This window comes from Panicum virgatum, chromosome 6N, assembly GCF_016808335.1.
Source record: "Panicum virgatum strain AP13 chromosome 6N, P.virgatum_v5, whole genome shotgun sequence".
NCBI lineage: Eukaryota > Viridiplantae > Streptophyta > Magnoliopsida > Poales > Poaceae > Panicum > Panicum virgatum.
In genome coordinates, this window is record NC_053150.1 from 11,713,092 (window position 1) to 11,855,986 (window position 142,895).

The 142,895-nt window shown below is 45.0% G+C and overlaps 7 protein-coding genes, 1 long non-coding RNA gene and 2 pseudogenes across 23 annotated transcripts in view; 6 read left to right on the forward strand and 4 right to left on the reverse strand.

The window, feature by feature from the left end:
* The window catches only part of LOC120678826 (equilibrative nucleotide transporter 1-like), a 2,354-nt gene extending 962 nt beyond the window's left edge, over positions 1-1,392 (reverse strand). Inside the window, exon 1 of the mRNA XM_039960216.1 lies at positions 765-1,392. Coding sequence (XP_039816150.1) covers positions 765-1,302 — 538 coding nt within the window. The 5' untranslated portion in view covers positions 1,303-1,392. The remainder of the gene's footprint in view (positions 1-764) is intronic.
* A 20,119-nt stretch (positions 1,393-21,511) lies between these two features.
* Positions 21,512-24,714, forward strand: LOC120679660 (histone-lysine N-methyltransferase ASHR2-like). Of its 6 annotated transcripts, none has more exons than XM_039961305.1 (2): positions 21,512-22,803; positions 22,998-23,145. In XM_039961305.1, exon 1 carries the CDS (start codon positions 21,573-21,575, stop codon positions 22,758-22,760), a length of 1,188 nt encoding a protein of 395 aa, XP_039817239.1. In that variant the 5' UTR covers positions 21,512-21,572; the 3' UTR covers positions 22,761-22,803; positions 22,998-23,145. The 6 variants fall into 6 exon arrangements, with proteins under 6 accessions (XP_039817239.1, XP_039817237.1, XP_039817236.1 ...); XM_039961303.1 differs by lacking the exon at positions 22,998-23,145 and adding an exon at positions 24,183-24,714 and having other exon boundaries at positions 21,513-22,803; XM_039961302.1 differs by lacking the exon at positions 22,998-23,145 and adding an exon at positions 24,214-24,714 and having other exon boundaries at positions 21,513-22,803.
* A 5,709-nt stretch (positions 24,715-30,423) lies between these two features.
* Positions 30,424-32,465, forward strand: LOC120679320 (2'-deoxymugineic-acid 2'-dioxygenase-like). The gene is made up of 4 exons (XM_039960878.1): positions 30,424-30,678; positions 30,764-31,014; positions 31,429-31,750; positions 31,908-32,465. Exons 1-4 carry the CDS (start codon positions 30,427-30,429, stop codon positions 32,169-32,171), a joined length of 1,089 nt encoding a protein of 362 aa, XP_039816812.1. The 5' UTR covers positions 30,424-30,426; the 3' UTR covers positions 32,172-32,465.
* A 1,543-nt stretch (positions 32,466-34,008) lies between these two features.
* Positions 34,009-51,722, forward strand: LOC120679355 (annotated as a pseudogene).
* Positions 51,723-59,869: 8,147 nt separating this feature from the next.
* On the forward strand, positions 59,870-62,539 carry LOC120677914 (annotated as a pseudogene). The gene is made up of 2 exons (XR_005676462.1): positions 59,870-62,138; positions 62,248-62,539. The product of XR_005676462.1 is annotated as an MFP1 attachment factor 1-like (transcript).
* Positions 62,540-64,600: 2,061 nt separating this feature from the next.
* On the reverse strand, positions 64,601-69,888 carry LOC120679028 (probable gamma-aminobutyrate transaminase 3, mitochondrial). Of its 2 annotated transcripts, XM_039960515.1 has the most exons (19): positions 69,725-69,888; positions 69,128-69,249; positions 68,931-69,015; positions 68,711-68,783; positions 68,071-68,168; positions 67,733-67,825; positions 67,416-67,489; positions 67,004-67,042; positions 66,832-66,920; positions 66,675-66,751; positions 66,507-66,581; positions 66,056-66,103; positions 65,899-65,982; positions 65,726-65,813; positions 65,560-65,638; positions 65,384-65,474; positions 65,213-65,291; positions 64,889-65,004; positions 64,601-64,791 (listed from the first exon to the last, which is right to left on the reverse strand). In XM_039960515.1, exons 1-19 carry the CDS (start codon positions 69,767-69,769, stop codon positions 64,720-64,722), a joined length of 1,527 nt encoding a protein of 508 aa, XP_039816449.1. In that variant the 5' UTR covers positions 69,770-69,888; the 3' UTR covers positions 64,601-64,719. The 2 variants fall into 2 exon arrangements, with proteins under 2 accessions (XP_039816449.1, XP_039816451.1); XM_039960517.1 differs by lacking the exon at positions 66,832-66,920 and having other exon boundaries at positions 67,005-67,042.
* Positions 69,889-71,841: 1,953 nt separating this feature from the next.
* LOC120680047 (general transcription factor 3C polypeptide 3-like) lies at positions 71,842-92,659 on the reverse strand. Of its 5 annotated transcripts, none has more exons than XM_039961697.1 (18): positions 91,903-92,022; positions 91,582-91,693; positions 90,960-91,067; positions 90,060-90,241; positions 89,270-89,465; positions 87,466-87,723; positions 87,074-87,220; positions 85,834-85,942; positions 85,260-85,373; positions 85,015-85,184; positions 84,343-84,461; positions 81,865-81,940; positions 81,708-81,779; positions 78,736-78,862; positions 78,413-78,527; positions 77,815-78,005; positions 77,604-77,716; positions 71,842-72,310 (listed from the first exon to the last, which is right to left on the reverse strand). In XM_039961697.1, exons 2-18 carry the CDS (start codon positions 91,636-91,638, stop codon positions 72,041-72,043), a joined length of 2,424 nt encoding a protein of 807 aa, XP_039817631.1. In that variant the 5' UTR covers positions 91,639-91,693; positions 91,903-92,022; the 3' UTR covers positions 71,842-72,040. The 5 variants fall into 5 exon arrangements, with proteins under 5 accessions (XP_039817631.1, XP_039817629.1, XP_039817632.1 ...); XM_039961694.1 differs by lacking the exon at positions 91,903-92,022 and adding an exon at positions 92,147-92,654 and having other exon boundaries at positions 71,876-72,310; XM_039961696.1 differs by lacking the exons at positions 71,842-72,310; positions 91,903-92,022 and adding exons at positions 72,336-72,435; positions 92,147-92,659 and having other exon boundaries at positions 77,552-77,716.
* On the forward strand, positions 78,856-81,512 carry LOC120680049. Its single transcript, XR_005677447.1, has 2 exons — positions 78,856-79,635; positions 81,387-81,512. It is a non-coding gene; the product is annotated as an uncharacterized LOC120680049 (long non-coding RNA).
* A 20,790-nt stretch (positions 92,660-113,449) lies between the features above and the next one.
* On the forward strand, positions 113,450-118,937 carry LOC120678537 (putative potassium transporter 12). 5 transcript variants are annotated; one of them, XM_039959778.1, is made up of 11 exons: positions 113,450-113,873; positions 113,975-114,278; positions 114,661-114,886; positions 115,236-115,481; positions 115,555-115,605; positions 115,750-116,010; positions 116,090-116,142; positions 116,218-116,332; positions 116,501-116,755; positions 117,338-118,498; positions 118,759-118,937. In XM_039959778.1, the coding sequence occupies exons 2-10, from the start codon at positions 114,153-114,155 to the stop codon at positions 118,372-118,374; spliced, it is 2,370 nt and encodes a 789-aa protein (XP_039815712.1). In that variant the 5' UTR covers positions 113,450-113,873; positions 113,975-114,152; the 3' UTR covers positions 118,375-118,498; positions 118,759-118,937. The 5 variants fall into 5 exon arrangements, with proteins under 5 accessions (XP_039815712.1, XP_039815711.1, XP_039815714.1 ...); XM_039959777.1 differs by having other exon boundaries at positions 113,450-113,661; XM_039959780.1 differs by having other exon boundaries at positions 113,452-113,661; positions 114,661-115,279; positions 115,365-115,481; positions 118,759-118,932.
* A 246-nt stretch (positions 118,938-119,183) lies between these two features.
* Positions 119,184-120,609, reverse strand: LOC120680108 (nuclear transcription factor Y subunit C-2-like). Its single transcript, XM_039961736.1, has one exon. It carries the CDS (start codon positions 120,357-120,359, stop codon positions 119,367-119,369), a length of 993 nt encoding a protein of 330 aa, XP_039817670.1. The 5' UTR covers positions 120,360-120,609; the 3' UTR covers positions 119,184-119,366.
* Between the last annotated feature and the right edge of the window lie 22,286 nt (positions 120,610-142,895).

Here is a 142,895-nt window from a genome sequence, read left to right on the forward strand (position 1 = left end):
GAATGCAGTTCATTCAGAAATGTAACCCATTAGCATACGGCCACCTAGTAAATCCTCAAAACATCATACACTTTGGGACATACAACAAAGATTAATGTCCACCAAGTATATCAGTAAGGTGCTCGAGGGTTCCAAGAGCCATAAAAGTTTTGGTTCGTAAAAGTTCCTGCAGTTTCAGTTTTCATAGGTGAAGCCATACTGTCGTTCTTAGCAATTTAACCCTCTTTCACTGTTAGTATTCGTTAGTCAAACACATTACAATCCGAGCCCCCTTATTTTTAAGCAACAGTCAGACAGTCACAATAGGCCCAAAACCAGCTTCTCAAGTCACCTACTGCTACTAGCAACCACCATTTTGACCAGAAGCAGGATAACAGGAATCTTGAAGAAATATTATTGCTGGTGAGTTCAAAGAGTGCTAAATCTAACACTGATTCTTCAAATTGATCTTTGGTTCTTAGTCCCTGCATTTTCAGTTTCTACAGTTCAATGCTTGTAGGTTTATACAGCACACATTGCTTCAACTTCTCATGTCACGTCCAGGCAACTGCCCGCTAATTGACCATTTTGACTAGAAGCAGGATGAGAGGAATCGTGAAGGAAGAATTCAGGCTGCTCGAATTGCCAATTCAGTTAAGCTGCTCCAATTGCCAGTTCAGTTAAGTCAAATTTTGGGGGAACAATTAAAGGCTTGGGGGACTCTAATTGCCCGACAGGAAAAAAATTTCAACAAACAGAGGGGGAGTTGGGGAGGGAGGTCACACCTGAGGCGGCGGTTCCGGCGACGACGGCCTGCATGTACCTCTTGGGCAGCTCCCCGGCGAAGCCGATAACCCCTCCCTGCACGAGCGCGTCGGCGACCCCGCACAGTACGGTTGCCCCGACAGTGACGTCGAAGGCGCCGTACAGACCGGGCCTCCCCTTGACGTAGACGGCGTCCATGGCGGGGACGATGAGGAGCGCGAGCGTGAAGAGCGCGAGGCCCGAGTTGATGCGGGCGGGGGCGCTGGACTTGGGGAAGCAGAGCACGATGAGGAGCAGCGGCAGGAGGCAGGAGAGCATGTAGGCGACGGAGAAGACGCGGTCGACGGGCGCGCCCGGGTAGAGGAAGGCGAAGTAGTCGACGGCGGTGATGAAGGCGTTCCAGGGGAGCAGGAAGCCGGCGCCCAGGGTGAAGAAGACGAGGTAGCCGACGCCGAGGCGGTCGGCGGGGGGCGGCGCCGGGGAGGGGGAGGGCCCGTCCGACGCCGGCGGGGGCAGAAGCGGCGCCGCGGCGGCGGCCTCGACGTCGCCGCCGGCCATGGATCTCGGGTGGGTGGGGTCGCGTCCTTTTGCGGTGGTTGCTTTCGCGTCGGGTTTGCTGCTGCTTCGCCTTGTGTGGACTTGAAGAGGTTTGTGCCTTTGGGCTTGTGGATGGCCACGACTAGTAGGAGGGATGGTTCGCTAGTGGGGTTTCCCTGTGTCACTGACAGGTGTGGGGTTGGGGTAGGGTGGGCCCTCCGACAGGGATGGGTATCTGGAGTTTGATTCCTCTGCCGGGATATTTTTTTGGTCATGAGGATATGGGCTATTTTGGCTTGATGATGGCGCTGCCGGGATATTTTGATATAGACATTCTCTAAAAATTTAAACTTTTTATCCACGAGATAAATTTGCATCATGAGAAGCGTGTGTGTAGAGAGAGAAATAAATAATACCTAGGGTGGGGTTGGTGGAGAGGTAGGATGATATACGACGAGCTGATAAAATGGGCGGATGGAGCGCATGGCCATTAGAGTACACGTTGCGCACGATCCTTTGATTCTATACAAATCACCGGTGGCCTTAGCCAGGACCCCAAGACTGTCGCAGCTCCCGCGCCGTGAAGCATCGGCGATCACGTGCGGAGGTGCTTGCGTGCACGTTACCTAAAACATCCAAACCAGACCCTAGGTATTTGGTTAGAACAAGAGGCGGAGCCACCACTAGAACGAGCTAGGGCGGCCGCTCAAGATCGATCCCTGTGGGTAAGCTCAACATCATATCGGCAGTCAGCAACTCCGGCGAGGGCTAATGGCGGCGTGGCGGCGCCCTCCGACGCGAGAAGAACGGCGGCGGCAGCGGCCAGGCTGAGATTGGGGGCGACTAGGCGAGCGTGGGCCTCGTGGGCCGCTGGCCTGGTGGACTGCAGCCTGCGGCCCAGCGCCGCGCGGGTCTTCCTCTTCCAACCAGCGCAGGCAAATGCATCCACCCAGCACCGAGCCTCCGCGTTCGCTCAGCGCCCTCCCCCTCCCCCCCAACCGCTCGCGGCCTCGCGCCCTCGGCAGTCATCCGCGCCGGCCGCCGGCGGATCCCGCGCGCTCGGGTCGCCTGCCGCCGCGGGGATCTGTCTGCAGGGCAGTAGGGTGCAGGGCAGTAGGGTCGCCCGCCGCGGTAGCCTGCCTCCGGCCTCCACCGTCTGTCCGCCTCGGCCCTCGCCCCCGGCCGCCGGCGTTTCCTGTGCAGTGCGCGCCGCCCCCGCCGCAGGCTCCTGTAGGCCTCCTCGCCCCGAGGCCCCGACCCCCGTGCTCAGAGCCTTAGAGGACTGCCCGTGCTCCTACAGCCAGAAGCCAGATTTGTTCATTCATTTGGATTGGATTTTTAGGGATTTTTAGTCATTTGGTGATGGACAGAGAAGCAGATGAAGCTATTGTGGGTGGGGAAAATATATCTGGAGATCAAATTGGTTCAAACAGCGATGGCATTGCCACTACAACTAGGCAGACATCTTCAATTCCAGTAAGAAAGAAGTGCTACAAGAAATTAGGTATTTCCAAATCTGTGCTTCATTATTTGATTTGATTATTTATAGCCAATTGACCGATTCAATTTGTTAACTATACAGATTTGAAAAGCTTCTTTGGTACTACTAGTAAAAACTCAGGAAGTGATGGTAGCTCGGACCCAAGCACTCATGAAAGTGGTAATGTTGCTCAATCTGGAGAACAAAAGGTGTTGCATTCATTAGAAAAGGTACAAGAAACAGTGCAAGATGCTGAAAATGAGGACCAATCATCATATCAGCTTGATGTCGAAGGTATTAGGGTTTTTAATCCAAATGTTCATGTTGTTTCTGATCCGGGCCTTCGTGTAGCAATTGAGCAATTTCATCCCGATTTAGAGATAATGTTAGGAGGGCTTATTTGGTGAAGGGTCCAATCAAACCTTTTGGTCACAATTTTCCTCAAAATCCAACTAATAAAATGATGTTTGTAGAGAATTGGTTAACTCTACATGATTGGTTGGAATATAGTATTAAAAAGGATGCAGCATATTGCTTCTATTGCTTTCTTTTTAAGCAGCATCCCTTAGAACAACACTTTGGTCATGATGCATTCACTAAAGATGGGTACAAAAATTGGAAAAATGCATATCAAGGATTTCCTTCAATATGTTGGTGGCCCGGTTAGCTGCCACAATAAAGCTAGAACAACTTATTAAGATTTTCAGAATCAGAGGGCAACCATCGAACATAAGATTGAGGCCCATGGTGTTGATGCAGAAGGGAAATATCAAATTCTCCCGACATTTAGAAGGACATTTGTTATGCTTTTGCAAGAGAGGTTAAGAAAGTGATAAAGAAAGAGATAGGTAATAAACTTTTTTCAGTTTTGATTGATGAATCTCGTGATATCTCAATAGCAGAGCAAATGGCTGTGATTGTGAGGTTAGTTACTATTTAATTACTAAATTATAAATTGTAATACAAATTGATGATGATCTCATTTAATCATATATTCAAATGCACTGTTTTGCAGGTACGTCAATGACAAAGGAATGGTAGTAGAAAGAGTTTTGGGTCTTAAACATGTGGCGGAGACAACATCTAGTGCACTAAAGAAGGCGTTGCTCGATGTTCTTGCTGAATATGATTTTGACAGGATCTTTGGATGTCGCCTAGAGGGGGGTGAATAGGCGTTCTAAATTTTCTGCAAAATACAGCACTTAGAGCAGGGCTAATAGCAACGCCTGCTTGCCGGCGAGTGCGAGCGCCACCTCAGCTACATTAGTCTAAATGGGAGGAGTGGTGGTGGTGGACCCTGGCATCCTTTAAAGCTCTCCGTGCACAACAGCCAATAAGAGCAAGCGAGGGATGGGAAAAGCTGCATGTCGCCGACTTGAGCGGGCGTCTCGCCACTCGCTCGATTTCTTCTCTCTCTTCTTCTATCTTTCCTTCAGATAGGATTGAGCCGGCTAAACGCCCATTGTAATACTTGCTCTTAAAAACAAAATCAGCACACAGACCGGTCAAGGACTTAGCTGCTAAAATAGAAAAGACAACCGGTCAGACCAGTTGTAGTGACCGATCAGACTGGTCCTGTGCAGTACCTACCCAATATCAGAGTTTCTCCCCTCTTTGACTCTAGCACAATTGCAACTTGGTGTAGTGCCTCTGCATGTGATATCATATATATTTCTAGTCCCTGCACACACAGAAACAACATAACCAAGTAGATTGAAGCGGAAGCACAAAGTAAAGGTAGAGAAATGAGTAGTGAGGCAAACCACAAGGAGAGACAAGGATTTGTTTCTCGAAGTTCAAATTCACCAAAGTGAATCCTATGTCTCCGTTGAGGAACTCGTTGGGCTTGAGTCTCTTACAACTCGATCCCTTGAGTTGGGTCTTTTTCAACCACTCCTCCTTTCCACTATCTTGATCCTTTCCACCAACGGGGTGAGATCACGCCCGCACAGACTTGTCGCTGCTCACCACACTGTCGGGAGCTAGCCAGCGACGCCTAGCCGTCTAGGAGGCCCACCTCCAAGAGTAACAAATGCAAATTTGAATCTTTGACGGAACCAAGAGTGCTCAAGCTATGGTTGCTCTCAGCTGCTCGAAATACAGCTCTCACAATGGTCACTTTGCTCACACACACTCAATCTCTCAACCCAATCCAAGGATATGCAATCTATTTAGCACAACTCACAAAGAGTGTTGGGGAGAGCTAGCTAGTCAAGAAATCACCTCAAGAAGCTCAAAAATATCCAAGGAAATAGTAGCCCTCGCAAGAGAGGGCCAAGGGGTATAAACACCCACCACTCAAAAACTGGCCGTTGAGACTGTCAGACTAGACTGGTCAGACCGGTCTGGCTAAAACTAGCCGTTACTTCCCAGACCGGTTCCCCAGACCGGTCAGACCAGTCAGGGCCAGAGAAGCCCAAACCCCTGTTTAAGAGACCCTACTTGATCCATCAAGTCAAGACTTGATCATTCAAATATTTATAAGTTAGTTCTCAGAGGTTTTCTCTTAGTATTCTCACTTGGGTGACTTATGAGCCCTTTTGACCGAGTCAAACAATCAATGTTGCATCCTTCTTGATAGTACGACATACCTATACTCAAGAGTAAATATAAACCACAATTCAATCACTCGAGTCTTGAATCACTTTAGTCTGACCATACTTTGACTTTGTCAATCTTGGGATTTCAACATTGCATTCTCTTTTCTTGAGCAAATCCATACTTAAGCTAGTGACTTAGGAATTCCAATTCTTAGGAAAAATTGTCATTGAATCTAAGTCACTTCATTATAGATTTGATGCATTGCATTGCTTCACTCTATAAGGCTTAGATATGATACTTCGAAAACCCCACGGATACTAGCAACTTCACCCTAGCAATTCACACATGGTAAGCCGTCGCTTCACCAAAGCTTGCTTAGTCCCTCGCACTAGTCATCTCGGTTGGTTTCTTCATCATCTACCCTTGCCACATTAAGTTCAGTTTTGCACATCAACAATGAATTCATTTGAACTTTCTTTTTGATTGCTTGAGCTTGATCTCATATATAATACTCCATATCTCAAGATTCCTCCAAACATCAATGACTTGAATAAGAAATAATCTCATACATGTGTCTTGCTTTGCACTCATTCTTCCAATCAAACACTTCTCAATTTATGCCAAGCCATATATAGAAACCACTTTGTTGTCATTGCATGAACACTTGTTTCTTATTTCTCTTCACAACATGCTTGACTTTCAACAACATTTGCCTTTGTTTGATTCCATATCACATGAACTAATGACAATAATTGATTTGCAAATAAATCCCTATTTATGACAACTTCAATAATATCGTTAGTCCTTTAATCATTGTTGTCAATCAACTCACCAAAAACCATTAGGGCCTAGATGCACTTATAGGTTTACCTATTGCAAGATTTCGAGAGCAAGGATATGATGAGGCTTCTAATATGAGAGGTGAATTCAATGGTTTGCAAAAAAAACATTCGTGATGAAAACCCACATGCTTTCTATGTGCATTGCTTTGCTCATCAATTGCAACTAGTAGTTGTGGCTGTTTCAACTTGTTGTTCCTCGTTCTCTGATTTCTTCAACTATGTGGGTTTGATTGTGACTAGTACTAGTTTATCTTATCGAAGGAAAGATAGCTTAATTGCTTATCATCGTAATACCATTTTAGAGAAATTGGATAGTGGAGAGATTTTTTCTGGGAAAGGGATGCATCAACGAACAAGCTTGGTTAGACCCGGTGATACAAGATGGGGCTCTCATTTCACCACATTACTCCGTATTGAGAACATGTGGAAATCTGTGATAAGGGTATTGTCTATGATTCATGGGGATGAACGCAATCCTGGTAGATGTTGGTGGAGAGTGTCTCCGGAACGGACGAGCACAACAACAGTTTGGCGCCCACCCGTCGGTTCGATACACCACATGGCGGCAACGAAGAAGAGAGGGACCATCGGAGCCACTTCGGAGGAAACGACGACGACAATGCCCTCGCAGGGCGAAGTGGCAGCAACACAGGCGAACGGGGCTAGCAGCGACGGCGTCTCCGTCGAGGCCTTCGCAGATGGCCAGCTTGAAGTCAACCTTCTGGACATCGGCGTCACAGCCGAAGACATCGCTGCGATGCGTCGCATCGACGCTCGCATCGAAGAGGCACGAAGGGTTTAGCAGCAGGCATTGGAATCAGGACCGTCGAAGCCACAAGTGATGACAAGGGCGAAGGGGAAGCAGACCATGCTCACCGAAGCACAGCGTCAAGAGCAGTACAACAAGTTGAGGGAGGAGGAGCTTTGCTGCAAGGCGATGCAGGAGAAGCTCCGTGCCCAGAGGCTGCAGCTGGAGCAATTGCAGGCTCCACCAAGACCACCCCAGAGGGAGGCAGTCGTGGCCAACCCGCAACAGCAAGAACCACCGAGGTCCCGCCAGAAGTTCGTGCCGGTCGAAGAGATCTCTGACCATTCTGAGTCAGACGGCGAAGAGTGTTACCGAAGAAGCCATCACAGGATATCACCATTGTCCGAAGAGCTAGAGGAGGTACAGGGGCCTCACCGTCTTAACCCAGCAATATTGCCTCAGTTCGAGGGGGAGTCAGACCCCGAAGAGTTCCTCCTCAAGTACGAAGCCACCATCGAAGCATCAGGAGGCACCGCATGTAAGGCGAAGGCGCTCGTCCTCGCATTGAAGGGCTTGGCACAGTGCTGGTATGCAAACATCCCCCCGGGAACCATTCTGTCTTGGAAGCAACTTCGCATTGAGTTATGTTCAAGCTTCCGCGCCGTAAGGCCCGACGAAGTCACATCTTGCGACTTCCACGATCTAAGGCAAGGAAGCATGACCTTGCAAGAATATCTCCGGAGTGTCATGAAGCTTCGCGCAAGAGCACCAATGTTGCCGACCAGAGCATCATCAATTCGGTGGTGAAGGGGATCAATCTGGGACCATGCGGGGAATACATATCCTGGCGTAAGCCAAAGACAATCACGAAGCTGTTCGAGATAATGCAAGAATATTGCATATCCGACCGGGCGAAGAGGAGAAGGCTCGAGGAAAAGAATGAGCAGAAGAAATCGTGAAGCAGCGAGAGGTCCCATTCGAAACCATGGCACGCCAATGAGCCGAGGCAGAAAAGAACAGTGAACAACGTATCCGAAGAGGGGCCCCGAGAGGACAGACACCATCACAAGGGCAATGCAGAAAGGGACCGACACGAAGAAAGATCCAACCGCGATGATCGTCACCATCGCGAAGACCGACAAAACAAAGGCCGAAGGGACAGCGGTGGTCGAAGGGAGAAAATTCCGTTCTGTTTCTTCCACGGCAAGGACAAAGGCCACTGGACAAATGAGTGCCCCTTCTCAATTGAAAGGAAAGAGGAGTTTGATCGGCAGAATTCCCAGCCAGCAAAACCAGTCAATCATACCTCGCAGATACCGCCTCAGTCTTCGACAACGGCAAATACTTGGGCTCCTACACCAAATTGGCCGGTGTCGTACCCGGTCTTCAATTATAACCCACTGCCATATGCACCACCTCCGCAACAGTCATTTCCAATGCTACCACCACCACAGTACAATCAGTCATGGTCCAGAAGCTCAACACCGCTCTCTTGCGACACAACAAATTTACCTCCACCGTCAAAACTAGAGCCGGGGCAGATCCCCGAGCGAGCAATCGACACACCTTCGGGCAGCAGGGTCAACATTATCGATGCCATCTCCGGAGGATCCAACGATCCAGTCCATGAGACAAAGAAGTAGCGGAAAGAATATTTCAGAACAGTCTCCCATGTCAGCGAGGGCAGATGCTTCCGGACAACTTGGTCGCATGTCCCAATAACTTTCACGCAGGCAGACCTTCGGCTGCAGCACTACCCACATAATGACCCCCTCGTCATAAGGGCGAACATTGGCAAGAATTCAGTGCACTTCGCGGGGAATGATGTAGGGAGAATCTTGGTGGACAACGGGAGTTCTGCAGATATCCTCGTCTGGCAGTGTTTCGTCAAAATGGGGTTCACCGAAGCAGCGCTGAAGAAGTCACAGTATCCACTCATTGGGTTCGGAGGCAAGAGAATCGAAGCTCTTGGAAAGATAGAGCTCAACGTAACGTTTGGCGAAGGTGCAGGACAGAGAACTGAAGCAATCACCTTCGACGTGGTCGACATCAACTATCCCTACAACGCCATCTTCGGTCGCAACACCTTGGTCAAATTCACAGCAGTAATTCATCAGTCGTACCTATGCATGAAGCTACCCACGGCCGGAGGAATTATCACAGTCTTCGAAAACCAAGAAGAAGCAAGAAGGTGCGAGGACAACGCATCAACCTCAGACAAGAACATCCATGTCATTGAAGCACCAAATGAGGTCAATAATGGTGAAAATTGCGAAGAGCCTGAGAAGCTAGGGTGCCCTTGTGCGAAGATGTGCCTGATCGAATGGTGATGATCGGAAAAGGGCTTGAAGAGGCCGAAGAGGCCAGGCTTATACAGTTTCTCCGCAACAATCAAGATGTGTTTGCTTGGTCCTCTTCGGATCTGCGAGGGGTCAGTCGAGAAGTCATCGAGCATGAGCTCAGGGTGAGTCCGAAGGCGAAACCCGTGAAGCAGGGCCAAAGATCAATGTCCGAAGAAAGGCAGAAAGCGGCTCAAGCCGAGGTACAAAAGTTGCTGGACGCGAGAGTCATTCGCGAAGTCCAGTACCCAGAATGGCTAGCAAATATTGTAATGGTACCAAAGAAGAATGGGAAGTGGCGAATGTGCATTGACTTCACAATCCTGAACAAGGCGTGCCCGAAGGACGAATACCCACTGCCGCGAATTGACACCTTGGTCGATGCAGCAGCTTGTTCGGAGATGCTCAGTATGTTGGACTGTTTCTCAGGTTATCACCAGATATTCATGAACAAGGCGGATGAAGAGAAGACCAGCTTCACTACCCCCTTCGGGACATATTGCTACGTGAGAATGCCGGAGGGCCTCCGTAACGCAGGATGCACTTTCAATAGAATGATCAAGAAGGTACTGGGAGATCAACTAGGAAGGAATATCTCCGCGTATGTCGATGATGTCGTTGTCCGAAGCAAGAGGAGGGAGGACCATATCCAAGATCTTTGCGAAACATTCGCGAACCTTCGCCGCCATGGCTTGAAGCTGAACCCGGAGAAGTGCGTCTTTGGAGTCCGAAGAGGAAAATTATTGGGATGCATGATAACGGAAAGGGGAATAGAGGCAAATCCAGAGAAGATAGAAGCAATCAGGCGGATGAAGCCACCGACCACCAGAAAGGGGGTACAGAAGTTGATGGGCAGGTTGGCTTCGCTTAATCGATTCATATCAAAATCAGCTGAGAAGTGCCTACCATTTTTCAAGGCACTGAAAGGATCAGGCAACTTCGAATGGGGCGAAGAACAGGCGAAGGCCTTCGAAGACCTCAAACAGTATATCGAGAAGTTGGCTGTCATTTCCAGCCCTTCGAAAAAGGCGGAGTTGCTGTTATACATCTCCACATCAGGCGCAGCCATCAGTGCCGCCCTTGTCGAAGAGCGTATGGTCGAAGGGGCATTAACCCAGTCGCCCATATACTTCGTCTCCGAAGCCCCAAACGGGTCAAAGTTGCTATACTCAGAAATGGAGAAGATGGCATATGTGGTGGTCATGGCATCACGCAAGCTGCGTTACTACTTCCAGAACCACAAAATCAAGGTTCCAACATCTTTCCCACTTCGGGATATGTTTGAGAACAGAGAAGCCTCCGGCAGGATAGGCAAATGGGCTACGCAACTAGCCGAGCACACCATTGACTTCGTCTCCAGATCAGCAATCAAGTCACAGGTCTTGGCAGATTTCATCGCAAACTGGACACCAGTCGCACCTTCGCAAGAGCAGCCGAAGATAGAAGCAATATGGCAACTTGAGTGTGATGGGGCTTACCAGAGAGACGGAGCAGGGGCCTCGGCAGTTCTTACAGCACCTTCGGGTACACAGCTGAAGTACGCAGTCAGGCTTGACTTCACCGGGTGCACAAACAATGTAGCAGAATACGAAGGCCTTCTCCTGGGTCTTCGCAAAGCAAGGGCACTGGGCGCACGAAGACTGACTATCAGGTCCGATTCAGAGTTGATCACAGGTCAAATAAACAAATCCAACAGGACTCTCAAGCCAGAGCTGGCAAAATACTTGGCAGCGGTGCGAAGCATGGAGAAACACTTCCTCGGATTCAGCATCCGTAGTTTCTCCAGAACAAAAAATAAGCAAGCTGATCAACTGGCGAAAGTAGCAGCACAATTTGATCCATTACCGCCAGATGTTTTCTTCGAAACATTAAAGCAGGCCTCCGTAAATTGTGCCGAAGAACTAGCTAAATTCATCAATGCCATAACCAGCGAAGACTAGAGGGCCGCCATAATGGCCTATCTTCGCGGACACTTTGTCCCGGAGGATGAGAAGGAAGAAAAAAGAATGGCACTTCGAGCGAGAAACTACAGAATCATAGGTGAAGAGTTATATCGAGGGGGAGTCTGTGCACTACTCTTAAGGTGCATCTCACGCGATGAGGGAAAACAGCTGCTTGAAGAGATACATGCAGGGATGTGTTCCTCGCACATCGCGACGAGGACCCTGGTCGGCAAAGCTTTCCATGAAGGTTTCTATTGGCCATCGGCCGTGGCAGATGCTCACGAGGTGGTTCGCACGTGCCCAAATTGTCAAAAGCATGCCCCCTACAGCAAATTCCCACCCGACGAGGTGCAGCTACTACCCCCGGTGTGGCCCCTCGCGCAATGGGGAATTGACATAGCCGGACCATTGCCCACAGCTCCAGGAAACTACAAGTATGCCGCTGTAGCGGTGGAATACTTCTCCAAATGGGTCGAAGCCAAAGCACTCAGGGACATCACAGCAGGAGCCCTGCAAAAATTCTTCTGGCAGAACATCATCTGTCGCTTCGGCGTCCCGAAGGAGGTCACAGTGGACAATGGCAAACAGTTTGACTGCGCAACTTTCAGACATTTCGCCACACAACTTGGCACAACCTTATGTTTCGCATCGGTTTACCACCCGCAGTCCAACGGCTCGGTGGAAAGGGCCAACGGCATCATCTTCGCAGGCATCAAGAAAAACATCACTGAGCTGCCGAAGGGAAAATGGGTGGACGAACTGCCGAGGGTCGTGTGGTCTCATAACACGACAGAGTCCAGGACCACAAAGTTCACACCGTTCAAGCTCCTATACGGCGAAGAAGCCGTAACACCTGAGGAAATAAAGCTCAAATCCTGGAGAACAGCCGAAGGGGCAGAAACATCGAAGAAGACATTAAGCCCTCAATTGACACAATCGAAGCTGTTAAGATACAAGCAGCAATCAACTTGGGTAAATACCAAGACGAAACGCGAAGGTGGAGGAATAAGAAGGTGATGCCTAGGAATATCATAGAGGGTGACTTGGTGCTTCGAAGAATACCGAAGGCCAAGCAGAAAGGGAAGATGTACAGCAAGTGGGAAGGCCCGTTTATCATCGCATCGATGGCAAGACCAGAGGCCTGCAAACTCCGCACGCTAGAAGGCACCGAAGACCCATATTCATGGAACAAAGACATGCTACAAAGATACTACGTGTAGGGAAGTCGTGTAGGGAAGTGTGTAAAAGCCACCTGAGGGAAATAACCAAAGGGGCTCGTAGAATAAATTTTCTCCTTTTCTCCTGTAAATTAGCACAATGTACCAAAGGGCCCGTACTCTTTTCCTCACGGGGGAAGCTTTCGAGTGTCCACTTGGGCGCCGGAGGTGTGAGGTTTTTAACGAGGCGGAACCCCATGTAACCCCTTGTGAAATATAAACAAGGCCCCCAACAAACGAGCGCGTTACAAAGGCGCCAAAGCATCTATCCCTCTTCGTCAACGCGAAGAGGGGAGTCATTGGCGTGGAAAACAAGCCGTTAACGCTTGAAAGAAGTGAGCACGAGTAGCAAACCCAATTGAGGTCTTCGCTCCCCTTAGCTCCACTTCCCAGAAAACAAAAATCCCGTCGCCGGAGCGACGGGTGGAAAGTCCTGTCGCGCGAAAGCCGAAGGCTAGGCGTGAACCTCTCTGGCTAAAGAGCTGAAGGTCCCCTAACAAAAATCCCGTCGCCGGAGCGACGGGTGGAAAGTCCTGTCGCGCGAAAGCCGAAGGCTAGGCGCGAACCTCTCCGGCTAAAGAGCCGAATGTCCCCTAACAAAAATCCCGCCGCCGGAGCGACGGGTGGAAAGCCCTGTTGCCGAAGCGACGGCACTAGTCCCCGCAGGCATGCAACAATCAATAAGAAGCCGGAGTTCATCATTCCCGCCAGTCAAGCGAAGGGGGGTGGCGCTTCGCAAACAAGACGCACGACGCCAGTGAAGATGGACAGCCAAAAAAACGAGTAACCTCTCCCATGCAAAAGGGGGGGTGGCGCTTCGCAAAACACACATGTGCACAATCGAAGGTTGAAACGCCTGACAATATAATAAATTACAAAGTACATGTTGTTACACCGCGAATATACACTTCGCCCGAAAGACATGAAATAAATTACAAAGTACATGTTGTTACACTGCGAAGATACACTTCGCCCGAAAGACATGAAATAAACTACAAATTACATGTTGTTACACCGCGAAGATACACGTCGCCCGAAGAGACGAAGTAAGTTACAAAGTACATATCGGTACAAAGCGAAATTACACTTCGTGTGAAATCACGAAGAAACAAATCACATGTTCACATCCGAGGCCTCTTCTTCGAAGACCAGGCGGTCCACCTTGGATATCACGTCTCGGACCGCAACATCTATTATCTCTTCGGCCGTCCGCCGAAGAAACTTTTCAAAGTCGCCCCCTGAAACGGAGGGCAACGCACATCAACTAGAGCTCTCGGCGAAGATGCCTTTGCGTCGATACATAAATTCGTGAGGCGCCAGGGGCTCTTCGTCCACTGGCTCCGGCTTCGGCTCGCGCAGACCAGCCGGAGAACTATACGGCCTATCGGTGTCAAGAATCCGTTTTATTTCACGACGAAGCCTATGGTTAGCAAGGATCCTCGCGTGTTTCGCCGGATCACGCTGAAAATCGGCAAAAAGCGCTTTGCCTGTTTGTTCCGGCGATCATACACACGCGCCCTATTCGCCCAAAATGCTTCAAACGAAACTGTAGGATAACGAATATGGAACTTCGTCCAAGACGCACCAGCAACATAAAAGTTCCCCCGATTCAGCCGGTGAGGAGCAACGTCTTCGGCCGCCTGCGCAGGGGCCAACGCAGGGTCCTGCGCAGGCACCGAAGATGTTAGAGTACAAAAATAATTATTACAACTGACACCCTATACGACAACCTACTGCGACCCTCGCACCTCGCCAACCGGAGGACGGGAAGAGGACGCCCTCGTCTGGTCTTGAAGCCCTGGGGTTGCATTAGCACCGCTGCGCCCGTTGTCGCCGGTCGTATCCTCGCCGCCAGGTCTCTCTTCCGCGGGCACAGCCTCTTGGAGAATGGGCTCCGCAATAGCGTCAGCTTTAGACTGTAGCTGAAAGATTGGAGTTCAGAAGTCAGCAAGTTCTCCGTCAAGGAGTCAACATAGTAATAGATAAATGAAAGTCACCTGGTTCTTCATCCGCTCGACCTCGCGCTGAACAAGGGCACGACCTTCACCTTTAAAAACCCGCTCCATGAAGCTGACAGCGATGTTCTTCGCCAAAGCAGGGAGCGCGTCCGGGTTGACAGTATCCTCGCCTGGCCAGCAGAAGGAGGGGTCGCGAAGGGAACGAAGTTGAGCCTTTGTCACAATGCTAGCCTGACCAGCTTCAGAGGGGAAGAGGCTATACACGGTGGCGCTGAGCGTACGGACGGCGACCATGGCGCTGATGTCTTCATGAAAGTGAGCCCCAGCATCCAGCATGGCGACGCATGCTCGAAGCCACTGGAAGAAGGAGCCCAGGCCAATGGAGTCGGCGCCCTCCGGGAACATATCCGGAGCCACAAGCCCATAGCGGGCGAGGAGGTCAGGCAGTTCTTCCTGCAGCTTTTCCGACCCAGTCTTTATCGCCTCCTTGAAGGTGCGAAGCCGCTGTTGCATTGTATCTCGGCGCTTCGCGGCATCTTCCGCAAGCAACTTCGCAGCCTTGGCGGCGTCCTCGGCTCTCACTGCTCATTCAGCAGACACGAGGAGCTCCATGGTGAGGGTTGTTTTCTCCTCGGTAGATCTGGCGAGGCGCGTCTCCAGCTCTGCTTTCTCTTTCTCCAGAGACGCCACCTTCGCCTCCAGGTCGGCGACAGCAGTTTTTGAACTGTTTTTGGCCGCCAGTTGCCGAGCAGCACACCGCGCAGCCACGAAGGCCTTCAGCGATAAATCTTGGGCACTCTCCAGAATGTTGTTCACCCCGCTCCCCATCAAGTCCTTTTCCATGAGGGGAAAGTAGAAGGAGTCGCCTGCCGCGGCCAGAAGCTCACGTTCGCGGTCCCGGCTCTCAAAACGAAGAGATTTCACAATCTTCCCGCCAAGAAGCACAGCGGTGTGCTTCGCACAAAGTTCCACAGCAGTAGCTTCGGGATCAGCATCACGGACGAAGAAACTACTGCCGTCCGACGAGCTCGATGAAGCTTCGCTGCCATTTTGCTTCGCCTCGGAGGGGGATGCGGTATTCCGGGACGAGGATGCAGCTTCCCCCCTTCTTCCAGAAGACACTTCGGCTCCATCGCCGGTGGTAGGGGCTGCGCGAGGGGGGGAGTCAGCCACAATGTTGACCTCCTCGACGTGCCCCTCGTCTTCGTTCTCCTGGGCAGTGCTGAACTCGAGATCCAGGGCGGGACGGACCGCCCTCAGGGGCACCGCAACTTGAGGGATGTCAAGAGGCGTCGCCTCCGGAGGAGGACGATTGTTGTCCGCACTTCCGCCATCTTCGGATTCCCCCTTGCTCCCCAGAGGAGATTGCTGCAGAATGGTATCGAGCAGCCGGCTTCTCTTTCTCGGCTCCGCGGACGAAGCAGCGTCAACTCTGCCGATCGAGGAGGAGCCGAGAGGCCCAATGCGTGGAACACTCGGTTCCGTCGGGCCCCACCAAAATGGCCGGCGAGGGCTTTGTACTCGTCCTTCGACACCAACCCGATCAACTCATCGGCCCGGGACTCGATGACAGCAGGGTCCACTCCTGCATCGCCGAGGTAGCAACAGCTGTAAGCAAAAACACGAAGCATTGCACCTCCTTAACGAGATCAGGTTCGAAAACTCACGGTCGCTCCGAAGGTTGAAAACGGTCGCGAAGTCAGGTACCAGAATACCCTCGATCCAGCGGTCTTCGGCTAACCAGGAGGAGACGCTCCAGCCGGCCTTCACTGGAAAACAGCCACATGCGACGAATTCTTCGACGAGGTCGCGGGTGCTAAAGGTCTTCGATAGTTTCCGAAGAAGGGCGAGAAGAGCTTCATCTTCGGTGCGGACATTGGAGGAGGCCTTCGGAACGTCGCCAAGATCAGAGATATGGTCGACGACGAGAGGATGGGTCCTCGTGACGGAGTCCAAAGTAATCTTATGGTAGAACCAGTACGAGGACCAGTCGTTGGCCCATTTGTTCTTGCTCGCCGGGACCGGGCTGGGAAGATTTTTGTGAAATGCGAAGGTATAACACCCGTATTGAGGAACAGCTGATATCTCCGCACCTTCGGTCGATTCCACTGAAATTTTCTTCGGCTGGTAATGCACTCAGAAGGCACGAGCGAAGCCTTCAGCGCTCGGAGTTAGGCGGCAGGTCTTCGCTAGCCACATATACAGATTTAGCCGAACCACCAAAGTAGGTGTCATCTTGTAACGACCTGGCCTGGGATAACGGCTAAGATCTACTCTTCAAGTTGAGTAAACCACACCTACTAATTAATCCTCTTACGCTTTCGTCCTCGCTTCGCGCAAAAAGGATCGATCCGGAATTAATTAGCTTCCCGCGACCGACTATTTAAGCTGGTCTGCTCCTTCCTCCGATTCCAGTATGGGATCATCGGTCCGGCGCTACAGTGCCCCGCGATGAACAGTGCTCCGATGCTACAGTACACCGGCCCAACACTGTTCAACTCGGCCCACTGGCCCACTTAAGGCTGGGATGTCACACATCTGATGCAAGTACACTCTGAACAAACGAAAAATATCCACTAGCACAGGGTCCAAGGCCATCCGAAGGCCAGCGGTAAACAAATCGCGGAAGACCACCACCTCATCGGCGCGGGGATGTGCAGAAATCTCACCCATCGGTGGAGCACGGACATCGTCAGCAGAGACGAAGCCCCGACGTGCCAGGTCATCGAGGAGGGAGGAAGTCATCTTGGACAGACCGAGAACTGTGGTTGTCGGATCTCCCGGTTGATTCCTCTTCGGTGCCATTTCCGAAGATTCCGAGTGTTCTGAGAACTCCACTCTCGAGCTCTGAGAGGACCTTCGCGAAACGAGAAGTGAAGAGGCAGGGAAGCAGGGGCGGTGAAAAGTAAAATGAAGAGTAACAGGGCCACTATTTATAGGCAAACGGCAAGCGCGAAAATTCACCGCTCGCGAGATGAAAAGACGCCAATGCCCCGCGCGGCGCGTCTAGGATTATGAGGCTTCGAGGGCTTTACGGTCTTTTCATGTCTTCGCGCCAACGCAATTTCTCCCGCCAAATTTCGAATCCACCATCCTGCGCGCGAACTAACGGTTATGAAAGCGAAAAATTTGGCTTCTTCGACGGGGGCACAACTTCTTTACAGGTGAACACGGACTGCGCTTCGACGACAACCAGCGCGGCGCCCAGCCCGAAGGGTGGTGCTTCGGGACGCCGACGGCATCCATAGGGTCGAAGCCGCGCCCCTAACGGAGATCGGGACGAGGCTCCGAGGGGCTACTGTTGGGGTCACCACCTTCGGTCAGATCGCCGGAGGTACGCGAAGACAAGGAGTCAAGGGCGAGCCGAAGCCGACAGCCAGCATAAGGTGACCCATCTTCGCGCGTCTTCGGGTAAGGAAGCGAAGACGCGGCACCCGGAACACTGAAGCTGATGCCAGGAGCTATCGCGGAGGTGTTCCGTCTTCGCTGTTCCACGAGCAAGAAGACGGAGAGGAGCAAATACTTGGTGACACGAGTCTCGCAGAGTACTTAGCAGCGGGTCCTGGAGCTTCGTCGGGAATGGCGAAGATGCCGGGATCGGCGTGGGTCCCGCTGCTGAGCTGTGGCGCACTCATATTGTAATGGGCAAATTACGCTCGCATCTAGGAATATTCCGAGAATATTACCGTTGTAGGGGTGCAATAGAGTAATTGTACATTGAATGTGTAACGCCACCTATAAATACCCTATGTAACGTTCGTTGAGGGGATTCTGGGAAATAGAAAAAGAGCACCTTATTACTTGATTTCCGTGTTGTCCATTACTGTTGTTGTGTTCGTCCGTTCCGGAGACACTCTCCACCAACAGTAGAGTAGCTGGTTTGTTGAAGAAAATGGAGAGTTTTACATTTGTTTTGAATATGAAGTTGATGTTGAAAGTGCTTCGTATTACTAATGAGTTATCCCTCTTACTACAAAAAAATGATCAGAATATTGTGCAGGTCATGTCATTGCTTGTTGATGTCAAAACACGTTTGGTAAACTTGAGAAATGAAGGTTGGGAAGCATTATTTCAAGAAGTCAAAGATTTCTGTGTTGCAAAAAAGATAAAGCTGCCAGATTTCAGTGAGCTTAGACCAAGATGGGGCCGTTCAAGGCTTGACGATGACTTGAAAACTAAAGAACACCATTATCGTGTTGATACTATCTTGGCTGCACTTGATGCTATTCTCACAGAGATGGATCATCACTTCAATGAGGCATCATCAGAGGTACTTGTTTGCTTGTCTTGTCTTGATCCAAGAGATTCATTCTCTATGTTTGATATTGATTAGATTGCTCGTATAACAGAAATCTATGATCAAGATTTTTCAGTTGCTGATCGCTCAACTTGAGACATTCATTTTACATGTGCGAAGAGTTGATGCTTTCAGATCTTGTAATGATTTTGCAAGTTTGGCCACGAAGTTGGTTGAAACTAAGAGGCATCTTGCTTTTCCATTGGTCTATCGCATCATTGAGCTAGCATTGCTTCTTCCAGTGGCAGCCGCATCAGTTGAAAGGGCCTTCTCAGCTATGAATATAATCAAAACAGAATTGCGCAATAGAATGGGTGATGAGTGGCTTAATGACTTGGCTTTGTGCTACATTGAGAAGGAGATTTTTAGAGAACTGGATCGTGAGAAAATTAAGGGGACTTTCCAATCCATGAAAGATCGAAAGATGAGTTTTCCACCTCCAAAGCGGCCTCGAAGTTCTTAGTGTTTAGAAAAGGTATATTTAGATGTAAAATGTCCTTACATTCTTCAAGGCTTTTATGATTAATGTCATTTTTAATTGATTTGCGTTAAAATTGTCAAGTTATGTACTTTATTTTTCCATTCCAGAACTGCTCCATTCCAACATGTATCATCGATAATTCTATTATTAAAAGGTAATAACTTGTTTCTTGGTTGTTTTACAAGTTTTGCTCAAAACTTGCATGATGTAGTTGTTAGCCAAAATTTTATCGTAGAGCTCCGCCCTAGGTCTTTTTCTGAGCTGGCTTCGCCACTGGTTAGAACCGGTTGGTTCATTGGTTCCTGCAGAAATTTGGTTCGTAGACAAATTCGGTTTCCATTAATTCGTTCGGTTCCGATTCTAACTGAGGGAACCGAAATTTTAGGGTGCAATTGATGTAGCCATTGTGGAAGACGACAGGGACAGGGTCTGGGTACATAAGTGCTGGCCGGTGGCAGGGGTCTGGCATGCGTTGGGCGGCAACTGCTGACTAGGCACAAAAGAACCCGTGCGACCACACCATGGATAAAGACCACCAAACCGACAAGCTCCTTCCACCCGCAAGAACGGGGAATCCGCCGGGATGCCGAAGAAAGCCTACTCAATCGGGCTTCACCGCATCCACGCTCGCAGGAGCCGTAGCAGCCCAGGTCGACGAAGCCACACCGTCCCAGAAGAATGGCCAAACCTAATCTAGACTACCTAAATCTAAGAAGAGGAAAGTATGTACACCGGATATCATTCCCAGGATCACCTCATCCTCCATCGCCAGGGAAGACGCCGAAGGTGGAGGGGATCCGACGGATCCGGGGTCAGAATCAAAAATTGCCCTCGGTTCATCCCAATATACTGTGGAGGAGGGGTCTCTTCGGAGACATCCGATACTGTGGAGGAGGGGGAGGATGGTTGGAGAAAAGAGTATGTGTTTGACATGCCTCCTAGAAGCCGTTGGAGGAGCCACGCAAGAACGAAGCGTTGCCAAACCAAAGGGCTCCTAACCTTGGATTTTTTTTCGTTTTTGTATTTAAAAAAAAATAAAATTTCAAAAATATATGGCGGTTTCGAAAAATTTCAAAACTATACCCCTGTTGCCCCTTGCTTGGGCGACAGGGGGCCTGTCGCCCTCTGGCTGGGCGACAGGACCTAAATGTAAAAAAAAATTACATTTAGGTCCTGGCGCCCGGGACGCATTAAACAGCGAACTTGTAAATAGATATAAAATCGTAGAAAAATCGTAAAAATACAAACTCAACTGTTCTGGATTCTACGAAACAAGATCTACAACTTTTGTTATATAAAGTTTTTCATTTGATCAATGTATCTTGCTCTATTTTAAATACTAGTTTAATGCACTTTTATTTAAATCTCAAGATCCATCCTTTGGATGCATGTCATCTTTGGCCAAAGTGTTGCATATGGTAAGCATAGGCTTTTACAAAATTGGTAGGCCCAGAAAACATTTCTAGAATAAGTTTTTAAATTAAATCTTGCAATATGTCTAGTTTAAATGAGTTAATTATCCATGCTGCTATACTGAGTTTTAGAAGCCATAACTTTTATAGTACCATTATTTTATTTCCTAAGAGCTACAAAAAAAGTTTGGTAAATTTTAGATAAGCACAACTAGAACAAATGAATTATTTCAAATTTTCTAGGTACAAGAACTATTTTTCTTGATTTAGTGCATTTACCTTAGTCATAATTCATTTGGTCTAGTTGTGCTTATTTAAAATTTACCAAACTTTTTTTATAACTCTTAGGAAATAAAATAATGGTACTGTAAAAGTTATGGCTTCTAAAACTCAGTATAGCAGCATGGATAAATAACCCATTTAAACTAGACATATTGCAAGATTTAATTTAAAAACTTATTCTAGAAAATTTTTCTAGATCTACCAATTTTGTACAAGCCTATACTCACCATATGAAACATTCTAGCCAAAGGTGACCTGCATCCAAAGGATGGATCTTGAGATTTAAATAAAAGTGCATTAAACTAGTATTTAAAATAGAGCAAGATACATTGATCAAATGAAAAACTTTATATAACAAAAGTTGTAGATCTTGTTTCATAGAATCCAGAACAATTGAGTTTGTATTTTTCCGATTTTTCTACGATTTTATATCGATTTTACAAGTTTGATGTTTAATGCGTCCCGGGTGCCAGGACCTAAATGTAAATTTTTTTACATTTAGGTCCTGTCGCCCATCCAGGGGGCGACAGGGGTATAGTTTTGAAATTTTTTGAAACCGTCATATATTTTTGAAATTTTAATTTTTTTAAATATAAAAATGAAAAAAATCCCCTAACCTTGGGCTGCTAATTCCCAACGCAAAGCCCAAGCCCATCTTGTCATTTAAAGCAAACTGTTTTCTGGCACGCGCACCTAAACGACGAATCCCACCGCAAAACCTCCTCCCCTCGCCGCCGCCGCCGCCGCCGCCATGGCGAGTGCGCTGCAAAACCCCACCGTGGCAGCAGCAGCCGCCGCCGACGCCCTCCGCATGGCCGACCTCCCCGGCCGTGGGCGCGGCCTCGTGGCCGCCCGCAGCGTCCGCGAGGGCGAGATGCTCCTCTCCGAGCCGGCGCTCCTCCTCTACCCGTCCGCCCTCGCTTCCCTCCGCGCCTACTGCGCCGCCTGCTTCCGCGCCCTCCCCGCCGACTCCGCCGCCATCCCCTGCGCCTCCTGCCGCGCCGCGGCCTTCTGCTCCCCGGCCTGCGCCGCCGCCGCGCACCCGCGCCTCCTCTGCGCCGCGCTCTCCCACGGCGGCCTCGCCACCGCCGCCCCCGCCGAGGCGGTCCAGGAGCCGCTCCTCTTCCTCCTCTCCGCCTACTCCCTCCCGGACCCCGCCCTGCGCGCCCTCCTCTCCCTCTCGGCGCCGCCCCCGCCCCCGGGCGCGCAGGACGCCGCGGGCCTCCACGCCGCGGTGGCGGCGCTCGCGCCGCCGCACGCGCTCCCCGCTGGCTTCTCGCCGGACCTCACGGCGGCGCTCCTCGCCAAGGACCGGGGCAACAGCTTCGCCATCATGGAGCCGTACCGCCCCGGGATGTCGCTCGAGCTCCTCAAGGCGCGCGCCTACGCGGTGTACCCGCGGGCGTCGCTGCTCAACCATGACTGCCTGCCCAACGCGTGCCATTTCGATTACCCTGACAGGCCGGGGCCGGGGAACACCGACATTGTGGTGCGGGCGCTGCATGATATATCAGAGGAGAGGGAGGTCTGTATCAGCTACTTCGCCGCCAATTGGAGGTATGCAGACAGGCAGCGTAGGCTGCTGGAGGATTATGGGTTCCGGTGCGAGTGTGATCGGTGTCAGGTGGAGAGCCGGTGGAAGGATGATGATGCTGATGATAACAATGGAGATGATGCCATGGAGGAGGAGGAGGGTGAGGAGGATGGTGGTGATGATGGGATGGAGGAGGAGGGGGCTGATGGTGATGATGATTTCCCGCATGCCTACTTCTTTGTGAGGTACTTGTGTGACAATGAGGGTTGCTGGGGAATGCTGGCTCCATTGCCACCCTCACCTAATGGTGAGCTGTCCCATGTGTTTGAATGCAATCTCTGTGGGAAGCTGAGGAAGGAAGAGGATGCCATGCCTGATGAGGGCAGTTCTGGCATGGTCCATTAGGATGCGTTAAGCTTACTGATCTGATCGCTGCTTCGTTTAATAGGTAAGGGTTTGCTGCATCCCTCTGTTTTCTGCAACATTTACCTTTAGATTGTTTTTACTACTATGGGATTTTGCTATGTTCACATCTTTAGTAATATTGCTGAAGCTAGCATGCAATTTATTGTGCTCTATCATTTGATTTAGTGTCTTACACAGTTCAAGAAAATAGTGTTCAGTTCAGTCTGTGATTTGCAGATGTGGAGGATCTGTGGAATGATTTGATTAGGTTGCAATTTTAAACATGTACAATCAATAATCTTAATCTACCTCAATTTTGTTAGGTAACTTTCACATTGATATATATAGATCTTATTTCAATTTAAACACTATTGACCTAATGTTGTTTCAGGATTTAACCTGCATAATCCTCCACCGTTACAGTGTTAGTTCTGCCACACACTATGCAACAGAACATTGTGTCTGAAGCTTTGCTCGTATAAGCTAGCTTTTTATTGTGTGTACTTATTATAATTTCTTGGGAGACAATGCCCGGGGTCTAAGGTTGAGAGGTGATATTATATTGCACGGATGGACCACAGTCTTGGTTAAGCAAGTGGCAGGGAGTGTCAATATGGTGTTTCATGTTATTGTAGTTTCCAGTGAAATATCTGATTTGAACAGATTTAGGCATGGAATTACAAATTTCTTAATGCAATGATAAACTTAGCCCAATAAAGCATAACCCTTGTGCCTGCATTGCATTATGCTACAAAATTAGCTGTGCTGCATTCTTTTAGGGAAATAACAACATAAATTGGCTGTAAACAGAGTCTGAGCAAAAAAAAACTTGTGTTGCCGATTGTCTGATGTGCAAATTAATTTATGGCAGAAACAGAACACTTGGCACAGACTTCTGTTTGGCGGCCGCCTCACCTTGAGCTGTTTAGTAGACAAGAGAGTGAGTTCGATTCACCTGAAGCCGGGACCATGTATGGTCGTTCATGGAATACATATTGCTGTCGGTCCTTGTGCTATGTTTGAAAATCCTATTTGGGCTGTACAATTTTATTCTATCCCTCAAAAATCTGGAAAGCTCGTGCACTTAAGGTTGACGATGACTCTGATTTCAGCATTACAGTGTGTTAGTAATCAGTTTTGCCATATTGTGGTTGCTAGCTTCGGTCATCTCGTTGCATTTCATATCTACAATCTATTGATGAGAATCGAGAATAACTTGGCCTGCGTTTTTAATCAACATATGGTCCAAGCTTGTAATCTCGGCCATGCTTAGAAAATTTGGCCTCTGTTTCATTTGAGACTATAATTATCATGGAAAAGTTTGGTTGTGAACGTGCTGGTTGTTTTCTTTTCACACAAAATTGAAAAGCAGAAGAAAAAAAATCACATACTGATATATACAGCTTTGTTCATCACATACAGATATATACAGCTTTGTACTTTTTTTTGAAAGAGTTGTACAGCTTCTTCATCGAGAAAAGGCTAAGGCCGGGGAATCAGAGAAGGAAGCAGAGCAGGAGCTCTTTCTGCGTGCATGACTAGTCGCCGATGCCTGGCCGTGGTGACAAATGGCCGGTGCCCGGCAGCTCACCGACGAACAAGGAGCCGTGCCGTCCAGGCAAGGCAACACCAGTGACCTGGGCACGCAGGTCGGTCCACGTGGCGCGGCCGCCACAGTCCAGCTGCTGCCTCCTCGACATGTGCTTCTGAGGACGACGACGAGGCCCCAGTCCAGCTCCTCAATCCATTTGCTCAGTTTGCCGTGTTACATAGCGCTACACTTACGGAGTACTATCGTTTGGTTCTTCTTTTCTTCCTGTGGTTGTACGGTAGAGTGAGCAGTATATGCTTGTGTAGCATTTCTTTTTTTTTATGATGCTGATGTTCATTCCTGCAGACTGTTCCATGTTATGGAAAGTTCAATTACTTTGTGACACAGGAAGAATTATCACTAGTTGCACTAGCTACTACCACCAATTTCTTTCGGAAATGGATCTAGTGAGCAGATGGGTTGGATTGTCCTGCCCAAAATGGACGGCACGGTCCGGCGAGGCCCGCCACGATTAGGCAGACCCGTATGGCAATGCCAGCCCACGAGCTCACACGCGGCCTGTCCTTCCATCTTTGCCTGGGCTGCCGCGGCTTCATAAATCTTAGGAAAAAGTCATTTATGCCTTCTTCAACTTTGGACCGAATCCGTTTTTCCTTCCTAGACCACAAAACCGGTTATTTAGACTCCTTGAACTTTCGAAACCGTTTGTACGACCTCCTTTGAGCGGTTTCAGGGTGACGTGGCAGCGGTTTTCTTTTTTCTTTTATATTTATTTTGATTGAATCTTTGAAAAATCATATTAAATCACAAAAAAATTATAAAATAGAAAATCTAATTTTTTTAGGCTCCACATGAGTAGATCTACGCATTGAACATATTATATAGTATATTTTAGTATACATTTTTTGCTGTAATTATATATATATACTTTTCTATAATTAATTTATAGATACAGTTTCCGTTGTCTAATTATGGTAAATTTTTTATGGTGGGCTAATCATTATATGGTGGAGCTGTAGTAAAAATGTTATAATTATGGGATCATGTATGACTGAGATATAGATTTATCTATATATCTAAGTTTATATAGATAAATCTATATCTCAGTCATACATGATCCTATAATCATAAAATTTTTACTACAGCTCCACCATATAATGATTAGCCCACCATAAAAAATTCACCATAACTAGACAACAAAAACTGTATCTATAAATTAATTACAGAAAAGTATATATATAAAATTATAGCAAAAACATTATACTAAATTATACTATATAATATGTTCACTGCATAAATCTACTCATGTGGAGTCCAACAAAATTAGATTTTCTATTTTATAATTTTTTTATAATTTAATATGATTTTTCAAAGATTCAATCAAAATAAATATAAAAGAAAAAGAGAAAAGCATTGCACATCACCCTGAAACCGCTCAAAGGAGGTAGCGCGAACGGTTTCGGAAGTTCAAGGAGTCTAAATAACCGGTTTTGTGGTATTGGGAGGAAAAATGAATTTGGTCCAAAGTTGATGGAGACGGAAAGGACTTTTTCCTAAATCTAAGAGGTAGCCGGCTCTGTTTGCAGGTTGGGCTATTAGCTTGTTTATCAATCTAGAAGCTGAGCAAAATTTCAGAGTCCATCCAGGAGCATTGTGGCAATATGGCAATAGAAAAACGGCCCAAATAAGCAATTCAGAAACTGATGATTGAAAATATTAAACCAAATGTGGAGGAAAAAGTATCAACCGCATATCCTTACTGGGCTCCAAAGATGCTAGAGAGGTGAGTGCTTACTACTCTCACAGTCTCAAATTATCTATTGTTTTAGCTTTTTAGGTACATATTTCTTTTATTATACATCAAGATATATGTTATATCTATGCAATATCTATAGGGCATGCCTAACTTATGTCCGGCCGTAAATTGGACCGATTGTACGGCTGCCCCTATCAGTGGTGTGTGCATGCATGTGAGAGGCAAGAGGAGAAAGAAAAGTGCATGCATGTGAGAGGCAAAGGGAGAAAGAAAAGTGCATGCATGTGAGAGGCAAAGGGAGAAAGAAAAGTGCATGCATATACATAATTTCAAAATAGAAAAGTTCATAGTTTCAACACCGAGCATTGAAATCAAAATCCGATTGCAGAGGTGTGTTTGTTTCAATAAAAGCTTCAAAACAAGATCTCACACCACTATGTTTTAATGCTATAATTTTTTGAGAGAAAATACTTTTTCGCGTATTCTAGTTTGCTTATGATGCTTGTAAAAATTGCTTATGGGTTTACATAATGTTGCTTTTGCATGCCCGAGTTCAGTTAAGTGGATATTATTGTTCATGTTGTGAAGATAGAATGTTTAATGTCAATAGTACATAAGAGTAAACAACTTTGTTAGGTAGGTGAATGTTGATCGCATGATTAATAATATGCAACTTTAGCAGATCGATTGAGCATTTTAACTAATTGATTTTGACATTTTTTTTTCATTGTACATAAAGCAATTTATGTGTTTTGAAAAATATTGTCGAAATATATTCAAGTGGGGTCTTGTTTTGAAGGTCTCCTCGAAAGAGATACAATTGTGCAATCGGAATTTGTATTTGATGGATGGTTTAAGAACTACAACTTTTTTTAGTTTTAAATTATTTGCATGTGCTACGGTGGTGGAGGGTCAATTTAGACTGCCGTACAATAGTGCAAATGTACGACCATCCGTAATAAAGTCATTACCATATCTATATATCTAGAAAAACTGAACGACTACTAAATTTGGAAGAATGGAAGGAGTATTTTCATCAGCTTGAAATTAAAAAAAGTGTGGGTGACATTATTTGCCGTGTATGGAACATGAAACGACTTGAAATTATTTCCGGATCCTAATAAACTGTCTCCGTGTAAATTAGCCATCAACTAAATGGATTGTTTCTTATGCGGCATTATTCTTGGAAACATAAAAATAAAACCTAAATCGCGTGATCTACTAGAGAATAGGAACCTGAAAACCTCTTCCCAAAAAGGACTTTATGCAGATTTTATGCTACAAGAAGAAAAAACAAAAGACTTTATGCACGGGCCAACAATCATACAGATTTGCATGTCGAGGAACATTATCGATGAACAGTTGGCTTCAGTGAAAGATCATATTCTTTGGCACGGGCCACAATCAGCTGCAGTTAATTTGCTCATTCCACTTGGCAGGAGATAGGGGAATTAGGTTCTTTTCGAGACAAGAGGTTATCGCCAGGAGGCACCTGTCTAAATCCACTTACCTTTTAACCTTAGGGCTAGTTGGGCCAGTTCTAACCCACAATGTCTATAGATAGTTAAACAAGACACTACATTTAGAAACTACATATAAGTCAATAATTAATACTTACTCAATTATTCTCTCTCCTATCAACCAATCATATTTATTGTTTAGTACTTATTATGAGGACACTACTCTCTCTCAATGCAAAATTTGGTAATGTCTAGTGCATAGATTCTTGTGTAAAAACTAGGTTTTTTATGAGACCCAATTTCTTTATCTCTTCACTCTTTCTCTCATTTAATATAATGCCACATAAACTAGCCATCCTATATGGCAGTGTAACCAATGCTATGAAAATTATTCTAGGTGGAGGATTGAGGATGGCCTCCTGTTGCAGGGTTGCTTCTGCGTCTTGGACACAAACACACAATGCTGCGTTGCCTGGCCAGTGGCCACACCCACCACACTTTTTCGCGGGCAGGAGCAGGCATGTGTTTGGCTGTTTCACGGTCAGCCTTCAATGGCGGGTACCAATCAATCATCTACAGGGGCTTTTGCGACTTTTGGTTCCACTACAACTTGTTGGATAGATGATAGATCGATAAGATTCTTTATTTGCATGCTTCTTCCTATAGTTGTTATTATGAGTACTTCCTCCAAAATAGATATAAGGTAAATTCCCTCTGTGGTCTTAGAAACAATACCATTTTCTTGTATGGTCTTCAAAAGTTGTATCATTCTTATTTGGTCCTATTTTTAACATATCCTTTATTTGGTCCTACCATTTCCGTCAATTAAATTTCATGAATAGTAACATGTGGTTTTCACTCCCCTTTTTTAAACTCAAATAACCTCCAAATCATATCCAAAATTCATAAAACTTTTTACAGTGATTCTGATGGAAACAAATACATATTGCAAAAATAACAACATATATGATTTTAAAATTAAAATTCACAAAATTATGATACTTATTAAGACTATCTGATTTTTTATGGCACAAAACTATCATCCAAAATTGAAAAAAAATACCTAATATTTCTAAGATGAGATGTATTAATTTAGAATTATTTTGTACTATATCTTAGTTAGATAATTTTGAAGTTCTTTAAGAAAAACAAATTTAAACTTTCTTTCAAAAATTAAAATTTTAGCAGAACTTCAGAATTCTCTGAGTATCATATGGTACAGATAATTTTATAAACTAATACATCTCATCTTAGAAATATTAGGCAATCTTTCTCAATTTTTGAATAGTAGTTTTGTGCCATAAAAAATAGATAGCCTTAGAAAGTAGCCTAATTTTGTGAATTTTAATTTCAAGATCAATAATGCTATATATGTTTTCTTGCAAAATGGTGGATTCAGCTCCATCAGTTGTATCATTGTAAAAAGTTTTATGAATTTTGGAGGTGATTTGGAGGTCGTTTTAGGGGTGAAAACCACAAGTTATTGTTAATGCGAATTAACTGCCAGAGTTGATGTTAGGGCCAAAACAAGGGATAGAAGTTAAAAATAGGGCCAAATAGGAAGATTCAACTTTTGATTATAGAAGAAAGTGGTATTATTTCTAGAGCCATGGGGGAATTTACCCATATATATATGATGTTTAGGATAACAACCAATTTATTTTTTTAACTAATTAACTTATCTTAAGCATTGTACTTCATCCATCCAAAAAAGTAATTCATTCCTTGATTCAAAATATATCTTAAAAAATAAGTCATTTTACATGCAAAAAATCAATTAGTATCAACTATGGCGAATAAATATGGGCAAAAAAATCATTTTATATTTCTTTTAATCTATCATAAACTATGGCTAATAAAAAGAGATAGTATACGACTTTGCTAGCATACGGCTAACTTTATTTTTCCCAGCAGCTGCTATGACACACCAGCTGACTTTTGCATGCCCCGTTTAGTTCCCAAAAATTTTCACCTCCTCTTTGAACACATTTATGAAGCACTAAATGTAATTAAATAACAAAACTAATTACACAGTTTGGATGTACACGACGAGACGAATCTTTTGAGCCTAATTAGTGCATGATTAGCCATAAGTGCTACAGTAACCCACATGTGCTAATGATGCGGTCAAATGCCTCAAAAGATTCGTCTAACGGTTTCCAAGTGAGTTTTGAAATTAATTTTTTAATTAGTGTTCGAAAAACCATCCCGACATCTTGTCAAACATTGACGTGACACCCAAAAATTTTCAACAAACTCAACTAAACGCCCCCTATATTATCCGCCTCTGTACTGTGAAGCTTTCATGGGGGAATTTTTCATCAAAAGCAATTCATTCCCTTGACGGCTGTGAGGCGCCTGTCCTTTTTCATGATTCCATTCCTTTCTTGGGCTCGCAATCCAATGCATGAGGCCACTTTCTGCTGCTAGACCCGTAGCTGACAAGGATAGATTATATTTGATGTGCATGCGTGTGTTGTGTGTTGATTGGTTCCTTCCGCAACTAAATAGCGTGTGAATCCGGAAACACGGGTAATTAAACAGTGACAAACATTTTCTTACTATGAAATACAAGTGACAAAAATGCTAGCACATGTTTACTGTGTTACTTATATGCTAACTACAAAACAAATTACATAACAAGACGAATATATTAAGCATAATTAATTTATTATTAGTACATATTTATCGTAGCATAATATGGTTAAATCATGAACTAATTAGATTTAATGGATTCATCTTGCTAATTAGCTAGCCTCCATCAGTATAATTAATTTTATAATTAGTATCCATACGTCTAATGTGATAGAGACTAATAGTTTAGTGCAATGGAAACATTCGAAAAATCTCAGTCCAAACGTCGCCGGCCTATAAAAGGGCCCGTTACTCAGAGAACAAATGGTACAAAAATTCTCTATCAAATTCCCCGTTCCGCAATTTCAATTCCAACCAGATTTTTCGTCCATGGAGAACATGCTCCACTTAGCGCCGTGCCATGCATCAGTCCCGGACTGCTTCATCGTCCCGCCCGACCAGCTCCCGCCGGCCGCCTCCGCCGCCGTGTCCCTGCCCGTCGTCGACATGTCCGGCAGCCGCGACGAGGTCCGCCGAGCCATTCTCGACGCCGGCAAGGAGTTCGGCTTCTTCCAGGCAAGCAAGTCCAGCAAACTACTACTCCAAACCAAGCACTGATCCATCCTTACTAATCAATACAGGTTGGTGACGACGCATGCAGGTGGTGAACCACGGGGTGCCCCAGCAGTTACTGCAGGACATGGAGGCGGTGTGCGACGAGTTCTACGACCTGCCGGCGGCGGCGAAGGCGCACCTGTACTCGGAGGACAGGCAGAAGCCCAACCGGCTCTTCTCCGGCACCACCTACGAGACCGGCGGCCACAAGTACTGGATGGACTGCCTCCGCCTGGCCTTCTCCTTCCCCGTCGGCGACAGCACGGCCGGATGGCCCGACAAGCCCCAGAGGCTTCGGTAATCGAACTGAATCACGGATGTTAGTTACTGTAATTTTTCTTATCTAGGTAGTACAAGTTACTACCTTCGTCCCACAATATAGCTAGTTTTAGATTTTCTCCAAATCAAATATTTTAAATTTTGACCGCACATAGTAAAAGAATATGAAGATTGATAACATAAAGTTATATTAATTTATTCGTAGTGAAACCAACTGTCATAGTATGTAATCTTTTCTATTTAAAAATAATTTTTTTGAGGATATTATTGATCAATGATGAAAATATTTGACTTTGACCAAGTTAATAGTTGTTATATTTTGGGACAGATGCAATATTGCATACAAAAGTTTTACTAATTTAGTCTAATAAATAAAACTAACTAAAATTAGTAGTATTTTAAAACTAATTTGATGAAGTTTTAATGCGATAGGGAGGTTTTCGAGAAGTTCGCCGTGCTGACAAGAGGCGTGGGGATGGAGCTGCTGCGGCTGCTGTGCGAGGCCCTGGGGCTCCGGCCGGACTACTTCGACGGTGACCTCAGCGGCGGCGACGTGATCCTCAGCATCAACCGCTACCCGCCGTGTCCGAACCCGAGCGCGGCTCTGGGTCTCCCGCCGCACTGCGACCGGAACCTCATCACCCTCCTCCACACGGGCCCCGTGCATGGCCTCGAGGTTCTCCACGACGACGACTGGATCAAGGTCGAGCCCGTGCCCGACGCCTTCGTCGTCAATTTCGGCCTCCAACTCGAGGTGAATATCAGTAGTTCTTAATTTTTTTTTACAATTATATAGTACAACTCAGACACACTCAACGTGCATACATTCATCTTACTTATTTTAATTTGGTTGCCTCATCAAATTGTTCATCCATCCAGCTGAGGCTTAGTTTCTTAATATTTTTTTCTAGGTTGTGACCAATGGGATGCTGAAGAGCGTAGAGCATCGTGTGACGACCAACGCGGCGCTGGCACGGACGTCGAGGGCGATCTTCATACAGCCGAAGGAGGACTGCCTCGTCGGCCCCGCCGAGGAGTTCGTCGGCGAGGACAACCCCCCGTGCTACCGCACCGTCACGTTCGGCGACTTCCGGCGAAAGCACAGCGTCGTGAAGCTGGGGTCGTCGCTCAATCTCACCACCAATCTCAAGGACATCCAGAAGGATATCAGATGAGTTGTTGAAGCAGAAGAAGAATAAATTTGGGGATCGCCATCATGACCAGGTCATGGATGCTGATGAGAGCCATGGCTGGTAGATGCTCATGCCACCTTGGGTGCTCTGCTTTGGTGTTGTATTGATGAGGAATATAAAATTCGTTGACCCATTATTCGGCCAATATGGAATCTGCAGATTAAATTGGTGTTGTATTGAACAAGATTAAATCCGGATTTACCGGTACGGCCCTGTCGGAAAGGATTAAATGCTCGACGAGTTAATTAAACTAAGACGGTGGTGTCGTCTTTATAATCTGACCATGGTCCATGGAAACTTCCCTCCCCAATCGAATGCAAAATAAGGTATCCCGGCGGGCCTCGAGGAAGCAGTTGCAAACCCATCACAGTCACAGACTTCTCGGACGGCAGCAGCGGCATTGGGCTGACATGACAAGTACGGTGTCGGCCATACATACCAATCGCATCAGTGCATAATAATTGAGAAAAGGACGGAGATCGACAATACCTGGGATGCAATCCGTATCTTCGTTGCAAGATCACGTTGCTGCCATGGATGATTGGATGAGTGCACGTATGTCAAGTGTCTCGGTTGTATTGTGTAATAAAAAAAAAGATGTAGTATAGATGGACTTGCTTGAGCCCTCGCCTCAGGGGCGGAGTCAGGATTGTGTTTTTTTCATTGTTAGAGGGGGCCAACCATACAAATTTATATAAAAATTTAATTAAAATTTAATTTTGTAGTGTAAAATTGGGGTTCATTGGGGGGCCAGGCCCCTGCCCGCCCCCCTGTCTCCGCCCCTGCCTCGCCTAGCCGAAAGCAGCAGCAGGAGGAGGATGAACAGGGAACAGAGTTGAGCCATTGGTGCAGCCATGGCATGGTCCTGAACCTGTGACCAAGTTGAGCTGATGCATCAGGACGGAGGGATCCTCAACAGCCATGAGCATTTTGAACAGCCTACCACACGATCCCACTGAGAGCTAATTAGCGACTCCCTCCCATTCCAAGTTATGTTGTTTCAGTAAATCTAATATATCGTTTTTTAATGTATCTAGATATAGTATTTGTCTATACGTATATATATATATATAAACTATGTATTTAGATATTTACCCAAACGACCAACGATTTAGAGACGGAGGAATAATTTTTAGCCTCCAAGTACACATCATATGTTAATTAGGGTTGTTTTTTTCTCCTACTAATTAAAGCTTTTGTTGTCTTTTCAAATAAAAAAAACAATTTTTTTTCCTTTGGAGAGTCGAAGTTGGATAGGAGCCTTTTTTTGAGCATGATTCATCACAGCTGGAGCACAGATGCTGTGCATTAACTAATTAGCCGGAGCATCCTTTTAGTGATGCTTGGTTAATTAAGAGAAATCGACATTGGCTTCCAGCCCAAAGAATCCTACTATGCCAGCGAGAGAGATTTTTTAAGCCTCAGCTCAGCATGATAATCTATTTCGGCTAGTAGTGTGCCGTGCTCCTCACCTATGCGGTGGTTGAGCAACCGACCACCCTTCCTCCCTGCGCGCAGGTGAGGTTCTGGTAAGCAAAACGCAGCAAGTCAGCAGAGGCGTGCCGTCCTAGCCCGGCAAGCACCACCGCGGCGGCGCGCAATCCCGGCCGGCGGCGCCACCTGGCCGGATCTCTCCCACCCCGTCCAGGCCCCCACGCGCTTCCGGCGAGCAAGCTAAGGGACGTTCACATGGCAACACGGGACAGCGACATGCATGATCGATCGGGCGGACGATGACGATGTGGAATCGAATTGAGAATTCGTCCAATGGGGTGACAACGGCGAGGCAGCCGGCCACCGTCTCGCGTCGCGTGCGCATCCGGACGACGACGACCACGACGCGTTTAAGCAAAAGCTGCTGAGCATAACGCGTTTGAATTCTCTTTCTTTTTCTTTTTTTAAACAAAACGCGTGGGCGGATGAGCTCTATATAATCTGCAAGGATCACAAATGGTCGATAAGATCATAGTTCTTGCTGGACACACGCATCATCCATCCATCCCGCGACAGTGGGCAAGCAGCTGATCGATCGATCGAATCCATCCGTTCCGTCATGAGCTACCAAGCAGGCTACCCGCCGCCGGGTCAGCAGGCCTACGGCGGCGCGCCTCCGCCGCAGGCCTACGTCGCGCCGCCGCCGGCGTACCCGCCCACCCAGGACGGCGGGTACCAGCAGCAGCCGGAGACCACCAGCCGCGGCGGCGACGGCTTCTGGAAAGGATGGTGAGCTGAATTCCTTGCTATTTGTTGGTTCTTGGGGATGCATGCCTGAGATGTATGTGTGCCTCTAAATTTGCTAACTCTTTGCTGCTGTTCCTGATGATGTCTCAGCTGCGCCGCCATCTGCTGCTGCTGCCTCCTCGACATGTGCTTTTGAGGACGACGATTGGATTGGCGACACCAGCTAGCTGCTCATGACCATGATTCGTTGCATTTCCCCTCTCATTTCCGTCGGAGAAGTATTGATCATTGACGAGAGGCATTCTGCGGTTCCATTCAAGATCGTCACGTCATACATGTTGATAGCCTTGTCGTGTGGTATGGTTGTGCGTGTTTTTTTTTTTGTAACGTTGGTTGTACGTGTATTCAGTAGTAGTTTTTTCATTTATTTTATGATGACAGCTATTTTCTTGGTGTCCGACATACTGCTTGGCTCTGTGGACAACCCTTGTACACACTTTTTTTTAAAAAAAATGTATTTTTATCATGAACATGTGCTTTTTGCCACTCCCCTTCTCCCTGTGAATTTGACGAACACGACTATTTAGAAATCGAGCAAATAACGTTGCCATTTGGCCAAATTAATCATAATTACAAATTCAAAGTCACTATAATGCTTGATAAAACATGCAACTATTCCCACACCACAAAAGTTTATAACAACTAGGTGCGGCCGGGCTGTGCATCACGCGCTCTGCAAAAGTGGAAACCATCGCTTGAATGATCCGGTGGTCATTTGCGCTGTCTGCAAAAATGTCTTCTTTTTAGTGTGATTTCTCCCTTCCCACCACACTTCCTCATTGGGCTCAAAAAAAAAAACCACACTTCCTCATTCCATTCACATGCAAACCTGTTTAACTAGCCACCTGCACGTTGCTGCAACACATGCATGCAACAAATGCACCTTTCTTTCTTTTTTGTTTGTTTGTTTTTTTTAACTGATTTCCTTCCTATCATTTTTTATTGTTTATTTGCAATCCTCCGGTAGATAACGTTTTATTTAAACGTTCGCAATGCTAAATTATTTGTTCATTTTTATAGATTAAATTATTCCGTGATGTTGATTCATTTGTTCATGATATTTATTTTTTATTATTTATTCTATACATCTAAAAGTTTGCGACAAGTAGTATTTTGATCGTTGCACATTACTATTTGTTCATTATGTTTAATCTTTTGTTCGTAGAAAATAATTATTATTCCTGTTCTTAAAATATTTCTTCCTAATAACTGAAATTAATTATTTAGTATTAGAAAAATATTTTAAAAAATATCGTGTATATGCATGCGCAGAACCTCTCTTATACGCAACACGCATGCACCAATTGTTTGTTCGTGATGTTCAAAATTTGTTTGCAGTGTACCATTATTAGTTCGTCGGGTTTAATAGTTTGTTCGCAAAGAGATATGCATTTGATCGTAGTAGTACATACATTTGATCGCAGTAGTACATACGTTCGAGCTTTATCAAAAAAATATTTGAAAAATAAAAATTTCAAAATATAGTCAAGTGTGGTATTGTTTTGAAGATCTTGACGTAAGAAATACAATGGTGCAATCAGAATTTAATTTGGATTTTTACTCTGGGATTATTGGATTTTTTTTGCTTCAAACTTGTTTGCATGTGGGTGATATTATTGTTTGCGCTTGTTCTTCCCTCTTCGCGTGTAAACAGTCATATTTATTGAGCTGGAAAGTGGCCCACCATATGTGTAGATCCTCCTTCAGATGATGGTGGGATGTCCTATTGCTTTGAGTGACATATAACCGCGCCCAACTAGGTGCCCATGGCAAAAACAAAAGAATATAATGCTCGGATCAGGGCGTTTGACCACCCATCCCCAATCCTCGCGATGATGTTGCAGTGGGAATCATTTGTACGTATTTTTTATACGTATTTTGATATTTATTCAAATATTTTAAGCATTTAGTGTTTTACAACTAATATCACCATCCAATTCTTGTATCCGAAATAATTAATTGAATCATTGCCACATGGTGACCCTAATTTCTTTCCAATATAAATAATCTAAAAATCTTGTAAAACACCATTCTAGATAGCTTGTAGATTTGGGCTTTGCATATTTGGTTCGACCTTACAGTGAGCAAAACAATTTTTTGGCCATGCCTAGGAAATGTGGGCTCCCTTTGGCTTGACACGTATCATGAAAATGTTTTGATCTTTTTTTTTCCACACGAAAAGGCATCTTTCCAATACAAATAATCTAAAAATCATGTAAAGGCCCGTTTTAGATAGTGTGTAAATCTGAGCTTGCATATTTGGTTCAACTGTGAGTGAGTTAAATAAATTTTGGCCATACCTAGGAAATTTGGGCTGTATTTGGCTTCGTACCAAAATTATCATCAAAATGTTTCGTTCTATGTTTTTTCCACGCAGAAAACCAGAAAAAAAATGCTATGGAGGCATCTTATTAGCATATATCAGTCTATGCCATCGAACGAGATGGGATATATTCTCATCAAACATTTTCACGTGTTTAGGAAGGAACAGAGATGAACATGATGCCTTCTTGGTGCTCCCTTCACCCCTACACCATGCATGCACTTGATCAGTTCACGAGAAGCTTGTTGATAGAAACTCATCTTCAGCTCAACTCCCAGCAAGCGTGCAAAGCACAGGGAAAACCAAAGCAAAGATTTTATTCCGCTAGACCGTTACGCCGGACAACAACCTACGAACCCCTTGGATCCGCGGGAGCTCGGCAACCGAATCGTGCCCCTTGCGGAAGTGCGGCAGATTAGGATGTGCGCGTCCACGCATTATTGGTCGTGTGTGGATCAATCTCCGAACGGCCCACGATCCAGCTTGCATGGCGGTCCGCGAGCCGCTGCTCCCGGCGGCGGCGGACGATGGGTGCTGGCGGCAGGGCCCCGCCGCGGCGGAGACGAAGCGGCTGCCGCGCCTCGCCGGACCGATGGTCGCCAGCTGCTTCCTGCAGAACGCCGTCAACATAATGTCCCTCATGTTCGTCGGCCACCTCGGCAAGCTGCATCTCGCCGGCGCCTCCCTCGCCATCTCCGTCACCAGCGCCACCGGCCTCAACATCATCGTACGCCGCCCTTGTCTCCATCCTCAACTACTACTACCAGAAGTTCATCTCCGATAATTTTCTTGCTTCGATCGCATGGATGATGGCTGCCGCGTCGCATGCAGACCGGCATGGCGACGGCGCTCGACACCCTCTGCGGCCAGGCGTTCGGCGCGCGGCAGTACCGCCTCCTCGGCGTCTACAAGCAGCGCGCCATGGTGGTGATCGCGCTCGCCTGCGCCCCCTTCGCCGTCGTCTGGGCGCGCGCCGGCCAGATCCTGGCGTTCCTCGGCCAGGACGGCGCCGTCGCCGCCGAGGCCGGCGCCTACGCGCGGTGGCTCATCCCGTCGATCCTCGTGAGCGTGCCGCTGCAGTGCCACGTCCGGTTCCTGCAGACGCAGGGCCTCGTCCTGCCCGTCGCGGCGAGCTCCGGCGCCGCCACGCTCTGCCACGCGGCCGCGTGCGGGGCGCTGGTGCACAAGGCCGGCATGGGGAGCAAGGGCGCCGCGCTCAGCAACGCCGGCTCCTACGCCGTCAGCCTGGCGATGCTGTCCCTCTACGTCAGGCGGTCCGGCGCCTGCAGGCGTACATGGAACGGCTTCTCCATGGAGGCGTTCAAGGACCTGCGGCCCTTCGTCGCTCTCGCCGTGCCGTCTGGGTTCATGATATGGTAAGATCGATGGTCATCATCAGACATGGAAACGATCCTGTCGATGATGTGATCATCTTTAATTTGCATTGCACACACCTGGTGATCCTTTTGTTGGGTGCAGCTTGGAGTTTTGGGCATTTGAGGTCATTGTGCTGCTGTCTGGTCTTCTGCCGAATCCTCAGCTAGAGACTTCAGAGCTGTCGATTAGGTAATTCAGTCACACGTCCGTCAAGGTTCCGAAAAAAACACACACTCTTCAATTCGATTCTGCAGCCTTAACAGTACGATCCTGCTCTTCATGATACCATTGGGGCTTAGCTACTCCGTCAGGTGCATGACTGCCTGCCTGCCTGTCCCCAGCACAGTTCATTACACAATGCAAGCATTGCATTCTTCCTGTCATTCTGATCAGCCGATTGTCCTGCTCTTCCACTCCCTGCAGCACGCGTGTCGAACGAACTTGGCGCCGGGCAGCCTCAGGCAGCGAAGTTGGCTACGAGGGTAGCCATGTGCATGGCCTTGTCTTCAGGACTCCTGACCATGGCCATGACCCTGCTACGCAACGTCTGGGGGCACATGTACAGCAATGATCCGGAAGTCGTGGCGTGCTTTGCCAAGATGCTGCCGGTGCTTGGGATATCTTTCTTCATGGATAGCATTCATGGCACTCTCTCAGGTGGGCCCGGCAGAGTTCATCTGACACTGAATTCTGCATCAGGATTAATGCTGGGGAATCAGCTGATAAGTAGTAATCCTGTGTGCCTTCAACTTTAATAACTTCCAGGCGTGCTCACTGGCTGCGGCAAGTAGAAGGTCGGCGCAGCCACCAATCTCGGCGCGTTCTACTTGGTAGGCATCCCCATGGCCGGGCTGCTTGCGTTCGTCTTCAATATGAATGGGAAGGTTTGTACTACGTCCTTTGTTTGCTCAACATCTCATCTTCAAAGTTCAAACAAAGCACATGATGAACATATCTTTGAACTCCCCGTATAATGACACCATTACTATTACTAACACAAAAGGTTATCTTCAATAGTTCAAAAGTTCTAACTTTTGTCACGGATGATTAGCAGTGACAAACATCACTATCTATCATGGCTCAAAATGGAACAGTAAGGGCTAAAATTTTCCCAAAAAAACAGCAGCCAAATTTATCCAAGAAAAACCTTATAATTCAAGGACACCCCGTGCTTAGAGGTGGTAAACAGTCTTAATTTTTAGCCCAGGTAAATTAAGGGCTGGGCCCTAAAAGGAATTTTAGCTAAAAAATTAAGGGCTAAATAGGAACGTGAAGAAAGTATTAGGGTCATGGCCCATTACCCCTACTCCTACCCGTTCTACCCACAAGTCATCGGTCAACTCACGAGTCGTGTTTTTTTTAATAATTCAAACCTGTGACCTCCACATAATCCTTAGTTATCATGCCATTACATAATTGTTATTAGCAATGGGAGCTTTATTCTTTTTGGCTCATGATGGCCAAAATGCCAAAATTTTAATTTATTGTATTCTGCATCAAAATGACTTCAACTTAAAAAGATGTCAACTGCAAATCTGTAGATCTCATCGAGAGCTACAGTGTCCAGATTAAAGTTTTTTCATCCAACTAAATATGAATATTTCAAAAAAAAAATCTCACTACAAAATCACATATAAACACCTGTTTTATTTGGGACCATGGAAAATGCTATCTTATTTTATTTAGAATCGTGAGTGAAATTCTGTATCTCCTACAGTTCCCGCGATGCTCATTTTAAATTTTCTTAATTTGAGTCCATAAAGATAAAAACAATCTCATATTGTTTTCAAAGAATCCATGAGAGATGAACTGTCCAATATAAGTATCTTTAACAGTCTCCTCATCCCAAAATATGAGACCCACGCACATTTATTTGAAAATTCAAACTTCATCATGATCTTTTACCAACAACTAGACTAAAAATATAAAGAACTTATGATATAAAGGTGGTTACACTACTAGAAAACAGGCCTTCAGCACCGGCTGAGAAGGGCCAAAGGAACCGGTTTCCCAACCGGTGCCCCGCAACTGCGACCAATGGCCTCGCCTTAAGACACCGGGTTTTTCAACCGGTGCCTTAGGCTTCTATTGGTACCGGTTGGAAACACCAACCGGTACCAAAGAGGCTGCCACGCTGACGCAATGTGGCAGCCCCTTTGGTACCAATGACATTTTTCCTTTTTTTCCCAAATCCAGTTTTGTTGTTTATATTTATTACTATTTATTCTTTTATAATTGCTAAACGCACTCAAGCTCTATAGTACTATACGTTCATTGGTCGTTCGTGTTCATTTTCAGAGAATATTTGAAACTAACTAAAAGTGAAATGCGAGCATATAATTAAGCTAATTAGATGAACTAATATATTTACAAATTTACAAACATCAAGACATAATGTTTAAAAATATTTACAAATGTACAAGTCATGTTTGTAGTCCAACTACTGGTCCCCTCAGGAGGTCGATGGAAGTTCTCTATGGATGTGACCGTCGTGGTAGAACTCGCCTCTAGGATCCAAGATCTCGTTCAAAATGAATCCGGTGAGCTGCTCGCACACGGCGTTAATCCGATCAGTAGAGTAACATTCATCCCTCATTTGAGACATCTATCATTTAGAAAAAAAGGATTAACATCATGTGCGTTAGTACAATTATAAAATATACTAGTGAACGGTTTGGACGTACTCTCGTGTCTTCATCAGTAGCCTTCCCGCATGGAGTCATAATGTGCAAGTAGTCGCATACGTAGTACCCGCACCAATCAGTTCTTTGTTGTTGTTGTCTCGCACACTTAAGGAGAAACAAATAAATTACTCAATTTAGAACCATTTGGGATTATATATTTAACTAGACAAATCTTTATGAATCAACATACCAGATAATCCATGTTAACGTTCAGTTCGGACCTCCATTGACCACGTCCTTTGTTATTTTTCACAAATTTTTTCCAAACCCTGTGCTCAAAGTTAAGTTTGATATTCATGAATTGTTATTAACAGAAAAAAGATTTGATTGTGAAAACTGAACTTACCTGTTCAAGGGGTCTAGGATATGTTGGATTGCGGACTTTGGATTTCTCATTGAGTCAAAGACTATAAGATTGCCGGTCTCTACGGAAAGTATGAGTAAAATCCAATGATAACTGCGGATATAGATAGGATATATACATACATGCATTAGACGACTTAGTATTTATTTAGTAATATAACAGAGGATTGAGTCGACCAAGGCTTACCCAAAGTTGTATGGTATGAATATATAGGATTTGTAATTTTGCCTAGTCAACGAATCGTACATGTTTTGGCACGTTTCCTTGTAATTTTCGTTGAGCACTTTCTGGTTGACTAGCAAAGGAGACATGAAGCCGATCTGATGGTGCCATCCATGTTTTCGGCTTCTTTGCGTCTCCTGTCTAAACGATACAATAGAAATTTTATAATGCACGCATATAATTATGTTCTTGTTAACAAAAAGTATTAATGTAGAGGTAAGTGATACTTACAAAACCCAAATGGTGATGATAGAGGCGTCGAGGGCTTGTCGATGGTAAATGTGATATAAATTTTCGAAGTACACCCAGAAGTCCTCCTCCCCGCGGAAGAAATCATGGCCACGATACTTGACTCCAAACATTTCCCTTGGTCATTCGACATTCGTAGGTACCATCTATGCAAATTGAACATCTGCGTGCTAGACTTTTCTCCTCTTCCTCAGTGACAAAAAGTTTTCCATGCTGGAATGGAGTAAGAACGGGAGAGACAGGGATTTCCGCCTCCACTAGCCCCGTTGCCTTCTCTAGCGTTAATCCAGTTTCAGAAAGAAATATCGCGGCCTGTAGGTTCGCCTGGAGTTGTACGTCCGTCGGGTGTAGGAGTGGCAACCCTGGCACCCGGAGGGGCTCGGGTCCTTTTTGTTGTGTGCCAAGCTGAGGAATGGTCTTGCCACATTTTTTCTTCAGATTTCTCACCTTGTGTGCTTTTGTCAGAGTACGATCATAGTCCGAGGGTAAACTTTTCGGTTTTGGTGGGTTGTCTAGGTTTGCGAGAAGCTTTTTCCCTAGTTCTAGAGGTACCTTTTCCCTCGACGGGGGGGGGGGGGGGACTTTAGGCTTCAATTGTTCTTTTATATATCGAGCAGTCTCCTCTTCCAACTCCTCAGCAGTTTTCTCATAGGTTAATTTTCTTTCGACCGTTTTCTGCTTCTTCTTTGAGGGTCCAGCCGCTGGGAGGGATGCTGTCTTTTTCTTTCCTTTTTCTGGGTCAAGAGGAGTTGGAGTACTCGTGGCCCTTTGCGCCGGCGGAGACGGTGGTGAAGGAGGTGGTTGTGGGGACGGCGATGAGGGAGACCGCGGAGACGGGCGATCGGTCTGCACGGGAGCCGTTGTGCTTGCAGTAAGTTTGATGTTGGCCTTGCGCCATAGAACAACCCCGTGCAGTGCGTCTCCCAATGTCTTCTCTCCATCCCCTCCAATGAAGTCGAGCTCAAGATCCTCATTGTTTCCAACTATCTGCTCGACTGTGACAGAGGTGTAGCCAGGGGGTATCGGCCTTCCATGAATTGTAGTAGAAGGATTCAGGGGCAGGGCTGACCCGTATGCAACATGAATGGATATATTTCTTGCTCGCACATGAAGCTCGCACGGTGTCGGCATGGTGACATCGTCCACTGGATACCTCTGTTCATCTACCGCTGTTGGCTCAATCTGGGGTTGCTGTTCCGCTTGTACGTCGGGCGCCGCTGTGGATGCATAGCTGCTGCGTCGCTGAGAGACCGGGCTTATCACAACATCCGGGTGCGACCCAGCAGTGCCCCTTTGGCTCAGATCTAGCTGCACTGCCTTATTGACCCTGGCGTCCATCTGAGATTCCAAGGACGCAACCTTCCTTGTCATCTCTTCTTGCATGGCACGAAGTTTCTCTTCCTGTTCGGCTTTGCTCTTTCGGTGAGTCTTGTAAGAGGAATCTCCGGCCCAAGCAACTTTCCATGGGACCACGCCGATGCCACGGGCTCGTCCAGGGTGTTCCGGATTCTTTAATGCCCTTGTCAGCTCATCATTCTCCCTTTGAGGCTGGAATGTTCCTTGTTGGGTCTCATCTATTGCAGCGACTAGATCGCGGGACACTTCTTGCATATGCTCGGGCACGACCAAATTTCCATCCAACTGGTTTAGTGTCACGCCATTAGCAAACAACCACCACATAGATCTATCCGGCCAATCCCAAGTCGTCGGCCTAATGCCTCTATCCATAAGGTCCTGCTCTATCTTCTGTCACTTTTTTATTAATTTCTTGTACCCGGCGGCCCCAAGGTGGTGGCTGTACTTCTTATTTGCTGCATTCACCTTGGCCTGTTCGGATTTTTTTTGGGTTTCCTCTGATAGTTTGTATTATTTGAACTCCTCCCAGTATGGTTTAACCTGAGGAAGATCGTCCCAGTTCGGCTCCTTATCCTTCTTGATGTAATTGATGTACAACTTCTTCTTGAAAGTTGCAAAGGCAATGGCCATCTTTTTCAAGGCACATTTCTTCACAAGTTCTTGTTCAACTCCTTCAGGAAGAGTGAACATATCCTTGAGTTCTGCCCATAGCATTTCCTTCTGATGTGCAGGCACGGCGTGTTGCTGTTCTTCGGGTTTGCTCGTTTTCCATAGTCTTGTGGTGATCGGAATTCTTGCCCGAATAATAACCCCACATTGGTCGACAAATTTTGTGATAGCAGCCTCTAGAGCACTTGGACAGCCCTCTGCGTCCACTTCTGTGACGATCTGTCTTCCCTCCATTTTCTTGGTTGGCCGGCGTCTCCCTTTTCACTGGCTCAATGAAGTCGATGCGGAGGTCGACTAAATTACAGAAAAGATATGTTAATCCCAAAACTAATCTAACGAAGTCACCATGCATATAGTTTTAAGATTCGTACTGGAACATGCTGTTGTTGATTGGGCGGCGGCGCAAAGTCATCATCTTCTTCATCGGCATCTCCAGACATATTCAGGAACGAATCAGCTGTCCGAGCATCTTCTTCAGCGATTGGCTGGGTGGTGTTGTCCCTCGTATCTTCATTTATTGCGTCCAACATGTATCGCTTGGTGACCTCGTCATCACCGAAGGGGTCCATCCTTAACTGAAACCGTAAAAATGTGTTAGAGTATGTGTCCATCCTTAAATGAAGCAGGAGAATTCAATTCTTTGAACGAATATGCGTGTTTGAGAGAGAGAGAGTGTGTGTATGTTAGAGGGACAGAGAAAGAGAAAGAGAGTTAGTGAGTGTGTGTCTGTGTGTCTGTGTGTGTGTTAGTGAGAGTGTGTGTTAGGGTGTGTTTGTGTGTGTGTTAGAGAGAGTGTGTGTGTGTTAGTGAGTGTGTGTGTGTGTGTGTTAGAGAGTGTGTGTGTGTCTGTGTGTGTTAGTGAGTGTGTGTGTGTGTGTTAGAGTGTATTAGATAGTGTGTGTGTATGTGTGTGTGTGTGTGTGTTAGTGGGAGTGAGTGTGTGTGTCGTGGAACGGGGTCGAGGAACCGGGGTTGAGGGTTGAGGGTCGAGGTCGAGAGTCGAGGGACGGGGTTGAGAGTCGGAGTCGAGGGTCCAGGGACGGCGAATGCGTGAGTGAGTTAGAGAGCGAATACGAACGGGTTCGAGCTCGAGAATTAATTTAAATCAATCTAAATTATAAATGCAATACTTGTAATCAAGAATTGTACATAAAATAATTACTCGTCGGCGTTACTCGTCATTACTCGTCGGCGTCATTACTCTTTATCGTCGTCATTACATTATACAGTGCAATACATGTAATACTCATCGTCGTCATTACTCGTTGTCGTCGTCATTACTCGTCATCTTCATTACATTATACAGTGTAATAAAATTATACATAAAAGTAATAAAATTCTATCTAATTATACAAACTAATTATACTATAATTATACAAACTAATTATACATAAAATAATTATACTATATACATATATAATACAAGCTAAAATCTATCTAATTATACAAACTAATTAAAAACTAACTTCTATCTAAATATACAAAGTAATTATACAGAATATATAAATAAATAAAACAATTAAGAAAAAAATTCCTTACGCAGGAGGGGGGCGGCGCGTGCTGCAGGTGAAGGGGCGACGCGCGTGGCGTCGAGGTTGAGGAGTGCGCGGAGATGTAGGGCGGCGGTGGCCGGGGGCGCTGGCGGCGGCGTGGGGCGGTGGCGTTGGCATGGGACAACGGCGTGGCGTGGCGACGGAGGCCGGAGTCGAGGACGACGACGGAGGTGCCGGCGCGGGCACAGAGGAGGAGGCGCGGCCACGGAGGACGGCGCGGGCCGGGCCAATGGGAGGCGGCGGCGCGCAGAGAGGCTTGCTGGGGCGGCGGCGCGCAGAGAGGCGGGACGGGGCGGTGGCGGCGAGGCGGACGATCGGAGAGGGTGGCCGACGGCAATCGCGACGAGAGCAGGGGAGGAAGAAGAACAACCGGCGCGTCCCTCGATTATAGGGAGAGCCTAGGGTACCGGGTGAAAAGAACAACCGGTACCTAAGGAAGCCCTAAGGTACCGGTTGAAGATCCACCCAGTACCATTGGAAAGCCTAAGGGGCCGGTTCTCCGTGTACCCGGTGCCTTAGGACTTCAACGGGCGGGAATGAAAAGCTCTAAGGTACCGGGTGGTTTTCCAAAACCGGTACCTAAGGCTCTTTGAACTTTAGTTTTATAGCCTCTTTGACCCAATTTGAAAGAAACTGCTCAGTATCTCAATGGCAACGCTCGATAATTTGGGCTCCGTGGACACGGTTCGACTCCCGCGCGACGCCCCACTTTTTTTTTTACCCAAATCCCAAATAGGACCCTAAGGTACCGGTTGGAATTTCCAACCGGTACCAAAGGTTCTATTTTCTTTTCCCATTTCTTTTTCTCTTGTAAATCTGTTAACTATGGTTTTAGGTGCACAATAATAAATCATTTAAATGCACAATAATTTTAATTACTACATAATAAATCAATTAAATACACAATAATTTTAATTACTACATAATAAATCATTTAGGTGCATAACTAATTATTTTAATTGCATAATAAATCAAATAATTGCATAATAAATCATTTAAATGCACAATATTTATAATTACTACATGATAAATCATTTAGGTGCACAACTAATCATTTTAATTGCATAGTAAATCATAATAAATCAAATAATTGCATAATAAATCATTTAATTGTCCAATAAATCAATTCATTGCATAAGAAATCTAATAATGTTCACAGAAAATATTACAAGACATAATCATTCAACTAAGGGAATATTAACGATAGTTCGCTTTACAATCGTCCCTTCATTATGATCATGACGTGCGTACGGAGCCTCCTCTTCGGCTAAAAGAATACTTGTGTCAACCTCCACTGCGAACGGAGTCATATCTGCAACCTTATTGTATTCTTCTTCATCTGTGACATCGTCGACTCCCACAATTTTCCTTTTTCCTGCCAGAACAATATGGCGCTTTGGCTCATCTCCGGCACCTACAAATCTTGATTTATTCCTGGACTTGTCCTTTCTCGGTTTGCTAGACATGTCCTGCACATAGAATACTTGAGTGACATCTTTAGCTAGGACGAATGGTTCGTCTCGATAGCCAAGCTCTTTGAGGTCTACCGTTGTCATTCCGTGCTCGTCGATATCGACACCTTTTCCTGTGAGTTTAACCCTTTGACAATGAAATAGAGGTATTTTCAACAGCCCATGGTCGAGTTCCCAGATCTCTTCAATGTAACCAAAATATGTGTTCGTTTGGCCACTAGAGTTGGTGGCATCTATACAGACACCACTATTTTGATTGGTGCTCTTGTTATCTTGGGCTCTTGTATAAAATGTGTAACCATTAATTTCATATCCTTGGTATATCAAGATTGAATTTGCCGAACCCCTGGCCAGCCAAGCTAGCTGCTCATGAATTTGATCGTTAACCATGACTTCCTTCTGCAACCAGGTGGCGAATGTATCGTTATGATGTTTTGTAATCCATGTCTCAGACTTCAAAGGGTATATGCTTCGCACAATTTGCATGTGCTCCTCCATGTATGGAGCCACCAAGGCTGATTGTTGCAGAACTGTAAGATGTGCTTTGCTCAACGTGGCATGATCTGTGGCATTTACTGATTTTCTTCCAAGTGTGCCCTTTCCAATCAGCCGCCCCTCATGACGTGATACTGGAATCCCAATTGGGCAGAGTTCTTCCGCATAGTCAACACAAAACTCAATGACCTCCTCTGTGACGTAACCCTTCGCAATGCTTCCTTCTGGACGAGCCCGATTACGAATGTATTTCTTTAGGACTGCAAAGTATCATTCAAAAGGGAACATATTATAAAGGAAAACAGGACCAAGATTACCAATCTCTTTGACCAGGTGAACTAGAAGATGCGTCATAATATTGAAGAATGATGGAGGAAATATTATTTCAAGACTGACTAAACTTTGGACAACATCCTCTTGTAGCCTGCTTAAACTCGATGGATCGATTGCCTTCTAAGAAATTGTATTGAGAAAGGTGCATAGCTTTATGATTATTGATCGAACATTAGCTGGTAGAATACCTCAAAGTGCAACTGGAATCAATTGTGTCATCAACACGTGACAGTCATGGGACTTTACGTGTGCGAATTTCTTCTCTTTCAAGTTCAGTAGCCTCTTTATATTCGAAGAGTAGCCTGATGGGACCTTGATACTGTTCAAACTGTCGAACATACTTTGCTTTTCTTCCTTACTACGAGTGTAGCACGCAGGACCTAGATAATGACGTCCTTTATCCCTTTTTTCTGGATGTAGGGCGGCCCGTTGTTTCATACGTTGAAGATCTTGCCGCGCTTCCAATGTATCCTTTGCCTTACCGTAGACACCAAGGAAGCCTAGAAGGTTCACACAAAGATTTTTTGTTAGGTGCATCACATCAATTGTGTGGCGGACGCCTAAGACTTCCCAATAAGGTAACTCCCAAAAAATACTCTTCTTCTTCCACATAGGTGCACGTCTGTCATCACTCTGCACTGATCTGCAGCTGGGTCCTTTACCGAATACTACTTTTATATCTTTGACCATTTCAAACACCATTTTCCCACAACGGTGCCTAGGCTTGGTAAGATGATCTGCCTTTCCATCGTAGTGAGCATGCCTCCTCCTTAATGGGTGCTTGATCGGAAGAAATCGACGATGACCCATATACATGATCTTCCTACAGTGCTTGAGGTACATGCTGTCGGTTTCTTCTAAACAATGGGTGCATGCCCTATAATCCTTATTGGATTGTCCAGAGAGGTTACTTAGTGCTGGCCAATCGTTGGTGGTTACGAAAAGCAATGCACGAAGCTTAAAATGATCCTCTACGTGCGCATCCCACATACGAACACCCTCCTCTTTCCACAACAATAGAAGATCCTGAATCAGTGGTTTCAGATACACATCTATATCGTTACCGGGTTGCTTCGGGCCGGGGATAAGCACCGGCATCATAATGAATTTCCGCTTCATACACAACCAGGGAGGAATGTTGTATATACAGAGTGTCACAGGCCAGGTACTATGGCCACTGCTCTGCTCACCGAAAGGATTTATGCCATCCGTACTTAAGCCGAATCTTATATTCCTCGCATCATTTGCAAATGTTGGAAATATTCTGTCAACTTTTCTCCACTGCGACCCATCAGCGGGGTGTCTCAACATATTGTCTTGCTTACGTTCTTCTTTGTGACATCGCATCAATTTAGCATTCGTTTTGTTCATGAACAAACGTTTCAGACGTGGTATTAGAGGAAAATACCACATCACCTTGGCAGGCACCCTCTTCTTGACACGCATCCCCTCAACGTCGCCTGGATCATCTCGAGGGATCTTATACCGGCATGCGTTGCATACAGGGCATGAATCCAAATTTTCATACTCACCTCGATATAGGATACAGTCATTAGGACAAGCATGTATCTTCTGTGCCTCTAATCCTAAAGGACAAACAACTTTTTTTGCCTCGTATGTTGTCTCCGGATAGGTGTTACCCTCAGGGAGTAAGTTTTTTATAAGTTTCAGCAACTCCTCGAATCCATTGTCAGACAAACCATTTGATGCCTTACATTGCAATAATTCCAATGTGGTACCCAACTTCTTTTGGTCTTGTTTACAATCAGGGTACAATAATATTCTGTAGTCCTCCAACATACGCTTCAGATCTCTCGATTCCTTTTCTGTTTCGCAACCTTCCTTAGCTTCGCGCAGCATCTGACCAAGATCATCTTCTATAACGTATCATTCAGTATCTTCTTCAGGCTCACCCATTGCAGTGTCATTCAAAAAGGAATTATAATTGGCTGCAAAGTCAGGAATCTTGTCCTCTTCTTCTACATTATTATCCAACACAATTCCTCTTTTTGCTATGCTTGGTCCAAACATAGTAGTTCGGCATGAAACCACAATTGAACAAGTGACTATGGATGGTTCTTGATGATGAGTAATTTTTCTCTTTCTTACAGAATTTGCATGGACAACGAACGAAACCGCCATACTTGTGTTTCTCGGCCGCTTCTATGAATTCATGCACGCCATCCATGAACTCTTTTGAATGCCGGTCGGCCATGTACATCCATTGCCGACTCATCTGGGTCCACAATACATTTATATACATCATTGTACTGTACAAATAGTTCATTCATACTACCAATTTATAACAATATATTTATATAATTGATAATGCATATAACTATAATAAATAGATACTATTCACTTATCAAATAAATTGATAAAACATATAAATACAATAATTTGATAGTATTCAAATATCAAATAAATTGATAACGCATATAACTACAATAAGATGCTACAAATAAAAATAATTATCACATGTATAAACTAAATCAAGTAATAAAAATAACTAACCTTTTTTCAAAAAAAAACAAAAATTCGCCTCCCCTCACCTCACTCAGCTGCCATGAACAGTGAGTTCACGACAGGTTGAGGGGGGAGGGGCTGGGGTATTTATAGGCTCGGGCCAAAGGCACCGGTTGGTTTCAATGACCCGGTGCTAAATTTTGTTTAATAGCACCGGGTCAAGGCACCAACCGGTGCCTTAGGCCCGAGCTCCTGGCAGCTGCCACGTTTCATCACCATAGGAACCGGTTATTACCATCAACCGGTGCCTATAGCGCCGCCTTCATTTGGTACCAGGTGGTGGTTCAAACCGGTTCCAATGCTGACGCATTGGAACCACCACCCGGTGCCAATTGTCCTCCACTAGGTCGGTCGAAGGTCGGTACCTCCTGCAACAGCAGCTGGTACCTTTGCCCTGGACCGATGACCCGTTTTCTAGTAGTGTTATTCTTTAATTTGTATTTGTAATAAATACTTTCTAATGATCAGACTTTTGTTGCCGTTAATAAAACTCAACCACGGGAGGAGACTCCCCCGTACATGTTTTGTTCGAAGAAGGTCCCGCGCTGCGAACCTAGGTTGGATAGGAGTTTCACTTACTCCTGGGGTTCAACACTCTAACCGGTCCACCGCGACAAGATTTGACATAATATAAGAGAACTTAATGGTCAAAATGCGGTTATGAAGAGTGTTATGTGCTTCTAACAGGGCCTTAGGCTCGGCATTGTCTGCGGCAGCCTCATCAAGGTTCTAATGTTTGCATCGATCACGTGGTTCACAGACTGGAACAAGGAAGTAAGTAGAGTACTCGTTCAGAATTCTATGAGGATACTGCTAGCTCTAGACTAGCAAGGGTGACATATTCTCCTTTCCCGTGTTTCAAATTTCAGGCACTCTAGGCAAAGGACAGGGTGTTCGGCTCATCTCTGCCAGGATCATAAAATTGGAAGCATCATGGTAAGTTGCAGTCAACTGAAAGGCATAAACTGAATAGTGGAACAAATCATGCTTTTGTTGCAAAAGTGGAACCGTGCCGACTGTTTTTTTATTGCCACTTTAGGTTTCTTTAGAGGACTCCCTACATTACATTTAACTTAGATCCTCCTACAAATATATATCTCATTTTTCTAAGGGTTGGGCTATGGAGACGTGATCTATTGCTAGTCAATAAATTTTGACAGATGAGACAACACTGCTGGGTCTTATGGGTCTTATGGCTGTTGGAATTATGGGCTTGGCCCATTTATTCTAATCAATGCAATAAAAAAATTTAAAGCCCACTATTAAATACTAGGGAATCAATTGCTTAATTCCGTATCGAGAATTGAGGAGGATCCCAACCGACTTAAAGGGTGGACCATGTGTACACCACTTGTGAAGCCGGAAAGAGGAGGTCGGTGAACCACACGCGCGTGCGCTCACTCGCCGGGCCGAGGCCGCGGGCGTGGCGAGGCGCGTGCCGGACGTGACGTGCAGGTGCGGTGCGATGTGAGTTTTGCTGTTGAAAGCATTAAAACAGAGACCCATTATGACGTCCAGGTTTGTTAAATCTGAGGCACCTCCAAACCTATATAAACTACCGCCTCCTCCTCTCATCCTCACACGACAAGCACTCTTGCTTCAGGTACTCCTGCTTAGGAGACCTCTCCCTTCTCCCTAGCGTTGCGCGCACAGCTCTAGCGAGAGCAGGCCTCCGGAACCTCTGCTCGCTGAAGGTCCTGCACGGGGCGCAGCCAATCAGGTTTTTGGGGAGCGTCTTGACGCGACTGCTCACTCCCTGAACGACTACTTCGTCTACATCCCGGCGTGAACGACTACTTCGTCTACTTCCTGCTAACCGTTCGTGGGACTGCACTGCGAACCTCTTCCTGCATCGACGTCGTTCGGCTACATCAGGCAAGACCAGTCGAATAAAATGTCTATTTCAGCTAGTAACGGCGCAACCGGTGCCTTCGGCACTGGTCCCGCCTTAGGGTACACTCTAAACCTATTCTGGTTTAACATTTTGTTCATGCTTATTAGTGAGAATAACATGAACACAAGCACATATTTTGTTCACACATTATCACTCTTTTATGCCATGAAATTGCTAGTAATATTTGAAATTAAAATATATCGAAAATTGCCTAGTTTTCTAACAATCCAAAAACCTAATTTTGTTAATAGGCTTTCGTTATCTAGCTTTGCTGCAACAATCAAACCACCATCTTTTGATGGTTCAAATTACAAACGTTGGCAAGAGCGGCTTATACTATGGTTGATAGTGCTGAGAGTGATGCATGTAAAAGAGGGCAACCCTGAACAGTTCACTCCAGAGGAAGGGAGTGCGTTCGATGAGGCTGATACCCTCTTTCGAGGCTGCGTCATTAGTGTTCTCGCTGAAAAACTGGTGGATTCCTATGTCATACTGCCAACTGGCAAAGAATTGTGGGATGCTCTTGAGACTCAATATGGAGTGTCTGATGCCGGCAGTGAGTTGTATGCGATGGAGCAGTTCCTTGATTATAGGATGGTTGAAGACCGTTATGTGGTGGAACATGCTCATGAAATACATACTGTGGCAAAAGATCTCAAAAATTATAGCAAAGAGTCCCCATGTGTATTACCTGATAAGTTTGTGGCCGGAGGTATTATCTCTAAGCTGCCACCTTCTTGGAGGGACTTTACTACTTCACTAAAACACAAGAGACAGGAGTTCACCATAGACGGACTCATTGGGACTCTTGATGTTGAGGAGAAGGCGAGAGCAAAGGACATACATGGGAAAGGAGTTGTTAGTGCTTCTAGCGCCAATCTTGTTCAGAAGAACAACTCCCACAAGAATAAGAAAAAGCCACCGCAGAACCAACCAAAGACTAAGCAGACAACCACCTTCAAGAAGAAGAAGAAGAAGGGAGCTTGCTATGTGTGCGCTAGTACGAAACACTTTGCTACAAAGTGTCCGAACTGCAAAGGCAATGACTCCGCCAACATGGTAATTAGCGAGCCTGGAGGAACATCGGAGTACGGTAATTTATTACCTACAGTTCTTTCAGTTCTTTGTTCACCCGAGTGGTGGGTTGACACTGGTGCTAATATTCATATTTGTGCTGATGCTTCTTTGTTTTCTTCTTATCAGGACGGCGGGACTTCCTCCTTGCTGATGGGGAACGGATCGCATGAGCGTGTTCTTGGTGTTGGTACGGTAAATCTGAAGTTTACTTCGGAGAAGACTGTGCAGCTGAAGAACATACAGCATGTCCCCACCATCAAGAAGAATCTAGTCAGCGGCTCTCTACTGTGTAGAGATAGTTTGAAATTAGTCTTTGAGTCCAATAAATATATCTTGTATAAGTTTGGTACTTTTGTTGGAGAAAATTATGAAAGCGGAGGCTTGTTCCGCCTTTCTTTGACAGATATTTGTAATAAAGTTGCTTACAATATTATTAACGTTGATGAAACAAATGTTTGGCATTCAAGGCTTTGTCACGTTAATTTTGGTTGTATGATGCGCTTAGCTAATTTGAGTTTAATTTCAAAGTTTACTTTTGTCAAAAATTCTAAGTGCCATGTATGTGTTGAATCAAAACAAACTCGCAAGTCTCATGAGGTCACTGAGGCGAGGAGCTTGGCACCCTTAGAATTAATTCATTCCGATTTGTGCGAAATGAATGGAGTGTTGACAAAAGGTAGTAAAAGATATTTCATGACTTTGATCGATGACTGCACTAGATTTTGTTGCATCTATTTGTTGAAGTCAAAAGATGAAGTTTTACACTACTTTAAAATCTATAAAGCTGAAGTAGAAAACTAACTTGAGAGAAAGATCAAAAGAGTTAGGTCAGATCATGGTGGCGAGTACTTTTCAAATTTATTCACTTTATTCTGCGAGGAACATGGTATTATTCATGAGAGAACGCCTCCCTATTCACCTCAGTCAAATAGGGTTGCTGAAAGAAAGAACCGCACTCTAACGGATTTGGTTAACGCCATGTTAGATACAGCGGGACTTTCCAAGAAATGGTGGGGTGAGGCTATATTGACTGCATGTCATGTCCTAAACCGTGTTCCTACAAAGAATAAAGAGATAACATCTTTCGAGGAATGGGAGAAGAAAAGGCCAACACTTTCATACTTACGTATATGGGGTTGTTTGGCAAAAATGAGTGTGCCAATAACTAAGAAATATAAGCCTGGACCTAAAACTGTGGATTGTGTCTTTCTAGGTTATACTATTCACAGCATTGGGTATAGATTTTTAATAGTGAAATCTGGAGTACCTGACATGCATGTTGGTACTATAATGGAGTCCAGAGATGCTACATTTTTTGAAAATATTTTTCCTATGAGAGATGGAACAAGTGGTCATGGTCTATGAGAACTGGGTATTCTCTAGAAACTCATGAAGAGCCTGGAGTATGACTTATAAGCTCCAAACTACGGGGATGCTTATGCAGCCTAGTACCAGTGTAGGGCTCAGGTCAAACTTGTTTGCACAAGACTGGCAATTTAAGGCATAGTCCATTGTACAGTTGTGTATAAGTGTAGCCTTTGTTATAGATGGAAGTTCAACTTAACAGTCTCTGTCAAATACTTGTATATCAATGAGGGAATGGGAGCATTTTTAGTGTGGCTTGAATTTCATGGTGGGGATTGTTGGAATTATGGGTTTGGCCCATATATTCTAATCAATGCAATAAAAGAATTTAAAGCCCACTATTAAATGCTAGGGAATCAATTACTTAATTCCGTATCGAGAATTAAGGAGGATCTCAACTGACTTAAAGGGTAGACCATGTGTACACCACTTGTGAAGCCGGTAAGAGGAGGTCGGTGAACCACACGTGCATGCGCTCGCTCACCTCGCCGAGCCGGGCCGAGGCCGAGGACGTGGGCGTGGTGAGGCGCGGCGCGGCGCGGCCGGACGGGCGGTGCGTGTGCGTGGCGCGGCCGAATGTGACGTGCAGGTGCGGTGCGACGTGATGTGCTAAGACGAGAGAATGTTTTGCTGTTGAAAGCATTAAACAAAGACAATAAAACATTGGCATTAACAGGTGAATGATGACACAGAATAAAACCTTTGCGGTTAATGAGATTCCTGTGACTCAATTGCGCCAGTAATTGCTGCTCATCAAAGCCCATTATGATGTCCAAGTTCATTGAATCTGAGGCACCTCCAAGCCTATATAAACCACCCCATCCTCCTCTCATCCTCATACTACAAGCACTCTTGCTTCAGGTACTCCTGCTTAGGAGACCTCTCTCTTCTCCCTCTGCTGCTTTCTGCCATTCCCATCACTAGCATTGCGCGCACAGCTCTAGCAAGAGCAGGCCTCCGGAATCTCTGCTCGCTGAAAGTCCTGCACGGGGCGCGGGCAATTAGGTTTTTGTGGAGCGTCTTGATGCGACTCCTCGCTCCCTGAACGACTACTTCGTCTACATCCCGGCGTAAACACTACTTCGTCTACTTCCTGGTGACCGTTCGTGGGATTGCACTGCGAACCTCTTCCTGCATCGACGTCATTCGGCTACATCAGGCAAGGCTAGTCGAATAGAATGTCTATTCCAGTTGGTAACGGCGCAACCGGTGCCTCCGGCACTGGTCCCGTCTTGGGGTACACTCTAAATCTATTCTGGTTTAACATTTTGTTCATGTTTATTAGTGAGAATAATATGAACACAAGCACATATTTTGTTCACACATTATCACTCTTTTATGTCATGAAATTGCTAGTAATATTTGGAATTAAAATATACCGAAAATTGCCTAGTTTTCTAACAATGGCTTAGTTGAAATGACATCAGTTTAATAAAACTCCAAGCATATCCAACTTATCGGTAATATTCAGAAGAACTTAGTGGTTGTGGTTCTAAGAGCGCAACTACAGCACCATGCATGAGGACAAAGAAAGAGTAAAACTTGCATAGTGCAACACTGTTATTCTTTGGAGCACGACTACAGATTGTTCTTTTTACGTTCATCAATTTTGAAACATAGAATATGAGAACTCTGGTAACTTTTGGTTGCGTAATCCACTTTAGACCGGATTTCTATCCATTACCTAAAAAGATTCCTTCCCTAACACCTATCTTGTGTGATGTGCCTCCAAAACCAAAACTCTTAGATCCGGTTTGGAACCTTGGAATTGAATTCCATTCTAATTGTCATAATTTAGATACAAAACTATTAAGCTAATATAATTATATATGAAATATATTTGTATAATATTGTTGGCCACATGGATATACTTATGTGTTGTATATTTCTATTATAGAGGAGTGAGCCAAAAAACATGTTATAAGTTATTACAAAATAGAAATATAGTTTGGTGATGTATAGAATCAATTTCCATCTCCCACCCTATAAATTAGGATAGGCTTATATCTAAACTTTGGAAAATGATGGGATATCAAATTCTAAACTAAAATGTCTAATTTATTGAGTAGATTTAAATTCCTCCAAAATGAGTGGATCCAAACAGCCCGAATGAAATGAGATGCAGAAGAATGGACAACTCACCAAAGGATACACAGGGGACACAGTCATGGGCTGAAAATATGGGCCCGAAACTGATGCAGACAAAATGAGCACAACTTTCGGCCCATTACACAAATTCGGCACTGAAAACAGAATAGATCGGTCCATAACAGCCCACGCCAAATTTTTCGGCTGGTGATGGTCGCATAATCTTAAATTATTGCATTACATTGCATCTTGCCAAGATTTCTCCAAAATAAAGCAATCCAATTATAGAAAAATAAAATAAGAGCAATTCGTGAAGCAATCCATGGCCACATTGCCTACAGACCACCACCTTTTGTCTCTGCGCAAGTCCGGCCAGGTCAGTAGGGGCGTGCCTGTGTGGCAGCGTCCACCGCTGTCCACGTGGCTACAAGTGAAGAAACGAAAGGGAAAAGAAAAGAATTTTAACTCTAAAGATTCTGAGAAAAATCTCGGAGGTGAAGTTGGACACGAAGAACCTAAATAAAATACTTGAAGCTCGTTAAAAGGTTGTCTAGAAACTTCCAAAAAATTGGGTTAGCTCTAAGAGAATAAAATCTAGCAAAATCTAGGTAATTCTTAGAAAGTATAGAAAACAAATAATTTTATTTGAAAAGATATTCACAACACAAACCCGAATTTTCGGGGTGTGACAATCAACCATGGCCGAAAGCAAATTCATGCAAGCGCTATAATTAATGACTTAAAGGGATTAATAGAAACCAATACACCGGTGCTTATGTGAACATATTTACTCTTTACTTTGACCTTTCTTCCTTTCCTGTTCATACACTGTCCACCGACCAAACAGTAGCAGCTGCTGTAAAGATCAATTGAGGCATCTCCAAGAGTTTGTCATATTTTACTTGGCATATCTTGTGTTTTACCAACTTCTAAAAAGATATGCCAAGCAAAAAAAAGAGTTTATCTCCAACAGTTTGGCATAATTCACTTGCCAAATCCAGATCTAACTTACATCAGGAACCCTGATAGAGAAACAAAATTATATTTATGCCCTTCCACCTCTTGAAAACTTAAATCAGGAACCCTTCTCTGTTATTTATTTCTTTTTTCACCCTCCCACCTGACTAGAAACCACGATGCCAACCGCGCGCCGCGCGCGTATATTTACGCGCTGGAGGCTGGTTTTTCCCAAGTTGCCAAAAATTGCCAAGTCTTTTGCCAAACTGTTGGAGGAGTATTTTTAACATTTTTGCCAAAAATCAAAGATGACAACTCGATTTGCCAAACTACTGGAGATGCTCTGACTTTCAACGGCCTCTACTCTTCTCAGCCTGGGACCATAGAAAAAGATGTATGTTAAACCGTGGAAAATGATTGTCCTTTGCATGACTAGTGACCGCACGGTTTTCTAACCTCTTAGGCCAATCTCAGTGGTAGTATTATAGGAGTGTCATGTACATTAAATTTGCTAACATGTACTAATAGTATGAGAAGAGAGGAGCGAGAAGTGTCATGAAATGTGAGACGAATGTCATCACCATGACACTCCAGTGGCACAGTTCTTAAGTTTTCAATCTTGGTAACTGTGTCGATGACACTCCTACTGAGACTGGTCTTAGTAAATTTCTAAATCCATATTTTATTATTTTGACCATCTCTTTACATTAATTACAATATTCTTACATTATAATATTATAAGACATCTTCCTTCCTTTTGCGAACGAGACGAAGCCACTTGTAGAAGTCTTTTGTTTCGCTTGAATAATCACACACACACATATCTACTCCTTTTATGAAGGAGACAAGGCACATACAGAAATTTTATTTCCCTCGAATAACCACATCTATATTTTAGATTTCTATCCTAGAATATGAAGCTAGTAGCTACTCTTTCAATAAATGCTAAGTTTTACTGTAATATACCCGCAAGTTGCAAGAGCTCCTTGTCAAGAAGTCTTATATTTCGTTATAATGCAAATAATGAATCTTGATTTGTCCTCCTCAGTAATGTGTGTTCTCCTAAATTTACAAATTTTATAAATCAAACGATAATTGATTAATAAACAAGTTATGACAGAATAGAAACAAAGTTGACACGAGGGCGTGCGTGGTACTGGCATGTAATCCTATATGCTGAACCAAAAGGGACGCTGTGGAGGCCTGCACTGTTATGCCAATTCCATTTCCCCACGTGTCTCTTGCCTGCCTTTTTTTTTTTTTTGCTTCCTTGCGTGCGTGTCTCTTGCCTGGTAATTTTTTTGCTTCCTGCATTATGCGTGTGCGACGCGTGCCCCATGTTAGCTTCGGCTGCTTAGACTTTGTTTAGATTCCAAAACACAAAATGCAAAATTATTATAAATTGCTTGCATGATGTACTAAATGTAGTCAAAAAATAAATCGCATTATACAAATGGACCGTAAATCGCAAGACGAATCTAATGAGTCTAATTAGGACGTAATTAGACACTAAATTGATACAGTAATGCTACAGTAAACATGCTCTAATGCTGGATTGATTAGACTCATTAGATTCGTCTCGTAGTTTACAGATGAGATCTGTAATTAATTTTGTGATTAATCTATATTTAATACTTCAAATATTAAATATTCTCTTCCAAAAACACAAAAATACAAAATGCAAAGTGAACTAAACACACCCTTAGTTCTCATTGCCGTTCTGCGTATATTTTGGGCCCTCTTTTTTCCTGGGCCGTTGGTTGCGTCGTCGGTGCCTCTGCGTTGTTTCGGCCTGTTTTCATTGCTGCTCCTGGCCTGCGGCCTGCTCCACAACCGCGTACCTCCTACGCCACATCGGTGCTCCTCTGCGCTTATCTTCTACCTCAGCGTTATTTTCTCGATTCCATCGGCTCCACCGCCGTCGTACACTGCTCACGGCAGAAGGAAGGTCCACACGTGAGACTTGCGAGTTGTCCTTGTCCGCGGACCAAATCGTCTCCACCTCATTTGTCGTGTCTTGCCTCGCGCCCTCGCCTCGCTACCGTCGCCTCCTCCATCTCGCAGTCGCAGCGCCGTCGCCGGCCTCCTCCGAGCCGACCCTTCAGCTCCATCCCGTGGCCCTCCTCCCCGTTAGCAGTGAAGAAGGCTCGATGCCGTGGCCGTGTAGGAGGCAGCGGATTTGTCGTCGGCGGCGCAGGAAGGGCGGCCACCGGTGCGCGCTGAGCGCCTACCCCTTCGACGGCTTTGCTGTAGCCCATCGATGCCCCCGCAGGCAGCGGCGTCCGGGCTCGCAGGGGCATCGCGCCTCCGGTCCGCGCTTCCCGCATCGTCTCCACGAGTCCCGATTGGGCGGCCCGCGTTGAACAAGCTGCCCATCTTCCTGCAGCATGGAGCGACCCTCCCCAAGCCAGTGCCGCTCGAGCAGCAAGACATGATGGCCTCTCTGGAAGGACATTCACAGCAAGCCGGAGGACGCCCCCAACACCGCAGCCAAGGGCACCCAGCCCGCGCCCCCTGAGGGATCCACCGAGGCCGGCCCGCCGGCCTCCAGCGCGAAGGCCGCGGAGGCGCTGCTCCCGTCGCTCATCATCTGGCCACCATCGCAGCACATGCGCGACGCCGTCATGCGCTGCATCGTGCAAACGGTCGCCGCGCCCAGCATCCTCTCCCAGCGGTACGACACTGTCCCGGAGCCTGAGGCCGAGTGTGCCGCCGCCGCCATCCAGGCCGAGGCCTTCGCCATCGCCTCCAAGTCCGCCGCCGGCGCGTCCCTGGCCTCCGTCAAGGAGGGGATAGAGGTCCTCCAGGCATTGTATTCCAAGGAGGTCAGCCGCCGCCTCCCGAGCTCGCCAAGTCCCGGTCCGTCGCCGCCGTGTCGCCGACCGCCGAGGCCAGCGTGCTGGAGATGGAGGAATCGTCGGTGACCGTCTCCGCCGCCCAACCGTCGTCTAAAGGTGATGGGTCCATATCACCGCTACATGTATACTGCTCTCTGTTAATTGCATCTAAGCTTCTTTTTTTGCTCTTCGATAAGCTGGACAATCACTAGCCATTTAATTTTGTAGTTACCTGCTGATAAATCTAGAGCTACTAAAACAAATCTCTAGATATCCGTTTTTGGTCCTCGGTTGGTAATATCTGGGGCTCCAGGTTAATGCTCACGTCGTGCCCATAGCTGACGCCATTAATCTGGAGCTACACATTGTGTTTTGTCTACTGTAAGGAAATGGATTGCCCGGGAGAAGTTTGACACAAGCAGCAGATCAATTCCACATTGTTCGCTAAGGTTAATGTGTTGTGTTTGTTCATATTTGTCTGAAATTTGCTTACAACTCTTCTGTGATATATAGGTTGCTCCATGTTGTCAGCTTTAATTGTACCTGAATCTAATACATGGTGCCATGGCCCTACCACTCCAACGATAACTTGATTTGTCTTCCTCTATGCCGATTTTTAGTTTCGGCTCAGGTGTTCCTACAATATTTACCGTTTACGAAATTCCCATCCTAATGGATTGCTTAGCATTTTGTACTCCAATGTGCCCACACATGTATCTTATTATTGTTCGTATTAGGTGTACTAAAAAAATGTCTCGAAACAAAATCTGGGCTTATATTGCAAAATCCTTTTCTGGAGCCCAATATTCTAAGTTCGTAACTTCAAAAATTAAGAGTGTAATGCAGCACTTACATTTTTCTTTTGTGAATGTAGCAGCAAATTGACGGCTATATTTCTGACTCTTTTTTCATGCTTGCACTATTCTCTGGCGTTCTGTAATTAGCAATAGAAAGGGACCTTCAACATATATAGAAGCAATGAAAAATAATGGACAACAACAACCCGTAATTAACAAAAAAAAATGAATGCACAACCTATACAGGCGCGGCGTTAGCGCGCCAATCATCCTAGTTTCTTTGGACATGCCACGTGTCTTTGTTTCATTGGCCAAAAGAATCGACTGAGACGATATGAAAAAATATACTTGATTGTCAGTGAGGCACTCCCATAATAAAGCAATTCAATTATCAAAAAATAAATAAAGTAAGAGCAATTCGTGAAGCAATCCATGGCCACATTGCCTAGAGACTAGTACGGTTGAACTTGAACCACCGTCCACCACGCTGTCCGTGCGCAAGTCCGGCCAGGTCAGCAGGGGCGTGCCGGCGTGGCAGCGTCCACCGCTCGCCACGTGGCTTCAAGAGATGGAGAAAACGTACTTTTTTTCTAATCTTTTTATTAAACCAAAAGCGCGTCCAATGGCGAGGCGGCATTTCCTGGAAGAACCCCATCGAGCTCTTTTGGTCAGCAGCCGGAGGACGACGACGACGCGTCTAAGCAAAGCCATGGTCGATCGCTGCCTGCTCTCTCTCTATATATATACAGGAACAACGATCATCCATCCATCCACCTCGCCCACCCGTCTGCCGTCTGACTGCCCGTTCTTGCGTGCTTGATACTCGCATCGAGCTTGGCTGGCAGTGGCAGCTGATCCTTCGGCCGGCCGGTCATGAGCTACCAAGCAGGCTACCCGCCGCCGGGCACCGCCGCGTACCCTCCGCCGGGGCAGCAGGCGGCCTACGGCGCGCCCCCGCCGCAGGCCTACGTCGCGCCGCCGCCGGCGTACCCGCCGTCCCAGCAGGACGCCGGCGCGTACGGCCAGCACCAGACCACCAGCCGCGGCGGCGACGGCTTCTGGAAAGGATGGTGAGCTTACTTCTCGATTCCCCCGTCTTCTCCTTTCTCCATCCATCCTGATGATGCTCATCATCACCTTCTTGCTGATTCATCCATGTCGATCTGCCTGTCGTCGCAGCTGCGCCGCCATCTGCTGCTGCTGCGTCCTCGACATGTGCTTCTGAGGACGACGACGGAGCTGATGGTCGACCAGGACTCGCTGATCGGTGGAGCTGCTCTGCTCTAGCTGATGTGTTAATTACATTTACATCCATGCATCTTGATACAGTCATTAATTAGTCTTCGTTATTGTGGCTTGTAGTAGCTAGTATCAATTTGTAGAGCCATTCTTGTATTTTTATATGATGGCAATATATTATACATAAATGTTCCCCTGTTATTCCATGATATATTCGACATGACTTTACTTATTCTCCAACAGCGCTGAATCCGTTCCATGAAAATGGGTTGGGCTGCCCTGTAATTTCCAGCACAATTTTTCTTCTTTTTGCGAGGAAACTTCTAGCATAATTTCAGAAGAAAACTATAAGGAAAGGCTTAGTTTGCGTGAGGGAAATAGTAATTTTTATTTCCTTATTTATTTATTTTTGTGGGGGGTATTTATTTATTTGCTTGCGAAAGAGAGGGAATGGCGACAAATTTGACCACGTTTCGTTTGGCACGTCGTGGTCAATTCAACGCCCACATACTCTGCAGTCTGGAAGAACAAATATCTGCAGCCTATATGGACCGCAACTCAGCTTTGAACTGAATTTCAACGGGAGCAAGCCACCAAACCCACCAGAGGTCCAAACCAAACCCATTACACACAATGAGACAAACGCTGGTATTCAGGATCAGGAGTGCCCAAGTTGATGACCATAACCTGTAACACAGATGGTAACCGTAGCTACTTTCACCATCTTAAAATTAAAGATGCATGATAGGTTTACCCATGGCTTTGTATATCTACTCCAAACCACCAACATGGCAAAAGCAGGTGCAGTTCGCATTATTTCAGCAGCCACATCAGGAAAATTGCACATAATTTGGCAAACAAATGGGATTCGATTTGTTTCGTCTGATCAGATGGATAGTTTGGCTGGGCTGACGCACGACTCGTTTTCGTTAAAACTGAAGCAGGGCTTGCTACTCTTGTTAACAAAATAGTGGTTGTCATCATCATCATCACCACCGACCATCATTGAAATGAACAGACACTAATCCTTGGAGTTGAGCTCTGCACTCCTTTGCTTTCAGGTCATCGTCATACTTGCTTAAAAGGTTAGTCAGGATTTAGCTCTTTTCGCGCTAGTTACACGATCACCAAATCAGTTACAAACGAGATTAGACAATGCGAATACGTGATCTAGCTTACCTCTTCAGTGCTCTTGCTCATTTCAGGTTGACGAACTGTTGCCTTGCCGTAAATGATCATGAACTCATTGCCACCTTGTGATACATACAGGTAGAGTGGAGCTTTCGGGTGTGGTTATATCTGTGTTTGTTGATCCATCATTTTCAAATCATGTCTGCTGATGTTTCCCGTCTCTATTATTCTATTTCTTTCATAAATTTTGTAGACTCAGAATAACTTTGGTAGAAGTTAGTACGACTTGTGCATGATTGGGGTCAAGTATCCTCTGCAATTCGATCAAGTTGAATATCCCTGTAATTTTAGTTACTTAGCCTGTCAGAGTTCACCTGACCATCTTCGCCTATTATACCAAGCCCAATATTTTATTTTTGAAACGAAAACCCAATATTTTAGATGCAACCAACTATTTGATGGTCAATCAAAGGAACTTTTCCATTATAAAATTAAGCAGGGCAACATTCAATGTCAAAGGAATTCAAGTGAATTAAAGTCTCGGTAATCTAGAAAGCATAGCAAACTGATGAATTTGAATGCTAATGCGACGCATTTTTGCTGCCTATATGGACCGATTCCAACTTAGAAAACAACAAGATCAAGTAAGCCACCTAACGCAGCAATGCTCCAGAACTACAAACCAATTCCAAGCAAAAGGCCAACCTAACCTATCACAGACAATGAGACAAGCAGTACAGACCACAATCATAGCCTTGGCATATATATGAACCTGCTCAACCATAATATATAGCTATGTAGTATACACTTCACGAACATATCAGTTGTCAAGTTGATGGTTTCAACCTATATTGATGCTAATCATGATATATAGCTATCTAGAATAAACCATTGGCAGTTTCCAAACATGGTTGACATACATCCGCTGCCTTTGTATATCTATTACCAGCATGCAATTCAGATCATTTTGAACATCACGTCAGAACATGGTACATATGTCGATGAAGAAAGAGTCCATAATTTCTTTGCATTGTTAATTAGCTTAGCTGACAATTTGGCGGCAATGGGGTGCTAGTGTATTTTTGTCGAGGGAATACTACTCAATCTGAGAGAAAAGAGCATGTATTCCCTGTTGCTGGATAGCAAGGAACAGTTGCCATTCTGCACAATAAGTACGAAGTTCCAGCACTTTATTCAGAATTTGAGATCAAGTATGAATTACTCTGTACATTAGATGTTGTTCATCATCATCCCCCAGATCGTTACAACCAACAGTGTTAGCTAGTTCTTGGATTTAAGCTCTGCGATCCTTTCCTCTGTGGCCTTCAGGGCATGGCCGAATTTGATAATGATCTAAAGGGTCAGTCAAGATTGAGTTAGCTTCGTATTCGATTCATGATCACATCAATAACAAAAAAAAGATTGGATAATGTAAAACACATGGTCTTACTTCTTCAACTTCTTCAGGAGTCATTATCAGTGGGGGTGACAGCATGATGCTATCCCCAGCCACCCTAATGAGCATTCCACGCTTCTCACACTCGGCGCCGAAGATTGAACCCACACCTGAAATTACAGGCATAACGAAATCAATTTACTCTCACCATGCAAACACATGTCAGGGCTTGGGATTGTGATGAACTTTGCCATGATATGCTAAATTAATTCATGAACACTAAGTGAGCCTTCAGAGAACATTTTGGTAGCCTAAGAGTTAATTTTTTAACACAGTAAATTCTTTGAAATTCAAACAAACATCAAGAAAGATACAAACCCCATTCAGCTGGGAATGGATCATTTGGCGATTTGTTGTCGACAAATTCAGTTCCAAGTATCAGTCCCTGACCACGTATCTGTGTCGTGGAGCACCAAATGTATAAGCACAAATAAGAATCTTCTGAAATATGTACGAAGATAGGATGTATATACTCATAAAGATCTATACCTCGCCAACAATTGGGCTTCCTGAGAACGCTTTGATTCCCTCCTGGAACCTTGGAGCAATTTTGTTAACATGTTCAACGATATTCCTTTCTCTAACAGCAATTATAAGAAGGCTTAGTCAGATATATGCATTGATATAATAGGAGTTTGTTTATCATTACAGGAAGTGTGATTTACTTATAAATCTTCAATGTTTCTATTGCAACAGCACAAGAAACTGGATGTCCCGAGTATGTAAAGCCATGAGAAAAAGAACCTATAACAAAAAGGAAAAAAAAAAGAAATTATGGCCCTTGTCAAAGAGTAGCAGTAGAAATATGAGTTCACTATGGGATTAGCTTACCAAGCTTATTGCTCTGTGAGTAAATTACATCAGTTATTTCTGGGCTAACAAGGATTGCTCCGATTGGCATATAGGCGGAAGAAAGAGCCTGTTAGCAAAAAGAACACTAAGTTCTCCCCTGCCACTTTATGAAGAAACTGTAGTAACTAATTAGCGTTCTATACAGAACTAACCTTGGCAATGGAGACAAGATCTGGCTTAATGTTATACATATCACATCCAAACATGGTCCCTAGTCTTCCGAATGCAGTAATGACCTAAAACAAGATATGGAGTTTTAGCAACTTTTAAACCTTTCATCATGCTTGTTTTTCTGGAGGCACTTGTTACCTCATCTGCAATTAGTAAGATGTCATACTTCTTGAGAACTGCTTGAATCTGTTGCAAGGGAACAAAATTTCACAAGATCAAAAGAAGTAGCATGGGAGAAAAAACATTTGAAACAATACATTGTCACATATTTTAGCAGTCAGATTTAACTTTTTTGAAACCCTGGAGAGAAGGTACACTGCAAATTTCTAGCAACATCATAACTTCAACCTGATGCACCCTTGATAAGCATGAAGTGCATTCTACAATTTAGTTTTTAATATAATTCTTAATGTGATGAAAGAAACAGTTCCAAAGTTTGGGTAGTATCCATAACTAGTATATTTGATGATATGCTTACAATTCAATATGTTTGTGATGTTTGAAACATAATAAAAAATCGAATTTAGAATTTATTTTGGGTTTATTTAGGAGTCATGACAAACATCTGTTATTTAATGTGGTAGGTCACCTTCTCAAAATAGGTCTTTGGAGGAAGGATCACACCACCAGCACCCATCACAGGTTCTGCAATGAAAGCAGCAATCTAGAAAGAAAAAATAATAATTATCAAACAAATGCCAACATATACAAACTGTTCTTATATTATCAAAAAAGAAAAAAAAAAAGAGGGTTTTACTGTTTCAGGTCCTTCTTTTAGGATAAGATTCTCCAAATTGTTGGCAAGTCGAGTTGAAAACTCTTCTTCTGTCTCATCTATATCACAATAAAATTATTTAGTTGGCATCGGATCCTTGTGTTATTGTATGTAAAATTATTTAGTGACATAAGGATACCAGAAAGACGGAAGCGCCAGTAGTGAGGGCAGTCTGTGTGCAGAACAAAAGGTGCTGGTAGATCAAACTTCTGATGAAGTGCAGGCAAACTACAGATTAAGAAGAAATTAGAGAAAAAACTACATGGGAACCGACTCGAATGAAAGCATAATGTGCGGGTTAGTTAGGTTACCCTGATAGACTAGCTGCTATTAACGTTGATCCATGATATCTGCAAGAAAAAAGAAGAGGGAAGTCTGTAATACCATGAAGAGAAAAAAAACTACATGGGAAGTCTGTAATACTTATTACAATCAAAATTGAATTCTTCAAGAATATTCCAATATCAGTGCTGACATAATACATCAGGCTTTGTTAGATGCAACAATCACAGAAAATTGGAATATTAATTTTTATGCTTTGTTAGTGCAACAGTCACAGAAAATTGGACATTATGGCCCTCTCATCATCTGGACCTGATATGCAAAGCAATTCGACTGCCCTTCAAGTCAGTATGGTAAGACCAACGGAATTGGAGTATCAGCTAAAGATAGGTAATGAATTTTAGGAGGGCAATAGGATAGAGAAAGGAAATGGAATCTCACGATTTTGACCGAGCAATAAATTTCTTCTTGTTTGCCCTGCCTAGTGCATTGTTATAATACCACACTAATTTAACCTGTTAAGGAAAACATCAGGCCATGCTTCAGTAAAGCGGCGCTTAAACAAAAGAATGAAACAGAAAGTGTATACTTATGATTTGGAACCATCATACTGTTATTGTTTCAGTAAAATATAAAGGTCTGTACAAAATGTCAATTTTTTCCTCTAAAAAAATGACAGTTGTTTCAACTATTCACATTCGAGAAGAGATAAACAACCATGGTAGTACTGGTCAGTTGTCTTTTATCAATTATCATACCTGAGAGTCATTTGCTTCTGAACCACTATTTGTGAAGAATACTTTGCCCATTTCCCTTGCAGTGAACATGCTGAGAATTTCATTTGCAAGATCCTGTAATGATATTGGCAAGAAAGTTCTAATCATCAAGGCTTTTTAGGTATTTTTCAGAATAATAAAAAAGGCGTAGAAGTAATTTGGTTTACAGTAACATCCATTGAGTCCTTTTATTTTAATAAAGAAAAGATGGAGATATGAACGAAACAGTCACATAAGACAGGAAAAAAATTTGAAACAGAAGATAACAAACGAAAGGATGTTGGTAAGAAAAGGAACATCAAAGATCAAAAGTATATTACCAATGAGGGTTTGGTTGTACGGTTCCAAAAGGAATGGTAGAATGGTAATTTGTTTAGTTGCTCAGTTGCAGCTTTGACCAATCGAGGCTCATTACCACCTGAAAACAATGTGAACAGTGTACTAATGGAAAACAGGGTTTAAATATTAAGTCTAAAACAACATGTAATGTGGCATACGGGTGTGTTCTTGGTAATGTTCTTAACATTTTCTCCTAGTTGATAAGCACACCCGAGTAGGAGTTCTACACCGGCACACATGTCCAAGTAGCACCTCGAATATATTGTAATTACCACAATGAAGTTTGTGTGCCACTGGGTCAGTATAATAAGATAGTGAACCTTTAGTCTCTAGAGGTGTGCAATTGACTCTATTCAGTATCTTTTGAACAGAGCTTGCTCAAGTGTGGAGTAGTCAACAAGGGGAGTTCCTCATTTTTTTTACCTTTATTTCCATTGGAGCGCAATTAAATTCAATTTTGGGAGTACTTTGTTCTGCTTCTTTCAATGAAAGATGATCAACACAACACTGTCTATTTTCTAATCCAATACACAAATATTTTTTAAATGAAGCATAAGTTCTCCAAGTAATGCGTAGAACTGCAGCTATACCATAAAATCTGGCATCTTAGCTTGCACATACCTAAAGCTGTACACCACAGTCCTGCAAGAGCATCTATATACTTCTTCCCATTGATGTCATAAACGTAAGAGCCCTGCAATATAAGCTAAATGCTGTAAGGTAAAACTGACAGTCACTGTGATGCGACAAGAAATCAACATGCTAATATTCATTTTCCAAAAATCTTTGTGCTGCATTGTAACAAGGAAAAGAAAATTAGAAGAATGCTAGAGTGAAGAACCTCAGATCTCTCTATAACAAGCGGATGCAAATCGGTGCTCTGCCATCCAGCTGTGAATGGAGCCAGCATGCTATGCCCCTTAAACCTGTTACACAAAAAAAAATAGCATCAGTGGAAGAAATTGTACACCAATCATGTCCGCACATAACCTAGCTCACTGCAAACTGTCACAATTGAGCAGTTGAAATTTTACACACCCATTTTCCTCTATTTCCTGAAGTGAAGGTTCAGAGCTGTAGTATCTGGCAGGTTCCTCTGCAAAATTGTGTGTTCCTTGCAAGCTTCCAGCAGTAGCTACATATTTCACCAGCCTACTAAACTGTGCGACAGAATAGAGTGAAACAAAAAATGAGGAGTTAGATATATTAGCTACAGAAAACACACTAACTGAAATAAAAATGATTTCCGGTTTCCTGAACAAGTCAAGGTCTAGTGTCAGACTGTCTAAGAGGAAGTTATGATCTTGAACAAAGCAATTGTAGTTCTAATTTCAGTTCCAATGAAGCTGAACCGAGTAAAAAGGGGAAAATGTATTGGTTCACAAGAGAACAGAGCTCAAGAGGCTGTTCTTCGATGGTTCATCCAAAGAACCTCTGCTCTATTTGCTGCTCCAGCACTGCTCGAAGAAAAAAAAAACAACCCCTTTTCTCACTCATGAACGAACTAAAAAGAAATCTCATCTGCATGTCCACTACTGGGTCGAAACGAATTTCGTAAAAAGAAAAAGGAAACTGTTTTAAGTTCCTCGTAAAACAAATTGCTGGCTTTCGCGGCCGCGATCGAGAGACCATCACCTGCGAGGCGGCGGCACTGGATCTGAGGAGGCCGCGGGCGATCATCTCGCCGGAGTTCCGCCCACCTCTTCCACTTCACTTCACGGGTTCTTGGAAGTTGGAACTGGGAGGAAGCGAGAGGGACAGACGGAGGCCTGAAGAAGGGGACGTGATTGGATTTATCGCATCCGTTTCTGTCGCAGCCAAAATGGCGGCCCCAGGGGACAGGGGTTAAGGGCCCTGCTACGTGCACCATGCAATCGCACACGCGTGGGTGCGCTCGATGAATCTAACCTGAAATTTAGCCTGTGTTCAGCCACGGTTAAAAAGGTCATTTCGGCGTAATCCTAGCTATAACATAGGAAATTAACCACGTTAGCTAATACAAAGGAGTATAAAGAGTGCATTAGTTTCGTCTAGTTAATTCACAGGCCAAATAAATGTTGAGACTCAAGGTCAAGCAGTGGCGGACGCAGAAAATTTTGGAAGCCCGAGCCATTTAGTAGAGTAAGCTATGAATTATACCTAAACTTTGTAATATATAGCCTGCTAATTATATGGGCCTAATGCAAACAAAGTATAGGAGCTCGGGTCGTGGCCCAGGGTCACCGGGCCCTCGGCCCGCCACTGGGGTCAAGGAATGTTTTTATATATGACTTTGGCATTAATAAGTTTCTAGTACATGTGTGAATATTTGAATAGACGACTAAATACCTATGATGCTGTAGATTCGTTCTTTCGAGTACATATTGCTACTCTTGTGTTTGTTTAGGTTAAAGGGGACCCTTAACACCCTTAGTAATTTTTTTTTCTAGACAAAAGATTAGTTGAGTTAATTCCTAGTTGTAACCCCTTGCTAGTTGAATCTCTAGCTGATTGTTACTAGTTTCACTTAGTAATGCTGTTGTTTTTATATTATTAAAGAGATAAAACTATGCATGTGCAATAATTTACATATCCACTAATAAGAGACAGAAGCTAGTAGTGGCAGCCTATGGAACCCAAAGAGAAATCGTGTATATTATATATAGAGAGCATAGCTCGCAACAAGTATGTAATTCATCATTATTTCATAAAAATTCTTTCGATTTTAGGTACAACCTTTGTGTGCACCAACGATTTCTCTTTTACGAACTCCGGGAGCAAGTCCACCTCAGCATGCCGGAGGCATCATCACGTATTCCAGCAACAACACACATCAAGAAATTTAACTGCTGTCCTATGAAAGCAGCTCCTGTTCAAAATACATTTATCCTCACTTTCAGTTTAGGATTCATTTAAAACAGAAATCCGGAGATAAAAAGTTCCTGCTAAAATCTTGTGACATTTCCACATCCCGAATAGACCCTCGGTATCTCTGAAGAACTCCTAATTATTTGTAGACGGTTAGGTATGAGGAATCATACGAACAACAAAAAAAAAAGATAAAGAGCAATTCGTACCAACAAGTCAGTGCTCGGTAGTGATTAGTGACTTCTGACAGTGATACGGGCGAGCAAGGTGTCCTGGATGCTGAGTGTGCTGGGGCCAGAACAGCACAAACAATGCAAGTTGCATCTGCTTTTGGCTTATATAAATGTCCCACGTAGATTCCAGTTTACTTTTCCTAGAATATCCCCGGGCCCAATCGCCACCGATTCTTTCCTACCATTTGCTTATGGGAAAATTGGTTCCATCACAGGATGAACTCCCTCCGTTAATCGATTCTTGTGTTACCTTCACTGCTTCACAGGATGAACTCCATAAACCAACCTCACTTTAAGATTGCATTCGTAGCGCTCATCCCAATCTGATTCCACCAGAGTTGCAATACTTTTTTTATACCGATAGATGCATATTTGCATCATGAACAATTGATTGTGACTCACCTTTCAGTGTTCAGATTATGGCACCAACAAATATCAGCCATGGCTTGTCTGCTCGACTCTTTCAGAGCAAATTGCAGTTTCTGATAACACATCACAGGAACCACCAATCCAAACCCAATGGTTTTGTTCAGGCTAAGTGGAGGAAAACTTGGAAGCTCTATTCCAACACTAGTCTGAGATAGTACTATTTCTTCCCCATATCAGAGTGAATTGTGCTTTCAAGTATGGCAAGACTAGTGGGACCTGGTGCGACCATATTGGAATTCGTCAAACACATTTTAATCCCAGCTTACTCTTCTCTCCCATATGTAATTGATTGCTGATCTGGCACTTTGTTAATTATTCATTGACATTACTGACATACATAAGTATTCTACCTGTATAGACTAAATTGATCCTAGATTACTGAGAGCCCACGTAGGGTTATGTATTTGCTAATTCAGTTCCTGGCAACAATAAGCACAAGTTCCTAAACAGTACAGTAAGTTTTCAGAATCCGCCTAGCGAGATCGGTCGCTCCACTTTTCTTGTAGATAAGATGCAGATTGAAGGCAGCCTCTCTTCGTACGTCACAATACCCTGGTCTCGGATCCTCCTGTGCGCATGAACCAGCCTCGTACGGAAGCTTGGGAATGGGATGATCTTCCTCCTCAATCGCTAAAGCCTTCTCGTAGTAAACAGCTGCTAAGGTATTCAGGCCAATGTGGTGATATGCTCGAGCAATGTTGTACAAGGCTTCCTGCAAAGCCAAAACATAATCTCGCTGTGTAACTCTTGCTGGCATGCCACAATTAAAACAGAAACGTGCTAAGCCGATACACTTATATCATCCGGGAGCAATAAATCATAATCCCAGTTTAGGGGTGTAGAAAGATAGAGGGAATAGGGAAATACCGCACACCTTATGGGGGGTGACCTCTCATTATATAGCCAATGTGGCTTGCAATACAAGAAGGTGTACATGCCCGATATGGGCTGCCCAATATGGGCCTCAAGTATACGCACACAGCTATACATTCTATCACCCGCCCTCAGTCGAAGCATCAGGATTCCGGATGCAAAGGCTGGACCGAAAATCCTGAAATAGCTGCACAGGAAGCCCCTTCGTCATGATATCAGCGAACTGATATTGTGACGGCACATGAAGAACACGAACTTCGCTGAGAGCCACCTTCTCGCGAACGAAGTGGATGTCGATCTCAATGTGCTTGGTACGGCGGTGGTGGACCGGATTGGCAGTCATGTAGACGGCGTTGACGTTGTCGCAGTAGACCACGGTAGCTACCTTCAGCGGGACATGAAGTTCCTGAAGGAGTTGGCGCAGCCAGCAACACTCGGCGACCAAATGAGCAACAGCCCGGTACTCGGCCTCCGCACTGGACCGGGACACCGTGGTTTGTCGCTTGGACGACCAGGACACCAAGCTGTCGCCAAGGAAGACGCAGAAGCCTGATGTAGAGCGGCGGGAGTCGGGGCAGCCTGCCCAGTCGGCGTCGGAGTAGGCGATCAGCTTGTCAACCGACCTAGTGCTGATGTGGAGGCTGGCTGACAGGGAGCCCTTCACATAGCGAAGGATGCGCTCGATCAGCGCAAGGTAAGGCTCCCGGGGGTCATGCAAGAACAGACAGACTTGTTGTACTGCATATGCGAGATCCGGACGCGTCAGGGTCAGGTACTGGAGAGCGCCGGCGAGGCTCCGGTACTCAGAGGGGTTGGCGACAGGAGGACCCTCGGTAGCCGAGAGTTTGGCATGAGTGTCAACAGGTGTCGACGTCGAGTGACACTCGGCCATGCCTGCCCGCTGGAGAAGATCCAGCGCGTACTGGCGCTGGCTGAGGAACAGCCCGTCGGAGGAGCGCGTGACGGAGATCCCAAGGAAGTGGTGTAGCTCTCCGAGGTCCGTCATGGCGAACTCGGAGTGAAGGCGAGCTGTGATTCGCCGGAGCAAGTCCGACGAAGAAGCCGTGAGGATGATGTTGTCGACGTACACCAGCAAGTAGGCGGTGGCGCCTCCCTATTGAAGAACAAAGAGGGAGGTGTCGGTGGCAGAGGCGACGAAACCCAGGTGGCGAAGGTAGGTAGCAAAACTCTGGTACCACGCCCGCGGAGCCTGCTTCAGACCATAAAGAGAGCGCTGCAGCAAGCAAACATGGTCAGGATGAGCAGGGTCGACGAAGCCAGGAGGCTGCTGACTGTAGACGAACTCCTCTAGGCGTCCATGAAGGAAGGCATTCTTCACATCGAACTGGTGTATCGGCCAGTGTCGTGAAGTAGCGATGCTGAGGACGACCCGGATCGTGGCAGGCTTGACGACGGGGCTGAACATCTCGCCGTAGTCGACGCCGTGTCGCTGGGTGAAGCCGCGAACAACCCAGCGAGCCTTGTGACGGGCAAGTGTGCCGTCGGAGTGGTATTTATGTTTATAAATCCACTCGCCCGTCACAATATTGGCACCAGGAGGCTTGGGAACGAGCCGCCAAGTGTCATTGTCGACGAGCGCCTGGTACTCCTCAGCCATGGCAGCCCGCCACTGTGGATCCGCCAGGGCAGTCCTGTAGTTCCCCGGGATCGGGGAGATGGCAGTGGCGGCGAAGGCCATCTGAGCCGTAGGAGCCGGAGGCGGTGGTGGTGGAGGGAAGCCGTAGCGCTCAACAGGACGCAGGGAGCCTGTCTGAGACCGCGTCACAGGCCGGCTGACTGAAGCCGGCGGTGGAGGCGGCGGAGGAGGCGACGGTGGAGGGGCCGCCACAGGAGGCGCAGCTGGACCAGCAGCAGCGGGCGCCGGTGCAGCTGCAGGAACCCTCGGTGCCCAACGCCGACTGTACACCCGGAGTGGAGGAGGGGCGACCAGAGCTGGGGAAGGGCCGGTCGGAGCTGCGGCCGGCACGTGGCCGACAACCGGCCCAACCTGGAGGACAGCAGGGTCCTCGAAGAGCTCCTCCAGGTGAGCACGGGGGCGCGGCTGCTCGACGTCGACAAGCGACGGAGCGACCGCAGTAGGGGCCGCTGCTGCAGTGCGAGGCACCGGTGCGGCGTGACCTGAAAGAAGAAAATCCAGAGAGCTCGGAGGCACACTGGATGGGTCAGCACTGAACGGAAAACAAGTCTCGTCGAACACAACATGGCGAGAGATGATCCGCCGAGTAGTGAGGTCGAGACAGCGGTACCCCTTGTGGGAGGAGGGATAACCGAGGAAGACACAAGCTGTGGAACGAGGAGCAAGCTTGTGTTTGGCAGTGGCAGTCATGTTGGGATAGCACAGACAGCCGAAAACGCGAAGATGAGCGTAGTCGGGTGGCTGGCGGTGTAGCAGCTCATAGGGAACACTGTTCTGAACAACAAAGGAGGGGCGCCGGTTTAGGAGGTAGGTCGCCGTAGCGAGGGCCTCGGCCCAATACTTGGGCGGCATGCCAGCATGAATGAGCAGGGTGTGAATGCTATTGTTGAGGGTTCGAAGAACGCGCTCGGCTTTGCCATTTTGCTGGGAGGTGTAAGGGCACGAGAGACGTAGGTGAATGCCGCGGGATGTAAAAAAGGTGGCGAGAGCATTGTTAACAAACTCAGTGCCGTTATCAGCCTGAACAGCTCTAACGGGAAGGCCGAACTGTGTCTGGGCAAAGCTGCAGAAGTTGGTTAGATGACCAGCAACCTCGGACTTGTGAACAAGAGGAAAAGTCCAGCAAAAATGAGTAAAATCATCAAGAACGACGAGGTAATACTGAGCACCCGAAATACTCGCTACAGGAGAGGTCCAGACATCACAGTGAACTAGTTCGAAAGGCATAGTGCTGATAGAACTAGAGGTACTAAACGGCAGACGCACATGCTTGCCAAGTTGACATGAATGACAAAAAGTATGCCTAGATTTATTACACTGGATGGAAGCATTATTTCTAAGCAACTCTATGGTGGCGACCCCAGGATGACCAAGACGCTGATGCCAGAGACTGGTGGAGATGGCAAGACTGGCGTGTGGAGCTGCAGGGCTGGCGGGGATGGTGTACAGGCCGTCGGAGCTATTGCAGCGAAGAGTCACGCGACAGGTCGGGATATCCTTAACAGAAAAAAAGAGCGTCAAATTCAATAGTGCAATTGTTGTCTTTGGTGAACTGGCGAACTGAAAGTAAGTTGCGCACTAGAGAAGGGACAATAAGAACATTATGAAGAGAAAAATTTGACGCGTGGGTGGGTAGGTATGAGCTGCCATGACTGGAAACCGGGATGGTCTGACCATTACCCACGGTGATGAAAGGATGGGAGGGGGTGGCGGGAAAGAAGTATACCATCTGACGAGTGCATGTGGGAGGTCGCGCCAGAGTCCATGACCCAGGAGTTGGAGTTCTGGAGCGCCATCTGGTTCAGGGCGGCAATGAGGCCGGCCTGATCCCACATCTGAGGGGTGGAGACTTGCGCCGAGGCGAACACGGTGTGCGCTTGGGGGTTGGCGCCAAGGAGGCCGGGCGTGCGCCCGCCCTGCACGCCCTGCCACCCGCCTTGGCCGCTGGACCACCCGCCCTGGCCGCCTTGCCAGGAGCCGCCGGCTTGCTGACCCGTGGGACCCTGGGGGGCATACGGGTTGAAGCAGACCCAGGGTCCCATCGGACGGTACTGTCCCCCCTGTGGGGCGCCCTGCAGGATGCCGGTCTGCGGGCCGCCGGTGCCCTTGCCTCCTTGGCCACCAGATCGGCGACCCTTGCCGCCGCCTTTGCCGCCCTTCTGCTTGGGCGCGCCGCAGCCTCCGCTGTCCCCGCCCTTGCTGCTACCGCCCGTAGCGACCCCCACGGAGGAGGAGCGGCAAGAGGGGCTGGTACAGCAGGCGGTGGTGGAGGCGACGAGGGCAGTGGCCGCCGTGTTCTTCGCATCGTTGGCGAGGCGCAGCTCTTTGAGGGAGAGCAGCTCGTGGGCACGCGTGAAGGGCGGAAGAACCGTGGCGTTGGCGATGTCGTCGGCGGTGGAGTCGAAGCGAGGGTTGAGGCCGCGCATAAGGCTGAGGACGAGCTGGGAGTCGGTGATGGGGTTGCCGACCTGTCGAAGGGCAGCAGCCTTCGACTTGAGGCGCTGGCAGTACTCGTAGATGGTGGAGTCACCCTGCTTGAGGGTGTGGAACTCCTCGAGCAGGAAGACAGCGCGGGAGGCCGTGTTGGTGCGGAACAGGGCCTCGATCGCGACCCAGAGTTGGCACGCGGTCTGGTTCTTGTCGGTGATGGCGAGGTCGAGGACGGAGTCGTCGACGGTGCCGAAGATCCAGCTGCGCACGCAGCACTCCGCAACGTCCCAATCTGGGTTGTCAGGCTGCGCTGCGGTGCCGTCGATGTGGCGGCGGAGGCTGAACTTGCCGCACAACGCCGTGAAGAACGACGCCCACTTGGAGTAGTTGCCGCTCTTCATGTCTAGGGTCACGGGAACGTGAGCCTTGACGTTGACGGTAGTGTAGGGGTGGACGATGATGGCCTGTGTTGGTGCGGTAGGGAGCACAGGCGCAGAGTTGTCCGATCTGGCGGCGCCGGAGGAGGAGATGCTCATGGCGGCGGCTCTGGATCAGATTGATCCAGGGCCGGCGGCCTGCTGGTGGGCGCGACGCGAGGGGATCGCGGCGCGAGGGAAGGAGCGACGCCCTAGGGTAGGGCGCGCAGGGAGGGGAGGGCTGCGCCCTAGGGTAGGGCGCAGAGAAGGGAGAGATGCGGCGCCAGGAGGCGGCGCCCTAGGGCAGAGAGGTGGGGCGCAAGGGGGGAACCCTAGCGCAGGGGGGAGCGGAAGCGGAAGGCCGATCGTTGCCTTCTCTTGATACCATGTAGAAAGATAGAGGGAATAGGGAAACACCGCACACCCTATGCGAGGGGGGGGTGACCTCTCATTATAAAGCCAATGTGGCTTGCAATACAAGAAGGTGTACATGCCCGACATGGGCTGCCCAATATGGGCCTACACGCCCAATATGGGCCTCAAGTATACGCACACAGCTATACATTCTATCAAGGGGCTCAAGTTAATAGCATTACTCGTGATTTTTTTTAAAAAAAATAGTACCAAACCTGACTATCCCCACAAAGGCGCAGATATCTATATAGGAATGCAAAAGCTTGGACGATGCACTGGTTCTTATTCTGAAGCCTGAAGCCAAGGGCTAAACTAATCAGGGCAGAGCCTGCAAAGATTGGATAGCAACATGATTTATATCTCATATACTGATGCAGTGATGCATATTGATACTAAATAACATGACTAGGATGTCTGATGACATACCTACACAGAGATTAATAAGAGGGTTTTCTGGGTCCAATTTATAAGCTTCTAGGTAATCCCGGGCGGCTGACTGATGCTGACTTATCGCAGTGAATCGATGCCCGGATATGATTATAGGAGGCACACAGTCAGGCTTTTCTTCTCTTGTTCGAAGAATATATTTGAAATGATGTGGGAACCTGTCCTCTATTCTGCAAAGCAAATGCCATAATAAAATATAAATTTGAAACATCTGATTATGTTTATTTAGTTTCACTCCTAGAGATAGAAATATATGAAAAAGTACATCATGATTAATATCTCAGAATTCAAAGACTGGGATAGCAGTAACAGGCTCAGTATCAGTTTCCTAACAAGACTATCCAAAGTAGTTGAAAGTAATCTCCTGGCAGATTAGAATCCTACATAATTAGAGAGCAAGTTTTCGACATGATATGTAAATTGCTTTAGGGGGGCAAAAAAAATTATTACATCAGAAAGCATCATCACAAGTGACTAGTATACAACATCAAAACAGAATAATGCGATGAAAGTTAATTATAAAGTGAAAAATAAAAAAATGGAACTAACTGCATTATATGAGATTCTAAATACTCACCTTGATATCACTTTGTAGTAGGAATTCCATGCAGAGAGAGAATATGGGTGCTGCTGAACAACATATCGGACATACTTAAAGCCATGACTGGGATCTGGAGCTCTATAAGCTATTTCTGCAAAATTAAAAAGATAGCTTATTTACAAACTAAAAACACTGGCTATGCACTTTGCTCTTTTCTATTTAATGCCTTTTTACTTAGTCTAAGATTCTTTTCCTGGAAATTGTTGAATATCTGGTGTCAAGTTGAAAGCACAAGATAATGTTCCTTAGTGACCCGATTTTATGATGGTTCACGCTATAGAAAGGTAAACAGATCTTACGAGCACCCAAGGATCTGAGTTCCTCTTTGTTGTCATCTGTGAGTAGATCATTTCCAAGTTTGAGAGTGCGGTTGATAATCTGCAGTGCATCCCAATATCGCTGCAGCAACGCTAAAGTCCGACAAAGCTACAAAAAGCCAGAAAAGGTTATGTTAATAGTCAGTATAGGGCTAAAAAGGAGCACCAAAAGAAGAAAAGTGGCTTTACATAAATATTATCAAAGTAGATGTCATACAAATAACAGAAAGAAGGTGAACAGAATAAAAACAAGGGACTAAGACAAAAGTATATGGATCTAATAACTATGTTGTCCTTCAGTATCAATATTATCGGTCAAATATTTAAGAGTATGGGATACACTATGCAGCAGACACATAACACATGATCTGCCTGTTAGATGTATAAATGTTACAACGATATAAATGCCGATAAAAAGGTACACTTCAACTATTCTTTTATTTTCTTTTGTGATTACAAGGATAACACACACGTACACCACACACACACAAGTATGCTTCCTATCACACGACTACAATATTTGAATGCAATCCACAAGTAGGCACCATGACTTGAACTTTGGTGAGTGGGGTCATACCCTCACGCCTCCATCACCACACTAAGTGGTGGTTCCTTGTTCTTCAGCTATTCTCAACTTCATGTGCTAATTCGGATGTATTAGGCTATTGGCTTACTGTTGACAACTTTATGCACTAAAATTTTTCTAGCAATTAGGTACTCTTAGAGTATATGAAATTGTCAACGATAGGCAAATACATACTAATTAGTAAGATGCAGGAAATACTGATTTGCTAACAAGATATTTTAAGTCATGAAGAAACATTCCCACACCAACAATCCAGATCTCTACTCATGGGCAATTAGGTAGTCAATATTGTCAAGGTATAAGAGTCAAGAAGTCAAGGGTAGTCTAGTCTTTTCCTATTCTAGGGTTTGGGTGCTCTCTTGTACTCTATATATTGCCCTTTGGGTCTAACTCAATACATCAAGTCCTCTATTCGCAACATGGTAATAGAGCTCTAGGTTTCGATTCAGCCCCCACCCTCATCGATCTCCGCTGCGCCGTCCCCGGGAGATCTTCTTCCCTCCCGGGGGCGGCAATCCTCCAGCACCAAACCCATTTTTTTCCCCGTTAGCATCATAGTAGCAGCAGCAGCATCATCTCATCCGTCGCCGCCCATCGTGGCCTTCCTCGTCGGCGTCGTCTCCGTCCGTCGCGGATCCGCCGCCGCTTCTCTCGCCGCCTCGTGGCCTCCTCCTCCACCACAGTCACGGCGGAGTCGGCGTGGATCAGCCTGTCGTCTCCTCCGCCGGCCTTCGTTGCGGCCGTCCCCGCCTCCTCCGTCGTCCGTGCTGGATCCGCCTGCCGTCGTCTCCGTTTGTCGTCGATCCGACCGTCCCCGTCCTTGCGCCGCCTCGTCTCCGCCCCGCCGCCGCGCCCGCTCGTCGTCGGCCGTGGGGAGCGGGGAGATCTGCCGCCGCCGACGCGGGCCCTTGGCGCCGCCCGTCGTGGAGCCGCCGTCCTCCCCGTCAGCGTCCGTCCCCGCCGTCCTCTCCGTCCGCGTCGTCCCTGCCCGTCCGCGCCGTCGCGGCCCCTCCACCGCCGTCCATCGCGGCCTCCATCCGTGGCTGCCCGCGTGCCTCCGCCTGTCCGCTGCTGCCCGTCGTCGCCACCTTCACAGACTCCCCGTCGTCCGTCCGCCTGTCCTCATCGTGTCGTCGTTGCTCTCCTGCCCACTGGGATTGAGGCAGCAAAGGCCGTCGCCCTCTGCTCTGTGTGGTGCTCTGTTCTGCACTTCTGCAGCTCGTGGTGCTGCATTTGGGGCTCCCATATTTGGGCCAAGGTGATGCTGTTTTGGGCCTGCAGTTGCACGGCATCTGCTGTTGCTTTCTATCTGCTGCTAGGCCGCTCCTATCCATTATCTGCTTTTGTGTGTTGCTTGTTGCTGCTTCGTATAAGTCCATCCATAGTCCCAATTTGCTTGTTGCCTTGCTGCTGCTTCTATCCATAGTATAATGTCACATTTCTGCTATATTCATCCAAGTCAGTGTCAATCCAAGTCCAATTGCTCACATATAGTTCGTCGATGCCGTGCGTGTCCACATATTCAAGTTGTCAGTCAGTCATCTTCTTTGTTTTATGGTTAGCTAAGTCCTGTTGATTTAGCTAATCTCATCATCATTATTGTGGTGCGACAATGCCCTCTTGGTCCCTTTCGGAGCCGTTTTGCTCCACGTCATGATCAATGGCTGTTTATTCGTCGTCATCATCACATGTCCTCCTGCTTGCCGTCCTGCAGCAATGATCTCTCTATCTTCTCTTTGGCTGGTTTGACACATCTCACTGTTATTGTCAAGTTCAAAGTCTCCAAAGCAAGGCTCGTGTTTGAGGAGTTGATGTACTGGTTTGTGAAGACTCGGGCTATTCGCTGAAGTACGGTTGTGAAGGCGATACCCTCTTGTGGAGGAGATCCTTTTCTACATCGACATGTTCAAGAGTTGCACGCTTCGACGACATCTTTGATTTCGGACTTTGGATGTATCTTTTTCTTTTTGTTGAGTCTAGTGCTTAGTATCAACTCTCCAAATGCAACGTCATTGCATTCACGTTGCATTTGAGAGGGGGTGTTAAGGTATAAGAGTCAAGAAGTCAAGGGTAGTCTAGTCTTTTCCTATTCTAGGGTTTGGGTGCTCTCTTGTACTCTATATATTGCCCTTTGGGTCTAACTCAATACATCAAGTCCTCTATTCGTAACAAATATATGCATGTTTCTGGACATAAAATACACAACGGTTTAAGGGCTGTAAACTTATACTGCCAAACTTGTTTAGTAACTTGACTTCTGGTTCAAGATTCTCAAAATTTATGATTATTGGCCAATGTACCGTACGAGAGGCAATTGTAAAGATGAAACCTTAGGGCGGAAAAAAAAGAGAGGTGGGCAGATACAAACATTTAACACAAGTTGATGATGCTCCATATTTGTCAATAGACCAGGAAGAGGAGGAACTTGCTTTGTTCTTTGCTGAAAACATCAAATAAGAAAGGTATTTAGAGTTTATCAAGGAGAAAACTAACTAAAACTAGATTCACCAGCAAAAAATTAATACCGAATCATCAGATTTTAATTCCTCATTTGAAGCTGCTCTTTTCTCCATAAGTTTCTTTGCTCTGTTTGCCTTTTGTCTATTTCCAATTCAATAATATATCAGTATCTTCAAAGAAAAACGTGGAACAAATAATCAACACAGTTAATAATCAGAGATAGAATGGACTCAATTATAAATAATGATATTGAAAGATTAAGACTATCAAATATAGCAAATAAACTAAGAAATGAAAGAGAATAAGGAACAAGTGCAACACATACGATCATATGACAGAAATACCATCCCGTGTCACTGTTATAGTCAGCTATATACAACATCCCATGCATCACCAGACCCTTAATGATATTGTTGGAGTATATTGAGCCCATGTGTATAGAGGCCCACCTAGAGGCCCATGTATAGTTTCTATATATACCCACCCATCTAGGGTTGGAGGAATACACTAATTATTCCCGTCATTATAGTATTAGTAGATTAGGTTTTCCACCTCTCCTCTGTTCCAGCCGCCAGGGAGCCGGCTCCCCTGTTGCGCCGCCGCCGCCGGCCAGCATGGCCGGCCGCCGGCTCCTCCTCCCCCTCCTCTCTCCTCCTTCCCTCCCCTCACCTCCTCGTCCTCTGCTGCTGGCGCTCCGTCCTCTGTAGGCGCCTGGCCGGTCGCTCCGTCCTCTGCAGGCGCCGCTGCGGCCCGATCCGTCGCCGCCTGGTCCTCTCGCTTGCGCTCTCGCGCACTTGGCCTGTGCACCAGCTGGACGTGAAGAATGCGTTTCTTCACGGCACCTTGTCAGAGACTGTTTACTGCTCTCAGCCTGCGGGATTTATGGACTCGAGTCGTCCGGATATGGTCTGTCGGCTCAACAAGTCTCTCTATGGGCTGAAGCAGGCTCCTCGGGCTTGGTACTCTCGGTTCGCCACGTTCATGATGACACTGGGATTCACCGAGGCCAAGTCTGACACGTCTCTCTTCATCTACCGCCGTGGGGATGAGACTGCCTATCTGCTACTATATGTCGACGACATTGTGCTCACAGCTTCCAGTCAGCAGTTATTTCAGAGTGTCATCTCCTCTCTGCAGCAGGAGTTCGCTATGAAGGATCTCGGTCAGCTCCACCACTTCTTGGGCGTCACTGTTGAGCCTCGCCCATCTGGTCTTCTCCTTCACCAGCGGCAGTACGCCCTCGATATTCTGGAGCGGGCTGGGATGACTGATTGCAAGCCCTGCTCCACTCCAGTCGACACTCAGGCGAAGCTGTCTGCTGATCTGGGTGATCCGGTGGATGATCCTACTGCCTACCGGAGTCTGGCCGGCGCTTTGCAGTACCTCACCTTCACCAGGCCGGATCTCACCTACGCTGTTCAGCAGGTCTGTCTCCATATGCATGATCCCCGGGAGTCACACCTTGCTGCGCTGAAGCGTCTCCTCCGGTACGTCCGTGGCACTGTGGACCTCGGCCTGGTACTTCACCGCTCGTCCACTGCTGAGCTGGTGGTCTACACAGACGCTGACTGGGCTGGCTGCCCGGACACTCGTCGCTCCACCTCCGGCTACGCCGTCTTCCTGGGCGGCAACCTGGTCTCCTGGTCGTCCAAGCGGCATCCGGTTGTCTCCCGCTCCAGTGCCGAGCGGAGTACCGGGCTGTCGCTAACGGCGTGGCGGAGGCGTCCTGGTTACGACAGCTCTTGGCGGAGCTCCACGGCCCGCTCGCCAAGAGCACGCTCGTCTACTGCGACAACGTCAACGCCGTGTATCTCTCCACCAACCCCGTCCAGCATCAGCGGACGAAGTACGTGAAGATCGACCTATACTTCGTGCGCGACAGAGTCGCCATCGGCAATGTTCGGGTACTCCATGTCCCGACTACCTCCCAGTTTGCTGACATCTTCACCAAGGGGCTGCCCTCGTCGACCTTCTCGGAGTTTCGATCCAGCCTCAACGTAGCCGGTGGCTAGTTGTGGCTGCGGGGGGTGTTAGCTTTCTTGTTGTCCAGTCTTGAACACCGCTGCGCCGGTAGTTCAGACTGCGGGGGGGTGTTGGAGTATATTGAGCCCATGTGTATAGAGGCCCACCTAGAGGCCCATGTATAGTTTCTATATATACCCACCCATCTAGGGTTGGAGGAATACACTAATTATTCCCGTCATTAGATATAGTTTGTGATGAAGTGCACATCTTTTCCAGTTTCAACTATATAATACAGATACATTTGCCTCATACATTGATCATTTTACACAAACATGTTATGATTGTTTTTGAAAGTTATGGAAACATCGAATGATGCACTTTCTCACAAATTTCACAACAGCAAGAGAAATAGATAGGTGAAAACCTGAAGTACACAAATCTGGGCATAGACAGGCAAACAAATGCAATTTATCTTGTGCTAGGAAGCATGCTACAAATAATCAATATTGCATATGCTTGCAGAAAGTTAGCATCATTGACTAAAATTAAAATTGGCCATGAAAAAATGGTGTACTTACAACTCCCCAGGTGATGCTATTGGCCTTAATCCTTGAAATATACTATCTGGTCGTGGTTCCCCCAATACTTTAACTCTTTCATGCAGAACAGTATTTGTAAGCTTTCTCATTGGCTTGACCTGATTGAACATAATTAGAAATTAGCAGTAAACTTCCAATTCACCAGAAAAACATATTTTCAAGAGCTCTGCCTATCACATATTGCTCATCAAGAAAATAACTTAAATGAATCGTAGATTCATATACAATATATACTAATTTTTCAGTAACCAATTTTCTGATATTTATTATACAAAGTTCTCATGCTCACTTCATCAGCGTGGAATTCAACAAGCATAGTTTTAAAAACTTCAAACTTCTGACGATTTACGCAGATAGTGAAGTAGTTCCATCAATAAGAATTCATGCCTTTTGACTTGGTAGTGATTTTTGTTAAGAATGTCATGATCGGCTGGTGTCTGCAATTTTTTGAAGACAATGTTGCTGCAGCACTTGTTATCATACAACATAATCATGACATGGAGGAAAATGATATGGAAAGCATATTTCCATTTAAATGTAGAATAATTAAAAAGGAACATATAAAAACAGTAGACTTGAAAATGGCAGCCATCATATGCTCAGCTTGATCAAGCCATTCATGAACACCATACATGGAAGGGATCATTGTACCTTTCGATTGACATATTCAACATTCAATGTTTCTAGAATAGGATGAAAAATTGTATCCACAAAGTCTTCCAGCTTGCCTTTATTGTAATAAATTTTTGCAAGCTGCATCTTTACTCTCCCATCACACCACCAAGGTTTGTGTTGTTCTGGAGTGTTAGCAGACTGCAACTCTGCAAAAGTCATATGAAAACAACACTGAAAAAGGCATCAACAAGTTGCACAAAGCAGCTCAGTAAGTACTATACCTGGATTTTTGGGAGGAGAAAGCAAGGTGATAGCTTCATCTGTCTTGTCCTCATCAATAAGAAGGGAGGATAAGGTCAATCGTATATCGATATTGTCCTTTATGCTTTGTAAGGCTAAGAGGTAAAAGGAAGAAAGACACTATGTCAATAATGACAGGAGAGAAGAATTCTAGCACAGAACTAGAGCATGCCATATAATTATTATTTTAAGAACTATGCATGTCACAACCAGGCGTTGAATATAGCACAAAAACAAGGACTCCTTAGAAAGGTCCATCAATGATGAAATTAAAGGTAGACTAGACTGATCTTAAGCGTCAAATAATAAGTACATAAGAAGTAACTATGACAAGTGTAATCAGAATAAATCGAATATCATAGAACATGAGAAATTAAGGGACAGGTAACCACAAAAGTAAAGACCCTTTCCTAAAGCCATCTAAAACTAAGGGAGTCCAGTAGACCAACAATCAGAAGTACTATGGTGCAATTTGCCCATACAATAAACCTTTTTGAGTCTATCTTCAACTAGTGTCAAGCATAGAAGTGCTTCATAAGGGTAATGGATCATAACCTTTATAAAAATAAGGAATGGCATTTCTTTTGTCCCCTAAGACCATGTAGCACTGAGCGACTTTGACATATGAACTACCCAATTCTTTGTGATCAATATATGAACTGCCCTGAAACAAGGAGTATATCAGAAAAATCAGCAGAGAAGATTAAGAAAGTGAAGCTAACATTCTCTCAAAAAAAAGCAAAGCAAAGCTAACATGCAGTTGTACCATAAAAAGAAAATCAACAGAACAATTTAAAAACTTAAACAGGGGTACCAAACAAATTATTCCAGAAATCTTATAAACTTCTAAAAAAACTAGAGCAATTAGGAGGCCGAGGTGGCTTTATTATATTAAGAAGAAAGTAGGTGCCAAAATTTGCCTCAATGAGGAATTGAGGACTTGAACCTGGGTGGGTGTACATCCACACCCTCAACCAACTGAGCTAGGCTCAGCTTTCTTCAGGACAATCTGGCCGCATGTGTTACATAGCCAAGAACCATGAAAAGGTGATCTACAGACCTCACTCCATGTATTAATATGCATGAAAAAATGTATGTTGCTCAGTCTTTGGCAATATGGAAATGCTCAAACCTATAAGATAATAAATTACAATGCTGCCAAGCAATTTTTAAAAGTTTTGGGTGGCAACTGGCATGCTTGGACTTCGGATCACGTGTATCCATTGAGGCTTCTATGGGGCATGTACATCCCAAATAAATTTGGAATACTTCTCTTCCCAAATAGGATGTCTAGATGATGCTATCGATCTCTCAAACACATAATTTGTGATATTTCTGTTCAACATCTACCAGTTGTTTCTGTACCAATTATGAAGGGTTTTAGGCATTCAGTGTATAATGTTGGCCAATGAATATATAGCTTACATGTTCAATAGAATGATTTCTTCATGCCAAAGCAATTCATAGGTGATCCAAAGTTTACTCCATCTTCCTCTTTCAAGAAAATTTTTGAATAAAACACCAATAGTCCTACCGCACTTGTCTTCAACTATCTCTCCAATGATCAGGATTTATTGCTCTCTCAAAGATTAACTAGCAATTACAAGGTCTAGTCCAGAACGCATCAGACTAGGTCTACAGTAAAAAAACATGATACTTGAGTTGGAAAACAAAGATATTGCGGCCAAGATTTCAGTCCTAAAATCAATCCTTCCATTCATATGTTGGGGAGAGATGAAAAGAAGCAAACATTCATATGTTGGGGAGAGATGAAAGAAGCAAATCAGTTACTCACATCATTATGATTAGCAACATTTCCAATCATCAAGTAAAACTTCACTGCATACTCATATAGTCCCATAGTTTCTAAATTGCTTGCGAGCTCCTTAGTCACATCAGTGCTATCTTTTGATGGCTCCAAGTGCACATCATTAAGGAAAATCTGCACAGAAATAATGCAACATGACGAACTAAGTAATAAGAGTATAAGACTAGTACTACTTTGAAGTGAGTTTGGAAAAACAGTGACTTTATGCAACGCAAATTAATCCAACAGAACAAATTTACAACTCTCTATTCAGAAGAGAATTCTGACTTTACTTGAAACTAAGGAGAGCAGAGGAGGAAATTCGATCAGACAAGGATGGATTGTGTCAAGAGATATACAACAGAATCATTGGAACAAACCTCAGCATGTTTCATGTCTCCTAGATAAGCATGGCAGATTACTTCCTTCGCCTGCAATTGTACTGGTAGTTTCTGTTGAGATCGCAACTGTAGGCGTGCCTTCTCGATCTGCTTTAGTGCTTCATTAATAGCATTATTTCTCAAATAAAGGGATATCAACAAATCTAGAACAGTCCAGTCACTGTTGGTAGTTTGAGTATTAACATAGTCTTCCAACAAATTAATAGCTTTGTCAATTTGACCACTCTCTCTGTACATCTGAAAGAAAGGGAAGAATCAATAAGTGGCCCAAAACTAACCCGGTAGGATGACACACAAATAATACACAGGGAACAAAAAGTGCAAAGTCCAGGGTTTGCAAAACAGAACCACCCTGGTATTCGAAGTTTCGAACCAGGTCAGTCCACATTTTTTTAGCGAGATTTTTTTTAAAAAAAAGGTAGTAGTTTTCATGATGCATTTAGACCTTGAAAGTTATCAAATTCAAGTGAAAAGAAGATTGAGGATCGAGCAGTGAGCAATAACATACACAATCAATGGTTTAGGGGATAATTTTAACACACAGACAGCTTCCCAGTAGTTTTCTCAAACCTACAGGAATTCATGCATAAAAAATAGAGAACTTCAGCAAAGGTGAGTGAATTAGCATATTGGCATTGAAAAATTTGTAATGTGCCTTTTAAGAAAACTTCGACCAAGAATCGAAAAGCTACTACTTCTTTTAACATGTTACTCTTGCACATATGTCTATTGGTACAAGTTGCTGGTTAGACCACTAGGGCCCTGTTTGGATGCTTAGTAACTTTTTTACCATGGAAAAGTTTACAATGGTGTATTGTACAGCATAAGACTACACTATATTTTTGGGTTAGTGGTTTCCATTCCACTACCAAGGAAAATGATAAAACAAAAAGGAATTTCAACTGAAACTCAGGGCTCACTGCTGCAGGCCGAGCACACTTGTGGCCCCAGAAACCTAACACTTCGTCTAGATGATGCATGCCCGTCACCCTGATGGGACGTGGAGGACACAACACACAGCGAATCCGCAGCAGCAGCAACAGGCTTAAAAAATAACTGAAATATTCACATTTCAAATTTCAAAGAGAACTGCAACACATCAAAGCAAGATCCCCAACAAATTAATTCATCAGATTGACATGCACTGAAATACCGGAGCAGAGCAACGAATTGGAGCTCAAAACTGAATAATTTCATACCAGAGCTCAAACTGGAGCCTAAAAATAAGATCAAGGCATCCAATTTAAGATCAGAACATAAGGATGGATCTCAGAAGTGGAGAAATTTCAGATGATATCTCAATTCAGATGGAGGTGCTCAGGGGAGTGGTGTTGTGCTGGAGACACCAGTGTTCCTTGCAGACCAGTTGTGGCCCACAGGAGGAGGTGAGGGTGGCAGTGTAGGAGAGAGTAGCTGCAGTGGAAAACGGCTTAGGAGAGAGAAGCGCGCTTGTGGCTTGTGGCACCAATGGAGTCCCCGTGGAAGAAGACGACACAACTAAGTGAGGGGTCAAGCGGACAACCCCGACATTCATTAGAAAAAAGAAATTGTTGTCTCAGGAAGAGATTGTATTTCTTCAGATGTTTTAGGGCTATAAACAGAGTGTGTAAACTTTTGGGGGCTACTGGCCATCCAAGCAACTTTTGCAGATCCAAATGTACAATTCTACAGGCCTAAATTCCAATGGTTTTGAGCATAAAATCACTCCTCCAAGCAGGCCCTAACATTACAGTTCGTCTCAACTCTCAAGTAAAAATCACAAGAAACTGTAATTGCATCATACCTGTGCAGCTACTTTACGAACGGCAATATTGGCAGGATAAATTCTAACTATCTGCTCATATATCTCTGCAGCTTTTTGATAGTCACGAAGGTTACGATACATATCACCGCAAAGATACTTCAGATCTACATCTTCCGGGTCTGCTCTCATTGCTTTTAAAATGCAGTGTCTTGCCAGAGAAGCATCTTCCTTTTTCCTGTAAGAAAGTATTCTATGAGCTCACTATTTCTATTTTATTTTTAAATATCTCCAGGAAAAATCAACTAACCATGCCAAATTATCAGCACTCAGTGAAATTTACAATCGCTTGCAAAGAAGACAAGATTCGTCTAATGTAGAATGCATGTCACACTATATCAAAAAAAAACCTGAGGGTGCAAAAGTATATTATTCTGTTAAACAGCTAAAATAAAATTTAAAAAGAAAATGCTTGAAGACTCATCCCAGGCATACTACTATAGTTTGAGCACAACAGAACCGTAAAGCCTAACTTACATCCCTATGTGTCTCCCATCACTCTAAATCAGGGGATACAGATGGTTGTTGCTTACCTAATAAGCATCATGCTAATATGGAAAGATCATATTGCAATAAAGAATCCAAAACATAAGGAGAATATGTATGAAATCATAGCTTCGATGCATTCAACAAATGTATAAAGAAAGATCAAATATCATCTCATTTTCTCGTTTAAGCTATGTATGCAAGATCTTTTTTCCTAAGAAATTTATGAGGTAAAATTATGTTCATAGAAAAAAGATCAAAGGAAAATAGTATGAAGTAAACTCACTTTGCCAAGGGAATGAGTTTCTTCCACAGAGATGCATCCTTTGGGGAGACATAGGCGGCAAGCATCAAGAAGTTTATGGCTTTATCTAGTTCACCAGTCTTATTATAAATGCTACCAAGTAGATAATATGAATCTGGCAAATTTGGTGCAATTCGCACAATCTCATGTAGTATAGGAATTGCCTGCAATAAAGGACACCAACACAACGCTAGTGTCAGACAAATTCAATGTTCAAAGACATGAATTTCGTGGAATCTCAAGCAGACAGCTGTTATAATTGCTAATCCTGAAATTTGTAGATACAAGTTGAGTTATTCGATAGTCAAAAACTCCATGAAGCCATTTTGTATGTCTCAACAACCCCACAGGCTAAATGGTAAAGACACCATATCACCATACCATGATGATGTTAAAAAGACTTGCAAGAGAATCCACTGGTAATCCTCCTTTTTTTTTTAAGAATCATAATCTACAATCCTCTTAGATGTGAGGTACAAGAAAAACTAGCTCACAGTGAATATACATACGTAGACAATAATAACATCTGGAAGTTGTTACGATGTTGGATGTACATAACAGGTTAAGGCAGTGTCAAATATTTGCTTTACTTAACTGACAGATTAAATTGATGCATATCAACTTCTGGTTCATCAGAAACTTATCAAGGCAGCAGTTATCTTGGTCACCAGAACAAAGCATCCAGCTGAACAATAATTTATTGTTGATTTTTAGGGCAGAAGCTCACTCCCAGATCCAAAAAGCATGCAAAGTAAAATCCATGATTTTGCCAGTAGAACATTGCATTGAATTGAGCATATGCATTGAATAACTTGTCAACAAGTATGTAGGTAACAGGCAATCGAATATTTTTGTTCAAAGTAGGCAAGTTAGAGATTAGACCTTGTTAAATTTTTCTTCAGCAAAAAGTAGAGTAGCATCACCCAACTTTTTAATAACTTCAGGGCTGCCCTTATTTTTTGTTCCTTTCTTTCTTCCCCTCTTCTTGCCCTGATGAAAATGAACGAAAACGAGAAAATTACTGATTCGTTAATCCTATAAAATATGCATTGAACATAGCATGACATATCAATTGCTATTAATCCATAAAACAACTGTATGCCAGATTAGTAAGGAAACAACTTCAGCAAAGAGCTTGAAACAGCTAATCTGTTCTCAAACGAAGCTAGAAATGAAAGTGAACACAATTCTACAGTGGACTGAGACCTTTAATCTAATAGTATGTACTTAATAGTTAATACTCCCTCCATTCCAAATTATAGGTTGTTTTGGCTTTTCTAAATACATAATTTTTGCTATGTATCTAGACATGGTGTATATCTAGGTGCATAGCAAAAATGATGTTTTCAGAAAAGCAAAAAACGACCTATAATTTGGAACGGAGGGAGTATTTCTGTAAGATCTATAGAAACATACGGCATCTGTTTTCTCCATGCAATCAGCACCTCGAGGGAATATTTTAAGCAGAATTTCGACTAAGGACTTAAGGAAAGGAGTTCCATACTTCTTTTGACCTTCTTTTGCGCCGAAGGCCAAAGCCTTCCATCAGTTGGTCGAACATGGTTGCTGCTTCCGCTTCTGTAAGTTCATCCTGCCTTGGCCTCTTGGAACCCTCCCTGCAAGATGCCCAAGAGTTGTCAAACATATGCACTGCAAACACAGTTCCTTGTAACAGAATATATGATGGGTTTCACAATGCATGAAACAGAAACTACAAACCAAAAATAGCACTTCCAATGGCACCACAGGATAAGGAAAGATCCACGAAGTACGAACAACCGAAGCATAGAGAATCATGGCATAAGCAATTGAATTAGATAGGTACCCTTGGAACAGCTAATCTAGCCCTTGGAAGTGAGCAATCTACTACTCCATGAAACGAGTCAAGCAATCAGAATGACGTGCTGTGCGCATCTCTCGAAGCAAATCGCACCAAATACACGAGTCGAAGTCTGGATGGAACATGAGCAACCAAATTTACCAGAGGTTCAATGTTTCAGACTGTATCCCAATTTTCAATCGAGCATTGACCAATGGAACCGAAGCGATAAGGTGAGGGAGTCCCGCACCTCTGGGGCTGGTCCTCGGCGAGGGCCTTGCGCTTGCGCGCCGCGAGCGCCTCGTAGTCGTGCCCCTGCGCACGAAGCGCCCCGGCGGCGGTGCTCCGCCCCGCCATCTCCACGCACTGCATCGCCTCCTCGGCGTCCCCGAACTCGAACCCATCCTCGTCATCCTCCTCGAAATCCTCATTGCCGTCGAGCCTGGGATCCCCCGCCTCCGCGGTCGCAGCCGACATCCCCGAGTTGCGAGTGGGGGTGGGAGTACCCCTGTATCAGCCGCAGGGCTGCGCCGGGGTGCCGCCGCTCCTCAGACTATCTCCAATAACGTGACCCAAACCCAAATTTGGGTCCTAAATAGTGTTTTGGGTCCTAAAAATGGCCTCCAACGGCGGACCCAAACAGCCGACGCATTTTGCGTCGAGGGCGAGAGGACACCCAAATTTCGGTCTCTCTCTCCTCGACCCAAATGTGCGCCTTCGCCGTCGACCCCGGCTCGCCCACCCCGCCCACGCCCGCCGCGCCTTCCCCGGCCGCGCTGCCCGCGAGGGAGGAGGGCTGGCCTCGGCGGCCCGAGCAGAGGGAGGAGGAGGAACCTCGGCGGCCGGAGCAGAGGGAGGAGGAGGGGGCCGCGGTGGCCGACGCAGAGGGAGGAGGGGGCCACGGCGGTCGGCGCCCGCGAGGGAGGAGGGGCCTCGGCGGCCGGAGCAGAGGGAGGAGGAGGGGGCCGCGGCGGTCGGCGCCCGCGAGGGAGGAGGGGCCTCGGCGGCCGGAGCAGAGGGAGGAGGAGGGGGCCGCGGCGGCCGGCGCAGAGGGAGGAGGAGGGACCCGCGGCGGCCGGGGCCCGTGAGGGAGGAGGAGGGGCCTCGGCGGCCGGAGCAGAGGGAGGAGGGCGTGGAGAGAGGGGCGGCGGACGGAGGAGGGAGGAGGAGGTTTGCGTCGGCTGTTGAAGAAAGACGGTTTGGGTCGTCACCTTTGCGTTTCGCGAGACCCAAACATGGGAATGGGTCTCCTATTTAGGTTTCTTTTGTTGGAGATAGTCTCAACGATCACCTCGCCTAGGTCGCAGAGGCTCGATGAGTGGGTGACTGGTGAGGGTCGTTGGCGGCCGGGTGGGTGTAGGTAGGGGTGGCAATGGGTCATGGCTCTTTTGAGTTTTTCACGGCCCAACAAAATTTTTAAATTTTTTAGCTTAAAATTATATAAAATTAGAACAGGGTCTTTAGATTTTTTAGTTCAAAATGTTAGGCCCTTTACCACCCCTACCCCTAGGTGTAGCTGAGCGGAGGCGCAGGTCGAGGGTGGTGGCATGGACAAGTGGGGGGACGGGGGTTGGGAGCGCGTGGCCGCCGCTCGGGCTTGGTGTGGCCAACCGGAGGCGCAGGGTCGCGGGCGGCGGCGTGAGGAAAAAAATTGGGTTATTGGATTCATATCATTATAATTATTTGAGTTTACTGATTTGTCATTATAATTCATCATATTAAAACTGTGCATTACAATTTTATAACTCTTCGAAACATGACACCACGTATCCTTTCACTGTATTTCTGAAAAATATTGAATTAAAATGCTATCGGTCTTCTTCTTTCTCTAATCCCCTTCTCTCCTTCATCTCTCTCCATGACGTTCAGGTCTCTGATGGCCGTCCGATTGCTAGCTCTTGCGTAGGGGAGGTCGCGCTCTGGCAAAGCCGTCGCGGCAAATGCACACATGCTGCTGGACGCTCGCGTGTCGCTCCCGCGCCGGTGGCCCCACCCCTCGCGGCTGCGACATCACCGTGCGCTGCTCCCAAGCGACTGCGACGCTGAGTGTCTCGGCCCGCCCGCCCGAGGCCTTCGGAAACAGAGTCGTTCAACCTGATTCTTGGAATAGCATTAAAAATGTCCGGCATCGGCGCCAACAATGCCTCAACATTTCATATAGCAATTACTAGAGATCGAATTATCATGAATCATTCACGGGCGGATGGCGCGGAAAAAAAAATCGGTGGACATCGGATCCATGGGAGGGTCCGTGCGACCCCTGCCGCGATGCCATTCCACTTGCATCGAAGGCATGGTGCGTGGGGCTCGGTTCGAGCGAGCCGAGGAGGCGAGGAGCTAGGCGCTGCGTGAGGAAGGGAACCGAGCCCCACGCGCCATCCGTCCAATTTGGAACGGCAACGCGGCAGAAGTCGCATGCGAGCTGGTGTGCGCCCCGAGTGCACCCTATTTTCTCGTGTGGCGTGGTTGAGTGGGGCGGATAAGAATGGATACGGATGGTTGAACATTCGAATTATTCGTATTCGTATTCACAAAAAACACTAATATGGATACCCATGCTCGTATCCGATTTCAATATAGATGTCATATGGATATATCCAAATCCATTTTTCAACAATTTTCTCTATTTGATTTCATATCCGTATCCGAAATAAATGTGGAATATCCGTACCGCAAAGAAGAGGTTGCTAAGTGAAACCATCTTAAACTTATCTATACATCTAAAAATTTAATGATATACACCATTTAAATTATTTTAAAGCTAGATGACTAATAATATTAATTCTAATATTTAATGATATAAAAATTAAATTTAGTGATTTTAATTTATTTATTTAATAACGAAATTTGTTTATATGTGTCAAATTAATTATTTATTTAATGATGAATCATTTTAATATATCTTAATTATTAAGCATTTAAATATTTATTTCCATTTAAATGTTTATTTACATTCAAATTAGTTATTAAGCATTTTAAATGATGTTTATTACTCGCGATGACCCTATGTTTCAAACTAGCAAGATATTCGGATTCGAATCCGAATTCGGACTATCCGTTTTGTATTCGTATCCGGTAAGATTCGTATCCATATCCGTATTCGAATTAAAATATGGAAAAAGTGACATCCAAATCCAATTTCATTTATATCCCATCCAAATCTATCCTTAGGGGCGGGTGGCTATTTCCAATTCAGCCTTTCCGTAAACAATTTGCAATAGACCCCAGATGAAACTATATTTCCAATTATGCACCCGAATGTAAACTCTGACGTACAAATACTTTATACCGAGGCAGGTACTCCGTTCTAAAATATAAAATAATTCGGTTTATTTTATGTTAAACTAGTCTGATTAAATTTATAAAATAAGTTCCATCATAGAAGAATATTAACATGTGACGCAAGTAAATTATAAAATATATTTATAATAGATATAATTATTGTCATTTAGCATTTAAAATATTTTACTGTTTTCTATAAATTATTAAGGATTAACATGGTGCCCGTGCCTTGCTACGGGTAATATAAATTTTACGCAAACCTATGTGAGACCATCAATGTTTTGCTCTTTTACTCTGTGCACAAATCGTACCGAGACCGCGTGAGGTATTGATTGTTCGGATTCCAATTGGGATTTGGATTGATTTTTTGGGTTCCGATTAGAATTCCGGTTGATTTTTGTTTAAGTTCCGATTAAGATTTCGATTGACAGATCAATGAATCATTGCTTGTCTTAGAAATAGTAGAGATAGAAAAGAGTTAGAGTTTGATCAATTTTGTATTCTCGTATGTTACAATCAGACTATCAGAGCGAGCAAACACGACTCAAACTCTGATAAACTATCTACGCGAGTGTTTGCATTCTCTTTTCCCAAACGAACTCAAGAATGACACTCAGATCCATCTCGTATCCATACATGGCAAGCCACGCCCTACCACCGTCGCCGTTTTTCAGCTCGCGACAGCTGATGCGTGCAACCTAGCCTCACCGAGGTTGCAGCTAATAATTCTGGCACGAGCTCCGACAGCCTGGTCGCACCTTAGAAGCATCGTGCTGCATTGGTGGGAGAACACAGGATGTGATTGGATGGGTGGCTATCCCCTTAGCCAGACTTCCACAATGCAGTCTATGGATGTTTGGAAGCCTGCATTACCTTCTAAGCCTGGCTAACCTAGTGCAAAAAGTCCCCTCCTACCTGCATTGTGGGGAACGCCAAATTTGGGCGTTTCCAGCTTATGCATGCTGCATAAGCTTTCGTAGTGCATTCAGCTCGTTCTTCTCACCTTCATCTCTCTCGCACCTTCCCCCTATGTTGCGCCGCTCGTGGCCAGCAGCGCTGCAGTGTGCCGCGCTCGTGGACGGCCTCCGCCACCTCCGGAGCCACGCCGTTGAGGCCGCGCTGCCCGTCGGAGCCCCACGTGGATCCGGCCGGAGCTCCAACCGGGTCGTATCACACACGCCGCGGCCGTTCCGCCTCGCATGCGTGCCACCGCTGCCCTGCTACGGGTCGCCATCCCCGCGCTGCCGCTCCTATCCCGCATCTTCGCGCCGCCCGCCGCTTGCTTCACACCGCAGTCGGCGGACCGACGTGCCGCCCCCGCTCCCGTGCGGGCGGCCCTGCACGCAGTGGCGAGTGCCTGGGCCAGCCGGAGGGCGCCACCACGTCGAATCGAGGGAGGGAAGGGCCGTGGCGAAGCTCCACAAGCACCAGGTCGCCTCTCCAGCCGAGCTCCGGGCCTCATCCACGCCGCCGAGCTTGAGTCACGCCGAGCTCGTTGCGCCGCCCGCCGCTCCTCACGCCGGATCCGACCGCCGCGCAAGCTCGGATCCGCGCGGCAGAGGTGCCGAGGGAGGGAGCTCAGGAGGGCGCGGATCCGGCCGCCGCCGGCGGCGCCGCCAGAGGGAGCTCGGGAGGGAGGAAGGAGGGGTCGGCGCGGCGTGGAGGGAGCTTGGGAGGAAGGAGGGGGCGGCGCGGGTTGGAGGGAGCTTGGGAGGAGGGAGGAAGGAGGTGGAGGCGCGGCACCGACCAACTCACCGGAGTGGGAGAGAAGAGCAAAGCAGAGGGGGTGGTAATTTCACCAACATCCAATGCAAGATCACCCTACCAATATCTACAACCAACCAAATACAAGCTGGACAACACATGCCTACCGCTAGCCACCCAACCAAACACAGACGAATTGTACTGGTTAAGCCTGGTCAACTCTAGCTTGGCTTAGTTTTTTAACCAGGCTAGAACTAGCCAGTGGACCAATCACACCCATAGCATCTCTATAGAGATCTTCGTAACACATATATACTGCCTGCACTGCTCGTAGAGGCTCGATAGATCCTACCATTCAAGGTCGATCATCCTAGCAGGACGGTGCTGGGGTTGTCGATAAGCCAGAAATAACCAATGGTGTTCGCCGGTAGAAGGCTAGGCATGGGAGCATGGCGACCTCTGCTAGCGGGATTTGTTGATGCTTTTCTTCTTTTCACAAAGGGATTACTATATATAAAGGGAACGTATCTGGTGCAAACCACAACTTTGTGAAAATCAATGCAAATCACGGCAAAAAAGTCGAGTTTGGACAAGATATTTCACAAGGTTGTGTATCGTCATATCATCTACATTTGTGATTTTTTTGGTGAATTTAGATGATTTTTTTGCCGTGATTTACATTGATTTTCACAAAATTGTAGTTTGCACCAGATACGTTCCCTACTATAAATTAACCAACCCTAATTAATGCTACTAATCAAGCTGTTGTTGTTTTTTTCTTCTCTTTAGCAAAAGCTTAGGGAAATGACCTTGAAAGAAATTAATTACAGAACTTTTATGCATGTCAGTCTAATATCACCAAGAAGGCAAGAACACTCCCTACTATATTCTCTAAGAAGTAGTAAGCAGGAAGAAGTATGGAGTATGATACGTTACAAATTTGGCAGGTCTGGTTTCGTATGTATCCCACTTCAAATCTCAGTTTGGGCTTTCAGTACAACAAGTTCATCCCTCGGTTCGCTCTAACATCTCACATTAAAAAATACTCCCTTCGTCCCACAAAGAGTGTAGTTTTAGAATTCAAATTTTGTCCCACAAAAAGTATAGTTTTAGCTTGTAATGAGATTCATTTAATTAAAATAATACCAAGTACCAAGAAAGCATTGCATAGGAAAACACATAGAGCTAATCAAATATTTAGTAGATATTACTTTTCTAGTTCCAATGCATATGCATTCATTGAGGATCCAGAAAACCAAATAAATAACACGGTTTTCAATTATAATTGGTAGAAGTAATTAGGGGCAACAAGGTTATTTCTTTAGATGAGTAATGTGTCTCAAATTTTCTAAAACTACACTCTTTGTGGGATGGAGGGAGTATATATTAGTAGGAGACATATATGCCTAGCTATAAGACTAGAACAGTAGAACTAGAAGCATGGCTGCAGTGGTTGTAGACTTGCAGAAACATTGCCAATTTGTCGCCTGACATCTTGAATATTTATTTGTAGGATCCGTACGTCTGGTTGGGAGCCTTGTACGTAAGAGGAGTTTCTCATGACTGTGTACTTTGATTGATCATGGAAATGGTGCAGCGAGCAGATCTGATCTTACTACATAAGCATGGTTGTTCATGCATTTTGCTATAGCTAGCTAGTCTTTGTAATACCAATACTTCCTCCATTCCTTGAAAAATGCAATTCTGCATTTGGAAAAAAAATCTCACAAACAGTGCAATTCTAGAGTTTGGATCTCAACTATCTATCTAATTAAATGGTCATTTGATTTGCATGAAAAATTAACCGCATGTGGCAAATAAATAAGGGTATAAGAGTTTTTCACGCCACCACTAATTTGTCTGAAAAAATAGAATTGCACTATTCATGGGACGGAGGGAGTATGTAGTTTGTAACTAAAGAGACGATAGATTCTGCTAATTACATAATTTGGCTTTCCACGTCATAATAATCCAAATATATGCAGAGAAAATTAAAACCCTTACTAGCTCATCCCTCCATTAATCACGCCAAGAGTTTAATTAGGTGATGTACTCCAGCGTAGAAGCCCCCCCCCCCCCCCCCCCCCTCATGAAAGTAGTATACGCTGATCGATTTTGCAGCCCAATAAGCCCAACAAGCCTTCAAGCAGGTTTTCCCTTCGCATCAAAGATGCAGCCAGGCAGCTAAATCGCTAGCTCTGTCTTTAATTAGTTGATGTGTTTCCTCTCGTCTCCTTTTCGCTTTGAGTATGTTGCTTTGATTATTTGTCGTAACACTAGTGACGCATGTACTCCTAAAACGTATGCCCCTGTATCTTTCTGGCGATCCCAATCGATCAATTGCGTAAGAACACTAGTCGGGAAGGCAATCAGATCTGATTTCTACTGGCCGGCTTTGGCAGACGCCAAAAAACTTTTCCGCCAGTGCCCCAGCTGCCAGTTCTTCGGCAAACAAGTTCATGTCTTGGCGTACAGTCACATCACGATTCCACCGTCTTGGTCATTCGTATGTTGGAGTCTGGATGATTGGACCTTTAACAACATCAACAGGGGGTTTAGTCAAAATGGATGAGTACAAGCCGATTGGGTGTGAAGATCTCCTTGGATAGAGTAGTTGACTTCAGCTGCGATATCCTTCATTCAGCTTCCCCAACATCATCATCACATATTTGGGATCATATTTTACATCACATTTTTTCTGAGAATTATGTGAGAACAGCACCATTGATGTCAAGTACGTGTCGTCGCTCATTCGTGGGCCAATGGCCAGGTTGAGCGTGCCAACGGCTTGATTCTCGATGGCATGAAGAAAAGAATCTACGACGAGAACAGCAAGGGTGGCAAGTGGATCTACGAACTACCACTAGTCGTCTGGGGGCTGCGCACTCAACCCAGCAAAGTCACAGCACAAAAACCTTTCTTTCTTGTTTATGGATCAGAAGCTATCCTCTTGACGGACATCATGTAGAAATCTCTAATACTGGAGATGTACAATGAAGGCGAGGCCGATGAGCTCGACAATTAGAGCTAGATTCCACAAAAGAAATCAGGTGTGCTGCTCTAATCCAGCCCGTAAGATACCTGCAAGGTGTGAGGCGCTACCGCGTCATAGAAAAGAAAAATAAATATAAACTGATAAGATATGTGCACATCTCTATGGAAATCCCTATAGTTTGTACTAGTAATTGGCATAGAGAATAACCAATTGAAGCTCACCAAAAAATCTCTATCCTAATTAGGAGGAATCAAATTTTAAGACTTACACCAGTTCAGCAGTGTTAGGTCCTAATAAGTTGCTAGTGCCTTATGAGTCCATAAAAAACAAAGACATCAACTTCCAAATGAGCACATGAGAACAAATTTATAAATCAAACAAGTTAGGCAATATGTTTTGTCAATGTTACCAAGAAAGAGGGAGGAAAGGAATAGGATCCTATAGAAAACCACAGGAGGAAGACTGACCTAGCCTGTGATGAATGATTTGTACTTTTCAGAAGCTCGGTGGTTGTAATCAGCAATTGATACAACTAACCGCTGCATTTAGTTTTGAATGCGTAGCATACTAGCCAAGAGGCAATTGAGACTTCTGCCATGGCCCCCACTCGCTAATCCTTGTATTTACACAATGCTATTAGTAGAAGCACAAAGGTTTGATCAAGGGTAGATGGCCAAAAATTATTTGAAGTCTACGTATGGTGTAAAAGTAGCTAACGAACTTGCAAGTTGCACACATAGTGGAAATGGTGGTAGAGTTAGATGACAATGACTTCATTGTAAAAAAAAATACAATGAGGGACAATATAATATATTGATTATTGTTTGTGCAATGTGCTGCTAATAATAAACAAGGACTGAACATTAAATGTCAACCTCATCTGTTTTTTGAAACACCAATGTGCATATATTCCTCCTGATTTATGCTAATTATCATATTTTTTACAATATGGATATTTTATTTAAAGTAAGATAATTATATTTTTAGAGATTGGAATTAAAACAGTTGCATATATAACATTGCTGTTTTTTCTGAACGCAGTCTTGTCTTCTTTAATCCTTATCCACTATAACACATAAAAATTATATATGCACATGCTGTTCGATCCATGGGCTCCATCTCCATAATATGTTATAGTCAATTATTGAACTGAAAAGTTACTCCCCAAATTTGATATATCCAGGGCAAAAAGGCCCATGGGTGCTTGAAGAGCCAGGTTTTGTAAGATGGGATAGGAACTACCCTACTAAGCTTCTCATTTTGGATTTATTTTAGTCATATACACATTATTCTTATCTTTTAGTTAGGAATACATATCCTTATAGATGTTGACCACTTTATGAACTCCCCCAGCTGCGACCTCAAAATAATTGCACCAAAATATAACAAAGTATTATTAATTTTTTGTCCATGGATATCATAATTAATTGGTAGACAAAGAAACGTTTGTCTAACATGCTTGTTAGGAGCCCTCACATTGACATTAGGTCAAGGAAGCATGATTATAGTTTTCTCGACAACATGCCTTAGTGTCGTAGCTTTATCTTTATCTGTTTCGTAAATATATACATCAGCAATGACACGATGCAACCTCAAAGAGGCGGGTGATGGCGTCACCTGTCCCTGGAAATAACCACCATTTTTAGTGGTGCATGATGCCATTACCCGCCTCTAGAAATAGCCACTATTTCCATAGGTGGGTGATGGCATTATCCACGAATAAAAGGGCATCTATAGGGGTGGGTGATGTGATGCATCACCCGCCCCTAAAAATAATTTTCACGAGCGGATGATGACATGACCCATCCTTATAAATGTGCTCACATAAAAAAAATCCGTAACTTTTTTATATGATCTGGGATGAAGACAAATTTTATACCAAAATTGTAGAGCCCGATGAGATCTAAAATTGTGTAGTTGATAAATTTTTTATTTAAGGTCATTTAGTAGTCCAAAAAATTATTATAAATTCTCTAGTTTCAAGTTATATAAGTTTTGATTTTTTTCAAACAACCTCGGATGTAGGATGTAAAATATAGATTATTTTCATATCAAAGTTTTAGTGGTAACATCTAAAATTTTATAGTTTATACATTATTCATTTAAGAACGTTTTGTATCACAAGATTATTTACTAGTTGTGCTCTATGTATATTTATGACTGTCTAGTATCTCATACAACTGAAGTCATATTTTCAAGTTTCCACAATATTAACCATTATATACAGTGAAATATATTGGCATATTTTTTCTGTATCTATAGTCAATAATCATAGTGTAGAAGTTTTACCTTATATTTAAAGATTGAAATGAACTTTTGAATAAAAATATAAAATAAAAAATATTTTTAGGGACGGGTGATGGCAACACCCGCCCCTGGAATGGATTTATATGGGTGGGTCATGGCCTCACCCGCCCCTACAAATCGATTTTAGAGTTAATATCGAATAATAACATACCCCATAGAGTCATGAGTGATTGTATAGTGTGGTGTGGTGGAGAGGAGGGTACGCACGAGGCTAGAGGTTAGCGGTTTGAACCCCGATTTACGTAAGTGTGAATATTTCATCAAAACAATTGTACCCGGTATAGTTGGCATATTTTTTATTTAGCTATTTTTAAGTTTTTCTTTCTATTTTTTATTTTTTAGAAATCGATTGTAGGGGCGGGTGAGGTCATGACCTGCCCATACAAATGCATTTGTAGAGGCGGGCACGTTACCCACCCCTACGAATAGATTTTTAGTTACGAGAACTTGAGGCAGGTATCACAACCGCCCCTAAAAATGCTTTTACCCGCTCCTAAAATCCTTTTTGTAGTAGCTAGTGCTTCTGACAGATATGGAACCTTGAGATTCTTGATCTGCCACTTCATATTCGCTCTGTTCGGCCGACTGTGGCGGGTGGCTGATGCTAATTTGTTGCGGAAGAAATATACTGTTGGCTAGTTGGTGGTTAGTGACTGGTGCTGATTTGTTATGATGGAAAAAATTACTGGCTGGCTGATGCGAACAGAGCGATTAAAGAGCTGGGTTTTGTAAGTTGAGATAGGAACTACCCTACTATGCTTCTCATTTTGAATTTATTTTAGTCATACACATATTATTCTTATCTTTTAGTTAGGAATACATATCCTTATAGATTTTGATCACTTTATGAACTCGCCCAGCTGCGACCTCAAAGGTATTACACCTAAATATTACAAAGTATTATTTTTTTGTCCATGTATATCCTAATTAATTGGTAGACAAAGAAACATTTGTCCAACATGCTTGTAATGGGCTCTCACATTGACATTAGGTCAAGGAAGCAAGATTATAGTTTCCTCAACAACATGCCTTACTGACGTGGCTTTATCTTTATCTGTTTGCTTTGTATAAATGTACACGTCAGCAATGACACTATGCAATTCAAATATAAATCCTTTCTAGGCAATATTCCGACAGATATGGAGCCTTGAGATTCTTGATCTGCCATTTCATATTTGGGGCTGGCTATATGAAACGGTTCTCCCAATTCTCTGATATATTACTTCGAGGTCTTTGATTTTATATGTTCAAGTTTGTGTTATGTCGTTTATTTTGTACATTTGGCTATCACCATAGTTTTCACGCTTCATCTACGTGTAGGTTGTATAGACGCTGATCAGATACGTAGATCCATCAGTTAGCCCAGTCCCAACTCACAAGTGCATGTATAGAAAAAATAAAAAAATAACATTGACCAGTAAAACATGATCAGGCCACATGTGATTAGTTTTATTTCTCATAAAGAACCTTTCCTTCTTCTAATGCAATTTGACTATCATCAATGCCTACACGGCTATTGGAGTTTAAATTAGAATATATGTAGTTCGATCTGCTACTTATTATAGTATTAGTAGTGGTAAGTGTTAGGATTAATTAGGATTAATTAATAGTGATCAATTATAGTTAATTATGTCATTAGCAGTTACTAATGACATCTGTACGTAGGCATAGGAAATAGACACCTTTTGGTGTCAACGTACACCCGTTGGCCTTTGGCCCTTTCGCGGACAGGCAACTGCCATTGTCCCTTGTATATATATCAAATTCTTGTTCATCAATACAACAGAGATTTCACTTTTCACTCAACACGTTATCACGCACGCACGCTCGGTCGCACCACTGACGCTACAGGCAAGGAACGAGAAGACGCCGGAGACCTCGCCGGAGACCTCGCCGGACTTCTGCAAGGTAACCACTGATGGCGAAAGCCACTGCTCCCTCCATGAACGCGATGGTGGACACCATCACCGACGCAGTTGAGACCGCAATCGCCCGCAGCAACGCCCCAGTGGCCCTCCCCGCTTCATGCTGCAGAGCGCCGTCCGCCGGGCACTGCGCGACATCAATGAACGTCGCACCCCGCTTCGCCGCTCCAATGGAGTTCGCACGGCGGACAGCGCTCGACGTTCGTCGCCGCGCACTCCATCGCTGCAGTTCGCCCCAGGCACTGGCCCGACGCATGGCACGGCCATGTTCGTCAGGCGCCTGGGCGCTCCGCCATCGTTGCTGCCAAGACCCCCGACGCCTCACCCGTCAGCTCTGCCGAGGCCGTCATCGTCGATTACGATGATGCCGCCACCGGTGCCGTCCGCAGTCGCTGCACCATGGACCGTAGGAGGTGGAACCATGGCTGGACGCCGAGGCACTCCTCTGGCCTCCAACAGCAACGCCGGGGCGGAGGCTTGGCCTCCGGGATTCGCATACGACCTTGACGTCGTACTCCTGCCCCCGCCCCCGCTGCCTCGTGGCTCCTCCTACGCTGACGCGGCGGCTAATCGGCCGCGCAGGGGCGCCCTCCCGCCGGGAACGGCTCTTGGCGCCGGATTCGCTTCTCCCCCGACCTCGGGGGAGACGGCTCCGCACCTCTGAGTGCCACCGGAACGGCCGGCGGGGACGGATCCGCCGCGCCCCGGCTCGCAGCGACGGTTCTAATGGACCGAAGCTCGCCGGGGACAGGCGGCCCTGCTCTGTTGGCCGGCCTCCATGGCCGGGTCTTGTGCTCGCCATGAGAGGAAGAAGGGGAAAGGGGATTGGAGACTTGGAGGCAAGGAGGGACGGCGGCTTGGCAACGGCGGTGGCCTGGCGACGTCGGCGGGTGGCGACGGCGGCGGCCGGAGCAACCCACGGCGGCGGCGGCTCGGCACAGGGGGCGGTTAGGGTCCTCAAACCCTAACCGTCGCCCTTTTATAGGCCACCAAAGATACTGGGCTGGGCCGGCCGAGCGCGCCTGGGCCGCTTGGCCTGCTGGGCAGAGCGCCTGGCCGATAGGCAGGCTGGGCCGTGCCTAGTGGCCGGGTGGGCCGGTCAAACGCGCCGCCTCTGACTGCCTTCTTCTTTTATTTTATTTTTTTAGTTTTGACAGCATTATTAGTCTAATTAGCATCTGATTTAGCTAATTTGTTGTCTTGTGAGACTTATCTACTTAAATTGTATTATATGCTGATTGCTCTGTACTGTTGTACTTGTTTTTGTATATATATTTGTGGATTAATTATATATATATTGCAATTAAATATTCTATGAGAGTATTTTTTTTGTTTTATGCGATCATATTTATTTTTGCACTATACATATATTATTTTGTGTTCTTTTATGGTAAATATATTGGTGCAAATAATTCCCACTGTTTTTCGCACCTCGTACTTGTTTATATTGTCTCTACATCATAGAATCATGTATGTTTGTGCCCCAAACTTTTAGCACTACATACAAGTTAAATAGAGCAATTCCAACGTTTGTTCATTAAATTGTACATATACTATTGCCTTAAATATTACAACATTCTCATGTTTGCTTTAATTTACCTTATGGTAAATTTACTAGTCCATAATTGTCCACGTAGGACCATGGCCACTAAGGAGTTCGAGGAACTCGCATTAGATGGCAGTAATTACCCTACATGGGCTTCTGATATCGAGATAGCGCTTGCATCTCGTGGACTTTTGGCCACAATAGAGCCTGCCCAAGCTGGAGTTGTCCTCCAAGACAAGCAAGTCTATCATGCTTTGGCCTTACTACGATTTTATATTCATAAGGATCTCAAAGCTGAATACCTTATGACTAAGAATCCTCGTGAATTATGGGACTCTCTGAAAGAGCGCTATGAGCAGCAAAAGGAACTCATTTGGCCTGAGGCCAATCATGAATGGAATCACTTACGTCTTCAAGATTTTAAATCTGTGGCGGACTATAATCATGTTGTTCATAGAATTTGCTCTAAATTGAAGTTTTGCGAAAAAGAGCCAACGGATGCAGATAAGATAGAGAAAACACTCTCTACTATGCTTCCGTCTGATCGTGTATTGCAACAGCAATACCGGGCCAAGAATTACCAAGTTTATTCTCAGCTTATTCATACATTGACTCAGGCCGAAAAACATGCCGAACTTCTTATGAAGAATCATCATAAGCACCCGGTTGGTTCGGCACCTTTACCTGAGGTTCACAATGTACAGAAAAATGCTAAGAATAAAAAGTTCAATGGAACTACTCCAAAGAATAAATTTGGTAAATGCAAACATAATAAGGGGCAGAGACCGAATTCATACAAGAGGAACAAAGACAATGCGAGATCCAAAAATGACAACAAGTGTCATAGATGTGGTGACTTCTCGCATTTTTCTAAGAATTGTAGTGCTCCAAAGCATTTGGTTGCTTTGTACCAAAAGTCATTGAAAGAGAGCAAGCACCCAGGAGGAACAAGATATGAGACACACTTCAATCTTGCATCTGAGATTGTCAAGGATAAGGGTTGTTCACACAAGGAACCAAAAGAACAAGAGAACAACAACACTCTTCACATTGAAGAGAAAATTCCATCGACAGACAACATACTCATAGACTTCGGTTCTGGAGATATGTTTGGCGATATGGACTAATTTTGGTCCATCACTTGATATCAGATTGCACTTATGTTGTAATATATTTGAGTTGGCAATAGTTACATTTCGTTGTATTATTTGTTTTACTTACTAATTGCTTACATAAGTTATTCGTTTGTACATACCCATAAATATTGTAATATCATACTCTTATTTTATTCAATATTATATGCATGCGTCTATATGTTATAATATTAAATTAAATTATATTATTATTTTACATATAGATGTCTATTGACTACAATCCAAAAGAGGAAGAGTTATGCCTTGTGGACTCATGTACCACAAACTCTATACTTAGAGAGATCAAATATTTCCAAACTCTTACAAAAAAAGAGGGAAATATTATGACTATTGCTGGTCGTGATGCATTAATAGTTGGCTCTGGACAAGCCACTATTACTCTCCCTATGGGTACACAGATTACGATAGAGGATGCCTTGTTGTATCCTGATTCAACTCGTACCCTTTTAAGTTATAGAGATATCCGTAAGAATGGTTTTCATGTAGAAACACATGAAGACAATAAAGAGGAATTCCTTCTCTTTACTAAACTTATGAGATTTGGCAAACAAATCTGCGAAAAGATTTCTTCACTCCAAACTGGATTGTACTTTACATACATAAAGCCTATAGAACATGTTGCTTATAAGATAATTTTCCAAAATGTCGATAAATTCCAGAATTGGCATGATCGACTAGGGCATCCAGGACTAGGGATGGTGAGGAAAATTATTAGCAATTCAATTGGTCATGATATGGAAAACACAAAGTTTCCCCAGAATAAAGATTTTTGTTGCACTGCTTGTGCAACTGGAAAATTAATTTTAAGACCATCATATCTTAAAATTAGAGTTGAACCATTAAAATTCCTTGAAAGGATTCAAGGAGATATTTGTGGTCCGATTCAACCATTATCGGGAACATTCAGATACTTCATGGTATTGATAGACGCATCTACTAGATGGTCTCATGTGTCCCTTTTATCGACACGAAACCATGCTCTCGCTAAGATAATGGCTCAACTTATTAAGTTGAAGGCTAATTATTCTGAACATCGGATTCAATCTATCCGAATGGACAATGCTGCTGAATTTTCATCCCGTGTATTTAATGATTATTGCATGGCATTGGGAATTCAGGTCCAGCACTCGGTTCCATATGTCCATACTCAAAATGGTTTGGCTGAATCATTGATTAAACGAATCAAGATCATTGCAAGACCATTATTAATGAATTGCAAATTGCCTACGTCGTGTTGGGGTCATGCAGTTCTGCACGCTGCCGATTTGATCCAACTACGACCAACTGCATATCACGAAACCTCCCCATTGCAGTTAGTACGTGGAAATCCTCCGAGTATTTCCCATTTGCGTAAGTTTGGGTGCGCTGTATGCGTACCCATCTCACCACCTCAGCGAACATCGATGGGCCCTCACAGAAAACTGGGGATCTATGTTGGATATTCATCTCCGTCCATCATTAAGTATTTAGAACCTTTGACTGGGGATCTATTTCCTGCTCGCTTCGCTGACTGCATTTTTAATGAGGATCATTTCCCGTCATTAGGGGGAGAATTATACCAAAAAGAATGCCAGGAAATTAATTGGAATGCTGAAGGCATTTCATTCTCTGATCCACATACTACAGAAACAGAACTACAAGTTCAAAGAATTATTGATTTTCAAAATATTGCAAACAATCTGCCAGACGCTTTTGCTGATTATAAAGGTGTCACAAAGTCAATATATCCTTCAAGGAACGTGCCTGAGAGAGTGGAGGTACCTAATAAAACCACTCAACCCCAAACTGGAAACAAGAGGGGAAGAAGCACTTCCAAGAAGCAAGAAAAGACCGGAAATACATCTAAAATTTCCATTGATAGACACCTAAAGGACAAACAATGTCCTGTGGATATATGTGATCCACAATCTAGCCCAATTATGCGCATAAACACTGAGGCTGAAACATCGGAAGACCCTAGATCCATTGTTTTGGGAAATCATGATGAATCTTTAAGGGTAGACGAAATTGCTATAAATTTCGTAGAAACTGGAGAGTCTTATGATCGTAAGTCCACAATAGTCGACTGTTACCTCTCTGAGCAAATTGCAAATATTCTTCAAACAGATTCAGATCCCAAGTCTATGACAGAGTGCAAGAAGTGCTCTGATTGGGATAAGTGGAAGATAGCAATAGAAACAGAGATTGCCTCGCTTTATAAAAGGAAAGTGTTTTCGGCTGTAATGCCAACACCTCTTGGTATCCTTCCTGTGGGATACAAATGGGTTTTCGTTCGTAAAAGAAATGAAAACAACGAAGTGGTGAGATATAAAGCAAGGCTAGCGGCACAAGGTTTTATGCAAAGACCTGGCGTTGATTTCAACGAAACCTATTCTCCAGTAATGAGTGGGATAACCTTCCGATATCTAATATCACTGGCAGTACAAAATCGTCTATCTATGCAGTTGATGGATGTAGTGACCGCATATTTGTATGGGTCATTGGATTCTGAGATATACATGAAAGTTCCCGAAGGAATTAGTATACCAGATAATAAGGCAAATCGCAACATGTATTGCGTCAAGTTGCAGAAGTCATTATATGGCTTAAAACAGTCAGGCCGAATGTGGTACAATCGGTTAAGTGAATTCCTTAAATTGAAAGGATACACAAATAATGATGACTGTCCATGTGTCTTCATTAAGAAATCTTCAACAGGATTTTGTATTATATCGGTATACGTTGATGATCTTAATATCATTGGCAACGGACCTGATATTAATGAAGCACGTCATCATTTAAAGACAGAGTTTGAAATGAAGGATTTGGGTCAAACCAAATTTTGCTTAGGTTTACAACTTGAGCACTTTCATTCTGGTATATTTATATACCAAGCTGCCTATGTCCAGAAAATATTGGAAAAATTCAATATGGACAAATCATATCCGACAAAAACACCCATGGTAGTAAGATCTTTAGATATTGAGAAGGATCCTTTTAGACCACGGGAAGAAGAAGAGATATTGGGACCACACATCCCATATCTAAGTGCCATTGGAGCACTAATGTATCTTGCTAACAACACCAGACCTGATATTGCATTTGCAGTAAATTTGCTAGCAAGACATAGTGCTGCACCTACCAAACGTCATTGGGTAGGAGTCAAAACAGTATTGAGATATCTCAATGGCACTAGAGATCTTGGATTATTTTATAACAGAAATCAAGATCCAAGTTTGTTAGGATATACAGATGCTGGTTATTTATCAGATCCCCATAATGGCAGATCGCAAACAGGCTTTGTATTTTTACAAGGAGGAGCGGCAATCTCTTGGAAATCTACAAAGTAGACACTAGTGTCTACTTCCACCAATCATTCTGAAATAATAGCTTTATATGAAGCTTCACGTGAATGCGTATGGCTTCGCAGAATGATAAACCACATGATACAATCATGTGGTATAGGTGCGATTGAGACACCAACAATTATCTTTGAAGATAATTCAGCATGTGTTACTCAGATGGAATCAGGTTATATTAAGAGTAATATGACTAAACATATTATTCCTAAATTATTCTATCCCCATGAACTCCAAAAGAATGGAGAAATTGAAATCTTGCAGACTAAGTCATGTGATAATTTAGCAGATTTATTCACAAAATCTCTACCATACTCTTCATTTCGTAAATGTGTTGAAGGTATTGGTATGAAGAGACTTAGAGACTTGCAAGGATCAGGGGGAGAATCAAATAAAATATAACTTGAATAATCATCACATTACACTCTTTTCTTTATATGAGTTTTACTTCTAAAAGAGTTTTCTCGCATAAAGTTTTTAATGAGGTAATGTTAAACACGTGGTAATTGTCATATTATCTATTTTTCCTTACAAAGGTTTTTCAAGGATAATATATGACATATTGATCTCAGATCAAATTGTTTTAGACTATGACTTTAGAATCACCTAAAGGGTCTATAAACATTGGGAGTTATATATATCATAGCGTTTCTTCTTATTTTTCCCACAGGGTTTTAAGGAGTTTTACCTGGTATATCGAAACACTTTGGTTTTTTCCCACAGGGTTTTTCCAAAGCTTCAAGACTATGAATGATAAACAAGCAACGGTGCCTACACAAGATTAATTGATCAAGGGGGAGTGTTAGGATTAATTAGGATTAATTAATAGTGATCAATTATAGTTAATTATGTCATTAGCAGTTACTAATGACATATGTACGTAGGCATAGGAAATAGACACCTTTTGGTGTCAACGGACACCCGTTGGCCTTTGGCCCTTTCGCGGACAGGCAACTGCCATTGTCCCTTGTATATATATCAAATTCTTGTTCATCAATACAACAGAGATTTCACTTTTCACTCAACAGTAAGTGCTGCATGTGGACAGGATCTAGATAGCATATCCATTTGATCCACGAACAAGTGGATCACGAGTTAATTCAGATACAAACATAAAGAGGAGGGACAATACCAGCTATGGTAGGAAGCAGCGGCGGATCAAACCCATGTTATGTCCTCCGGTCAATTTATCGGCTAGGGCCCACCAATGGTAAAAACATTATGTTAATCCTTAGGTTTTTTAACTTCAGCGCATCCTTAATCATATGGTACATTGTTTGTTTCCTTTTTTCTTCTGAGATGGGGCATGGAGTTTTCAAAAAAAAAAACAAAAAACAAAATGGGGCATGAAGGGAAGGGATGGTTACTCTCGAGAGGTCCAAGCCAGGGAAGGTGGCCTCACCACACGATGACCTGCTAACCGAACTAACAGCAGTGTGTTTACTATTTTAAATTGATTAGGAGAGAATCTTCTGTATTTACCATCCTACTTACCGCTTGGCTAATGTTCTTTTGTTAAAAAAAGAAAAAAACTGTTTGCCACTATAATGCATAGCCATATTGTTAAGTGTTTTCATGTAGCTAGCTTGGGATCGGAGCATGCATTTCTTACAAACTTTAAACCCCTACATCACATATTCACTTTTTTTTTCTTTTCAAAGCACATATTCAGATACAGATACAGATGACCTACCTATCAATATAATGCACCTATACCTACCATGCACTTCATGGTATTTGTACGAGTATACTCTGTATCGATGGTCCATAGGCTTCCATTGGGAAGTTTGCCGAGACGTCATTCTCAACCGAGTTGTGGCTGGTGGTGAGCATCACCGCGTAGACATGGTACGGTGGCTTTGCTTGCATTGGAGGCTGTCAATGGAGCCAAACAGGAAAAAGGGGGGGCAGTTTTGACCTTTTGTCTCGACCGCGTGTGTGTGTGTTTTGCGTGGTTGAGTGCAGAGGACCAACGCCACCTTTTGTTGTTTGTGAGCATGATGAGGTGGAACGGACTTTTTTTTTGTTGGCATGGTTTGCACCTTTTGAAAAAATGAGAAATTATTATGTGTGTTTTCCCATGCTGCACAGCTTTGACAAGGAAATGTTTGAGGAAACTAATTAGGAGCAGAATCGTGGTAACTCTACCATAATTAATTAGGGGTAGATTAGTTGGCATGTGCCATCTCTTACAAAGATGTCATTAACAATTCATTTGATTCGATGCCATGGGGCCGTCATGTGACCTTGGGCTTGGGAGCAGGTGATGACCAGATTATTATGCAAAGAAAGAACCCAACAAGTCAAAGACAAAATCTGAGTCTCTGAAATAAAAAAAAAGAAATTGTAGAACTCAAACTACACACTGCAAAGATATATAAAATACTGTTAATAATTGGTACTGCTTCTAGAAGTTGGATCCCAAAGATCTCAACCAAGAAAAGAAGGGGTGGAAACTAATTTAGGAGGAAAGCAGTAGCAGGAGTCCAGGACCAGGACCAGGGACCTGCCAGCTCATCCTCTGCATCAGCAGGACCAGTGTGTAACAAACTTGGGTCAGTTGGATTCATGCCACTACAATTTCACGATTTTTGATTTCATGTTGAAATCGATGCCATTAAGTGGCATGAAATCGATGCCATTAAGTGGCATGATTTTCAACGTGAAACCCAATTTCACGGAATTGTGATGGCATGAATCGAATTTTCCCAACAAACTTGCTGTAAATTTAGCACTGGCTCTCTATCGAAACCAGCACGCAAAAATGTTTAGTCTTGGCGGAATTTCCAGTTGAAATGCCAATTCCAATTTGTTCTTCTGGGCTCCCCACCGACCTCCTCCCGCAGTCTGAGGTCCAATTTTCAGCATCTAGCCATATGCTCATCCTGCACCGTAGACCTGAGCATGGGTCACCCGACCCGAACAAACCGACCCAACCCGCCCGAAAAAAACCCGACCCGACCCGACCCGAGCTACGTGGCGGGTGGGCGCGGGCCGTATTTTTTGACCCGCAACAATCAACGGGCCGAGCACGGGCCATGATTTTTGACCCAAAACCCGACCCAACTCGAAAAACCCGACCCAAAGGTCAAAAAAACCCGACCCAATCCGAAAAAAACCCGACCCGACACGCCAGCGCAGGGTGCACGGGCTAACCCGACCCGACCCGGTGATAGGTACGGGTCGGGCGCGGGCCGTCCTATGCGACCCGTGACCCGACCTTGACCCGAACCCGATCCGACCCGACCCGACCCGACCCGACATTTGCCCAGGTCTACTACACCGGCACCTTCTTTTGTGAACGTGCAGAGAGCAGGCTGCTCTCTCTCTCTCCACCATAAATCATTCCTCCTCAACCTAGACCCTGCTGTATTGCCGTGCTTTTGACAATTGGAGGGCGGCCTACATAGCTGCTTATCCCCCGGGTGGCGACTGTAGCAACAAAACTTTTATCTTGCGGGGTTTTGGGGGTGGCGGAAGATTGGGTTTTTCTTGGCTCTGGAAATCTGTCCAGGTTCGTCTCTTTGTCTGAAGCGTTTTGAGGTTGATTGGAGTGAAGATTTTCGGTTCGGTGGGCACAAATCCTCGGTTTTTGGCTCGGATTTGGGTTATTCTCGCTCGGATTCTTGGTTATTGGCTCTTCACCGAAGGTTCCATTCTGGCTCTTGCCGAAATCAAAGGGGGGAGGGTTCGATCTTGGGAGCAAGTTCTGTCTGAAGATTTGAGGTGGCATTCGGATTTGGGTTATCTGTCTCGTGTTCTTGGTTGTTCTTGAAGGACTTGCTGTTTGCTTAGACCAAGCTGACGGTCGGTCTTGGGCTCCGCAGATGTGCGGATTTGGTGTGGAATTGCAGTGAGAAGGCCAAAGAGCTGTTCCGGTGCTAAATTTGGGAAGTTCAGGGATTCCATTTTCGGTTGATGCGAATGGGAAGTCACTTTCGGCCGATGGGGAGCTCTCAGGTGTGAAGGTTTTGAGGTGGGATTACGACCTGAAGGTTGAAGGAGATGCTAATGGCGTCGATATCGGATAGCGAGGCGACCAACCGGGGAAGCATGTGGGAGCTGGATCAGAACCTTGATCAGCCCATGGATGAGGAGGCTAGTCAGCTGAAGAACATGTACATAGAAAAGGTATGATTGTGATCCTTGCATGTCGACTCTGAATGTTTGTTGCACAAAAGTCTGTTTCCTCTCTGTAGCTATCATCGTTTCCAGCTTAGCCTCTGTGTTCATCTTAAAGAAACATGCTGGTCCTTTGATGTGAAATTGTGAATGGTACAGTATTTGATTGATGGCTCAGGGGACCATTTTGATATAAAAGGGTGGCAGGAACCATATTTTAGATTTGCTGTTACTGTTATTTTCCAATTGTAGGAACAGATTCTTACATCTTGTTCAGTTCTCTCATCTTAAAGTGCTACAATATATGTGCTCTATGTGCTTTGTATAGGCTAGTTCGTTATTGTGTTACTAGCACAAAGAACTGACATGATCTTTGCTTTTATTCATGCAGAAGTTTTCATCAATTTTGTTACTGCGGCTCGCGTTTCAGAGCCTTGGCGTAGTATTTGGTGATTTAGGTACATCACCATTGTATGTTTTCTACAATATCTTTCCACATGGGGTTGATGATGATGAAGATGTTATTGGAGCTCTGTCCTTGATCATTTACACACTTACCCTCATCCCTCTGATGAAGTACGTTTTTGTTGTCTTGCGAGCCAATGATAATGGTCAAGGTAAGATATCACATTCTTGTAATCTTACCGTTTGTCGGCTGTTATGATTCATTTGACATTTGCAAGAATTATGAGTGCTGTTGTCAATGGTAAAAGTATGAGCTGATAGTTCGCATAGGTTCTGCAATTTTACCATGTGGTTTGGTTGTGTGATGGATTTGTATCAAGTATCAACATGTTCTAATATGAGATGCCGGAGTGATTGGTAGCCAACAATTTACTAATCATGAAATTTGTAGAAGGTGAAGCTTCAAGATCATTTTGCTTTGTGCTCAGACAAGAAATACTTTTGCAATTGGAATTTGTTTCCACAAACGTTCAGACAATATATTTTTCTGTTTATTGACAGGTGGCACATTTGCTCTTTATTCTCTACTGTGCCGGCATGCAAAGGTCAGCACTATACCCAACCAACATAAGACCGATGAAGAATTAACCACATATAGTCGGCAAACTTATGAGGAGAATTCACTTGCAGCAAAAGTGAAGAGATGGCTAGAGGGACATGCATATAAAAAGAATTGTCTTCTTATTCTCGTTCTCATTGGTACATGTACCGCCATTGGAGATGGAATCCTTACTCCTGCTATATCAGGTATTCAGAATCATAGTTTTATGAGTAAATCTAAAATAACTGTGATCTAACTTGCATTTTATGTGTTATGTAGTTCTCTCTGCATCAGGTGGAATAAGGGTTCAGAACCAGAACATGAGCACAGGTGCCCCCCCCTCCCCTCTCCTGTATAGTTTTCGAAGTTTGTTCTGAACTCCAGTGCGCTGCATTATTCATTTTCCTTGATCTATTGAGGATCATAACATCTTTTGCATATGCTGCTTTTTCTAATTTCTTGCATATCTGGCAGATGTGGTTGTAATTGTTGCTGTGGTCATATTAATTGGCTTATTCTGCATGCAACACTATGGGACAGATAAAGTTGGGTGGCTCTTTGCACCTCTAGTGCTCCTTTGGTTTATTCTAATTGGAAGTGTTGGGGTAGTGAACATACACAAGTACAACAGTTCTGTTCTAAAAGCATATAATCCAGTCTACATCTTCCGGTATTTCAAACGAGGGAAATCTGAGATTTGGGCATCTCTTGGAGGGGTCATGCTTAGCATCACAGGTCATTGGCAATTCAACTGTAACTTTAGCATCGATTGTTAGATGAAACAGAGTTTACCTATATGTCTTTTTGTACTCAGGAACTGAAGCATTGTATGCTGATCTCTGTCACTTCCCTGTATTGGCTATTCAGGTGAGTGGTTTCAACCAAAAAGAATCATGAAGTATGATATTATTGCCTCAATGAATTAATCATGTCTATGTCCAGATCGCCTTCACCTTAGTGGTGTTCCCATGCCTTCTACTGGCATACACTGGGCAGGCTGCTTACATTATTGACCACAAGGACCATGTAGCTGATGCTTTCTATCGCTCCATCCCAGGTCCTACTGAACTCTCAAAAAATTTGATCCTTCTTATCTCAAGATACCATACCACCATATCATGTCCAATATGTACGAATTGGCATAGTGCTTGTCGCACTACTCTTACTGTACATTAGTGCTGTGTGCACTTTGGTATGCTCAATTTGAAATGCTCTATTACTGCAGGACCCATATACTGGCCAGCCTTCATCATAGCAACTCTTGCAGCTGTAGTCGCAAGTCAAGCAACCATATCTGCTACTTACTCAATAATAAAGCAAGCTCTTGCACTGGGTTGTTTCCCCCGTGTCAATGTTGTCCATACCTCAAAGAAATTTCTGGGGCAGATTTACATCCCTGACATCAACTGGATACTTATGATTCTTTGCATTGCTGTGACTGCTGGATTCAAGAACCAAAGCCAGATAGGAAATGCATATGGTAAGCTTTTCTTATTGAATTCCCTTGCTTCTTTCAATGCAAAATGATACTCCCTCCATCTCAAACTACAATTCATTTTGGCTTTTCTAAATCCATAGCTTTTGCTATGCATCTAGATATAACATTTGTCTAGCTGCATAGGAAAAGCTATGTATCTATAAAAGTCAAACCGAATTATAATTTGGAATGGAGGGAGTGTAAATAAGGAGGAACCAATATGTGGATGTCATGCTTTATTGCACTTTCAGCTCTAAAGTTTACATGATAGTGCTAAGTAGAAGGTAGCTAGCAATAGTTCAATACCATGTAGTTAATTGCTAAAAACAGAGTCATCTTTATCTAACAGGTAGCATAAGCATACCCTAACAGAACACCCAAATTGTTCAGTGGCATACCTTAAATTGTAGACTGTGATTTTTATCTAACAGGTAGCATTAGCATACCCTAACAGAACACTCAAATTATTCAGTGGCATACCTTAAATTGTAGACTAAGATTCTTATGCTAGTTACACTGAACCCTAATAGAATTTACACTGAACCTTCAGGAAGCACTTATTTTTATATAATGTTGTCTGAGCAGGCACTGCGGTGGTGATTGTTATGCTAGTTACAACATTCCTTATGGTCCCAGTTATGCTGCTTGTATGGAAGAGCCACTGGATTCTTGTTGTCATCTTCCTAGTGCTCTCCTTGACGGTTGAGCTCCCATACTTCACAGCCTGCATTAATAAAGTGGACCAAGGTGGATGGGTTCCCCTAGTCATCGCCATAACCTTCTTCATCATCATGTACGTGTGGCATTTCTGCACCGTGAAGCGCTATGAATTTGAGATGCACAGCAAGGTCTCTATGGCCTGGATTCTGGGACTAGGGCCAAGCCTTGGCCTTGTCAGGGTCCCTGGAATAGGCTTTGTGTATACCGAGCTTGCAAGTGGTGTCCCACATATCTTCTCCCATTTCATCACCAACCTCCCTGCCATCCATTCGGTTGTTGTCTTTGCCTGTGTGAAGTACCTGCCGGTATATACAGTCCCTGTTGAAGAACGGTTCATCATGAAGAGGATTGGGCCAAAGAACTATCACATGTTCCGCTGTGTCGCAAGGTATGGATACAAGGACATCCACAAGAAAGACGAAGACTTTGAGAAGATGCTCCTCGACAGGCTCTTGGTCTTTGTCAGACTAGAGAGCATGATGGATGGCTACTCCGACTCTGAGGATTTCACCATGATGGAGCAGAAGGGTGAGAGGTCCACCAGAGCACTGCTGACTGAGAAGGCTGGAAGCAACACAATGAGCTCGATTGGTGACATGAGCTACTCATCACATGACTCCATCATGCCGGCCAAATCACCTTTGACAGGGAACAGCCTGACAAGGTACTCGAGCCAGACATTCGGCGACGAGCAGGAGTTCCTGAACCGGTGCAAGGACGCTGGTGTCGTGCACATCCTCGGGAACACGGTCGTGCAGGCACGCAGAGATTCGGGGATCGTCAAGAAGGTGGCTGTGAATTATGTGTACGCCTTCCTTAGGAAGCTGTGCAGGGAGAACAGTGTGATCTTCAATGTTCCTCATGAAAGCCTTCTGAATGTAGGCCAGATATATTACATATGAACACTTTGTTTGTTCTTTTGATCGGGTTCAGAAGTGAGTAGTTCTGAGCTGCTGCAATCTGTAGGGCAGGTACATGATCAGTCCTAGAGTAAATGTTCATTAGTTAGTTTCGTGCCTTTCTCAGGTACTCCCTCCGTTCGGAAATGATCTACATATTTTGACTAGAGAAAGTCATTCGAAGTAAAGTTTGACTTATTAATCACTCTTAGAATATAATGTCAATTACGAATAACTCAATGTCATCTCAAAACCTCTTTGAATACATATGTATTGACATAAATTTTATAAACTAATTATACATATAATTTAACTAATTATTAGTCAAAGTTTATAAAGTTTGACTTTCTCTAGTCAAAATATGTAGATCATTTCCGAACGGAGGGAGTATTGCTGATGTTGCTGGTGGCATATTCTACATGAGGTTTGTGGGCTGCATCCAATTGCCATTTTTCCTTAGTAAGGCGAATGGGTTTTGCTTAACATGATGTCAACAATTGCTGCTGCATACATCATGTAACTGTCAGGCTGAGAAAAATGTAATCTGCTGGTATTTCTTCAGATTATCTTATCTGCCACACGCCGATGGTTCATCAATAGTACAATTTTATAATGAAAACAGGAAAAGAGCATGCCCCTGCAAAAGCATGAGAAAATGATATATAACACAAAAGTAACATTACTGGGTTCATATCATGAAAACAGGAAAAGTGCATGCCCCTGCAAGAGCTTGAGAAAATGATATACAACACAAAAGTAACATTACTGGGTTCATAGCCCAACAAACATACCAAATCTGATAACGGCCCACTCCTAAAGGTCTAATTCAGTTCACATCCCTAAAATCTCCCAGGAAATGCAGCAAAATAAGCTCAAAGGGGCACCCATCCATTCTACAAAATGTTCCATCCAAATTAAACGCCCTAGCTAGCTCAAGGGCTAAACACCCAGTAACCTCTGACCTCGCTAGGAAACTAGTCATACCGCTCTCGATCTTACTCGGCTTGTCCACCATCAGAATTCTGTTGTTGGCGCTGCTGCGGCTGCTGGTACTCCGTCGGCGGCCACATGAACGTCACAGGCTGCTGGTTTGCATACATCGGAAAGGGGATCGGGAAGGTCGCCGGCGGCATGGTTGCGGTCTGCTGCGGCGGCGCAACTCCATTCCCATTCTGCTCCTCCGTCGGAGAGACATCCATCAGGAAATCAAACATCTCGTTGGCGATGATCGCCGAGGCGACGTCGCTCCGCTGCAGCGTCCGGCGCTTGGCCCCCTCGGCGTGGAGCCACGACCGCAGCGTGAGCTCCAGGATGAACATCTCGCAGGCCTTGGCGAAGAGCACGGGCACCTCGCCGGCGATCATCTTGACGTCCTCGTCGGCCTTCATGATCTTCTTGATCCGCGCCAGGGGCAGGTTGTGGACCTTGAGGTCCGTAGCCTGCTCGGCCTCGACCAGCTGGCCCGTCCACAGAGCCTGGAGCTGCTGCTCCTGGTACTGCAGCTGGTGCTGCTGGAGCTGCTGGAACTTCTGGAACAACGCGGCCTGGTGCTGGCTCGACAGCGGCACTGGGATGGAAGCTTGGTAGGCAGCACCGGCACCGGCAACCTGGGACGAGCTCGAGCCTGCAGCTGATGGAAGTCTGGTGGTGCCAGCTGATGACGACGGAGGCAATGACGCCAATGCTTCAGGTTGGTGATTGTATGGTGTTAGGGCAAATGCTGCAGGGGTACCACCAGCAACATTTGTAGCTGCTTCAAAAGCGTTAGTCTGTGACGATTGCTGGTTCGAGAACGACGACAGAATGGTGGCTGGGTAGGCTGCAGCGCCTTGGGAAGCTGGAACTGGAAGGAAGGCGGCGGTGGCTGACAACAGAGGCACTGATTCCAATGCTGCAGGCTGTAGGAATGTGTTTAGAGGATATGATCCAGGGGTAACACCACTTGTGGCACCATCATCATTGTTGATCTCCTGTGAGTATTGATCCATGTCCAAAATGCACTTTTGGTATGTGCCTACCGTTGGAGCCTGTGATTAAAAAAACATCTTAGACCATTAACTTTCAAATATGGCATAGAATTACAGGTTGAAGAGGTAAAAGAAACATTTTATTCACGAGGTCCAGGTGTCCAGCAAAGAGAACTAAAGCAAGGCAAGAAACATTTTAAAATAAATAGAGTCGAGCAAGATGTGTATTGCATGAATCGCAATATACATACGTTCTTTTTTTTCTTCTTCATTGTTTTTAGAAAAACGTTTTGCAGTTTTATTTTTAGGTAATAATGGAAAGTAAAGATATTGCGGTTAATTAATTAAGCTAAGTATATATACCACGGCCGAAATATGTTCCGCATAAGTAGAAAATACCATGAAACAAACAAGGACAATGATTATTTACCACCTTATATATCTACATGCTTTTTTAATGTTTCAACTTTCAACATGTAGTGTTTCTGTCACTAACAAGTGACAGAAACAAGCAGCAATAACAGTACAGTAATACATCAATACATTGTATAGTAGATTGCTGAATTATAGCGAATCCCTGAAGTTAGTAGAACGATTTCCTAACTCGAGACTTCTTTGGCTAGAATTTTGTCCAGCAGCAGATATGTATGAAGTTGATCCGCAAGTGGACAGTCAGCACTCAGGCTACAATCTGCAAGATAGGCTGCCACTGCCACAAGACAGCAATTCCCTAAACCTAGTAATGCGCAAAGAGAATCAGTACAGCACGAAAGAACCGACGGCAAAGACGACAGTTTTTCTGCCAAGAAGACAGATTCATCGATCAGAAAACATCACTGGCCGGCCAGTCGTCGTCCATCAGCAACACACGGCCGCCACAGCGGCCATGTCCGACCGCCGGATCCACGAGTCCGGAGACTGACGGATCGGAGGGTTTGAAGGAAAAAGCCATCGATCCAGCCGATCTTGCGATCGGGGCCATCCGCTCATAAGGAAACCAACGAAAACCCGATCGAGCAGGCATCTCTATCAACCGGCAGCGCCGAAACAGGAGCAGGAAGAGCGCGTAACGAGGAAAAATCGCGATCTTTGCGCGGGGGGGGGGGGGGGGGGGGGGGGGGGAATAGATAAATCGCGGGAACCGACGGCCCGGATGAGGGAGCCGTCGCTGTTGCATGGATACCTCGGAGGTAGGGGGAGGGAGGGAGGGCGCGATGGGCAACACCTGTCGGATCGGAGGGGAGGAGCGCTCCCCGAGGAGACGACGACGGCGGAGTAGGAAGCGGAGATGGTGGGGAACTGGGGAGTGGATTGTGGATGCCTTGCCCTACTTTCTCGCCTGCGGCGTGCGCGTGTTTTATGGAGAGGCCGGCGCGGCGGCGCGGGGCACTGAGGGCTTCGAAGGCCATGCCCGTGGGCCCGGCTGGGGTGGGGTTGGCGGTTCCGGGCGGGGCGCTGGCAGGTGGGCCGGGGAAGCAATTCCATCGAGTATGTAATAAGCGACCGAATAGTTGTTTTGGGAATGGAGCAATTTCATGGCGATTGTTTTGTGTAGAGAAGAAAAGATAAAGAGAGAGAAAAAAGGAAGGATGATTGAGGATTGGATTTGTAGGGTTTCTAAGGGTGGTATAGCTGCCGGCTCTAGAAGAATTACGGAGACCTTGCCGAATCGGCGAGGCGGTGAGGCACCATGCACGGGGCGCGTGGATGACACTCGAATAGGTAGAGATTTATCGCAAGAACATAGTTGTTGTGGTGGTCAGTGGAGGCATACTTGGTGTAAGACTGGATGGTGCCGGCACCAAGGGAAAATGATGAAGAGAAAGGCGGCAATCGAGCAGGGTGGCGAGGATTGGAAAATGCCAAAGAGAGGGGATATGGAAGGTACCACTGAGTAGGGTGGCAGCAGCAAGGAAAAATGGCGAATAGAAAAGAGTGATGACAGCGCCCACTGTAATGCGTGCATGTGGTACCGCGAGTGGCGGGCTACGACCTGACGTCGTGGAGCTATCCGAGTTCAAGAAAGAAAAAGTGATTGCGTGTGCCTCAAGGAAAGATAAGGTACCAAAAGAAAGTAATAGCTTCTATCTGGTTGGTCGTAATTTTACTTAACCGTACACATCGGTTGGTCCGCCGTCCACGTATAATTGGAGAGACCTTTTGTTTTCACTGCTGGCTCGTCCCATGTGCTTGGGCCCTGTAGAACATTATCCCTTCACGACCTCACCCTTCCCATTCTCCTTCACTCACCATCGCCGGTCTTTTCTTTCTCTGATGCAGCGGTGCGCCCTAGTGGCGATGGTGCCATGGGGCATGCGGCCTCACCCTCAACTAAATCCACCACCACTCCCGCACACCTCCCAATCTGAGGATTGAGTTTAGGGTTTCTAAGGATGGTATAGCTACCAGCTCTAAAAGAGTTAATGGTTGGAGACCAAGAGTTAATGGTTGGAGACCTTGCCGAACCGGCAAGGCAGTTGTGACGGAACCGCCCAATAAAAACTCCAAATTAAGCGTAATGGCCGTCATTTGAACACATCGGGCGCATTAACTTAATGGCTTAATTTGGCGATCCTTTCTCAACCCACGGCCCGATCAAAACCACACCGGTAGTCCCGCGCGAAGGCGGGCGCAGATGGTACAAGAACAACAAATATTTGAAAATATACAAGAGTGACATACGATATTAACAAAGAGTTTTACAAACCGAGTTCAAATACACCAATAGTTTACATAATCTACGTAAACTAAATAGTTTACAAACTATACAATAGGGTAGCCAAGTTCAAATAGAAAAGAACCTACAACTACGCTAGTGTTCTGCTTCTTCTCAACCGGTCAGACCGGTTCATCCAACTGGTTAGACCGGTCTGCAAGGGAACTCTACGTAGACACCGGTCAGACCGGTCCCACCGACCGGTCAGACCGGTCCTACCCAGACCAAAACCTAGAATCTAAGTCGCGGCTAAACTAGCCCACAACTTTCAAATCCCTTCTAGGACCTAATTCAGAGATGCATATAGATGATCTTGACCCAAGAAAATCGACTAAAACCTTCCAAAAAGGGATTCACCCAACCCTAGGTGAATTACCTTGAATGAGTTATCTAGCCCACCAAATCTAAATTCCTTCTAGGCTTTAGTTCAGGGATGTAAGTGGACACGTTTGACCAAAGAAAATCAATTAGAACCACCTAGAAAAGGAGATCAATCCACCCAAGCTTGATTACCTTGAATGGCTTCTTCCCCACGAAGAACTTGGAATCCACAGCACCCCAGGAAGGAGCATGTGGAGGAGATGATCACCTACACAAATCCGAAGCTCCCATGGCCTTGAAATCAAGGGAGAGAGAGGATTGAGGAGCTTAGGGCTTGGGTAGGGAATGAGAGGGAGAGAGCTCGGGGAAAGAGTGGCCTGAGCGTGGTGAGGATGAGTGAGTTGTTGAGAGAGAAGAGTGGTTTAAATGATGTGGGCCCAAAACCCACAAAACAGGTTCAACCGGTCAGACCGGTCCGACTGAACTGAGCCAAGAAATTTGATCAGTGAGTTTTATCGTTTAGATTTTTCTCAAAACTAAAGGCTGAGCTTAGTCTTAATTATGGGTGATTAATACCTGAGGTGTTACAATCCTTCCCCCTAAAAGAAATCTCGTCCCGAGATTTTGGTGGAGGTGCAAAAATTGAAAAGAGAGCGGAAGGGTTAGGTAACTTGATGAGCTTGTAGCAACTCAGGATATTTGGATTGAATAAATTCTTCCGTCTCCCAAGTGGCTTCCCACTCGGAGTGATTACTCCATTGCACTTTATAGAAATTGCTCACTTGGTTCCGAGTAACTCGAGTCTTGAAGTCAACAATTTTGACCGGGTGCTCTGGATAGACGAGATCCGGCTCCAACTGTAACTTCTCCATCTCAACAACATCAGTTGGAACTCGAAGACATTTTCTGAGCTGGGACACATGAAAAATATTGTGGACCGCCGACAAATGCGGGGGAAGTTCCACACGATATGCCACCGGCCCACAACGCTCAGTGATAGGAAAAGGCCCAACATAACGGGGTGCTAATTTGCCTCTCATGCCAAACCGCTGCACACCCTTCATTGGAAACACCCGAAGGTAAACATGATCACTAACTTCAAAAATCAGAGGCCAGCGCCTCTTATCTGCATAGCTCTTTTGGCGGGCCTGGGCAATTTTCAAATTTGCCTGTATAAGGCGGACCTGGTCTTCTGCTTCGCCAACCAAATCGGGCCCAAAGAAATTCCGCTCACCAGCTTCTGGCCAATTTAGTGGAGTCCTGCATCTCCGTCCATACAAGGCTTCAAAGGGTGCCATTTTGATACTTTCTTGATAGCTATTGTTATAAGAAAATTCAGCGAGTGGCAGCCACTCATCCCATTTCTTACTATATGAAAGTACACAAGCCTGCAGCATATCTTCCAGAATTTGATTAACTCTCTCAGTTTGACCATCGGTCTGAGGATGATAAGCTGAACTGCGGATCAATCGTGTGCCCAAAGCGGCATGGAATTGTTCCCAAAATCGTGCAATGAATTGTGCACCACGATCTGAAATAATGGTTTTAGGAATCCCATGAAGACTCACAATACGGTCCAGGTATAGCTGGGCATACTGCCTTGCCGTATAGGAGGTCTTGACCGGAAGAAAATGTGCTACCTTTGTAAATCGATCAACTATTACCCAAATAGAATCATACCCTTTAGAGGTGTTGGGTAGTCCGACAATAAAATCCATACTAACATCCTCCATTTTCCTGATGGAATATTCAGAGGTTGAAGCATACCGGCGGGCTTCAAATGACTTGCTTTGACCCTTCTGCAGGTGTCACACTCGGACACATATTTAGCAATTTCTCGCTTCATCCTCATCCACCAAAACATCTGTTTCAAATCTTGGTACATTTTATTGCTGCCCGGGTGGATTGAGTATCTAGAAAGGTGAGTGTGGCAGAACCACCTGAATTATCCCGGCTCAAGTGCGCTGGCCATCACCATAAAGTCAACACCGACTCAAACGCACTTCAAACGGAACAATTCTTGGTCTGTCGGGTAACGTCCCGATACAACCACCAGTTCTCGAATCGAACAAGCATACCCCGCACGATGGCGAGTCCAGAGATATTACAACCACATATTTTACAACACAAGCATAATAGTTGTTACAAACCAGTTCAAAGCATTATTACAGATCCAAACTTAGTAAAATAGTTATACAAGACATAACTTTATGTTCAGAGTTGAAAAGCAGCGGAAAGAAAACACGACTGCTACAACACATTGCAAAAGTATACCAAGCTAGCCCAAGCAAGGTATCACTCGTCAGGGTCATTGCCGGCCGAAGACGGATCCCACTCTACGGACCAGCCAGGAGGCAAAAGAGCAGGGCCAGGATAGACTAGCGATCTGGTCCTCAAAACTCATACCTGAAAAAGGTTTCAACAGCAAGGCTGAGTATTCTAATACTCAGCAAGACTTAACCGTCAACGGGTATACTTAGCCCACCTAACTAGACTATGCAGGGTTCTGTGAGTCTCTGGTTTTCCTTTTGCTGAAAAGCAATAAAGAGTAGGTCCTTACTTCACATTTTAGCTTTCCATAATCTAGTTGATTAACCATTCTATGTAAGCACTAATCCTATTCAACCTTGGTAGAACTTTAAGCAAACATCAAGATTGATCATAATAATGTTGCTCTTATTACTCTGTGTGGCAAAGAGATCAAGCAGTCCCAAACCGTGAGAAGCGGACGATTCGAATCGAATTTGTTAACCTGGCCAGGCAGACCTAACACACACGTTTGGAACACCGTCGGGTCGTTCCCAAAGAACCGTTTACCTTTCTTTCCGGCTTGTGGATAGGGTCACTCTCCCCGACTACAGGGCACCAACCTCGTCCCTGCAGCCGCGGTGTTGCGCAACATAAACATAAATAAAACCTATCCCTAAGAGAGAGTGAAAGGTATATCCACTCGCCGGTCCAATCGGCTACTAGGCTTACTGCGTACTATATTTACGGCATGTGGCTAGTACGTTCAAAAACTTAACCAGCACTACCGCACACCGCGACCTTAGCAAGTTCATGAACACAGACGGGGTCTCACACAAGGTCATGATATCGAACACGACCCCGTCCATCGTCCTAATATTGATAGCAGAAAGTAAACAAGCAATTCCTATAGAGCTCGCGAGTGACAGGCAATCACTCGACTTTTACCGGTCCTATAAGCTTAGCAATTATTTGAACTCAGGTCTAGTATTTAGTACATAGGTTTCTAGGATCATGCATCTAGGGTTTCAATTCAATTCCTAAGAACTGTAAATGCACAAGTAAATAATAACGATAAATTGTAATAATTTGAAATATGGGTTATGTCCGGGGCTTGCCTTCTCGGTAGTCGCTAGCTAGGTTAGCCTTGGGCTCTTCTGGACTTTGGTCCGGGGCTTCAGTCAATATAGCGGCGTTCACCTGGGCTTCGAGATCACCTTCTTTGGGCTCTGGGATCAACTCGTATGTCCCGTCCGCTAGAACAGTCGTATCTATATGTGATTGTTGACGCTCCTTAGCGCCCCCGATTTATATACCGCAAGCGCACGGTTTCGTGTAGCTTTTCCCTTAGAGTATCCCCCCAAGGTTTATCAATCCACGGAACCAAAGAGACAATAAACAATCTACTAGCATAGAAATTCCTTTGTGTGAGATGGTGAAAAACAAATCTAATCTACTAAAAACACGACAAACACCGAAGGTAGCAAGAGAAAGTTAGAGATAACCAATCTAGATCACCTAGATCATGCATATGTTGTAGTTCCAGCTAGATGAAGTGAAGTAAGGTAGATGTGAATCTCAATGAAAAGCCTCTTTAAACCCAAAATCTCCAATCCGATCCCTCGATACTCCGCCTACTCTGTGGAGACGGCCTGTCACGACGCCCCCCTTTTGAACAAAATACCCTGAAGCAAGTCGAACCCCCTTTGGTAGTTCCGTCATGAACCTCTAGCCACCATGACTACAAGATCATGCTAAGCGATCTATCTCGATAATAGATCTAGGATGAAGCAAACCCAAAGAAAAGAACGAAATCGAAAGAGAGAACATGGTCGCTAAACATTCGGAATCACAAATAACTTCACCATGAATGATAGTACATCACAAGATCACAACCGGGGCCCTACCTTGATCTTGATGATCCTAGCTCCAGAACTCCGACGTGGTCTTCCTTGCAAGGTTCCCACGTCGGCTATGGCGAACCCTAGACAACTAGCACGACCCTCGGCTCTCCGAGAGGTGTCCCTCTATCTTCTCTGCTCCTTGGCGTCGTCTCCTGAATTGATCTCTGCGTGAACCTTGGGGAGGGGTCTTTAAATAGCCTCAGGGAACCCTCGGTCAAAGGGGAGGTCGAACCGACCTAGAAAAGGGCTGGGCCGACCGGCCCAATGAGCCTAGGCCGGCCGGCCTGGCACTTTCCTTCACCAGCTCGTGTTCATCTTTCTCCCCAAGTCTCCTGGAATCTTCTAGAGTTTATGTCTTTCACGATTGCACCCCATTAGACGTCGTTAAGGAGCGCCAACATTCCCCCCATGCTTAAACCTTGCTCGTCCTCGAGTAAGTCTTTGATAAAAATCAGCGCTGCCTTTCAGTGTCCAATCCCTGAACTCGATCATACACGAGAAACACAATGCTCCCAAAAATATTTTGCAGTTAATAGTTCAAGTTGTAACCAGCTTTTTCAATGTGGAAGGTAGATACAAGTTAAATGCTTCCCCACAATTATTAAGCACATGCTCTCAAAATTAAACAAGTCTCAGAATTAAGAAAGTAAGTTACATAAGTAATGCTAAACCAAGATCAATAATTCAAACCTCATTGCAATTTGCTCATGGAAACTCTCAGCTCATCTTGTCTCTCAATCTTGCTAGAACTACCTCCTTTCTTTCTCTCATATGTATGTGTGAGGCTTTATTTGGATCTCTGGAAAGGTTAGTCCTAACAAAAGATATTATAATCAAGATATTATTAAAACAAGAAATACTTCTTATGGATTTACCGAGACTCGTCAAAAAGACCATTGGAAAATAATTTCTTTGTGGAGAGGGAGAGAATGGAACACACACTTTGGATGGTGGACATGTGCAAATGACAACGGTTGATCCCAAGGCACAACTGAAGTCATTGTTATCAGATTGCACATGGTTGGAATAATTGAGTATAGAATAATCTTCAAAGTATCTGGAGTTTAATGAAGCAAACGGGACCGAGGAGCTTTTCATCATCATTTATTTTTTTTCTTTTCTCTCTTCCTCTTTTTTTTCTTTCTTTTTGCTCCTCAGAACCGTGGGCAACACAATGCACTTACTCCACCTCCCCCCATGCTTGAACTTTTGCTTTTCCTCAAGCAATGAAGTGATGATAACTTGATGGAGTGAGTGCACAAAACCTTTATCAATTCTGTGGACTCAACTTTGGAATTCAATGGAGCATCTCCTCGTGAAAGATTGAAGCCAACAGAGGAGGAAAAGGGGCAGGCCGGCCGGCCTAGGAGTGTTGGGCTGGCCGGCCTACTGCTTGTAGGCCTCCACTTCTTCGGATTTTTCTTCTGCGAACTCTTTGATGCTTCCCAAGCTTATGTTTTACTGAATTTTGCTCTTGATTCCACTGTTTTGCCGTCGAAATAAATATATACTCAATATATAGGTTGTGGTCAAGGAAGTGTTTCACAAAAAGATGTTTTTGGTTAGGGGTGGATATCCAGCGAGGTTTGCGATGTTCTCGGTATAGAAACTCACAATGCATGGATAGAATGGCTAGCAAAAGAGAGGTACGCAAAAATACGGAATGGTCAGCTTCTTAGTCTCGTACCTAAGAAGATAATTCCTGAATTAATTCACCTGAAAATAATTCTTGCTCTATGGTTTGTTATGATATATCATTTAGGCTTGTAGAAGGGTAGAACAATTGCAAAAGGTATCATTGACAAGGTTAGCTCAGAATTAAATCCAAATTAAATTTTCCTTGACAAGCTTAAGTAAGAGAGCAATAATAAAAGATATGGGTCTTAATTTATCATAACCTCCACAATTGAATTAGCTGGCATTTAATTAATTTCCAGATCATGTTAGAGAGAGCATTAGTTTAATCATGCATAAACCAAGCACAAGAAAGTAGACAAAGCAGCAACGATCATCATATTTTATCATGGCACAAACTTTCTATCATCATTACTAACCATAACATTAAAGCGTAGGTGATGCATTTATTTATCATGGTGATGAAAGCAAAAGAAAACAAATTGCACACATGTTGAAATAAATAAAACAGAAAATTGCTACGCACACACAAGCTTGCACACATGCTGAAAATAAATGAAATGAAATAGAAAAATCCAAACCACACGTGCGAGCATTTTATTCATGGTCTTGCCGTCGATCAATCTCCTTGATTGGCTCTTGCGTTGTATCCTTGGTCATAATACTGCTGAAATGCTCCTCCATTAAATTGCTCCGGTGGTGCCATGCCTAGAAGTCCCATTTGATATGCAATTCCCGCAGTTCCATCTTCTAGTTGGGTTCTGTGCCTCCGGATGGCGTCTATATCTTCCATGTTTCTTCTTGCATAAGCACCCATGATTCTCATTCCTTGTTCTGGTTGAGGGAGGTCAAAATATTGTGCTCCAAATGACGGGTCGGGCATCTCTCCTTGATATGACGAGGGTGGGTAGCCGTAGTTGCTAAAGGGTGGGGGCGCCGCCGCAGCATGCCCCCATGCTTGTTCTTGGCTTCCTTCCCATTGACTCGTCCATCCTTGCGGGTATCCTTGTCCACTTGATGCACCTTGAAATTCATTCCTCCAATAAAGCGGAACTTGGCGGTGGAAGGTTTACTTTCAAGTCTTCTTGTTGTGCCGATGCCGATGTTCCTTCAAATAACCTTCCTCTTTTTGATTTCTTCACCTTTTTTCCAATATTTTCAACTCGCCAATCAGTCCTCCCTCTTGCAAATAATTTCAGCCTTTGATCGGAGAGGGAAATATAGATCTCAGAAATAGTGAATCCCTTCTTTTCATCCCCTCCGATATAATGGCCTTGCCTCAAATGTTCAATCCCAATATTTCTTCTCGGGACATAATATTTTTGGATCACTCGTAACCTCGGATTCATGGCTCGGGCTATCATTGTGAGATAACACACCGAACCAACTTCTCCCGTACCGGATGATGCTTCACAAATCCACCTTTCAACCATGATGTAGGTGTGATCAATCACTTGTTTCTTCACCAATGCAGCATACATCCAATTTAATTCTTGGTCGGTGACCTTCGATTCTCTCATCCTCCCGAGAATTCTCTTGCTCAACCAAGAGTGGAATATTTGGAGGGTCACATTACTTATATTTTTCCTTTGGCGGTTGACATCTTTTGCTATTTTTGTCCAAAATTCATCAAGCTTTCCATCTTCAACTTGCACCATTTCATATGCATTACTTTTGAATCCGAGTAAACTTCCTATTTCTCCATAGGTGATTACTTTCTCTTCATTCTTGAGCCTAAATTTCAGACATGGAACTTCTTCATCATCCACCACTTCTGTTGATTTTTCTAATGTCATGAACATCTCAAGAGCCACTTCTTCTTGCATATCAACCGTGACACCGTCGGAAAATAACTTCCAACCGATGTTATCCAAGAGCTCATAGATGTCATGATGAAATCCCAGCTTCACTAATGCTTCATCATCAAAATCATAATTTGCCCGTAGTATTCCCTTCATGAACTTGAGCCTTTTTTTCTTCTTCCTTCGAGAAGATAATAAACCCATATTCTGAATTCTTGGGCTTGTATGGTGGTGGTGCGGATGACCTTGTCGAACGCCGTGGAGGAGGTGGCATCCCTTCGGTGAATCGCATGGAGGAGCTTCTCGGGTCTCTCATCCCACCAAGGAGCAGCATGTCGCTCCTCGGTGCGGGGTTGTCTTCCTCCTTGCTCCGCGGAGACTCAGAGACCGAGTGCCTCCGCGAAGAACTTGCCGATGCGTCGGATGTTGATGAACGCGTCCTTCTCCTCCCGGCGATGAACTTCATGAGGCCACTCATGGTGACTCCTTGCTGCACACACTCAAAAACAAACACACCGGGGGTTTCTTGCTGGCGGGAGAACAATATATCGAAGAGTGGAACAAACTAGAAATTGTGGTGAATTTTCTGAGATTTTTGGAGTAGATTTTGGTGGACGAATTTTTCAGGGCTCTAACTGATGTTTCTGGGCGAAGAACTTGAAGAACATAAGCAAGGAATTGAATGAGGAGTGCACCTGTCAAAGGGGAGCACCAGAGCTCTTAAAAAGGGGCCAGGCCGGCCGGCCTAGGGCCTTGGGGCCGGCCGGCCTAGGGGATTCCTGGCTCCTCTCCACTTCAATTTTCTCTGGTGGCTTCCTGGTGCAATTATTCGCTTTTGTCCAGTACATCTTGCATGCTTTGCACCGTCCAAATCCTGTGAACCACTCCTTCTTTGCCTTTGATGTCCACTTGCAACATTATTTCTCTACTTTGTGTCATTCACCTTGTCCCATGCTTCATCATGCATCACATGGTGCCATCTTTGTTGAAAATCACATGTCCTTCCCATGCATGGCTGCTCCCTCCTTTGAATTATTTGCATGTGGTGGTAGGTAGAGAGCACAACTCTTTCCCGTGAACTCACTTTGATCAATGGGTGTTAATCAAGCACATAAAACCTTTCCAAATCATGCTTAGATGTTTAATCCTCCTCTAACTTCGAAATTTCAGAATTGACTCAAAGCATGTAATGAGTTTAAATGAATAATTAGGGGGGATTGAAACATCTTTACATTTGTAAGTCGAAAAATATTTCCCGACTACATTAATTTTGATTGCACCGGAACCGTTCACTTTCATGAATTGATAGCGAACAATCTCGAATTCAACCGTGGGTCTTGGGTTTAGGTTCTAATTTTTGCCAAAATGAGAGAGAGATTTTTGAAAAAGAGAATAATTAAAGTTAGAAAAATTCTAATCCTATGGTGATGAAAACTAAAAATTCTCTCTATGTTTGTGCGAACCTACGCATCAAGAATTTAAGTAATATAAACATAGCGCGGCTCTACTCGTGTGTTTTATCTCAACTTGGTTCGGCCGTCATGGACAGGACGGTCGCCAAAAATAGGTATGGAATTTTTTATGTGGCTTTCTCAAGAAGAGGCAAATAAATCATAGGATGGCTCATGTCATTGGTTTAGAATAAGAGATAACATCGAAATGACTGAGCGAATAAAATCCAAATCGAATTGTTTGACCGAACTACCAATTGTTCAAAAGTATATCATGTTCTTGCGTAGCAAAATTCTCGACTCACTTACCTAAACCTTTCGCGGGTTGTCCTCCCGGCAGCTTATTCTTGAATCGACGAACGGGTTGAACTCCCGGCAGCTTTATTCTTGACTCGACGAACGGGTTGCTTCCCGCAAAGCGCTTCATTTATAGTCTATAGCTAGACTTTCTTCTTCTTCACTTCGGACCAACGCTCGGTGATGGTGCTGCAGTCTTGGGTACCCTCTTCCGCACAATCCTTGGTGCGGGTTTGTCTTCTACGTTAGTCTTCTTTTTGGTCTTCACAGGCGGACTTTTAGCTTTCTTCTTAACGGGTGCAACGATCTTCTTTGTCGCGATGGACGCGACGACTTCTATCTCCTTCTTTGCTTCCTTCTTGTTCGGCTCCTCTTCTTTCTTTGGCTTCTCCTCTGTGACACGGCGGTGAGGCAGAACATATTTGACATTGATCATGTTGCATACCTCGAGGCGTGGACGAAACTTGAATTCGCTTGTGGTGCCATTGATGTCGAACTTTATCTCCCCCTTGCCAACGTCGATGTTTGCCCTTGCGGTCTTGAGGAAAGGCCTCCCAAGTATAAGAGGTGCCTTGCTCCCTTCTCCCATATCGAGAATCACAAAGTCAACGGGGACTAAGTGTTCTCCAATCTTCACGGGCACGTCTTTGGCGATTCCCAAAGGATAGCGAACGGAATTGTCCGCTAACTCTAGGCACATGGCGGTGGGCTCCGGCTCCGGTAAGCGTAGCTTCTCGAACACATTCTTTGGCATGACGCTCACACTTGCACCGAGATCACAAAGTGCTCTTTCGAACATAAGAGATCCAATGGAACACGGGATGGTAGGACATCCAGGGTCCCTCTTCTTTTCAGGAGCTTCATTAGCGATTGCCGCACTACATTCCTCGGTTAGCTTGACAGTGCTTGGCGGTATCTCGCGCATGTTTCCCATGATGTCTTTGAAGTAGCGAGAATACGTCGGAACTTGTAGAGCGTCCAAGAGCGGCATATTGATGCTCAACCTGCGTACCATGTCAACAAATTTGTTGAATTGCTCATCTTCATGTTTACCTTTGCGGTATCGTGGCCTTGGCGGTAGAATCTTGGTGTCTATATCATCTAGCTCAAACTCCAGCTCTTCGGTGACTATCTCTGGCATAGGAGTAGGTGCCTTCTCCTTGATGATGGTCTCCACTTCAACTCTTGGCTTAGGCTTCCTTGCTCCCGCTGCATGTTCGGGTTCTTCGGTCTCCTTTCCCGAGCGAGTTTGAATTGCCTTAGCCATCTCCGGACTTTGAGGTTGCCCGGGCAATTTTCCTTAGATAGGCGTCCGGCGAGCTGGGCTACTTGTGTTTCTAGCATCTTCATCATATTGAGTACTTGAAGGTTATAGCTCCCGACTTCCGTCACCTTGCCATCAATGTTCTCCAAGATCTTGTCCATAGCCTTGAACTTGGTGATGGTGTCCTTGTTGATCTTCCCTTGCTCCTCCATGAACTCCTTCAATTGTATACGAAGAGGCACCAATTTTTGAATGGAAGAGCTTGCATTAAATTGGGGTCTACCTTGCCCGTAGCGGAAGTTGGTTGGCGGAATCCATTCTCCCTTCTTCATGTAGTCGAGCATCTTGGCTTCCTCCGGGCAATTCTTTTGGACATGGTCGTACTCTCCACATTCTTCACATGTAGACCTTGCTTCGGCCGCCTTTAAATCAATAGCTTGGGCTTCTCTCTTTTCCACTTCCATCTTCTCCAACCTTCTCATGAGCGAGTCGATCTTCCCTTCTAGCACTTCTTCGCGTTCCACTTGTAATACACTCTTCGCGGCGCCCACGGCTTGGAGTGGTTGTAGGCGCCCCGATGATGCCCATGCGTCATTGTCCGCCACCTTCTTGAATAGCTTGAAAACTTGAGTAGGCGTGAGCTCAATGATAGAACCTCCGGCTGATGCGTCAATGATCCCCCTTGATGCAGTAGTGAGGCCTTGATAGAACTTCTGGACCACATCCTCCCTTGAAAACTTGTGATGAGGTACGGTGCGGATGTAGTCATTGAAGCGCTCATAGGCTTCCGCAATAGTCTCCGTCGGGGCTTGCGCGAATGTTGCAATCTTGTTGCGCAAAATCTGGGTCTTGCCCGGTGAGTAGAACTCCGTCATGAATTCTTTCATCAAGGACTCCCAATTTTGCACCGTGCGCGATGGTAGAGAATGAAACCATTGCAGCGCTCTCCCAAGTAGAGAGAACGGAAAGAGCCTCGCTCTTATTTGATCTTGAGTCATCCCTTGCATGTCGAAGGTGCGGCATAGTTGGAGGAACACTTGAAGATGTAGATTAGCGTCTTCTTTTCCAGTGAAGGGCGAGCTTTGCACCATCCTTATGATTGAAGTCTTGATCTCGAATGGAACTCCGATGTAGTCGAGATTTTGGATCGGCAAGTACCGAACGTCTGGAGTGCATAGCTCTCCGATCGTACGCTCCGACTCTGGTAGCGCCATCCCTTGGTGAAGTGGCGCCTCCTTTGGACTTGTTGGTGGAGTTGCTTGAGGTGAACACGATGAATCGTCGGCTTCAACTTTTGGATCTACTAGTTCCGGCTTCTTTGATCGTGCTTCTCGTCTCCTTTGCCTGTAAATTTTTTTCTGGATCAGCCACAAAATTTTCGGGTTTGTTGGAGAGGCTCCCGTCCATCTCCTGTTAGGGGTTAGTGAAAAAGAAAAAATATATACGAGATCTAAAAGATGAATATACAAGATCTAAAACATAAAAGAAAAATAAAGCAAAATAAAGAAAACTCTAGATTAGATTGATTTTCGTGGAATAGATCCGTTTTTTAGTTAGCTCAGAAAAATAAGAGATCTAAAAAGGTCAAAAAGAAAAATCAAGAAATATTTACGAATGCAAGTAAGATTGGATCGTAAATCGATAGTTCCCCGGCAACAGCGCCAGAAAAGCTTGTTGACGCTCCTTAGCGCCCCGATTTATATACCGCAAGCGCACGGTTTCGTGTAGCTTTTCCCTTAGAGTATTCCCCCAAGGTTTATCAATCCACGGAACCAAAGAGACAAGAAACAATCTACTAGCATAGAAATTCCTTTGTGTGAGATGGTGAAAAACGAATCTAATCTACTAAAAACACGACAAACACCGAAGGTAGCAAGAGAAAGTTAGAGATAACCAATCTAGATCACCTAGATCATGCATATGTTGTAGTTCCAGCTAGATGAAGTGAAGTAAGGTAGATGTGAATCTCAATGAAAAGCCTCTTTAAACCCAAAATCTCCAATCCGATCCCTCGATACTCCGCCTACTCTGTGGAGACGGCCTGTCACGACGCCCCCCTTTTGAACAAAATACCCTGAAGCAAGTCGAACCCCCTTTGGTAGTTCCGTCATGAACCTCTAGCCACCATGACTACAAGATCATGCTAAGCGATCTATCTCGATAATAGATCTAGGATGAAGCAAACCCAAAGAAAAGAACAAAATCGAAAGAGAGAACATGGTCGCTAAACATTCGGAATCACAAATAACTTCACCATGAATGATAGTACATCACAAGATCACAACCGGGGCCCTACCTTGATCTTGATGATCCTAGCTCCAGAACTCCGATGTGGTCTTCCTTGCAAGGTTCCCACGTCGGCTAGGGCGAACCCTAGACAACTAGCACGACCCTCGGCTCTCCGAAGGTGTCCCTCTATCTTCTCTGCTCCTTGGCGTCGTCTCCCGAATTGATCTCTGCGTGAACCTTGGGGAGGGGTCTTTAAATAGCCTCAGGGAACCCTCGGTCAAAGGGGAGGTCGAACCGACCTAGAAAAGGGCTGGGCCGGCCGGCCCAATGAGCCTAGGCCGGCCGGCCTGGCACTTTCCTTCGCCCGCTCGTGTTCATCTTTCTCCCCAAGTCTCCTGAAATCTTCTAGAGTTTATGTCTTTCACGATTGCACACCATTAGACGTCGTTATCTTCGAGATTTCTTCGAGGAGATGGATAGGATGGAAAATCCTTCCTTAAATATCTCTTTGCTTTGCTTAGCCCCGAAGTATCTTGATCTTATCTTGTGGGCTTTGTCCTTTGGGCTTCATTGGAGGGTGGATGTGCATGAACAGGCCTCTAATCATCATGGCCTTCGATCCTTTGTTCGGGCTTTGGCCTTCGTCTTTCATCGTGTCATCGCGTGATCGTGGGCCTCGCCATTTCATGCTCCAAAATTGGTCAAAAACCTGCAAAAACGAAGTACCTCCAAAATATATGTGCAAACGCGAAAACGACCAATAATTGGGCCGAGGTTAGGATGATTAGTGATTCTGATATTAAATTCATGCCATTATCAAAGTTAAACAGGGGATAAAATGGATACTTAAGGAGCGCCAACAGTGATGCAAGAGATGAAATTACAATCACACTCTTTTCACGATACAGTTGTAGTCTAACAAATAGCAGACATACATTCACATGGGCAAGAATTTATATAGTAGATACTAACATTTCTAACTACACAAGGCATCATGATCAACAGCACAAAAGAATCTCACTACTTCATAAAACAAGTTGTAGTGGTTCCTATAGCATGCAAGTCATGGTTTGCTAATAAATAAACAACTCACCACACATTCAGTGGTAAAATCAGAAATAATTACATCAAATATAAGGTAAACAGAGTAATCTATCCTGCAAATTTCGTACTAAATCATGCAGCCATTTATTCAGAACAATTCATTTATTTAGACAACACCTAGAAAAATATTGAATTATACAGGTTATAACAGAGTAAAATAGAAGCTAGAAATTTAACAGGAGGTCTAAAAAGAGTTAACTTAGGTATTGTAAATTTTTCATGATTTTATCTGCATAGAATTAATTCTGAGAAAATAAACAAAACATACAGAAGCAAATGAAGATTTAATTTTAGTTCCTGTTTTAGACATGAACTGGTGCTCAAATTTCACAGGAACTAACAAATGATCAAAATATGTCTCCGAAAATATTATCAGGATTTTATAAGGAACAAAACTATTTATCACAATTAAAGTTCACTTAATAATCATTAAATCATAGCTATAGCTACACATGAGAACTGACCACGAAATTTTTATAGTAACCCTAGCATCACATGATTACTCTACCATAAAAATTTCACGGCATAACATTGCATCAAACATCAGTGATGGAAAAGATAAAAACAACTAGCATTTAAGCACTAGTAACACAAATCTATTTTTACAGCAAAACCTCTCAACTAACACCCAACATATTATAATTCTAATGCATAGAGATACTCTCAAGGATTCCAAAACATCTAGATTTGCCTTTTTTGATTTTTTTACGAATTTCTATGGAATTTCAAAGTTTATAGCCAAAATAACAAAAAGGTCCCTAGTGTCACTATTCACTTGAGTCTAGGTTTAAGCAGATAACCCCCTGGGTATCTTTAAATTCTAGCGGAGAGGTTCCTGGCCGGATGGGGAACAGGGAAGGACGGTGGCCGGCCTTTTCCGGCGTCTAGGCTAGCCGGCGGCGAGGGAGAGGTTGGGGGAAACGAAGAAGAGATCGAGCCGCACCCTCTGGTGCTCGTGGCGCGACGGGAGATGGTCGGAGGAGGGCGGTCCACGGCGGACAGGGTTGCGGCGGCGGAGGGGCTCATCGTCAAGGGTGCTCCGGTGGTGGATGGTCGACGAGGGGTGGCCGATTAGCTGCGCGAGAGCGAGGCGGAGCTAATGGTGAGGTCGGCGCGGGCGGAGCGGCCTTGGAGGAGTGGGTCGACGGTGAGCTTGAGGCTCGCCGGCGTTCGGGTGAGCGGCGGAGGTGTTCCGGGGTCTGGGGTTGAGGAAACGGCGCGATAGTGAGGGGAATAGGTAGGGGAGATGCTTCTGTTCTGACGCACGCGAAAGAAAGGACAGCTGGGACTCTATCCGAGCTTGCCACGGCGACGAAGATGTGGCGGCCGGTGGTTGTCTCTGGGGCGCGTGGCGAGGAGAGGAGAGCTCCAGCGCTAAGGCAAGGGCGGCGGAGAAGGTCGGACGCGACGCGTGGGCGGCCAGCTCAAGCAGGAGGTGGCCTCCTGGCCGGCCCCGAGTGGCGGCGGCGCTGAACAGCGGCGGTGACAGGGAAAGCAGAGAAGTAGGCAGGAGGTGGAAGACGACTGGACTTTTTTGTAATTTCAGAAAATTCCAGGGATCTTACTGTAAAACTAAAATAACTTCTAAACTAGGGCTCAAATGAAAAAGTGCCCAACATGAAAGTTGTTCAAATTTTCAAGATCTACAACTTTGATGTTGTGCAAAAATTTATTTGACCAAAGGTTTGAGAGTTATTTTGAAAACATAGGAAGGATTTTGAATTTAATGGACTTTTGTCTTTTCCAATGTAAATTCAGTTTAATTTCAAACTAAAAAGCAAAATTTTCTGCCAAGCAATGATTACACTAAATTTTACAAATAACCCCTCCATAAAAGCAATATTTGCTCTCCCTATTCAAATTAAGTTATAGAAAAGACCTTACATTAAATCATAATTACACATTTGACCTTATAATTTTGTAATAAGGTCCTTGATCAAGTAAAATAAGCACATGATGTATAAAATCAATACAATTCTACTGTGTAGACACCTAGGGTGTCACAGTGAGCCTCCTCAAGAATCTGCTCCCTAAGCTCCAAATCTTTAGGTACCACTAATCGATTCTTGAATCATAACACCCCCTCATTATCTTGATGAAAACACTGAACTCTAGGATCATTTTCACTGAGCCTCTATCTAATCTTACCCATGCCCACATCACTTTTCTGAGTAGCAATAATCTGATCTCGAAGTGTAGGGATAAGGGTAATATTAGAAATTGTGCCTTCAGATACAATAGCCAAATTCATCTTCTCCATTTCTTGGCACAAAGTTTCTTGCAGAACTGTAGCTGAGACACAGCTGCAACTTGCCTTGCGACTCAGTACATCGGCAATGACATTAGCCCTGCCGGGGTGATAATGAATCTCCAGATCATAGTCCTTGATCAATTCTAACCACCGCCTCTGGCGCAAATTTAGCTCACTCTGGGTAAAGATATACTTGAGTCTCTTGTGGTCTGAGTATATATGCACCAGATTTCCCAGAATGTAATGGCGCCAAATCTTTAAGGCATGCACCACTACTGCCAGCTCCAGGTCATGGGTAGCATAATTCTCCTCATGTCGCCTGAGGGCTCTGGAAGCATAAGCAATTACCCTCTGATCTTGCATGAGTACACAGCCGAGACCCGTACCTAATGAACTACAATAAATATCAAAGGGCCCAGGAATAACAGGTTGAGTCAAAACAAAAGTGAGAACGCAGCGAAAACTCATACCTGATGCATCACAATATACATCGAAGGGCCGAGTAATATCCGGCTGAGCCAAGGAGAGGGGCAGACGTCAGAAGCTTTCTCAGTGTCTGAAAAGCCTGCTCACATTTGTCATCCCAATTAAATCTCACCCCTTTCTTGAGTAATTCAGTCATGGGTCTAGCAATTTTTGAAAAGTCCGGTACAAATCGGCGATAATAACCTGCTAGCCCAAGGAAACTCCGGATCTCTGAAACAGACTCCAGAGTCTTCAAATTCAATACATCTTGAATCTTGCTAGGGTCCACAGAAATACCCACCTCAGAGATAATATGGCCCAAAAACTAGACTTCCTTCAGCCAGAATTCACATTTACTGAATTTAGCATATAATTTGTGCTCTCTGAGACGCTGGAGAACAATGCGAAGGTGTTCAGCATGTTCTTCTTCATTCTTGGAATATATAAGGATGTCATCAATGAAAACCACGACAAACTTATCCAGCTCAGGCATGAATACCGAGTTCATGAGGTACATGAAGTGAGCAGGTGCATTTGTTAGCCCAAAAGACATGACTAGATATTCATACAGCCCATATCTAGTGGAGAAGGCAGTCTTGGGAATATCTTCAGCTCTAATTTTTATCTGATGATAACCAGAGCAGAGATCAATTTTTGAAAATACTCGAGCCCCGAATAGCTGATCAAACAGGATGTCGATTCGGGAGAGTGGGTATTTATTCTTGATTGTGACAGCATTCAAAAGTCTATAGTCCACACACAACCTGAGGCTTTGATCTTTTTTTTAACAAAGAGTGCTGGACAGCCCCAAGATGAAGTGCTAGGACGGATATACCCCTTATCAAGCAACTCTTGCAATTGCTTCTTTAGCTCGGCTAGCTCATTGGGTGGCATACGATAGGGTCTTCTAGAGATGGGTGCCATGCCCGGCTGCAACTCGATGGCAAACTCCACATTTCGATCCGGTGGCATGTCAAGCAAATCATCCGGAAAAACATCCGGGTATTCACATACCACCGGTATGTCAGCCAAAGTCTTGCCCTCAACCTGATTCACTGTAGGAGTCACTGATATGTGATCCCTCAAGTTCAAGGTCATACTATCATGAATAGAAGATTTGATGTGCACAGATTGTGAGGTCGTGTCCAGAATAACTCCCCGACCCTCCATCCAATTCATGCCCAATATAATATCTATCCTTTGTGTTGGTAACATTATCAGGGCTGCAGGAAAAAAATTTCTATGCAAATGCAGGGGTACTTGCTTGACAAACTGATTAGTGATCAACTTTCCCCTAGGTGAGTGAATATGATATGGCTTGGGCATGCTCTCTATCTTCAGCCCTAATCTAACCGCACATTCTTTGCTAATAAAAGTATGGGATGCCCCTGAATCAAATAATACTGTAACGGGTTGATCGTTTACTGAGAACGTACCCGCCATCACTGGAGCTCCCTCAGGAATTCCCTCGAGGGTGGTGTAGTGCACTTGCCCCGGCTTGAAATGAGCCACGTGCTGCTTCTGGCTCTGCTGACCGGATTGCTGGCCCTGCTTTGGTGGCATCGGGCAGTTCCGTGGAAAGTGCCCCGCCTGCCCACAGTTGTAACACGGAAACAAATTGGGGCGTACCCCCGGCTATTGCACCCAGACCTTCTGCTCGCTCTGTTGAGGAACAAGAGGCCTGACCGTCCCCTGAGGCTGTGTTTACTGGGGTGGCCGATACCCCCACTGCTGCTGTGGCTGGTGCTGAAAGGGGGCTCTCTGTGGGCCTGACCGGACAAGGCGAAACCGCTGTGGGGCGCTGCTCGAAGATCCTGCTGCCGGTGCTTTTCTCTTTTTCTCTGCCTTATGAGCCAGGTGGGCGTCCTCCTATATGATAGCCCCATTGACTAGCTCACTGAAGCTGTCAAACTTGACCATCGCCAAGCGATCCTGGAGCTTGCTGCTAAGCCCCTGCCTAAAGCAGGTCTGCTTCTTCTCATCGGTGTCCACATGGTACCCGGCATACTGTGATAGGGTGTTGAAAGCCTGGGAATACTGTAGCACACTGTTATTGCCCTGCTTTAGGGCCAAGAACACTGTGAGTTTTCTTCTGATCACTCATGCTGGGATGTGATGTGCCCTAAATGCTTCTTTAAACTGGGCCCAGGTGAACCGAGTGTCCGCCGGGAACATGGCCACGTGATTCTCCCACCATGTGCGCACGGGGCCCCTCAACTGCTGGGCTGCCAATCCTACTTTATCCCCATCATTGTATGGGTGCAGGGTAAAATTGGACTCAATAGTCCGAAGCCAGCTGTCCACCTCCAATGGTTCATCCGCCTTATGGAAGAGCGGTGGCTGAGTAGCCAGAAACTCCGAATATCCAGGAGCAGGCTTGGCGGTGATGTTCGTGCCGCTGTGCCCTACCCTGCTCCACAATCTCCCGGAGGAGTGCCGTCTGCTCATCGCGTCCGGTGAGCATGGCTGCAATGGCTTGGGCCAAATCAGGAGGGTTCGGTAGTCCAGCCATTCTGTATTCAACCATGATTAGATTAGTCCCATGATTTTGATTACAAAACAATCAACCATGGAAGAATGCAGGAAGCATAAATTAAATCAAAAAGCCGGAAATTTTTGCAACCAAATCCGGACTGTCTGGATTCTCATCCGGAATATCCGGACACCCACCCGGACTATCCGGACCTATGTCCAGAGTATCCTGTTACACTCATGATGTTTCACACCGTTTCCCCCCTCAAAATGCAAGAATCTTTTTAAATCAATGAATGGCATGATGCACAATACATGATCGTCCTAGGATAACCCTCTCATCTCCAAAACCAACAATCTAGCCACAACCCTAACATTAACCACATACAAAGCTATTAC

Bases quoted from the DNA above. Each gene is read 5' to 3' on its own strand.
- LOC120679320 (XM_039960878.1), top strand. From the start codon at position 30,427: ATGGTACAAAAATTCTCTATCAAATTCCCCGTTCCGCAATTTCAATTC. The intron at 30,679-30,763 runs GCAAGCAAGTCC...CGACGCATGCAG, and splicing joins AGGAGTTCGGCTTCTTCCAG to GTGGTGAACCACGGGGTGCC. The intron at 31,751-31,907 runs GTGAATATCAGT...ATTTTTTTCTAG, and splicing joins ATTTCGGCCTCCAACTCGAG to GTTGTGACCAATGGGATGCT.
- LOC120678537 (XM_039959778.1), top strand. From the start codon at position 114,153: ATGCTAATGGCGTCGATATCGGATAGCGAGGCGACCAACCGGGGAAGC. The intron at 116,011-116,089 runs GTCATTGGCAAT...TTTTGTACTCAG, and splicing joins GGTCATGCTTAGCATCACAG to GAACTGAAGCATTGTATGCT. The intron at 116,333-116,500 runs GTCCTACTGAAC...CTATTACTGCAG, and splicing joins TTTCTATCGCTCCATCCCAG to GACCCATATACTGGCCAGCC.
- LOC120680108 (XM_039961736.1), bottom strand. From the start codon at position 120,359: ATGGATCAATACTCACAGGAGATCAACAATGATGATGGTGCCACAAGT.
- LOC120680047 (XM_039961694.1), bottom strand. From the start codon at position 92,373: ATGTCGGCTGCGACCGCGGAGGCGGGGGATCCCAGGCTCGACGGCAAT. The intron at 87,724-89,269 runs GTATGATGCAAT...CCTTTCTTTCAG, and splicing joins TTCGTAAAGTAGCTGCACAG to ATGTACAGAGAGAGTGGTCA. The intron at 78,863-81,707 runs GTTTGTATCTGC...GGCTTTTTGTAG, and splicing joins ATCATCAACTTGTGTTAAAT to CTTTGTCGGACTTTAGCGTT.
- LOC120679028 (XM_039960515.1), bottom strand. From the start codon at position 69,769: ATGATCGCCCGCGGCCTCCTCAGATCCAGTGCCGCCGCCTCGCAG. The intron at 66,582-66,674 runs GTAAAACCCTCT...TTTTCTTTCTAG, and splicing joins TAAAAGAAGGACCTGAAACA to ATTGCTGCTTTCATTGCAGA. The intron at 65,292-65,383 runs GTATAGATCTTT...TCCACGACACAG, and splicing joins GAAGCCCAATTGTTGGCGAG to ATACGTGGTCAGGGACTGAT.
- LOC120679660 (XM_039961305.1), top strand. From the start codon at position 21,573: ATGGCGAGTGCGCTGCAAAACCCCACCGTGGCAGCAGCAGCCGCCGCC.